The sequence below is a fragment of the Megalops cyprinoides genome, chromosome 16, assembly GCF_013368585.1.
Source record: "Megalops cyprinoides isolate fMegCyp1 chromosome 16, fMegCyp1.pri, whole genome shotgun sequence".
Lineage (NCBI taxonomy): Eukaryota > Metazoa > Chordata > Actinopteri > Elopiformes > Megalopidae > Megalops > Megalops cyprinoides.
In genome coordinates, this window is record NC_050598.1 from 5,097,423 (window position 1) to 5,241,601 (window position 144,179).

General features: G+C 45.1%; 7 protein-coding genes across 10 annotated transcripts in view; 5 read left to right on the top strand and 2 right to left on the bottom strand.

Annotated features, from left to right (window-relative positions):
- atp1b2a (ATPase Na+/K+ transporting subunit beta 2a) overlaps positions 1–10,189 on the top strand; it is a 23,159-nt gene extending 12,970 nt beyond the window's left edge. The window contains exons 2-7 of the mRNA XM_036548946.1: positions 857–985; positions 1,318–1,422; positions 1,920–2,125; positions 2,841–2,900; positions 5,765–5,860; positions 8,992–10,189. Of these exons, the coding sequence (XP_036404839.1) occupies positions 857–985; positions 1,318–1,422; positions 1,920–2,125; positions 2,841–2,900; positions 5,765–5,860; positions 8,992–9,165 (770 nt within the window). The 3' untranslated portion in view covers positions 9,166–10,189. The remainder of the gene's footprint in view (positions 1–856; positions 986–1,317; positions 1,423–1,919; positions 2,126–2,840; positions 2,901–5,764; positions 5,861–8,991) is intronic.
- Positions 10,190–27,339: 17,150 nt separating this feature from the next.
- Positions 27,340–30,109, bottom strand: LOC118791148 (ceramide-1-phosphate transfer protein-like). Its single transcript, XM_036548426.1, is given in 5 exon segments — positions 27,340–27,916; positions 28,397–28,515; positions 28,517–28,534; positions 29,255–29,325; positions 30,079–30,109. Coding segments are annotated over 5 exon segments (816 nt in total).
- Positions 30,110–32,609: 2,500 nt separating this feature from the next.
- On the bottom strand, positions 32,610–40,772 carry LOC118791618 (proline-rich protein 36-like). 4 transcript variants are annotated; one of them, XM_036549043.1, is made up of 7 exons: positions 40,706–40,772; positions 40,385–40,505; positions 38,854–38,918; positions 35,703–35,895; positions 34,727–34,918; positions 34,146–34,264; positions 32,610–33,038 (listed from the first exon to the last, which is right to left on the bottom strand). In XM_036549043.1, exons 3-7 carry the CDS (start codon positions 38,866–38,868, stop codon positions 32,910–32,912), a joined length of 648 nt encoding a protein of 215 aa, XP_036404936.1. In that variant the 5' UTR covers positions 38,869–38,918; positions 40,385–40,505; positions 40,706–40,772; the 3' UTR covers positions 32,610–32,909. The 4 variants fall into 4 exon arrangements, with proteins under 4 accessions (XP_036404936.1, XP_036404937.1, XP_036404938.1 ...); XM_036549044.1 differs by having other exon boundaries at positions 35,703–35,892; positions 40,681–40,765; XM_036549045.1 differs by having other exon boundaries at positions 34,146–34,261; positions 40,681–40,765.
- Positions 40,773–44,833: 4,061 nt separating this feature from the next.
- On the top strand, positions 44,834–62,833 carry zgc:153012 (uncharacterized protein LOC777626 homolog). The gene is made up of 4 exons (XM_036548345.1): positions 44,834–46,935; positions 48,040–48,203; positions 61,908–61,959; positions 62,684–62,833. Exons 1-4 carry the CDS (start codon positions 45,913–45,915, stop codon positions 62,822–62,824), a joined length of 1,380 nt encoding a protein of 459 aa, XP_036404238.1. The 5' UTR covers positions 44,834–45,912; the 3' UTR covers positions 62,825–62,833.
- Positions 62,834–67,131: 4,298 nt separating this feature from the next.
- LOC118791150 (probable cation-transporting ATPase 13A3) lies at positions 67,132–100,164 on the top strand. The gene is made up of 32 exons (XM_036548428.1): positions 67,132–67,379; positions 74,277–74,358; positions 76,605–76,731; positions 81,548–81,721; positions 82,692–82,841; positions 83,315–83,469; positions 84,114–84,183; positions 87,588–87,722; positions 88,918–88,990; positions 89,493–89,624; positions 90,179–90,367; positions 90,676–90,833; positions 91,256–91,444; positions 92,018–92,079; positions 92,215–92,365; positions 92,762–92,878; positions 93,620–93,637; positions 93,868–94,021; positions 94,235–94,355; positions 94,564–94,688; positions 95,081–95,391; positions 95,893–95,972; positions 96,237–96,279; positions 96,538–96,647; positions 96,991–97,087; positions 97,265–97,337; positions 97,823–97,967; positions 98,511–98,749; positions 99,157–99,245; positions 99,351–99,431; positions 99,735–99,824; positions 99,955–100,164. The coding sequence occupies exons 3-32, from the start codon at positions 76,648–76,650 to the stop codon at positions 100,162–100,164; spliced, it is 3,825 nt and encodes a 1,274-aa protein (XP_036404321.1). The 5' UTR covers positions 67,132–67,379; positions 74,277–74,358; positions 76,605–76,647.
- Positions 100,165–129,418: 29,254 nt separating this feature from the next.
- Positions 129,419–135,936, top strand: ppp1r35 (protein phosphatase 1, regulatory subunit 35). The gene is made up of 6 exons (XM_036548879.1): positions 129,419–129,612; positions 130,350–130,601; positions 131,369–131,519; positions 131,970–132,224; positions 132,540–132,673; positions 134,837–135,936. The coding sequence occupies exons 2-6, from the start codon at positions 130,392–130,394 to the stop codon at positions 135,008–135,010; spliced, it is 924 nt and encodes a 307-aa protein (XP_036404772.1). The 5' UTR covers positions 129,419–129,612; positions 130,350–130,391; the 3' UTR covers positions 135,011–135,936.
- Positions 135,937–138,903: 2,967 nt separating this feature from the next.
- LOC118791151 (growth hormone secretagogue receptor type 1-like) lies at positions 138,904–142,807 on the top strand. Its single transcript, XM_036548429.1, has 3 exons — positions 138,904–139,209; positions 140,972–141,434; positions 142,482–142,807. The coding sequence occupies exons 1-3, from the start codon at positions 138,904–138,906 to the stop codon at positions 142,805–142,807; spliced, it is 1,095 nt and encodes a 364-aa protein (XP_036404322.1).
- Positions 142,808–144,179: the final 1,372 nt, after the last annotated feature.

Sequence of the window (144,179 nt, forward strand, 5' to 3'; positions counted from 1 at the left end):
ATCTGTTACGCGAATAAATGTAGTGTTCTTAATTATTTAATGAACAAAAAAGATGAACGTAAATGGTTTAAAAAAAGACCCAGTTCCCGGCTTGCAATATAACTATGGAGAACAAAGAAGGATTACTCCAAACATAGAAACCAATGACGTGCAAAAATGCCAGTTTTTTTTTCAAGCGAAAGTCATTGAGAGCTCAGGGCGACGTCAGCTGGTCTCGAACAGCTACATCTGGCAACCCCGATTATGACAGCTCACTTTATTCACTGTTGCTTGTGATGGTTGTTTTCGCTGTGGTCAAGTTTTTTAATGTTCAAATTGAAATGATTACATTCTTGTGAGATACACAAATTCTAAGGCTACACAATGTTGAACATACATCTGGTTTCAAGAAATTTGTCGCATACCGTCTCGTAAATTAGCGTGCAATAAACGCACGAGCGATTCGTACCCATGAAGAGCGTAATCTCTCGCTGAAGGGTTCTCACATCATACAGCCCTGAAGGTTGTGTGGTAATTAGCCATCCGTTTACATACCTCTGCGCTTGCGTGCTGCTGTATACACACTGTATCCTCTGTATACACTATACTGTGTAAACATGCGCAAATGACTGCAAACCGACAAAGGAGGCAAGTGTAACTGCGGCGGGGTTTCGAAACGGAATCCTGAAGCCGCTGTTGGATAGGACTTCTGAATTTCGCATTGTGATGTCAGTGCCTGCGAATATGTGGACACACGTGTGTGTGTTTGTGTGTGAACATATATGTATGTGTTTGTGTGCTCATGTGTAAATGTGAATGTGTTTAGTATTGTGTAAGGTATGTAACCCCGTGCCCCCGTCTCTTTTGTTCTCTGTAGGTCTGATTCTGCTGTTCTATCTGATCTTCTACATCTTCCTGGCTGGCATGTTCGTCCTCACCATGTATGTGATGCTACTGACTCTGGATGAGTACAATCCAACATACCAGGATAGGCTGGCCACTCCAGGTATCCACACATGCGCCCTGTATATATACACACACAATGACATGCACAGAAACACATACAGATACACACACGCATACACATACACACACACATGCAATCACACGCACAGAAACATACAGATACACATACACACAATCACACACAGAGACACATACAGATACATACACACACATACACGTACACACACACTCACACACACAGAAACACATACAGATACACATACACATACATGAACTGTAGTAAAACATGGTCTCACGGTCCACAAATGGCTTCTCGCTCCCTGGTCCCCTCTCTCCTGTGGTACTTTCCCCTCCCACCCCCCACTCCCCCAGGAATGATGATTCGACCCAAGCTGGAGTCCCTGGAGATCATCTACAACATTGAAAATACAGAGAGCTGGGACAAATATGTCCAGGCTCTGGATACCTTCCTCACACGTGAGTTTGGGGGCTGGAGGAGAAAGAATTGGGCTGGAGGGAGGGAGATGAAAAGAGATGGTTGAGGATAGGGACAAGTAGACGGGCAGGTAGTGGGAATACAGGGAGACTGTGGGCTCGAGTGGGAGTGGGATGAATGAAGGGAGGAAACTGACAGGGACGGACGTTAAAGTGGCAAGTAATATGTGTGAGTGTGCTTATGTGTTGGGTGATTGTGAGTGTGTGTGCATGTATGTTCATATGTATGTGTATGAGCATGATTGTATGTGTGGTAACTGTGTGTTTGTGTGTGTGTGTGTGTGTGTGTGCCCGTGGGTGTGTGCGAGTATTTGTGAGTATGTGTGAGTAGTTTTGTGGTTGGTTGAGTGTATATGTGAGAGAGACAGAGCCCCAGGAATATGACAAGTCTGGTAAGAGAAGAACATAAAGAATGATGTAGAATCTGGTCTAAATAAAATAACTGCCATCACTACGTCCACCACCCCACCCCCCCACAGCCTACAACAACTCTCAGCAAGTCATGAACAACAAGGAGTGCACCCCAGACAGATACTTTGTGCAGGAGGACAGTGGCGAGATCAGAAACAACCCCAAGCGCTCCTGCCAGTTCAACCGCACCATGCTGGAGGAGTGCTCGGGCATCATTGACCGCGACTACGGCTACCGGGCTGGCAAGCCCTGCATCCTTATCAAGCTCAACCGGGTATGGAGGCGGGGCCAGGGCGGGGTGCTAGCAATGATATGCTGGGGCTGGAGTCGGGCCAGGGCAGACCACAGCAGGGCGGGCAGGGCAGGGTGGGGTGGAGGAGAGCATGGGTGGGGGTGGGGCTGGGGCAGGGTCAAGTGAGTTGATGGAATGAGCTCCACAAAACAGTCAGAACAGAATGCAGACTGAAAACTCATCTGTTCATCCATGGTTCAGCTGACACCAAAGTGTAAACATTCAGGCTGTGTCCTCAAACAAATTCGTCACGTCCTCAAACTTCCTCTTGCATGTACTATTGTACTTAATAGAATATGACGTTACGTAATGACTCCTGCTATGTCTGGATTGTGAGGCTTATGATTTAGTACCATCTCTGCCCCTAGCCTGACCCTCTTGAACGCACTTTTGTAAGTTGCTCTAGATAAGCTGCTGAATGACTAAATGTAAATATAGATGTAAAAATACTAGAATTCAGATCCTTTGTTTTTCAGCATTGACAGGACCTTTAGCAAGGTTTCCTCATAATGTGGGGGACTGCTTCCTCCATTTTAGTTAAAAAAAAACAGTTAAAAAAAAGAAAATTAAAAAACAGACTGTGTCATCGTGGAATGCTACCAGAGGTGTCTCAGCCTCAGGGACACAGAAGCGGTTGTCTTCAGCTCCGGCCCCAGCCCCCCTTGGTAAACATGCCCTTGTCCCTTTTCCATTGCAGGTCATCGGGATGTTGCCAGGAAAGGATGGCAAGTCACCATACGTCACCTGCGGGGCCAAGGTGAGCCTACCTGTTCCACACTATCCTGTCAGCCATAGTTGTGCATCTGAACTCAGGGTCTGTAGCAGGACCGGCTCAAAAACAACTTTGGCGTTCTTTCCAAAGAACAAAGTTTCATCTACTACCATGTGTCATTTGTTTTAAACAAGGGCTGACTTGTTATAAGAAAGATCATGATTCAGTTTACCTATTTGATAAGGTGCCGAGGACGCTCCGGTTTCAGTTTCATCCCAGGTCATCATTAGATGATTAAAGCCCCTGCTGCTGTGGAAACAGATCACCTGCCCCTACGCATGGTATACAGTTTCCACGAACCGATCCCCTCTGCTGTGTCCTCTGAGACACAAGTGAATTCTGACTGCAGTATTGCTTTGAGGAACAACAATGGAGGAACTTACCCGCTGCCAGATGCGTCAGTTTCAAAAAGCCATTGAGTTTGTTTTTAATGTAGTACCATTATTCTTTAAATGTTGCTGCTTGTACACTTCATTCCAATAAACTGCATTGGGTAGCATTAGAAGCCATGATATATATGTCTTTCAAAGAATTCAGAGGCTGGCTGGCTGGTCATACAAACCTGTAAAAGATAAAATCCAGCATAGCCAGGTGGTGAAGGTACTGCTTGGTATGTGTCCTCCATGTTTGCATGCTATTAAACCAGATTAAAGGGACGACTGTTTCACTCTGAGCACTGGCTAAGCAGACCGTGGCCTCTGCCCAAGAACCTCTGGGCCTGTCGGAATTGTCACGGCACCGCAAAGCTGTCTCTGGCACGTGCCACACTGAGCAGCCCTTACGCGCCGATTAGCCTGAATCTCTAAAGCCTGCAGGATAGCACCCTGTTCGATTAACCTTTATCTAACCGGGTAAGTTCAGAGAGCCTGTTCAACCTGCTTACAAAACAAAATCAACAACGTGTGAAGAATGGAACCGGCCATGCTGGTTCTGAGGTCATCAAGAATAGGAACCATGAGGTCAATTTGCAGAGTATAAAACCAGGACTGCATGTGGAAAACGTGGTCTAACGTTTTATGGAATTTGCCTTGGTTTACTCCACCAGCATCATGCTGCACTGTGAGACAGCAGGGTCTAGATCAGTGGTTGTGACAGATGGTTGTACAAAGATGATCACCATTCAATGTGTGACAGCTCAATCTCTGCCATTGCTGAAGCTGCTGTATAAGTGCTCTTATTTGCCTGCTCAGTTTGACTATTCTGGAATAGAACATCCACAGCTAGCATAGCAGTGCAGACAACACCAGAACCTCCTGTTGCCAACCAGAACCTCCCAGACAAGGAAGACTAGATAATGAGTGGGGAAAATCTGGTAAAAATATAGGATATACGTGGCAGCACTCACTGACGATCCATAGATTTGCGGTCTCTGGGCTAACTCAGGTCTGAATTATTTTACTGTAGCCATTGATTGGAGCATGATGTGAATCACATGCTGTTCCAGCTGCCAGCCAGCTGCTGGTTGAAAGGCATCTATGAAATGGAGGTCTCTTGGACCAACTGCAAGAAATCACCACGACTGACTAAAGCGCTGCTAATTAAGATTAATACTCCGCCAAAATGTCTCCTTCCCTCCAGTTCTGTTTGTGTTTTTTATGTGATGTCATTTTATTCGTTTATCCGGTTATTCATTCCTCCACATTTTCATTTCAGTCTCGTTTTTCGTGTGTCCGTCTCTTACCCTTCATCTCCCGTTCCTCTACCCCCATTTGCCTCCTGTTTGCAGAGGTACAAAGTTGGCGACGAGTGGGTAAGTGCAGCAGAGCTCAAAGCAGTCGCTCATGCAGCCTGCGTACCCCTCCGCTGTGCAAAGCTGGTAGGGTAGCAGGAAGCAGAGTGCTTTCAGCTGGTGACGTCACTCCCTTAGGCTTAGCCGGCGTCATTGCCTGTCGAGCTACGGCCAAGCTGCCTTCAGCTCAGTCGGTAACGACGCGGCTGTCTAGAATGAGCTGGCCAATGAGAATAAGTTCTGGGCTGTGTCCCACATCACACACCAGCATACTGCATACTACTGTGCCGAGTAGTTCATGCTGAATCTTTTAGTATGCATAAGTAAGTACAGTGAGTACGCAGTATGTGTCAACTGAGAATGCACTTCTCTGTCAGAATTCTAAATTAGCACATTTTGACCTTAACAACAGTAGAGGCTAGCTAGCTAGGTATGTTATTTTGCTTGCATAATAAATTCTGCAACTGGCATGTTATATTGTACAGCAGAACCTCAAATGATCAATGGTTGTGCAATAGCGATAACAAATGTGATAACAGTTGTTTGCTGTCTAGCTGCTTGTATACTTACTACATACAACCGTTCAAATTGTATGCCATTTTTTTCATTTTGAATTCTGCCATAAGCCCTGCCCCTTTTGTTTTGCAATGGATTCTGGGATGGGAAGCATGAAACACAGTGGATAGTGTGCAGCTGATGCATCCTTTTTTTGGTGATTGCAATATGACATCTGCCATGCTATCCATACTATGACGTGTGAATGCACTAGACAGCCAAGCGTACTTGCTCAGCGTACTACATAGTATGCTAGTGTGCGTTCTGGGACACACACCAGGTCTCACTCGTGGAGCTGCAGACCTCTTTCACGCTCCTTACGTGAGGAGGAGCATGCAGCAGAAGTGGAGTAGTGAGAGAAGCAGTAGGGGACAACCCTGTAGCTCTTTAGCTCAGTGATAGATACTGGTCATTAGATACACCTGTTTGCCTTTATGTGTGTGTATGTGTATGTGTGTGTGTATGCTGTCAGCCCGCAGCACACACACACACACACACATGGCGTGAACTCCAGAGATTTTTTTTTTTTGGGACACAAACTTCAGTGTTTTTTCCTCATCCGCAGAAAGAAGACGCTGCAAACATGGGGACGCTGGTGTACTACCCTCCCAACGCCACCTTCAACCTCATGTACTTCCCTTACTACGGAAAACGAGCCCAGGTATCAACTCCCTGTGAGATTCAGCCCCCGACAAGCTGTCTCGGCCTGTCGTTTCATGCCTTTGAGTGTGCTCATGACGTAAGGAGGAGGGCTCATAGTCCAGAGGTCTCTGGTGCTGCTGCTGTACCCTCGGGCAAGGTGCTGACCTGAACTGCCCTGGAAAAATATCCAGCTACATACATGACTAAATGTGTTCAAAAGGGTAAGCCGTGCACATCGCTCTAGATAAGAGTGCCTCCAAAGCAAATATAATGTCTGTGATTCATTTCAAAAGTAATATATTCCTTCTCATGGATAGTGGAGAACTGTTATTGTGACCAGAAAGTTGTAGGTTCTATTCCCATTCAGGTGATGAACATGAATTGTTTCAGTAAATCTCCAGCTGTCTAACTAGATCAGCGTTTCCCAACCCTGCTCCTGAAGGCACACCGTCCTGCATATCTTCTATCTATCCCTGCTCTACCTACCTGACTGAACTCATCAGTGGCACTTTTGATTAGCTGAGCACACCTGATTTAGTCAAGCAGGAAGGATACATAGAAGATATGCAGGACAGTGTGCCTCCAGGAGCAGGGTTGGGAAACACGGAACTAGATACATAGATTATTAGCTATGTAAATCATCTGAATGAGGGTGTCTGCCAAGCTAATGTTTAGGTACTGTCTGCGCTTAGTTAAATGCTGAAATGCTGAGTGAGCTCAGAGGTACCCAGTACCCAGTGATTGGTATGTATACACAGGGGGTCAAACCTACAATGCTTGTGTTCCAACCACAAGGCCACTGAAACAATGGGAGTCGCTTAGAGACACATGAAAACTGGTTCATACGCACTGTGCTAAATTCCCACGGCAACAAACAAAAACAGCTCTGCAGCAAAAACACTGCCGTCTCATCTCATGTCTTCTTGGTAACCTTAGCGGTTGCGTTGCAGTTTCATGTCCTGTAAAATGGGAACCGCGCAAGGCAGTTTTCCCTCGGCTGTGCCACTCAAATGTTTTTGTATTCGGCAGTAATGACAGACGCACACCCCCTGGGAAATCTGAAAGGGCTGGTTTTAACAAGCTTTTTTACAGTAGCAGCTGATGTTTTAAAGTGCGTTTGAGCTGTCTGAACCACCCCTCTGGATGAGACTCTGTGGAGCAGCAGCTGGGGGGCTCGTGTCCAAAAGGTCGCTGTGTCAGATCCACACATACTCTGGGAGTCTGTTGTTGTACTCATGAGCAGAGCAGGGTTATCCATGTGACATTTTACAGCAAATTAGAGGTAACTGCAAATGGCATTCTGGTACCCCAGACAAAGGTATCTGCACAGTGAAATAGTATGCCTTTAGCGTTCAACAGAGGTCCTGACTCACTGTTGTCATTAAAGAGCCTGGCATTTACCACAAAGAGTAGGGAGTAACCCAGTGTAGTGGCCAAAACCCTAATCAGCTTCTTTCAATCTGGATGCATAACTATCCAGATGGTTAAATAAACCCTCCCTCTCCACCTCAGCCAATCGGTGGTTGTGGCGTTAAAAGTCTGCCGTGCATCACTCAGGTGGGTGCCACACATTGGTAGTGGATAAGATTAATCTGGTCACGTCCTTCACTTGAAAGGTGAAAGGTCTTGAAGGGTGCTACATAAATGCAGTTTATTATTATTGCTGTTGTTGTTATTATAGTGTAATAATAATTATGTTTATATATAAAATGTGTAATTATTGCAGCCAAGCGTAATTGCTTGTCATTAGCCCCCTAATTCTCTCCATGAAGACACGCCCAGCTCAGACAGGTCAGCTGACTCCATCTCCCAGCCTTTTTAGGGTCATTTGGGCAGCGGATGCCCCCCCAGCAGAAGGTACCCCATGAGTGCTGATCCAGGATCAATTCCGTTGTTTCACTTATAGCAGCTAAGGTTACAACTGCGGTTGGGAGAAATCTGACCCTAGATCAACACTTATGGGGCAACTCCCGGCCCTTAAAGAGGACCCTGGCTGTCCCGTCAGCTCAGTTCACGGCTGTCGGTCACATTCAGCGAGGAGAGGGAGCAGCGATAATGGAGTTGGAGCGACTTTGTGCTCCTCCTCTCACACAGACGGAACATGAGCATCCCTGCCACGGGCGGGTTCATCACAGCCGACCCCGCAGGGCTTTAAAGAGGTCGCTCCTTTACAGTGGCACGCAACTGGCTTGAGTGGATTGGGAGTGACATGCGGTGCTGCAGCTGGCATTTGTCGCCTTTACCCATGAGCACTCAGCTGCACCCTATTCCCCCCCGCTCCCCCCACCTCTTGCTTCCTCCACTCTTTTTTTCCCTCTCTCTCCTGCTCTGTCTCTCTTTCTCCCTCTCTTTCACACCCTCTCTTCCTCTCTCTCCCTGTCAGGGACTCAGACGCAGACAGCAAGACAGGGTGCACAGAGCGTGTTGTTTATTAAGCCAAATCGGGAATCCAAAAAACATGGTCAAAATAGGCGATGTCAGAAAACCAGGAAAGCACAGCAAACAATACCAAAAAATCAGATCCAAAAACGTGGTCAAGAAAACAGGCAAAAGATCAGCAAAACAGGCAGGCAGGCAGAACAGGAAAACCGGCTTGTAACAACACAGACAAACTGAGATGAACTACCGACGAGACATGAAACAAACGGGGAATATATAGGGCAAGGCTGATGAGAAGATGGGATGCAGGTGTGGTGGGGACGGTCAGGTAATCGGGTGGGCGGAGACAGGGTGGAGAGCGGGGCAGGGCAGAAACACAGGGAAAAACAAAAGCACATGAACCGGGGAAACAAAAACAAATCTGGCTAAGTAGACGCATTCCTGACACTCCCTCATGTTCTGTCTCACTCTCCCTCACTCTCTCTCGCTCTCGCACTCCCCCTCTCTCTATCACTTTCTCTCTCTCAATTCAATTCAATTTTCAATTTAAAGGTGCTTTACTGGCAGAACAGACAATTGATGTATTGCCAGAGCAACAAGATGAACGCTCTCTCTCTCTCTCTCTCTCTCTCTCTCGCTCTCTCTCATGTTCTCTGTCTCTCTTTCACTCTCTCTCCCTCTCTCCCTCTCTCGTGTTCTTTCTCTCTCTCATTTTCTCTGTCTCTCTTTCACTCTCTCCCTTTCACTCTCTGTCTCCCTCCTCTTCTCCAGGTGAACTACACTCAGCCCTTGGTTGCGGTGAAGTTCATGAACGCCACCTACAACACCGACATTAACGTCGAGTGCAAGATCAACTCCAACACCATCGCCGAGCCCCAAAGCGACAGAGACAAGTTCGCCGGACGCGTCTCCTTCAAACTGAGGATCAACGAGGCTAAAAACTAACATCCTGCCCCCCACCTCTCCCCCGACCCCCAGCCCACCCAAACACACACCGATCCCCTGCCCACCCCCCCACGGCACTCCACCTTCTCTCACAAGCAAATACACACAGCAATGCACATACCCATAACCTATACCCCAGTATTAGCACCTACCCTGGCAAGCTGGCACACTTTATAGTCATGGCTGTACTTTCTCAGTTTTCTCATCGTCATTCAGAGTCAATGTGTGATTGGGCGGCACTGAGTATAGTTTCAATGTTCTGAATTGTCCACCCTCCATCCCTCCCTTACCTGGACTCCATTAATCAATGGCTCTATCCTCTGTCACACCCATGTCACCACCAGTCATGGACAGAGATGCTGGTGGCCTCTGCCACCATTGGGCAGTGAGTAAAATCCTCCCCCTCCCCTCAGCCCCAGATTCCTGAGTGGTATATTCCAAAATCTATGCCACACTCCAAACCTCCCTTCACCCCAGAGTCCCGCCTGAAGCACTATTTGGCAGCAGCTGCACCTTGCAGTGACTGAACATGCTAAACCTTTACAGAATGTGCTAGGGCAGTGAGTGATGTCCCCTTTAAAGAGGGTGGCAGTTCTGAGTACATGTTGAGGTGTGTTTCTGTGTGCAGCCTTCAGGACTTTGGTCTTAGGTAACCGTTTTCTACAGCAGTTTGACATAGTTTATTTATATGCATGACTGGCAAGGGAATATATAACATTTGTGTGTGTACATATGTAGCTTCATATATGTTATATATATAGCTATATATGAACAAACTTACAATTTTAACGTTTCAATGGAGTGATTGGCAAAGACTTGCATAAACAGGTTGCTTTTGCTTCCTCGTTGCTACTTTAGCGCTTGCTATATGTGCTATCAGAGATACAGTACACATACTGGCTTTTAACTCCTTTGTTAATAGCCCTGTAGCCTGCAGCCAGATTCTGCCCTTTTGTGCTATATGGTTGAATCAAAACAGCTTTTCCCTTGCGGTCAAGCAGCTCTGGCCACACCCTGAAGAGTGGAAAGGGACTTTTTAAGGTGGTTTCGCAACTGCTGGCCACAAGAACCAAACTGCTCAGTGCGGCCTCTACTCTATTTCTCCCTGAATGAGTATATGACAAACAATCTTGGAGTATAACAACCATCAGCAGACTCATACAGAGTCCAGTTCATGTTAACTGGTGGGTGGAGTGGAGGTGTCAGAGGGACACAAAATTCCGAAGACAAAGTTTGGTGTTTGAATCCTTGTATTTTGAATCTTTTTAAATCTACTTTACCCCCCCCCCCCTCTACCCCCCCCCCCCACACACACACACACACACACAAACACGCACACACACAGCAGCATGTTTATTGGGCCACACTCCACCTCATTTCCAAATTCAAAATTGAGATATTGGGTTTAAGAGTGTAAAAATTCTGCTTCACCTTACCTAATCTGAGCATGCATGTTCATTAATTCATACATTCATTCACACACACACATATGGCCTGAGATCTTGGGCTAGCGCTGCATCCATTTCACATGTGTTTGAGTGTAAGTGATACAATTAGATGTCATGGCAATATATGTATTGATTTGCACTGGACTTGCACTTAATATTTTATTCTTAATATGCAATCAATACATCATTCATATGTTTGTAGTTTATATCATGTCACTTTACATCCATTTGGTGAATGGTTCCTCACTTTAAACATCCCTCAAGAGCTGTGTAAAAATACCTCTTAGATTCACTATATCTATCAGGCCATACCCCTGAGTAAGAATAATCTCCACCACCTTTGGTCATACAGTACTCAAATTGTCTCTCAAAGTGGTCAAACAGTGGTATTAGTGGTGTGTTTACTGTAGGGTTACTCTGACAGTGGTTAAAAAAGGAACTGACAAATAACATCCAATCAACGTGTATCTGACGTTTCACAAACGTCATTTTGCCTGGCTCGTCACACTGCCCGTCGTGGAATTAAGGGAGGTCGCTGTAGGCCATGAGCCCGGTGAGTCACACTGAACTGGCGTTTATTTGAGTTGGGTACTGCGAGTCCCCCCGCTCAGCCGCGGGGTCTCGTGACTGAAGCGTACAGTTATGTAATCCCTGCTCTTGCAGCAGTACGCGGCGTGTCACTCTGCGTTAGCGTCCGGCTTTTTTTCACGCTCGGGATGCTGCTCGCTCTCTCACGTTTGCCTGCGTCACTCAACTCCATTTTACCCGTCATGGGGGCAAAAAAAAAAAAAAACGTTCTGTACAGTTGCTGAAGCTCCACTCCCATAGGTGGCGCTGCACTCTGACGATACCTACCCAAAAGCGTCCAAGACTCCATCTTTTTTAATGGCTGAGCTTCAGTTTTGGTTCTGGGAGAGAGAACAGCAGGTGCGCTGCATTACGTTGAGATGAGTGAGGATAGTTTGTCTACACCTGTGAGTAGAGTAGACTCTAGCGGGGACCTTTTGTCACCATGAACGGGGACAGTGTTTTAGCATCTCAATGGGACTGCCCAGTCCGATTCTCTCATTACTTTCTAATCTCTTAATCTCATGTCCTAATCCAGAAAAAAGGGGCCTCTCCTCCCCTCCCCCTCTGGGTTGCCTGTCACCCTTCCCTCAAATCTCTCATTTCTAGGGCTCTCTGTCTTCAAGACTGTCTTTCTGCCCTTTCTGTCCTTTGTGTCATTTTTCTCCTTTTTCTCTCCACCATCGTCTTTTCGCTATTTTCAACCTTTTCATTCCCACTTTCTTTTTCCTGATCATCCTCTCTCCTATTCCCCTCCATCTCGCTCCCTCTCTCCTTGTTTCTACCTCTCTCTTTCCATCTCTCAGCCTCTCTCTCTTTCTCTTTCTCTCTCTAAGCAGCTGACACAGACAGATTCTGGGCTTCACTCCAAACACACACTCGATTGCTTCCCTCAGCTCTCTCAGCACTCTTCCATTTATCTTCATCTGTTCATTTTTACACTTTCCCTCACCCCCTCCACGCTCCCTCGAGTTCGCCTCCCCTGCCTTTAGCCCCATGCAGCGTAATCTTTCGGTACTTAAAAACCACACTTCCCATGGGTCACCATTCTGGACGCAGCCAGTGCATTCCAGGAAGCTACAATTGTATACATAGGTCAGCGTAGTTTTGTGGGCATGTTGGGGTGACATTTATAATATTATAGAACGTAACCCCTCAACCAAAGACCTTTAGCATGCAGCGTAGCCATCTACCCACAGTTTACTTGCCCTTTACTTGCCTCTGCAGGCTGTCTGAGCTGAGAGGAGCATCTGTCATTCATGTGGCCGCTTCTTGCCATTCTAATTTGCTCTATGGATGGCCAATGGAAATTGTTTCATTAATTTATTTGTTTGTTTTTTTGATTATTTGTGTGAATTTATTTTTTAAAAGTACTTCTTGAATTTGATTTTGTGTTTATTTCACTTGCTTTTTTGTAATGATTCCTCCTTCATTTGAAGTCTAAAATTTGAATTTCTGTGTCAGAAATTGTATAATTTTTTTTTTTAAAGAAATGTATCATTTTCTGCTCGGAAATCTTTTTGATTCTTATGCTGCGCTTTGTTATTTTGTCACTCCCTCCCCCTCCAAAAAAAAAAAAGATAAAAACAAAAAAGACAGTTTTTTCTTCAGTTTAGTGTGCTGAAATCACAACAAGAAAAACTGTATTTCAATGGAAAATGGAAAAAGAAAACCAGATCTGTGGCTTGACTTGACTGAATGCTACACGCTTACTATGGTTAGCATGCTTTCGCTTTTTGCTTTAACACCGAGATAGCAAAGTTGGACCAACATTCCATGTTCATATTAACAGAGTAGATCTGAGAACCTATTGTCTGTATGTCACTCCTTGTAACTACCTAAAACTCCTAAATTTGGAAATTTGGACTGGTGAGAGGTTGGTCTTAAATTCTCCACTCCCGCCACCCATGCACACACACGCGCACACACGTAAACTTACCCCAAAAGGGACATTTCATATCTTTGTTGTGACATCATCCGTCTGATCAGTACTGAATGGTTTTCGATTTGATTGAGTGAGGGAAAGTCCTATTAGCTTTCAGATATAGCCCTTGAGGGGCTACTGAGGGTCTCTGCTTGCTAGGAGTATCCAGTTCAGACCATGATGAAAATTGGGATGGTCTCTTCCTATTCTGTACTGTATTTTTTACAGCCACATATAGGAGTTGCACAGGAAGTGAAGCATGACAGAAAAACCACCAATCCCCCTTTAACCAGGAAACTTTTTTCAACTTTTTTCCTCTTATAGAAGTTATATTGTCATATCCTGCTACCAGTTCAATAGTCTCATATCTGAATGATTTTGTTTTGTTTTATTAACCTGGAGATGTCTTCTAAAGCAATATTTATAAATATATGTATATTTCTGGTGTGGCTGTACATATATATTTTCTCCTTTGGTTGGCTATTTTAAAGATGGTGTAAAAGAAATTATTGAGTGAGAGAAAGGGAAGAGTGGATATGTGTAAAAATCTATATATATGAAAGTATTAGAATTCTGCCAATGCACATTTTAAAGACTGCAACAAAAACACTAGGATGACTGGAGTAAATCTTTTTTGGGGGAAAAACTCTAGCGTTTCTTTTTTTTTTACTCTAATTTTATTTTTGAGAGATAATAATACAATAGCTATGGATTGTAGTACTGAAGTTACTTTAGATAGGTGTGCTGATAGCTAGGTGTGCGCCAGTTAAGAAAGACTAGCGACACATTCGAATACTTGAAGGATGAACATCTACCAAGAACGTCTGAATGATGCAAACTTGTTTTTTTGCAGTTTTGTTCTTTGCTCGTTTTGTTTTTTTTTTTCTTCTTGTCTTTTACTTCTTGCTGTTTTTTCGCCTCTCTCTTTTTTCCCATCATGCCGTGCTTGTTGTGTTTTGTTGCTGTTGTAACTCCCCCCTGCAGAGTGACTCCCCCTGCAGTGTGTTTCCCTGGTCACAGTTAGCCTCCGCCGCATTTGCCACCATAACTAATTGATGGGCATCTCGTGAGAACACCCGATACGTCTTATAGACTCGCCAGTATTGTTTACAGAGAAGAGAATGTTTACATTGTGTAAAACAATCCTTGTGATTCAACAAAGCTTTTTTGAACATACAGCAACTTCAGTTGAACCAAATCATCACAATGTACCAGACAGTCTCCAACCTAAAGTGAAAAAAAAAACTGCACATATCATACATATCTTTGATTTGAAGAGTATTTCAGGATGGGAAGGATTACAAAATATTTGTGGGAAAACATGTTTAACAAACAGGATCCTAATCACTTCCTGTATAGCTGGCTGTCTGTTGATTTCTTTTTATTTTTTTTGACTCCTGTTCTTTTTTCTTTTTTGCAGTCATTGTACTTCTCTCTGTGTTCATTTTCATTGTAAAGACAATACTAGAGAAACCAATAAAAAAGACAGTACAAGAAAACATTTGGCCCTTTTAATCAGCCATCCACCTTGTATCACCTGTCTCCATTTCCCCTTTGATGCATTGTAGCAGGGCTGGAGTCCATCTGTTCTCAGATAACTCCAAATAACCCCATGATCAATGTAAACAGTGGTCCACACCTGCAGATGAAAAGATCCAAAGAGACCCAAGGCATGGAAATGGTTTTCATGAGGAAACAACCTTGACTAACAGCCAAGTTAATATTTTTGGTTAATTGTGCTGGGGTCACTTCTGCCACATGGTATACTTTGCTGACTTAAGTTCCAAGCTTTTAAATGTGAAGACATAGCAGTGCTATGGGCCAACTTCATTAACCTTCTTCTGCCTGCAAGACAGAAGAGGTGTTCTCTCCTCTGCATAAACTTGTAGTCAGTTGCTGTGGTGAAAGACTGGATGGAGACATGAGTCAAGTTTCCCTCTCTCTGCAAACAGGAGATGGCACATGATAGATGGGCATTGTCACTCGCAATAAAGTCAGTGCACTTGTCTTTCATAAGCATTTTGGAGGTGATAGGACTAATTGCTATGGATTTCTGATCTTGTTAGGTGGACTGTCAAAGGGCCCTCATTTCAATGCTTGGTCATTTGTGGATGGTGTCCGATATGTGCAGATTCCACTGCGACTACAAGGAAATCTGTTAGGTGTGATATGGGGGTCAGATGTAGTAAGGCACAGTCAGGATATGGTTGGGACATGAACGTGGCACGATCAGGATTGGCGGTTGGTCCAGGCTTTCTGGCTCCAGAACCAATTAGGGATTAAGGGGGTCAGCTTTCATAAGAGGAGCATGTCAGCAGGTGCTGGGTTGAGGCAGAAAGTGCTGATCTAGAGGTCCACACTCCCCAACCACAGGTCCAACACTGATCATCATAAACTAAACAGCAAAACAGGTCCTAGATCAGCACTCAGGAGCAACTTCTGCCTAGAGAATTATTCACAACTGGGACACCACTGTGGAACAAATTGCCTCTCCCCCATAGTCCCCCACAGGTGAGGGTTTCATGCTCTGGCATTCGAGGGGACACAAGCTGTTGACGAGCCCCACTGTTCAGGGATGCTGGTGATGGAATATTCACTGGCAGGGAGAGAACTTTCAGTGTCAGGGTTCCACGTGTGACATCATAAGATTAGACCCCACCCTCAACTCCTCAGCCCCACCTCCTGCCCCCCCCTACTGAACAGCAACTCTGCAAAGCTTTCTGTTGCTGCTCAGCGAGCAGACTGAGAGAGCCAAAGATGGATGAGGAAGACATTTCACTGAGAAGTTAAAAAATACTGCTGTTCACTGATGTGCCTTTGGATGCCCATATAGCAAAGATGGAAACATTTTACAGAATGCCTGCTGAGAAGAGAGATGTGGGAAAACTCCTGTCTCTCCTGTGTGCGGTCCATCAAAGGCAGCTAGCTGGCTCGTTACATTCCTCATGTACAGTATATCATTACAAGTAAGAAAACAGTCCTTTTTTCAATACTGGCAAGCGAATGTTATCGTCGTTTTGTGATAAGGACCTTTGTTAGGTAATCAGCCTCCTGGCTAATTACACTGTAGTTTATAACGAAGGCTGAGAAAGCCGAGATCATTACCCAGTTAGCTTGCTTTTAAAAGTTAACTGAATGTGAGCTGTCCATTTTGCCAGTGAGGAGTTTGTACATAGTATTTGGTTACAACATGTAAGCATTTTTTACACAATGGTATCCACAGGAATAGCGGACCTCATAAAGTTTTGGGCCAAATGCGTAATTTTTACAAAAACGTGTGATGTGTTGATGAGTTGCTGTTCAGCGTGGACACTGCTTATGCTTCCCTTACTTTATCCTGGAGTTCAACATCTTTATACCATAGAGAGTCTTAGGTTGTCATCACATTGTGCCACAGCATAGGCAGCCAATGTCACTTTACCTTATTAAACAGCACATGGGCCCCGCCCTCAGCAGGAGAGCCTGCTCATCAGCGACACAGCTGAGAGGCAGTGAGACACTGCCTGTGTCGTATCTGAAATCCCCTATTGTACAACAGCTTTTCTGCTCCTCCAAATTTAAGAACGCTCTCATCCATTCTGCCCAACATAACATCACATATATTTGGATGTACAGCACCACACTCACTCTGCTTCGCTGTTTGTGATTAGCAGGCCAAATTTCTCACAATCAGTAGGAGGCCTTCTTTTATTTAACCCTTTCATTCCCCCAACAGTGTTTCTATGTGCATTTACACTTCTGCCACATGTCACAGCCGGTTGTTTCACCTCAGTGGAAGTAAAAATATTCATGCATAATATTTTTGGAAGAATTCCACACCCGCGCTTTGATTTGAGAGCTGGCCATTTTTCAGGCTTCTTTGACATTCCTCTGTCCGTCCCTCCTTCGGTGTGAGAATGTGATTCTGTTTTTTTTTTCTCCTTTCCTTCTCCTTCCCCCCTTTGTTTATTTACAGTCAAACAAAGATAAAGTATGAACTACAAGACATATTTATTCAAATGAATTAAATGATATTTATTGCCTGATACAAAAACCATGGAATCTGAAATACATTGTTTAAAAAAGAAGAGAATTATTATGTAAAGAGAGACATAAAAATTAAGAAATAAAACGATTTTGTGTTTAAATACATTGGTCTGATGTGCGTTATTTCAGAGTGAAGATATTGATCTTTTTGATCATTCAATTTTTGAGGACAGGAAGATTAGAAAAGGCGTAGATGAGAGGGAGGGATGGGAAAGAAAGGGAGAGAGGGAGAGATGAAGAGATAGAAGTAGAGAAGAAGAGATGGGGAGATGGGGAGATGAGGCACAGGAGAAAAAGGGTGAGAATGAAGGACAGAGAAAAAGAGATAGAATTATGAAATGAAAGAACTGTAGTTAGTAAAGCAGAAGACAGAAGAGAACAGAGAACAGAGGAGTGTGTGTGTGTGTGTGTGTGTGTGTGTGTGTGTGTGTGTGTGTGTGTGTGTGTGTGAGGGTGTGCATGTGTGTGTGTGTGCACACACGTGCATGTGCACATATGTGTCAGTGAGTGAGAGAGAGAGACAGATATGGTGCTTGTGCCTGTGATTCTGTGTATGTTTCATTTTAATGTCTGAATAGGATAGGAAGACAATGTTCACCATTGGGTGGCAAATCTGAGGACAGCTTGTGTGAAAGCAGGGCAAGCCCTTCTACATCAGCTACTTAAACTGCCACCCTGGTTCTCAGCCTATCCCAGGCCTCCTGGGCTCTGAGTAGAGATTGGCTGCTGTCTTTCACCCATGCCCTATGCCAAAGGGTGGGTACCTCGGAGGCAGGCCTGGCTTCATCCTCACACATCCCCTGTTTGTGTGAAAAGCCACTTCCCTGGGACTACCCTCATATACCCCATTAGTGCCTGAGTGCTTCACTCCATAGAGATGTACTGTATATGCCCTTTGATTCAGCAGCTCAAGGTGGATCAGGATTTATGTAGATTAATATAGTTCATTGCAGTGACATGCCTGCAGTCCCACCCACACACACACGTATCCATAGTTACATACACACACACACCCAGATACACCTCAACTCACACACACACTCATAGTCACACACACACACACACACACACACACACACACACACACACTCACAGATACACCCCTACTCTCTCTCTCTCTCTCTCACACACACACACACACACACACCCTCATAGTCACACACACACACACACATACTCACAGATATACCCCTACTCACACACACAAAGCTAAACATGTTGTCACATGTGTACACACACACACACACCAATAGTCAGGCCCATGCACATACTCCATAGTCACACCCACACAAAGACACAGTCACACACACAGAAAGTAATAACACAGAGGCTGGTATTCCACGTTACTAGTCAAGAGTAATGACTTGTTCAGTGTGACCTAGTAATTCAATAGTAATTTGATAATTAATCAAGCTGAGACAGCTATGTCAGAGGCAGACATTAATAAAAACATGGACGTTTCCTTTGTATTAGCACAACTACTCCTGCAGCAAGAGCCTTTCTTTCACAGAGAGCAAACAGAAGGTTACATGTTTTAATGTAATAGACAGCAGTGTTCAGTTAATAGCTCTTTCCAACCTAATTGATTGAGAGCTCAACTGGAATCCAGAGAAACACCCTACATCTGGTCCAATGAGATAGATAGCTGTCAATTTCCTCTGAACAACATGTGCATTTATTATGCACTTGAATAGCTCCAAGACACATCGTATCACTCCACATCATTTGCCTTTTGCCAGTGCAAACCGTCAAACCTGGGCAAAGACGATCATTGCTAATGGTTTGTAGCAGTGTTTTATGATTACTTTAATATGAATGGGTATGAACGTGTAATTGTGTTTAAGGGCTCTCGGTGTCCCAATAATTGTACCAACCACACAATATTCAAACATTCTCAGTCAGTATCACCTTTGTCAGTGTTGTCTGCATGAGAATGCCTGTGCTTCAGTGCAGCCATAGGACAATTATGTGACTTGTTAATTGGCCACCCCTCCCAATTAAGTGTAGCCAATTAGGAATCAGTTCAAGTGGCATATACAGGACTGAAGGATGGCTAAGAGGTGAAACAAGGACAAGACAGGGAGGTTTGTAAGCCTTGGTTTAAACCATTTATTTTTCTTAAAAATCTCTTCTTTTACTTGCGCCTGTCTTTGTCCCGTTTTGTTTATTCATAATGATTGAACTGATTTAATCCCTGTCCCTCTTTTTCAAAGAAGCATTTTATGTGAGAAGTAACCCAGCTTCCTCCTCTCTATCTCTCTCTCAGACATACACACACACACACACACACACACACCTCACATTTGTGTGTTTACAGAGGCAATGTAGACAAAGGGTCACACTTGAGGACACGGTAGCAGGACTCCAGCTGAGACTGGACCCGAAAACCCTCTGGCGACAGCCATAAACACAACTCGTGCCGGCACAGCGCCGCTCCCCTCCTCCCTCCATCTGTGATGTTTACCAGGGTCCAGGTAGAAGCCGCTTAAATTAATTAAAAGCAGCTCATGTTTTATTGAGCCCCGCTCACGGTACAGCAGGTAGCCATTGTTGTCTGGCAAGTCATGTGTGAGCAGCCGCTCTCGCGTTTCAGAACGTCCCACAATCGATGCTGGACTGTTTACATGACCAAAGAGTCCTGTCCCTCTAGAGACTGCAGACTTCTTTGGAAAAGGTCAGCTTCTTCTCCCCTAATCTGATCTTAGAACAATGCCTGCAAAGCCGTCTACACTGTACACCAATACACACTTACACACACATACATATCTACATCTCATGTGTGGTGAGTGTGTGAGAGAGAGAGAGAGAGAGAGAGAGAAATGCACTATACAAAACTGGGAAAGCAAACTGCATGTAAAGGATGCTATGATAAGTTATGGAGAAAAAACATGATGTCATGGTAGATCTTATCTATCACTAAGGTATTATTATTGTATTGATCTCTGTCATGAAAATGTGTGCTCAAATAATGTTGTTGTGGTGTATGTCTGTGTATATCTTCAATAAGATATACAGACGAAGAGTGAAATGAGACTATTTCTTATTGGACAGCCGTCTTCAAATGCTGTACTCCCCCTGGGGATAGGATGTTATGGTGGCAGACACAACAGAGTACATACAGAACAACACATTAGACAGATAGTTGCCAGGGTGGTAAGCGTAGTCTTATCAACGTCACATTCAATATTAAAATCAGTTTTTGGAGCCGTGCATGAGGGTGGCCCTGCCAACACCCTGCCAACACGTTGCACTTGTGTAGCACTGCTGTCACACTCTGGTCCCCAGCTGAGGCCGTGAGGTGCGGTCTGTCTGCCTGAGAAAGCTAAGGGCTTCCTGGTCCCACCACAGGTCTTGTGGAAAACCAGAATATTTTTCATTGACCCCAGGAAGCGGCATCCAGAGAAACTACCAGAAAACACTGCAATGGAATGAAAACAGCAAAATACAAACACAATAAACTGCATCTTGAGGCGAACAGAAGACCTAACTAGTTTCACCCCTAACTAGCAGAACTCTTGCCTAGAATTGACTCTTTCCAGGCCACGGGTGTACTCTGAACAGACGCAAAGATGACATGCCTGCAGTAAAGTCAGTGGTGTACACATTCAGTCGAGGAATGATGGGCACGCCTATCAGGCTCAGAGATCTTCTCTTTCATAGCATCTCATTGCTATGAAAGGTGATCTTAAGGAGCAGTGCTACAGCACTGTTAACACTGTATCTCTTTAACGATCTGTTTTCTGGATCTTGTCAAACTGTCACTTGTCATCACCTGTGCTTGTATGTCATAACTCCTTGCATCTAAATTGAATTTCTCCTCCACCCCTCCTAAAGAAGAAGTTTCCTTTTTTCTGTGTGTTTGTTTGTCTTGAAATTATCATAAAAATCTCAGTTTAACGGCAAAAATGTAGCTTGTAAGATAACATGTCCACCATTTAATTGTGTGTATCCAGATAAAAAATATTCTCCCTAAACAAAACCTCGCATCGTTTTCACGCACAGGGATTGGTATCATGACCACCCGACCACTACGGAAAAAAAAGAAAGAAAAAGCCGACCAATCAGAAGGCTGAGAGTAGAGCTGGACCTGTATCCACGGAGAGGCATTCTTCCCATGGAAACGCGCTCCTATATTTACCCCTCGGGGCGCTGAATACGAACACCTGCGCCGGTCGATGGGTGACGGCGGTGCTGCAGCAGGACCAGGCGGCCGAGTCCGCTCCCGGCGGAGAAGGCGTGGACCTGCAGCGCCGGTGACCGCAGGGGCAAAGAATTTGTGCGGTTCTGTCGGTGGTGTCAGTGGAGACAGTCCTGCTGTGGACAGTGCTATGCTGACGTCTGGCGCAGCACCCGACGGAGAGAGCGAGAGAGGGAAAGAGAAGCGTTCAACCGGGTGCTGACATAACTAGGTTGGAGTTAATGTTATGCGCTTATGTAAGAGCCATCTTTTTTTGTCTCTCTCTGCTGGTCGATAGCAAGATTTGAAAGTGCATTCGCAATGCGCTGTGATTAAATTTTCAGTTGTAATGTATCGACGCTGAATTGGATTGCAATGGACGCCATCGTTTAATTCGTGTACATGTACATAATCACATGGACAAACATAAATAATTTTCTCGATGCAAACGATGCAGGTGCAGATTGTTGTGGGATAGATGGGGGGAGTCAGGTATACGCACTCAGTGCTCTATATTAATCCCAACACCGTAGTCTCGTTCACAATAATCTATCCCTCCACCATACCCTATATGATGAAAGACGGAATTCAGAGGAATTCATTTAAATACGTATTTATTATTTATTAGGTATTATTATTATTTTTGCTATTTTTTGTATTATGTGCAACATTTACAAGGTGTTTCATGCTATCAAGATAAAATTTAATTGAATTTAATTAAAAACAAAAGATTGGGCAGCCTTTGCAAGTGATTATTATTATTATTATCATTGATAATAACAACAACAACAATAATAATAATAATATTAGATTATCATCTGTAATAATTCTGCTCTGAGTGGTTTGATAGCACTGACTGCTCACTGCACCTAGTGAAAGGGCTCAGCAGTTGTGATGCTGGTAGACGTTGCTTGATCATTTTTTATGAACAGAAGCACTACAACTTGCCACTATGCATCAAAAAGGACCGTTAAATATCCATATGTATTTCTAGATTTTTTTCTTAGAAGATTTTTTTCTATTTATATAAGATAAATTGTATGATTTGATACATTCAATGTGCAGTATTTTTTTGTTGCTTTTTTTGGTGGGGTTTTTGCCAGCACTATTGCAATTGAAGACTGGAATATGGTTCAGTCAATTGACTTTGTAACATTCTAATTATCTCATTACTTGGTGGCACAAATTGCCACCGTGGCTTTCAGTTAAGTCTTCCTGCTGTCAAATCAAGCGACAACTTTCAAGGACAGCAAGTGTGAGTCACGGCAGGAGTTCACCTGAGGGCAACTTCAAAATCCTCATCCATTCTTTTCCATAGAGTCATCTTCCTTCCCCCCCCCCCCCCCCCCCTTTCTCTCAAGGATTCAAGGGTTCAGACTGGCTTTGCAGCATGACAGCTGTCCAGTTTTCCCAAAACATTTTAGGAGCGTAAATATATAGGGTCAACACTCCCTTCCCTACATGGAAAAAAACACAGCTAATAATACAAATAAATAAATAAAATCATTTCTATCTCCTTCTGTCTGCCTGCCACAGAGTATATCATATCACATCATTCCTTCTCTCTCTCTCTCTTTCAGTGTTGTGATGTCTTGTGGTATTGATAAATAGTCATTGTATCTACTGTTATCTGCTACCATGTGTTCTGATCCTATGGTGGCCCAGACCACTGTGGTTTGGGGTGTGTGTTTAAGTTTGGGGGGTTAGTTTAAGATGGGTGCACATTAGCAGCATTTGAAACTATACAAACACCTGTTCAACTTCCAGTAAACGACACTCACTCTGGTTTGCCAACAGGTCTGAGACCTTATGTCAGAGCTCTCCCATTGGAAAATGCTGGGTTTTGATAACAATATCCCTCATTCATCTGCATCTCAATCTCTGTTGTTATTTTTTTTTTATACTTCCTTACGTAATAGGATAGCCATAGGATAGTTTTATGCAACAGCTGCCAGATTCAGTGGTCAAAGATGATTTTTTCTTGCACCATCCTCTCTCTTGCTGGAAATACTGGACACGCTGTATGATCCACACTCACAGAATAATAATATTCAATGCGGATCATTCAGTTGTGGACATTTCGCAAATGACATATATCGCCGGCTATGTAATATCCTTTACAAAGAGCATCAACATCCATCTTCCGTGTCCAACTCCCATCATATCTAGACTGCTGGTACTTTGAGTTTCAGTTCATTTTGATCCACCCCAACCTGTCCTGTGGCACTTCAATCTCGAAGTCTGATTCTGCTTAATTTTTATCTGTGCTAATCCATGAGCTGTTCCTCATCAACAACCACAATTAAAAATGATTGGACTGCATCTCTGCTCCCACTGTTTTGCCAGCCTGTCTTCATAAGTATAACTACAGCTGCAGGAACTAGTAAGCTGCATGCAAGGGTTTGCTCCATCACAGCATGGTTTCAGTAAATGTTAGCGAAAAAGCCCTGACAATTCTTAGATTGTGTTTAAATTCAGAAATGTTTTTGTCGCGATGAGCTGAAATGTTCTCATCTATTTTTGACTCAAATCCCAATAATGTCATTCAGTGCTCTACTCATGCTTCAAATGACGCGTGCAAAACAGTTTTCAGGTTAATCAAGGTTTTCTGCTCCGCATTATGAATTGTTTAAAAATACAAGCCGTTAGAACTGGTGCTACGTCAATGCTGAAGCACCCAACCCGAAACACAGCAATGCCATTGGGTATACATTTAACATATGGCCCCGTCTTTGTCTCTCCCTCTCTCCCGTCTGTAAGCCTGGTGTATTAATCAGAGCATGAGAGTACGTGGAAGAAGGGGGGAGGGGCAGAGAGAGGGGGATTATACAGTATTAAGAGTATTTGTGTGTCTGAAATAGTCTGATCAAGTGATCACCAAGTGTCTGATACACGCTGGAGCATGCAGAGATGACCGTGGCACAAACACGCAATGGGTGCACACATTCTGTTGCATGCACACAGTCGCTGATCTATTGGGGTGCACACAAAAGGCAAGCACAAATTACACACACGCCTGTGTGCTAACACACCTGAATTTACATCTTTGCGGGGAAATCTGGTCAGTGCCTGGACCAAATGGAGCCGTTTCCAGAGATTTTGTTTATAAATTATATAGTTTTTTATTTGTGCCTCCTCATTCATACAGTTAAAATCCAATATGTGCACTTTAAGACTCGTATACACAAACCCCTATAAGTATGGATCAATATGTTGAGCAGGTTCTGTGCCTCCATAACCCCTGTTTGCCCTCCATGGCTCAGTCCTGACTGTCCTGATTGCCACCTTGCGCTTCCATGACAGTTTGGAGCAGGCCTTTGGGTTGGTCTGCAAGGTGACTGGATGGATACCCCTGGTGTGGTAGAAATCAGTGAATACTGAGGTAAAAATTGCACTAAGCTGGCAGCAAGGGCAAGGTAGATGTCAAAAACCCTGCTAGATCACCGATTGATGTGAAAGGTATCTTAGTTGGATTATATGTACCCTTTTTAACTGCATCCTGCTACCATAATATTAATCTAATTGTATTGCTAGATTCTGACACCTCAGTACAACTGGAGATTATCAGGAATTGCAATTGTCTTGTTCAGATTTTTTTATTTAAAAACGTTTTTTTCCTGAAGATGCGGACGTATTGTCATGGGCATTCCCTATGTTACAGTGTGGTGGTTAGTGTGTGACGTTGGCATGGTTGTGTCACAGTGTTAAACGTAAAAGACCCGATTAATCCATTGACAGGTGTTCAGAACATCTGTAGGGCAACGGCAACAGAACCGTTGCAGAGTGTGCGACCCCTGGTGTTGAGGTTGTGGTATTACACCAATTTTTATAAAATGAAGTAGAGACTGATACTGTTACCCCCTAAACCCATTTTGAAAACAGTGCATAGTCTTTGTGGTGCAATATGTCATACGAAACTAAGAAAAATAACGCAAAAGCTGATATTTCCACATAATTCATCACGATTTAACTATTGCACATGCACTGAAATAAAGCATAGAATTTTGTACTGCACACTAACATTTCTGCTGGTGTGTTTTCTGAAAAATTCACATGCCTTAAAAGGTAAAAATTAATAGCCATTCTAATGTAATACATTCCTATACTCAGATGATGTATTCACAGAGTGGACAAAGCCCCTAAGTGCAATAAAATATAAAGAGAAATGATATAAATACCATTATATAATTTAATTGCTTTTTGTCAAGGGCAACATGTTATGTTACACATTCTGTAATAAGTCGAGACAGCTGACTCTATTTTAATGACAGCAATTTATGTAAGTTGAAACTGTATTTGAACCTGTAACTTTCCAGAAATCTGTAATCAGTTATTCTGCATGTTTTACTTTTTACATTTTATGCTTTTTTCCCCTGTATGGAACCCTGTTTTTGGAAATTGTCCATTAGGCTCTTCACACCATGACAACCTCCACAGTCACAGCAGTGTACTGAGGTGAAATGAATCCAGCCTTCTGATACACTTGCACGCAGCCAAGTCCCATGGTGCACCTCAGTGAAGTGGTCGCTCATTGAAGGATAGGTGTTGCTCCACTGAAGTCATTCATGCAACTTAAAGGCACCTGCTGAACTGTGGGGTGCCTAAGAACAGTGAGATCTTGGGGGAGGAGTCTATCCTCAGCAGAATGAGAACAGTTTGCTCCATCTTTGTCCCAGTCATTGTCAGCAAATAGCCTAGTTTGCGGCCAGTTTCAAACCCAGGCCATAGTGCAAATGCCTTGCCCACTGAGCCATTTGGGACTATTGTCTTGCTTTACTACACTTATTTGACCCTGAATTACTCATCACAAAATGATACATCGCAGTGATTGAGGAAGCTGGTATGTTCCACGCGACAGACTGTTGTGTGAGCGTTAGAATCTACACTCTACCTTACTGTACCTATTGCCCTGTAAGTGGTGCCCCATATTGATGTGTTCGATTCCCCACAGGGGCACTGCTGCTGTACCCTTGGGCAAGGTACTTAACCCATATTTGCCTCAGTAATTATATACCTGTATAAATGGATAACATTGTAAAAAAAAACTGTATTTGATGTAACTCGCTGTGGATAACAGCGTCTGCTAAATGGCAATAATGTAATGTAATGTAATGTATAGGACAGTACTGGGTACTGGTAAAGCGGTGGACCTGTAACCCAAAGGCTTTGGCAAATTTCTTATCCTGAATTGTATCAATAAATATCCAGCCATATAAATACATGTACATACATGTAAAAATTGTCACAGTAAACTGTAATTGTAAACTGTACATTGCTTTGGATAAGACTTTCTAGCCAACCAAAAAATATATTATATCCTATGAGGTACAGTATTGAGTTACACTGTATCTCACTGTGTTGTAGAATAGTGTATTCTCATGGTATTGTGTGTCTGGTGGGATGCTTTTTAAATTACAGTAAAGCAGGTCCTGTGTAGTATGTTGTTGATTATTGTAGCATGGTGTGTGTGTGTGTGTGTGTGTGTGTCTGCGTGTGTGTATGTGTGTGTGCGCACATGTGGGTGTGGGATTTTCTGTAATTTAGCGTGAAGCTGCTCCTGTGAGGTATGCTGTAGTTTACTATGTGTGTATGTGTGTGGGGGTGTTGTGTAATTCAGTGCAAAGCAGCTTTTGTTGTGTTGTATGTTGTAGTTCAGTGTTTCTCAACCCTCTCCTGGAGTACCCCCTGCCCTGCATGTTTTAGATCTCACCCTGCTCCAACACAGCTGATTCAAATGATCAGTTTGTTATTAAGCAGCTTCAGGAGTTCATAACGAGTTGATCATTTGAATCAGCTGTGTGGGAGCAAGGAGAGATCTAAAACATGCAGGGCAGGGGGTACTCCAGGAGAGGGTTGAGAACCACTGTTGTAGTTAATCATATTGCAGCACCATATGAGTGTTTTGCTCTGTGGATGATATTACAATGAAGCAACTCACTGCTGCACATACACAGCAGTGACTGTGATGTTGCTGGGCTACATTCTCTCACTTCGCTTGTTCAGTAGTGCATTTACCCTCCCCTTTAAAGCCCCTATGGCAGTTCAAGCATGCCGTGCTCCTCCAGCGCCCCCTGGGTCCTGCTGTACACCTCTTCGATGGCCCTCACCACTCTGTCCAGCACGGGCCCCGCCTCCTGGTGGCTCTGCACGCACACCAGCTGGAAGAACGTGTCCCACTCCGGCATGGCCAGGAAGGCGAGCTCGGCCGCCTGGCGGAGGAGCCAGGGGTGGTGGGGCGCCAGGGCCCGCCCGTAGGCCTCGCGGCAGAGCTCGGAGGGGCTCTGCGGCCGCCCCCCTGCGCCGGGCTCCTCCCCCATGCCCCGGAGGAAGAGCTGGAGCCACAGCAGGGCGCGGTGCAGCCGCAGCAGGGTGCGGCAGCCAGACCCCGTCTGCCGGCGGAAGTCTACCGCGCCCCGCGCCAGCTCCCACCGCATCATGGAGCGCACCGACGTGTAGGGCCCCCCCACAGGGCCGCCGTCCTCGCCTTTCTCCCCGCCCGTCTCCGCCCGTCCCTCCCAGTCCTGTCGGGCCAGCCCGCGCAGCAGGGACACTTTGCTCTTGACCTTTTGAGAGAAGAACTCCACCACGGGGCCCAGTGATTCCATGAACCTGCGGGTGGGGTGGGGTGGGGGGTGGGGGGGGGGGGGGTGGGGTGGCTGGTCAGCGGCCGGGACATGGAGGGTGAGGCGCCACGCTTCATGGCACAGCTTTAATCAGCTTTCAGAGCCTCTGCCCCTGACCCACTGCGGCCTGCCTCGTCCCAGCCTGCTGATCACGCTGCTTATGAGCCATCTCTCTAATAACCTCAGTTCACCTCATTCTGTGGAAGCCCTGCACAGAGGACTCTCAGATACATCCTAAGGGTTTATCTGTTCATTGCAGCTCTGGAGGTCACAGTTTTCTGGTAAGAAGGGAGAAACACTCCCTTGCTCAATGTACACAGTGTACTACTTGGAATCACCGTAGTCTCTTGTAATGTGACTCTAATCAGAGGAGGTATTTCAAATTTTGAAAGATATTTTGATGAAACGATGTGTGACCATTGAAAGAGAAAGGCGATCACTGTACAGTGCTTTATGGCGGTCTCACTTGATTAGCTCGTCCCAGCTGGACAGGTACGGCTGCAGCAGGACGTCCGGCCCAGGCCCCAGGGCAGAGTGCAGGTGGAACAGCAGCTGGGAAACCTGGAACCTCTGGCCCGGGCACTCACTCAACAGGAGGCCGTCTCTGTGAATACGGTCTCTGTGGATACGGTCTTTGTGTATGCCGTCCCTGTCGCCATCCTTTTCGCCAGCCACAGCAGGAGGGATGTGCTGAGGAGAGACGGAGCAGGAGACCAGGGGCCGGAGAGAGTGCGAAGGGGGAGAGGTGAATGAACAATGGGAGATATATCGAGCAAAGAGATGTTAACTGTGGCTCTGTCAGCATGTCTACAGTGTCACAGTGACACTAAACTTTACTTCACTGTATTGGTCTCTGTTGCCATGGATACAGTGCACTACACATTATTTCACTATGCTGGCAGCTACTGCCATGGAGACAGTGCCTGACACTACACACTCCCTCACTGCGTTGGTTGCTGTCGCTATAGATACAGTGTCCATCTGTGTGGAGCCTGTCTCCTTCTGTGTCTGTGGATGTGAATATTTCACTTACTGAGAGAGAAACATGCTATCTCTGCCACTGTGGATGGTGGGACAGAACAGTCTCCTTATTTCTCTCTTTCTCTCTCTCTCTATCCCCAGGTTCTCAGCGTCAAACCATACTGCAGGGACAGGAACTATAAGCTCCTTTCTCTGTCCTTCTCTCTCCCTCTGTCTGAAATTCCCCATTACCTGCAACTCTGCCACACCATTGGGCCCCGAGTGCAGGCATGCCCCCCCCCCCCCCCCCTTTTCCCCCCTTTCCTCAAACTCCACTGCCACGCCCAATCCGCTTCCCCCTCACCTGTGGCTCTGGAGAGTAGACGCTAAGGCAGGGGCGCCAGGAAGACTCACAGGCCTGCGGGTTCCCCTCCGCTAAGGTAGGAAGCCAGAGAGCGGGTCACACAGCACTCACAGACAGTCAGTCTGACCTTCCCACACTCAACTTCAACTTCAACTTCAACTTCAACTCAACACAACAGGCCTTGCGGGCATAACAAGGTATTCAGAGTTTCTGCACACAAGCAATACAATTATGGACAACACACACTAACAAACGTAAAATATTAACAACAAAATATGTGATAACAGTTATTTTAATAAAATATGTTGTGATGAATAAGGAAATCCAAAAAATTAATGTGATGTTATAGATCACATTGTGTTTCATCTGTAGCTATACAGTGTATAGCTGTACACTGTGTCATACTGACCAATACTCTCTGACACTGTGGTACATACATCCCTTTCCCTATATATACACACACTGTATTCCCATACACACACACACACACACACACACACACACACACAGTGTATCCCTATGCACACAAACACATACTCACACAGCCCAACAGAGAGAGCCTCACACTTAAATATAGACACAGGTACTCAGGTAATCAAGACACATATACACAGTGTTGCTCTGCCCTAAATGACACATATGCACAGACACACATGGAGGTGGCAAACTGTTACCCATTCACTCACAGAGAAACTGTATGGGTTTAGAATCTCCATACACCGGTTCAGCAGCAAATTAAGGATACTCACGGAGCCACAGAGAGCCGAGGAGGAGGAGCAAAGCAAAGAAGGCCACAGGAAGCAGGAACTGGCACAGAAATCTACTTCCCAGTGGGGTGCTGCCCTTAAACCCCATGGTGACCCCTCTGTCCCCTCTGTCCCCTCTCTCACATACACCTCTGTCCTCCCTGGCACTTTAGTCACTCCCTCTATAAAGCTTCTCCCTCATTCTGCCTCCCTCTGTTTTCTCCCTTTTCCTGCTTCGGCCTCTCCCTGATGGTATTCCTTCATGCTCCCCGCCCTCAGGTTAAAGGTACAGGTGCTGTCCCTACATTGGCCCTCCTCACTTCCCGTGAAAGCCACGCCCACAGGGACGCCTTCTTTCTCCTTTCCACTGCCACATCCCGGCTTCTCTCACAATCTTCCCTCTTTTATCTTTAATCCCTCTATCCTCCTCTCCTCTCCTTCTCTCTCTCCTTTCTTTCCCCCTCCTCTGTGTCGTCTCTTATTCCTGTTCCACACACGGCCTTTCTTATTGTCTCCTCCAGAACAGCTCAATGCGGCAGGTTTGTGTGTGCTTCTATCTCAGGGTCCAGGGTTTAGCTACAGTAAATCAGCGTTGACCTGATAAGGCTAAAAGAAAAAGCAGAAGCCCTATGTCCTGTCACACCCCCTCCCTCAAATTCATCACTGGCAGTCAAAACTCTTTGAAGAGCTGGCTCTTTTAACTGACAGGTTGCTAGTTCATTTCCTGCATGGGACACTTCTATTGTACCCATCAGACACCAAAGCTGGATTGCTCCTGTAAGTGCCCAGCTTTATAGATGTAAACTACCTCAGTCAGTCTGGTTACCAAATAGGTAAAGTCCGAGGCCATAGCTAGTCCATAAATTCCCCTTCAGCCTGTCAACGTGGAACATCTGGGAAGCCACTTATAAACCATATCCTGGCAGCAGTATGTGCTGCGGACCATAACCCTCCAGCTCCACACCTTTCATGCCTTATCGTGACCACTACGGGACAGGTGGACCCCTATCCAGTCAGGGGCCAAGGAGCACGATCAGGCCTCTGAACCGTACCCTTGGCCATACAGCGCTCGCAACCCCCTCCCAATTCCTTCGACCCACTGAACCAATTCTCTGCTGTGCCGCGTGCTTCCGTAACAGAGTTCACTGTGCACCCATACACACTGGAGAGGGCAGTCCACTGGTCTCAGTTCAGTCTCGCATAACTCTGGCATAGAGAAATGCACTAAACCACTGACCCAGGCGCACTGTGCCAGTCGCATGACGTAACGGTTGAGGCTATGGACTCTGGACCAGCCTTTTGTGTATTCAAGTCCCAGGTGGAAGCCTTGCGCAAGACATTTTACCAGTGTAAATTTCCTGTAAGCCTGGCTGTGAATTACTCCAATAGTCAGATATTTACTCAGCTATATGAATGCTTCACACGTTGTCACATCAGAGAAGAAATAAGAAATGCCATATTGGACAGAATCTGTACAGTAAATAAATACAGCTATGAATCCATACCCCCCCATTCAACAGGATTCATCCACACTATCCGTCTGGAATCAGTATGCTGACAAATGAGCCTTAATAGCAATATCTTTCCCAATCAAATATGCCTTTGATGTTACATCAACTCTGTCACGACCCCACCTAGGGTGAGGTGCAACATAAAATAAAACGTGTGGAAATGGAGGGTGGAACAGCGCAAGAGCGGGAGCAGACACACAAACAGTAGTCTACGTCCCAGGACGTAACAACTCACATAACGTAATACATTAACCGAGAAATATGGCTGAAATTAAACTAAACCTATTAAGCTCTGTGTGGTGTATCAGTGTGAATCAAATTCAATTTCAAATCTCTGCTCAGTGATCATCAAAACAAGAACTCATTCATTCATATTATCATGATAAGTGCTCATTTCTTCTCTTGTGGGGGATTTCCAGGACAGACTGAAAGGAAAGATCTCGGTGATTAAATACTACACCTGATATGCTATCTGAGTAGTTATTTAGGGGGCGTTCTGTGGGATTTGAGTAGTTTGTTGGCAGGAGCCAAGAAGAGAACAAAAGGTCTGACTTTATCAGTTTCAAATAGTCGGGACTCTTGACATGGAACAGTTAGGTAATCTCAGCTCACACACACATACACACGTATATACTCACACGCACACACACACACACACACACACACACATATGCACACATATGTATAATAAATTAAGCGTTCTGATACCTGAGTGGAATTTTTGTGTATTAACGACCATGTTCATGGATTGGCCTGACCCTGCTGCAAATACAGCTACAGGTCATTTTGTTCTCCTTTTTTACTCTCTATACAGAGAGAAATCTTTTCAAGTCATACAGCTGAAACAGAGATAAATAGGTGTGTCTACCAGATCCACTGGACGCAGGTGGTTTACGACCATGACTGTCTATGGGGATATACAAATTTGTTTCAGACACACTGAATGCGGCATATAGGGCATATTCTTCATATTTTCTCCTTGGATCCCTGATATTCCCAATCTATCTTTTGAGCTGGGCCCTGCCAATGGTGTGTCTTGCAGAGTCTGTGATCTATTTCAAGTAAAGGAATATGACAGATGAAGACACATTGTGCTTGTTAATACGTTTATTATTGAGAGGAGTGTATAAAATCCACTGAAATTAAACATTTTTCTCTTCCCGTAAGCCAATTGCCACCTCAGATTGGGTGCTAGCTCCAGGCTTGTGTCACCTCCTAATGTGGCACGGGTTTACCTTATAAAACCTTGAATGGCAGTGTTTTGTTTATACTTTGCTGTAACTGGCATTGAATCAGGGTGAATAATGGACACACTGACTGGATGATAAAATGGCAGAAAAAAGCCTGGGGAGTGTAACTGATTGGCTCGCTGAAACACTGACCAACTCCCACCCTGCTCTAACGCTGTGTCCCATTGGCCACCTGCCCACTGCCTGCCTCCTCTCTCCTCCCGTTGGCCCGGGTGTTTGGTGGAAGATGGGGCCCCAATTGGCCAGCAGAGTCTGAACCGTGGGCGGGACCTCGAGCCTGGGACACAGACACAGAGAGAAATGTATGGACAAGGACATTACTGGCGAGTTTGTCTCTGAATCTCTGTTTTCCTCCCAAAACATCCTCCTTTGAAGTGTACTGCTGCTCCCACAGATGAATCCCATACAGAAATCTCCTCCCACCTGAAGACTACTTTGTATTTCTAATGGAGTAACTTTCCTCCACACAGCCTTAACTCTGTCCCAGACCAGTGCTAAGGAGTATCGCTAAACCCTCTCCTGCCCACATACAGCCTTAACTCTGTCCCAGATCAGCACTGCAGAGTATCTCTCAGCTCTCCACTACCCACATACAGCCTTAACTCTGTCCCACATCAGTACTGCAGAGTATCTCTCAGCTCTTCACTACACACATACAGCCTTAACTCTGTCCCAGATCAGTACTGCAGAGTATCTCTCAGCTCTCCCCTACCCACATACAGCCTTAACTCTGTCCCAGATCAATGCTAAAGAGTAACTCCTAACCCTCCCCCACCCACATACGGCCTTAACGCTGTCCCAGCTCAGCACTAAGGAGTATCTCTTAACCCTGCCCCTCCCCCACAAGGCCTGATCTCTATCCCAGATCAGCACAGAGGGGTAATAGAGACCTGTACCCCAGGTGACCCTACACCTGAAACCCCTCACAGATGTCAGGTGTGCCACACGATATGGGCCTCCTGTGGAGCAGGTCTGACGTCCCCTCAGCTTTATCTGGGGGCAGTGTAGTGTGGAAGTCTTACCCCACCGCACCCCATACCCCCCGCACCCCTGACCCCTCCTTTTAACTGCTCTGTTTCCATCAAACCTCAAACAACCTTCCAACAACCTCCTCCCTGCCAATATCTGCAGTATCTGTTAATGTATGCAAACACAACTATGAAAAGGAGGGTTACAGTAGTGTATGCACTCCTGACTACTGGACATGATAGTTAGAAATAATAATAATAATTATTATTATTGTTGTTGTTGTTGTTGTTGTTGTTGTTCTTGTTATTATTGTTGTTCTTCTTCTTCTTGTTATTATTAGCCATGTTTCCTCCTGCCCTGTCCACCACCTCCACTCCATGTCATCCCCTCCATTACCCATAAGCCCTTTCCTTACCACTCGCCCTCTGCCGGAGAAGATGGTGGTGAGGCTGCTGTGGGGCTTTACGTGCCTGAGGGGCCGAGACTGTTTCAGCTCTGACAGCAGCTCCGGACTGCTGAGGGAAAGACCTCCTGCTGGGGGAGGAAGAGAAAGGAGGAGGAGAAGAGATGACAAGGAGACAAGGAGACAAGGAGCAGAAGGGGGAAGGGGGAAGAGGGGAGGAGGGGAGGAGAAAGTAGGAGAGGGAGAGCAAGACCGAAGGTGATGAGGAGAGAAGCAGAAGTAGGGGAAGAAAGAGGAGAGAAAGAAAGGGAACATGAGGAGAGAAGAAGGAAAGAGTAAGTGAGGAGAGAAGAGGGGAGACGAGGGGAGAGGAGGAGGAGGTGAGGCAGGGGAATTCCCGTCATTACTACATACAACAGCACCGAACTGAGAAAGACATTCCAGGACATACACACTGACTGACTGGACATCATTGTTGCAAAAAGAGCATCAAGAGAGAACACTTCACAGTGATAAGACAATGCACACATAGACAGCACTGCAGGCGACCTCAAACCTCCACGCCCAGAGGAGTGACAGACAGGCTGACTCACTGTCCTGTGTGGGAGAGAATGTCACGGGGCTGGCGACGGGCGTGGCTGGAGGGGAGGTGGGCGAGGTCGGGGACGCGGCCGGGGATGCAGCCAGGGAGACGGGGCGCTCGGGGGACGACTCCTGGGGACGCCGGCGTGCTTGACTTTGTGCCAACTCTTCCAGTAGCTGGGGACTGGCAATGGAGAGGGGCTCTGTGGGAGAGATTGGGAGACATCACCCTAGAAAAATTACTTTTATCATTAGTTAATGTTTTCCCCTCAAAATGTTTTTTTAATCATTTTATGCACCCTGGAATTGCAGTAAAGCTCATTTGAATTTGAATTTTGGGATGAAGGTGAGGAGGAATGGTCCTTTTTATTACCATGTATTTATTTCTTTACTTGCCAGATGCCCTTGACTTCCCCCACACCAACTTACAGAGCATTCAACAGCACTGAATACAAATAGCAAAATAAGCAGGTTCAGTAAAGCCAGTAGCATAACGCACAACTACAGAAACATCCTGAGGCCACACAGAGCGAATGGACAGGCACTGAGCAGAAAATACAAACTCAAGTACAAATGACCAACCATGACAAACTCAAACAGGAACTGCAATTACTTTTTGCTGCCATGGTGACTGCAAGCGAAAACCTACCAACAGTCAAAGAGCGCTTAAGCAAAAATAACATTATTTTTTATTGTGTTACAATGATTTCTCATCTGCGCTTCTTCCTTGGGCGGTACTGTAGCTTGTGCGGTCACACCAGAAAGGGACTTTTGACTGTTAAATTGACTACAGGAGGGAAAAGGAGTTTAATGTTCAAAATGAGTTTAATGTCCACTGTTCAATCATTAGTCATTCAGCTGTTTCAGAAAGCTGCCTGGTGGTCTATTCGGTCACTGAGCTGTGTGAGACATGTGACGTAGTCACACACTTGTACCCATTACATACCCTGCGGGCACATATGGTGCCAAAAAGTAAGGGAAGCTTACGCTGCGTTTTTGGGAGGGTGCAACTGGGAGAGACACTGTTTTGTGAGGGTGACGCGGGTGGCTTGGGGGAGGCGGAGGGCGAAACGGGCAGCTCAGCTGGTGGCATTTTGGGGGGGGTCTTCTCTTGCGGGGAGGGGAGGTGGGTGTTCATCGGAATGATGAGGACCTCCGGCAGTCTGGCTGGAGGAGTCTGCTGGGAAAGGAGAGGAAGGAAAGGAGAAAGAGAGGCAGAGAGAGGGAACAGGGAGAGGGAAACGGAGAGGTTGGGTGAAAGTCAATCGTATTACCTGACATCGCCGTTCATTCGATATCTGTCTTGAGTGAGGAAGGAGACGGGGGAAGGAAAGTGGGGATGGACGCACAAACTTGATATTACAACTGTTAATATTTGATTACGAAAAGGCTGTGTGGAGAATAGGGGAGAGTATACGTTTACTGGCCGCTGCTGTCGGTACGTGACACAAAGACCTGGGCAAGCAGAAGAGGAGACAGCAAGGTGAGGCACAGGGAGATAGCTGGAGGAAAGTTACAAGGGTGACAGCAAGAGTGGTGAAACAGATACCCTAGCTCTAAGATTACAAAATGCTTCCCCCTTGTGGTCAATCCCGAGTATTACAATTTCCTTTGCCCTCAATGGATCTCTTCCAGGAAAAATGCCCTGCTCTAGCTGCTTGCAGGGACTATGCAGCAGAATTCCAAGACACTTGCTAAAGATCTTTTTCTTTCTGTCCCCCACACGGTGCATCATAGCCTGGGTGACTGCTATACACAGGGAGTAAACGGCGTAAGCTATCGACAGCTAGCTACAGCTAGACCATCTGGGAAGAGAAGTGCAGGCAATTTGGATGCTAGTTTGGTGTTAAAGACGAGGGGGGAGGGAGTGTTGCAGAGCTGCGCTTTTGAGCCACTTATTAAGCCAAAGAAAGCTAAGAGCAAAAATAGAGTGGCGGGAAGACAGCCAGCTGAGTTCCACTGCCGCTGAGGATGCCAGCATAACCCAAGTCGGAGGACTGAATGGCATCTGATCCATACTGGTGCAACCCACAGCTATTCACTGTGCAAACTGGCTGAATTTGCACAGGTACACCTGACCTTGGAACATTCTGGCACATATCCAGGTTCTTTGGCTCTGTGTGTCATTTCAAGTCATCCATGCTGAAGCCGGCAGGAAAAATGAAGAGGGATGTACATGCGAAGCAGGTGAAGTGAACAGACAAACCCTTCACAGGTGTTTTGCTTCTATTGGCTACTGCTGTCATATTCAGATTCCGGATCATTCCAGTTCAAGCTGCAGCGGTGAAATAATTGTGGAGCCTGCGGTTTGTTGATAGCTTCTTTTGGTACGTGTTTCACCTGTCTGAATCAACCCACTTGTTTGAACAAATCAAGGGTTTCATATTAGGTCATTGTGTGTCTCCGACCCTCTCTACCTCACCTACTGTGTGATGAGTGTTCTGGCACAAAATGGCTGCCGGTGCATCACTCAGGTAGGTGCTACACATTAGTGGTGGTTGAAAAGAGCTCTCAACCATTACATTACATTAATGTCATTTAGCAGATGCTGTTATCCAGAGCGACTTACATAGGTTACAGTTCTGTCCGTTTACAGAACTGAATACTTACTAAGGCAATTCTGAGTTAAGTACCTTGCCCAAGGGTACTATATCAGTGCCTCAGTAGGGAATCAAACCAACAATCTTTCAATTATAAGCCCTTCTTACCACTATGCCACAATGCCACCCACACCCCCGTTCCTTTCACTGTGCACATTGAGAACCTTGAAAGGTGCTATATAAAAGTAATCCATTATTATTGTTATTATTAGTAGTAGCAGTAGTATTAGTAGTAGTAGTAATAGTTGTAGTAGTAAGTAGTAGTAGTAGCATTGGTATTATTATTATTATTATTATTATTATTATTATGATTATTATTAATACAGATACTCTGTTCTCCACCTGCACACCTCCTAGCTGCCCACCCTTCCATCAAGGACCCAGCTATGTCCGCACCTCCACTTCCAACAAACACAGCTTGTTACTGCAGTGCTACTCCCCTGTGGAATTCAAAATTCCTTCAATGCTGTTCTAGCACATACATCCAAGCTCTTAAGTTCCTCCATTTTGATTTGGTTATCAAAATATGTTTGCAACTGACAGTGTCTGTGAGGACTAAGCTGGTCCGAGACAAATGTACTGAAGTATATATGTTTTCTTCCAATACTGAATCCGACTCAGTCCAGTTTTTTCCACAGGACCCATACCTTTTAAATGGAGATGTGTGTGGATGAGCCATCATTCCTTTCTCTGGATTACCAGCTTGCTTCCATGTTGGTCTGTGTTGTCACTTTAGTCCATTCCATTCAATTCACTTTGTCGAAACTGAACGCCATAACAAGTTGCTCCCAGATGTGAACAAAACCCTAACATTTACCTGGCTTTATCCTAACACATACCAACTGGTGATTGGGATTCACTTTTAGGGTCTCAAGAGAATACAAAATACAACAATGTTCAGTGACTGACCATCTTGGCACTGGAGGGGATGAAAGTGTTTTTGGTTGTTCAGTTTGACCAGATGCTTGTAGGAGAGGATTCGGAGACAGAACTAAACAATAAAATAAACTTATCCTGACCAAGTGTTCTGAACAACCAAGAATTGGTCCTGTGTTCACAGTCGACTGTCCTGATTCTGCACTTACATTATATTACATGACTGTCATTTAGCAGGTGCTCTTTAGCAGTGCCCCCGTGGGGAATTGAATCAGGAACTTTTTGTTTAGGAGCCCTACTCCTTACCACTATGCTACACTGCCACCCATTATTATGGCTTTGCTCCCCAATTAAATCCTTTAGCAAACAGCACCAATCTGCTTTCTGCATGGTTCCACAAGGCTGACACTGCAGGGGTGAACTGGGGTGGCTACCTTGCAATGCCATCCCATTTTGGCCTAAGTGAGGGTGCACTTGCACCTTCAACTTGCCTCCCCTCCCAGAAATCACAACAAGCACCGATCCTGGATCAATGATAGGGGAAAGCGGGAATATGTGAGGGCATGGATATCCCGTGAATGGAATTCTGGGATGAGCGGGTTTGATCCTGCAAGTCTTGCAACAGGAAAACAGGGTTCAAGTTCTCTCTGTTGTTACTATACCTCATTTGACTCCATAGCGTGCTCAAGGAGGCCTGGCCAATGGCGGTGAAGATTGGAGGTCCAAACTGTTGTAAAGAGGAGGGACGATGTGATCACTCACCCACCCATGTCATAAAAACATTCTCACAACATTCTAGTGTAACCCAACAAGCACATAAATAATATTATCATAACATTCCAGTGTAGCCCTGCAAGTACATAAATAACACTGTCAAAACATTCTAGTGAATCCTAAATAGCACATAAATAATATTGTCACAACATTCTTACGTAACCCAATTACCACATAAATAACATTGTGACAGCATTCTTGTACGGCCTAGCTAGCACACGAATAACACTGCCACACAGTTCCTTCATCACAGCATTCTCGCAACGTTGCAGCAGCGTTAGGAGAATGGACCAAGGGCTCCCACTTGCACACTGAAAATTAGTTCTCATTAAAAAAAAAATCCCCAGATATTTGCATTAACATTTATTCATTTGGCAGATGCTTTTATGCAAAGCGACTTACAACTGAGGCAGAGTAAAAAACAAACAAAAGCCATATATGGAGTCAATAATATTAGAACTGCTGCATGACCAAGTTTCAATATTTGGCCAGACAAAGTACAAGCTAGCTGGTAGAGACACAAGTGCATTAAACAGACAAGGCGATACTCTTCTTGTGTCTGTCTCTTGAAATAATTAGCTGCCATTTTACTCCCCTGCAAGCTCTCTGCATTATCCATTTCAATTTCACAGAATATATAATAATAATAATAATAATAATAATAAAGTTGTAGGTCATTTTTTTTCTTTTTTTCACTTTAGGATAGAGCTGATGTCTGTTTTCATCACATGACCAGCGGTCGGATGTGGAGTTTCCTTTTATTGCCAAGGTGGACATATCCATTTCACTATGTATTAATAGAGCTTTGAAGACCGTGGAATTCACCGAAATAAGCTTCGGTTACAGTCACACAAAACCTCAGCCGGGGCTGCCGCGATGACGAAAACAAGCATATTGCGTGCATGCTTCCACTGATCACACTGGAGTGATCTAGACTTGGTAAGCTTACTGAGTGATATTATAGATGTGCAGGAGGAATACCTTCCCTTTGCAGTCACAGTGTACCAATAATGAGTGGTGCTCCATTAGAGAGAGTTCACTAATAATTTTCCTTCAAGAGACTGTGACGTAGGCAACTGTACGAGCGCGGCACACAGCGGTCAAATCAAGCATAGCAGCAAATGCGCGTTACAGATTAATGGGCATGTTTAAAGCTCGACAGAACTTCGACACACTTCAGCACTGTAAATGTATTTGAATAGAGTTAGTTAATGTATCATTAGTGAATACTAAACTAAATGAATAAATAAATGAAAATAATAGTGTAGGTTGTAACCTGTTAGGCCAAAAGGACGCCGAATGATGTACGACACTGCGACTTTATCATGACAGATGTTCAAACAAAAAATATATCACTATTAAAAATGAGGAAAGTAAAAATGTGTAACGGAAAACAATCGTGCAGCTCTGAAAACTCACCACTGTGACTCCTCCGAGGGGAGAGGGAGACTAAACCCGACTCTGAACCCGGGTGCCCAGTACGTGACACTTGCGTTTACTGTACGTCCTGTCACCCTTCTTTTAGTCACGACGTCGAAATCTGCGGAGTAAGTCACAGATTAGTTACAGAACATGCGGATTTATGTCGGCCGTGTACCGTATGCGCGTGTTTGTGTAGGCTATTTCTGCGCCCTCCGTCTCCTTGGATTTTTTTTTTTTTTTAGTAAATCCATGTATTTAGCCAACCCGACACCTAGTTGCAAAGAGTTGCTTACGGATTCACATTACGGGTTTGCTTACGGGTTTCTTCTTTTCTTCTGTCTTTGTTTGCTTCATCCTCTACCTCGGTGTTATGCCCGAGATCCAGTGTTATTCTGAATTAATTATTGACGTCGTTTTTATGGCCCCAGCAGTCCAGAGGTTGTTGCCCTTGGTAACAACTTGAGAAAAAAGTCATATTCAGCGCAGCCGCTTATTGCATAGAGCAGAGTGATATTTATTGCACGCCGGTAAACTAATAGGCTATGCATTGTCGACGTGTGCAACCTGTTAAGTTCCGTTAGGAGAAAAGTGTGGTGGTTTACCGGTTCATAGACAGGTGCACAGTATCTTAAACACTCTCCACGGACATGTTGACAAACACCCCCATTGTAAAGGCCGGATTACGGAGGAAAAAAACAGCAGCCAGTCAGCTAATCAGTAAATACCGGTAGCCACAAAGTTTTGGGTCAAATAAGTGGGTCGAACGTTTTATTCATTTTCAAGCTGGTAGGCTATTTGTATAGTAGCACACCCCCGCAAGTTATGAGACGGTGCACTTGCAATTGCCTTGCAAGATGTTGAATCCGTCTGCTAGATATTGTTTTTGTCGGACTTGACCCTGCTTTTCACGATTTTTTTCTGCCTCGCTAGCAATGTAGCACTTGCCGTAGGCTTATGTTGTACCTCTACATAAAGTCAGAGGAAACATGAATTGCTGGAGGATAAAGGCGCGGGTTTGTTCCTCTTTTGTGGCTGTTGTTTATAAGGAAAGTAAAAAGGACCTACATTGTAAAGGGTGAACATAGCAAACTGTCTTGTCAGACCTCAACAACACAAGCTTTTGTTTTTAATTCCTAGTTGTGTCGACAGGATGCAAACTCGCAAGAAACATGAAAATCTCTTTACAAAGATGTTAACTGAAAGTGTCACGTAATTAGCAAATGATGAATGATTGCAAAATATAACAGTAGATCCTTTTTAAGTTTTAATGTGCTGTCTACCCACACTCGGTGCCAGGAGAAAATACAGAAGGGTGCAATTGCAGTCCACTGGGGTGCACAAAAAGTCATAAATACTAAGTAATAGTAATAAATACATCAGGATATAAGGAGACAACTGGGGGCATACTGAGGTCTGTCATGGGGTGCAATTTACCCCTAGCACCCCCATAACACCGGGCCTGTGTCCACCTGCCCAAAATGGTGTCTGATTTCCAATACAGCAGATTTATAGAGAGAGGCAGCTTCCAGTCCAAACCTTCTCACCTGTGGTCACCTCACCTTCATTCCACAAGTATGTGATTCATAGGATGTCTGAGGACAGGCATCCAGGACCCAGAATGTCTAAAATAGATTAAATCGGAGCCATGTTAACTATGAGAAAATAATCATGATCATGGGAATGCTTTAATACATCATTGTGATCCATGGCTGCCTCTCTCTCTCTCTCTCTATCTATCTATCTACCTATCTATCTCTACATAATATTATGTAAAACACAATATATGTACGTGTAACAGGCCTAGCCTATGTAGCTATATAGGCCTGGATTGCCCTGCAGTGAATTTAAAATGGGAACCAATGCGGTAATAGGATTCACTTCCATGATTAAAACAAATAGTGAATCGTTTAGATTAATAATTTGTCATTATCCTCTCTCTTTCATGTGGAAAAATGTGCTTTCATGTGTCGTAGCCTATACAGATCTGGCTGGACGAGTTACCAGGTTTCAGCTGTCAGTCATTTTTTTCAGTATTTGCCAATAGATGTCGCTCTCACCTCATAAAAATTGCGATTTATTTAGCGCGAATTGAAAAAACGACACGCGAAATTCACAAACTCCCACAATAAAGTCTTATGATGCACATGTCGATATCAGGATATTAAGAATTTTTCATTGAACAAGAAGTGGCCCATGATGGCACGTTAGTTTTATTGACTGATCATTCACTAACATGTTGCCTGTCAGATGTAACAATATCTATCCCCGATAAGAGGTTTGCCAAAAGGTAACTTTTGGTCAAAATTACCGGATTTTTTTCAGAATAATTCGGGATTACCCTTTCCAGAATAATTTTATCCTGTAAAGATGTGGTCGGTGGGTGTAGCCTAAATGGACCAGTGTTGGCGTTATCGTAGATGATGTTAATGTGGAATAATTGTGCTGTGAACGTAGCCAGTTAGACGTTTATTATTTACAACACAAATTATTATTTACAACACAAATCTTACAGCTAGGCAGCCCTAAGTAGAAAGTGTTTAAGCATAACATTATATTTTCTTTACTGCTGACTATTTTCTGTGTCCACATAACTAGCTGTTCTCACTCCTTGTCTTAATGAACACAGATAAAGCACGTTGCTACGTCCGAATCTTTTTTTTTTTCTTGTCATTACATGAAATATTAGGAAAAAAATATTTGGAGGTGAAATAACTGGCTAGGTAATTACGCGCAAAGTATTTGGTGCAGTTTTCTGTGTTTCTGTCCTCATCCGAAGAGACGTTCTACGCGCAAGGGGAGGAACTTCCGGATTGACAAAAGTTGTCAACAGTTTAGCGATCGAGCTGGATGGAGAAAGATAAACATGTAGCTGGCTGGCTTTGCTTGTGCTCCCCAAAAGAGCGTAGACACTGGGGGAGGAAGGAAGCAAACCCAAGTCAAGGATAAGGAGGAGAGAAAAGAGGGAAACGGGGATCAAGTCTGTCGAAAATCGCAACATGTATATTCTATCTGCTTAAGTAATTGCAGTCAAAAACAAGGCGTTCAGCTATCCAGCTAGATAGCTCGTTAGCTACTTCTCAACAGATCGCAAACAGTTAATTCTGATTTTATCGGTTGATTTTTGGGGGGGGCTGTGTGGGTGGCTAGCAGGCTAGCTAGCACCTCTAGGGTAACGCGGTACACGGAATATTTTACTACAAGACCCCCCTCGACTCACGTCACCTCAACGCGAGCAACTTTTTCTTCTACAAAATTGCCAGTTTTCTGTTTTTCTCTTGGACCTGAACAGTTGGGAATTAGTGAGACTCATGACGAAGCTATGTCTTGAATAATTTGATACAGTTCAGAAAGGCAAGCATGCTTGTTGTGGGGTAGTGGTGTTATGGTGTAAGTTAGCAACCTAATAATTTTCCGCAGAAATAACATCACAAATTATTGTAACGGTAGTTAACGTTAGTTATCTAGATGTCTAGCTAGCCAGCTTGGGAGGTTGCTTGTTACCACGATTTCAAATTTCCTGTTATAAGCAGACTAGCCAGCGATTGCAGGCTTGATTTTTTAAAGTTATATTTTTGTATGTTATAGCGAGATTGCATGCTGTAATTTATCTGTAGTTTATCTCGGCGGTTGGATAGATAAAACGCTATTGAAATAGCAATATGCATAGAAGGTTTGTCGGGGAACTGCAGTTGAGAGACGTGCAGTTTTGCTCCCCTGAAAAAACTAGCCCAGCTATGCGAGCCTGAGGGTACCATGAGATGCCACAGAGAGACATTTAAAAGTTATGTTTGAAATGCTTGCACAAAGCCACTGACTTATAATGCGTTTAGTGCCTTACGTCAGCGAGCGCTAGCTAGCTAGCTAAGTTAGCTGTTCTGACTACAAAATACTTTTTAGCTAGCCTAGCGAACATAGACAGCTGGGATGCGTGCATGCTGCCAGCTTGTGAAACATCTGTTGTAATCCATTCTATTGAATTAGGTTAATTTTGAATTTTATGTAACATTACAATAATTGAATAGTTAAGTTATACGCTCAGAAATTGCGACATGCGCAGCTGTTTCCGAGCGTAGCCATTACAACATGAGTAACTGGCTAGTGAGTTAGCCAGGGTGCATATTTCAGCTAGGGTGCTGGAGTACCTAGCTGGGCGCAGCAGTTTAGTCGCATCAAGTTATAGCCAAAGGTGTAGTTTGCCAGCTTGCGGCTTCCTTGCGGGGAATGTACGTGTTATATAAAACGATAGTTTCGTTGTAGTTGTGGTTGAATCTGATCTGTAAAAAAGTGTTTTAGCATGGTAGCTACCTAGTTTGACTTGTCAACTCGTCGTCACCCTTCGCATCGTTGATGGTTAGCCAGGCTAACTAAATGATCAAATGTTGCCGTTAGCTTTTTAAACAAGCGCAAACCCGAAGATTTCCAATTACGCGTACTGTTCTTGACTTTTATTTTTTTAATTGCATGTTGTTTTAGGGGAAAAAAACAAAGGAAACGGGACCGCTAATGTTTTTGCAATATCAAAAAAGACAGCTCAGAAGACTTCCTTTGCTGTACATCAGTTTCCTTTCTGAGGTTAGGCGATGAAGCTACCAGCTGCTGCATTAATACAGTCATCGCCTGTCAGATTCAGGATCAATTGATGGAACGCAATAGCCAGTGAAAAGCTTGTTTGAAAACAAGGTATGTGCGTCTAATGAACTGTTTATCAAACGCCTTTGATTGCAAAGTGTTAATTTTCTAAAGCGTTAACTGTTAAAAAGCACTGGAAGTTGAATTAATTGTAAAACAGACAGCAAATAAAATGTGTATCTGTTTGCGAGTCGTCAGTGCGATATTGCCCTTGGAGATATCTATAAATATCTAGCACTGAGTGGCAGTGCCAATTTACATAGACTTAAGCAAATAAATCATTGCGCAATAGTTGGACAGGGCTCTACCACGTTTTTATTTATAAACGGTGGCTCAAGTACAGAACCAGAACACTGGTGGAAAATATATTTCTTTGTTGCAATAGATAAGTGTACAAGAAGACCGCGAGACAAAGGATGTGTACTTAGTTACCTGGTGTTTGTTGTAATGGTTTAAAAAGCAGCTAGATACTAAAATTTAAACTTCAGAGCGGATCTTTTCAAAGCCGTGGGAGAAGCACGTCAAGTGACCGTTGTTTCACGTATTAGTATGCTTTTGTGTTAAAGAACTCCAGAATGTAGAGGGTTTTTGAGGGATTAGTAATTCTAAGTAGATCCTTCCTTCTCCCCACCCTGCCCGCAAAACTAATTAGATGCACTTGAATTGCTCTGCCTTGGAACATTCCCCAAAGGTTTACTTTCTCCCCCTCCATGTTCTTTTCTCCCTCTGCACTACTGTCCGTGAGACATGATATCACACTTTATCAGCTTTAGTAGTGGGTTAACCCACAGTTAAATTCCTTTTTGGGGAAAAAAGGTGAATGTGGATCTGACGGACATAAACCTGACAAGCCGAGGGGGGGGTGAAAGAGCAGGATCTTTTCTCAAGCAGAGAAAATGAGTGGCGGTAAAAAGAAAAGCGGTTTCCAGATCACCAGTGTGACCTCAGACTATGGCCAAGCAACCGCGGAATCGCCAAAATCATCCTTGCCGGGGGAATCTGGGGCGCCCCCACTCCAGGCACTGACCAACGGAGGGCAGAGTGCGGCCCCCACCCCCTCTCTCACTGCGTGGCAGGCCGGCCATGCCCCCACCGGGTCCCCAGGTGAGTCGGGGGACCTCACAGTTCCATCCTCGGCTCCCTCAGTTTCTGTCGCCGGGGCAGGGGAGGGCGGAGGGAAGATGCCCAACGGCCCTGCCCTGCTGAACAGGGCCAGGACTTTACACCAGCACGCCAGCTCCAGCCAGCCGGGCACCCCCGTCAGCGTGAGAAAGCAGCTGTCCCAGGAGCAGGGAGGGGCCACCTCGCCCCACTCCTCCCGCTTCCGGGTGGTGCGCCTGGGCCAGGGCCTGGGGGAGCCGTACCGCCGCGGCCGCTGGACCTGCGTGGACTTCCTGGAGCGGGAGGGCGGGGAGGAGCGCGGGCTGAGGCGGGTGAGGGACAGCATGAGGCATGCCCACTCCCTGGAGTCACTGGAGACCGTGGGGCTGGGCGGGGCCGAGGGCGGAGGGGGCGGATCCGCGCTCAAGCCCCTGGGGCGCATCCGTGCCCTCAGGTCCATGCACCAGGTCCACTCCCAGGGCACCACGCACTTCCTGGCGCCCCACGTCAGTGGTGGGGATGGAGGTGGGGGTGGGCCCGCCAAGCCCTTGAATGGCGGGCCGACGGAGGCCGACTCGCCAAAGGGAGGCCCCACCTCCAAACCCCGAACCTTCTCCAGCGGGCCACCTTCCCCCTGTCACAAAGACCCCCCCAACATGAGACTTGCGGATGCTGCCATCTTTAACCCCTCCCCTTCCCCCTCCCGCTTGGCCCAGCAGGACCCCCACCTCTTCTCGCCCACCAGGCAACCGTCCGAATCCGTACGTCCACGCCACATCCCCCCGCCTCTGCGTCTGGACATGGACGCTGTCGGGAAGGTAAGCACGCCCGACTGACAACTTAATCTGATCCATTTATCATTCTCACCCAAGCAGCGCTACTTTCGGAGTAGACCATCACAATACAGCGTTGTAGAAATTATTACAGCATACAGGCTTAATATTTTTTTGGACATCATCTAAAAATAAAATTGTCTAATACTGTTGAAAGCCCTTTTATTTTCTTGGATGAATTCACAGTATTTTTTATTAGTACGTTACGTTATGCAAGTTGTTCTTATCCCATGCTGGTTGTGAAGTTTTGTATATTCATCATTTATGGCTGGTTGTGTACTGTAGCGGTTTTGATTGAATGCCTTTCTAATAGAGTTCAACAGCAGCGGCCGCACCTGGAAATCAAACAGGCAGCCTTTGGGTTGCCGGCCGTGCTCCTTGCCACTGCACCGCTCTTCTGCACGGGATGAAATACCCTTATCAAAACTGTGCTGAATGTTTTGATTAGGAGATTGATAACAGAGGTGTTTTCAAATGATAAGCAAGCGTTCCTTCAAAGCACTGAGCTTTGATTTGATTGAGCTGATTTTCATGGGACAAGTCAGACAAATGTTTCTTATGAAAGTGGAGGTTATGAAGCCTGAAGTTACAAGTAAAATGAGAAAATTTTTCCACTCTACTTATGTAAGGCCTGTTACGGTGTCTAGTGCGAACTAAAGAACCTGTGGGGAGGACCTGCCAAGTCTAGTGCCAGAATGATGTACACCCCCCCCCCCCCCCCCCCCGACACACACACTCTCTCTCACACACACACACACACACACACACACACACACACACGATATTGGAGCTGCCCATCGATGCCATTTAAGGAAGAGGGTAGCAGTGCAGATCCTGCACAGTTTCACCGATCTTAGTGACATGTGGATCAGTTGATATAGGTCATCACAATGAACAGCATAATCCATCCGGCTTTTGGTGCATCTCGGCACTCACTGATCCAAAAGTAAATAAAGAAAATTAAGCACTGCCTGGTTTTCATGGCCAACAGGCAGCGCAAAGCTAACAAGAAGCTGGCTGCTGTAAGCTAACAGCAGGCCGTCGGGGCTTGCTGCATTGTTGATCCCGTCCCATTTGTTGTCCCCGCAGCCTCTGTTGCGAGAGACCCGCTCCCAGCCCACCTCCCCGAGCCCCCTGCTGCCCAGAGACGGAGTGTTCCACCACGGCGCGACCCCCATTCAGACCCCATCTGCCCTCAGCCTGGCTCAGTCCGTGCTGGGAGGTGGGGGAGCCTTCGACCTGGACGACGAGAGGTGAGAGTCAGGTTTAACACTTTGCCATTGACCGCCTCAGGTGGGCTCTGTGTGTTCGGAGGGGGAGGCACACCCGCAACCATTTGCATAAGTCCTAATAAGTTCCCTTAAGTGTGAATGCCAGCTACCTATTCCTCAGTGGGGGGTTGTGCCTGAGGGGTGTGGTTTTCTCGGCCAAAGCTATTCCGGGTAAAGGCCTGTGCCTCGCTCCAGGGCGAAGTGGCAGCGAGGTGTCAAATCCCTTCCGAACTTGGCGGTGTGAAATTTTAATCGGGGAGATCTCTGGGTGGGGTGAGGGGAGAGGGGGACAGGGGATAGGAGACGTTTTCACCTGTGCCCCAGTAAGGCCGGCACCGAGCTGCTACGTAGCGGTTTTCACGACCATCCATGTCACTCCCAGAACGCGCCAGCCGGAATTCCACGCTCCCTAATCCGACCGCCACATGACCGTGCCGTTCATTCTAAAGTTTCTGTGGGTTTTTTTTTTTTCCTCTGTCCTCTAAGGAGCAGCGCTTTTGCAGGAGGCTGGAAACTGCCTGAGCAAGCTGCTCCTTCCTGCTGCGCTCGTGACTCTCCTCACCAACCGTGGGAACGGCAGCCATGAAGCGCTTTCCAAAAAGAACAGAACCGCGAACGCCGTGTCATGATTTGCGGTGTTGTTGATATTTCCGGTCCTGCGTGGCTCGCAGCCAGGTTACGGCTCTGCAGACTCTACCTTTCTGCACTGTTCGTTGGGGTGCCTTTGACCTTAATGAGTTTTGTGTTGTGTGTTTGCTTGCTGCACTGTAAATTATTGGAGTATTTTTAGACAGCAGGGTGGAAAAGCTCAGTCACACTGTTAGACCCCAGGCATGAAATAGGAACTCTGGGAAACTGCCGCTTCACTGTCAGCCATTTTGGCTCCAGGCCAGGATGCGGTCTGTTGCTTTTCTCAGAGTCATAATCCCAGCTCGCAGAATGGGTGTCAACCCCCCCCCCCCCCCCCCCACTTTGCTGCTGGAGGGAGGCATAGGGAGCTGAGAGGTGTCCGAACTTCACAGTTCAGTGTGTGCAGTCGCAGAGGGGGCACAAATACCTCAACAATGCAGTGTTCGCCCTGTAGCTAACAGGCGTGTGCACATTCACACAAGCACGCGCACACACACATACACACATGCATGCACACACATACATATACACACACACCCACACACACCCATCCTAATGATAAATCTGCACATACACACAGTCCTCCTTTCCTCTTCTCATACACACACACACACCCACTCACTCACAAAGAACCCTCCATCGTAATGATACATCAGCACATACACACAATCCTTGTACACACACACACTCTCTCTCTCTCTCACAGCACTGGGAGATAGAAGACATGTCCAGTTCTCTGTTCTGTATCCTTGTTATTGATGAGAGGGGCTGGCAGGGTCAGTCAGCAGGTTTTTCTGGAAACTGCCCTCACTTGCCTGGCAGCTAGGAGTATGTGTGTAGGAGCTAGTGTTTGTGTTGTAAATCATACCACCCTGAATCACAGTGGCCGGTGTTAGTAGTGACCCCTCTGGATGTGTGTGTGTGTGTGTGTTTGTGTAGGAGGGTGGGGGGCTGTGTGTGTGTTTGAAAATGAGTTGGATGAAGGTGTGTGTGTGCGCTTATGTGTGTGTGCGCGGACGTGTGTGTGTGCGTGGGTATGCTGTTGTCTCTCTTTCTCCTCCCAGCTGACCTCCCGACACCCTTCAGTTTCCATTTGCTGTCAGGCCCTTTCCACCCAAACGCAGTGCTTATAAATACCCCGACTAACAACGCAGGCTCCAGTTCTCCAGGACCTTCTCCCTGCCCCTCTGCTTTTACTGCAGAATGCTGGCTCTGGATTACTCACAGCCGGAGGGGAGGAATAGAGGAGCTATTCATGAAAAAGAGGGATGGAGGGGAAGGGGAGCGTGATGGAGAGGGGGGCGGGGGGTTTGGGGGGATGGGTCCTGAGGCCCAGGCCAGCCAGGGTGGGATCGATCCGCGAGGCGCACTCTCACACCGACCCCACCCGGCCTGCACCCGCCTGCACCTGTCTGCACCCGCCTGCAGCCTGAGAGGCTCTCACCGGGTGCCTCGTCCTTGCAGTGGTCAGTGGCCGTGTTACATGCGTGTTCATGCAGTCACACAGCAGATGGGGGAATGGGTAGCGTGTCCACTGTCCTGCGCGTGCATAATCCATGTCTGTTTACTCCTGTCTCTCTCTGTACTGATTGTACTGTTTTTGTAGGGACGTGCCAATCACTACTTTATGATTTGGTTTATTGCTACAAATCTGTGTGGGAGAGGTGTTATTGTAAAGTCACTGAGTGCAGCGGGTGCTTAGACTGAGATTGTATCAGCACAGACGCACACGCGCACACACACACACACACACACACACGCACACACAATGTGGGCCAAGGTGGGTGTGGGACCGCATATCGCTCAGACTTGTTTGCACGTTGCCCTTACCCTGAGAACAGCCTGATTCGGGTGCGTGGGAGGGAGGGCGATTATGCATCTGAATGATTAATTCCTCCAAGCCTGGAATTAAGTGTTGCTCAGATTTTAAACACATCGCTCACCAGGCATTCTAAGATGTCCCCCGCGCCCCTCCGCCCGGCACCGCTTTGCTGCGGAGAGGGGCGGCACACACCTGCTCCCCCCCCGGTGACTTGCACCCAGCCCGCGTCAGACCGTTCCAGTCAGGTGGGCCCCCTGAATGCGCCTGTCGCCTTTCTCTAAACCACACCAGTTATATTTGACTGAAGTGTGTGGGCGCGGGGGCTGATCACACAGATCATGCAGTTGAGGGGATCTTGCCTTTAAGTGCTGCTTTTCCATTTTCCAGAAGGCCAGATTCCGCTTTACTGGAACAGACAGTGCCGTGACATCTTTATTACACCTCTTTCAGCTGCATTTTCAGAGCTTTCTTTTCTGCTTCCTCATCTGCTTTTTTTAGTTAAGCATTCTCCTCACCATAGGCATTAGAAAACATTTAAATGCGACAGTGAAAAAACAGCCCTCCACAGATGCACACAGAAGCACACCGGAACATTCAATCTCTCCACCAATAGCTGTCGGCATAATTACGGTAGTTAGTGTCTGGGGGCGTCGCCCTCTGCTGGGCACAGGCCTCATGGGGAGCTGTCTCTTGTTAGACTCTCTGCCACTTCTCAGCCGCCTGTCATTCAGAAAGCAAAAGGCAAATTTTTTTAGTTTGTTTTTTTGGGGGGAATTGCATAATTGCGTCAGTGTATCAGCAGCCAACGCAAACAGGGGTGGAGCAACCTGAATATTCGCAACACCCGATGTGGCATTCAGAGGCTTCCTGGAATTGCTGATTGTGCATTAGACTTGTCATCCTCTCCGGTAGGGCTGGGCGGTATAGCCGTCGCGGTGTATCGAATAGCTGTTTTTAGCGCAATAACTACAACTACAACGAAAGCTACAACGTGAGATTGCTTAATTAACAAGGATGTTATTTATAAATTTAAATTACGGTGAATGGTCATGACACATCACAGTTTTTGTAGGGTCTGTGTTCTAAACGCTATTGTTCATTGCACTCAACCTAAACTAAAAGTTTATTCTCAGTAATTAAATCAATTTAACTAAATTTAGCTCTGTTTTGTAATTTGAATTTTGTAACACAAGAAAGCCATAATGTGAAACATTTAAGAGAAAGCTTTAGTGTTTCGTGGGCATAATCATTTATTCTAATTGGTGTTAATTGTTCTGTGAATTATTTGTTTTATTGTTAATCCAGGAGGATAAAGGGGAACAGGTTGAAAGTAATGATGGATTTAAAGGTAGTGTTTCGGCTTCCCCTGTTTCCAGCTCACCAGCCTCTGCTGCTCGTATCTATTCAATGTGGATGTCACAGCAACAGCACTATACTGTTTCCATGTGGTGGATATGACTACAAAGATAAAGAGTGAAAATATATGCTACGTGTTTTTCAAAGCTAATAGGTAAATTAACCAGCATACATATACAAGTGATATTTTTCTGCCCCGGAAGCATTTCACTGAACTTTGGAGGTGTGCTCCCGCATCAGGTATGACTAAAGTGAAAACAATACAGGAAGAACCCTAATGCCACATACCGGGGATCGCTGTTATTCCGCTAAAAATAGCTGTTCAATATATATTGCGACGGCTATATTGTCCAGCCCTACCAACAATGATTATTTTTCACACTACGAGTCCCAGATTGCATCAGGAGGGCAAATCCTGCATTCAGAACAACCAAAAAAACCGCACCTTCCTACCTGTACACACTACTGCAAGCCTATGTTCCTTCCCGACCACTGCACACTGTTACTGAACGGCGTCTGGTGGTCCCATTTACATCGCAGCACAGTTACTAGTTACTACCCAGAACTTTCTCTGCCGTTGTCCCCCATGGTGGAATGAACTTTCACTCTCCAGCCGTTCTGTCTCTCGCTATTTTTCAGCAACATCTGAAGACACAGCTCTTCCTCAGTCACCTGATCACCTGAATCACAACCACCTAAAGCAATTATTTATGTCCTAAGCTCGGTTTTACTTGTACCTTGTACCTTCTCTGGCAAACTTTTGAAACGTCATTGTGCAGCACTTCTAATGTTCTGACTCCTTGTATGGCTTTTGCTTGTGTTGTACTCTGCCACACTTGTAAGTCGCTTTGGGTAAAAGGGTCTGCCAAATGGATAAATGTAAATGTAAATGTCTGAGTCCTGTGCCCCTGAAAAGTCACAGGGTTCTGAGAGTGGTGTGAGTAGGGAACGTGGACCGACGAAACCCACCCTACCATGGCGGAACTAGTTGAGCCATTTTCCAGTCCTGAGGGCTCCTGGTCATTGTCATCAAATGACAGAGCACAGACTCAGGCTCCCAGGGGTTTTCATCTTTCAAAGATTTTCACCACTAGGATTACATTCTAGTTCTGTTAGGGTTGGCAAAAAAAAGTAGTGGGTAATGCCGCTTGGAATGAGTAGCTCGACCTGCTTTCACTTGATGGTGAGCAGTGGAAGATGACACATTTAGCCTCTGATCCCCATCTTAGAGTATCCACGCTCCACTGCGTTTGCAAGCAGGGAAATATGTCAGCAGTGGGGTCAGTGGTGGGTTGGACCAATGGGGTTAAAGGTGGATTGGACTTAAGGGGTGCTAACCAACTGAGATGCTTTCATTGCGTCTGTCGGAGACGCAACTCGCATTCCCGTTTCAGCAGCACAGAAGACCACAGGGACCGCACGGTCAGAGGGCCCTGACCAGGTCCTATTTCTGTCCCCGTGTTTGTTGTGACCAGCGCAGCTCGCCCACCACTGGCCTTGGTGCTGGTTCCAGATGGAGAGGCGCAGGCGTTGTGCCACTGATGGATGCGTTGCCATGGGAAGGGGCGAGGGTGCCAACCCGACACAATGCTGTCGATGCATTTTATGCCCATCCCCACCCCTCCCCCTACGGTGCATAGCATCGACCAGCTGTAGTTACGGAGTCCCTCCAACAGAGGGAGACAGTTTACATCACAGCCAGTCCCTTTCCCCAGTGCCCAATTTTTAGTCTTTCTGTCACAGTAAGGAAGTGGACACACTGAAGCAGGTTGGATGCACCAGGCACAAGGACATCTGGGCCATAATTAACGCTCGGTCACCCCTTTTCAAGTGTTGTAAGGACCAGTTTGATTTGGCTCAATTTGGAGAAGGTGGCCCTTGTTTGTTTGCTCAACAGAAGCACAATGGAGCAAACCTCACCACAGCAATCACTGAGCTACACTCCAGCAGAGCGGTGTTTTCTGTTTATATCTTCAGCATATCCTAGTGTCAATGTTTATATGATACGACCAGAGTGGCTTTAACATGGCAATAACCATTCAAGAGAAAGAGTAACCTGTTGCACTGCATACTTGCCCTCAGTGTAAGAGGCTTGCCATTCCTCTCACAGGCTAAGCCGAGTCCCGCTCCCCTCATATGACAGGGCAGTACCAGCACCAGAGAGTGCTGTCCCCCGCACACACCAACAAGAAATGTTCTGATTGGCCGTTGAGAGACGATTAGCCAATAAGCGTGCTCGCTCCTGGCGGGGGCAACGCCGCCCATGTCGGCCTGCTCTTGATTTCACAACTGGGTGTAGAGTCATTTTGCAACATTCGTGAGCAACAGCTTCCGCTTGCTCGACTGGTTTTGAATGTAGCCCGTCCTCAGGTCGTGTTACGTTTCGTCGCTGGAACATTTAAGGCGTATTCAGTTGGTCTTCTTTGATTACCAAGGAACTGCTGCACACACTGACCCAATCCCAGTTGACGGCCCCAGCTCCTGTTAACCCACGCACAGCAGAGGGGTTAAAGTGACCCAATTAAAGCATTAGGGCTCAGCACATATCTGGGGAATTGGGTCCCTGGAGAAGCGGCTTTTGTGGTATTCTCCTTAAACCAACAATTATCTACAGACCTTTGGTTGCACTTGGAGGTGGCTCAGAAGGCGAGAATTTCCCAGATTACCTCAGAAAGAACACCATCTCTGTACACGTCTGACCCCCTGACCTTGTCTCCCCCCCACCCGCCGTACCAGGGAGTCTTCTTTTAAAGAGGTGTAAATCCCATGCCAGCGAGAACGGGCCCTGACGCCCACTCGTGTTACATAACGGCACAATCGTTAGCGTTGCACAAGAGAAGCCGATGTTAGGGGTGTACCTCAGGTCAGAGACAGTTCGTGTTGGTACTGATCAAGGATGCGCAATGTTTTTTGTAAGGTTGATGCGAAGTGCAGTGCTATGCACATTGGGACATTTCAGCTATTTTCCTACTGGACAATAGATAAACCATCTATTGTTGTATTATTTAAAAAATACAAGTGTTTTTGTTATTGTGCTTACTCCAGGGATCAGGCAAATTTAGGTGGGACAGGTAGACAGGTCAGATTCAGATAAGTCTGAAGGAGAAGAGGAGGGAAAAAGGTGGGACACACCAGTGAAATACAGTATCATAGATATCTAAACAGAAAGACAGTCTTAGTTTTGGGTAGCATACTCAGTCTTAATTGTAAACAGTGAAGGGTGAGAGGCTTGGGGAGAATCTAACAAGGACAGGCTGACCTGTGAGGTTTCCTGAACTGCTGAATGGACAGAGCCAGCTCATGCTGTCAGTGACTGGCTGGTCTGACCCAGTCAGGGTGCTTCGCCATGGAAACGGGCTGTGGCCTGTAGTAGCCTTTGTTTACGCTTTGCGCGGAGGTCCTTTGTGTGATCGTGCCGAGAGGGGAGGTCGATCAAGCTGGAGGGCAGCGTGGGCTGGGAGGGCTGAGCGGAATGTTCCGGGGTGCCGGGCCGAGGTGAGCCCCCTCCTGGCTCTCAGTAGCCACACTGAAATGCCGCCCCGCCCACTCTGCTGGCAGCCAGCTCCGCACACGAACGCACGCACGCACAGGGAGGGAGAGGGGAGGACACGGCCACGGCCTGACCTGGCTGGCTTCATCATTTTTACCTCCCCCCACCCAGCCCAGTCTGCGGTTACAGGCAGAGCGCGAGGACGAAGGGCACTTCACGTGACACAGGGCAGGGGGGAGGCACCCTGGAGCAGGCGGGCATTGCCGGACAGTCCCGCAAACCACATGACCACTGTACCCCCCCCCACCCCCCCGGGTCCCAGCCCCCCACCATTACCGAAAACTGGGACTGGCCCTAAGAACCGGGAATCCCTGTTTTCCTTCAAGGTCCTCCACCCTTCCCAGCAACACACCGAGCAGACATCAGATCGGAGCAGGCGTGGGTCTGCCAGGCTCTTATCTGTGATTAGCGCAGCCTCGGAGGAATAGGGAGCCCCCAGGCGCCGGCCATTCGGGCTCTCCATATTTCCTGCCCGGCGCCTTATCTTAAAGGGTGTCCGTGAGCAGCCCTCCCTCCATGACACATGTGCGGGGGACCCAGAGGTCCCATGGGCCGGGGGTGCTGAATAACGTCACGTTTCTGCTCACAGAGGGACCCTTTACCCTGCACGCACACACAGGGGGAGTGTGTGGGAAGGGAATGCCGCCTGCTCTGCTATTGGCTGAGCCAGCGAGTGGGAGGGGTGGGGCTGGGGAAGGGGGGGGTGCAGGAATGAAAGGGTGCCTGTGTTGGCCTATCACGGTTAAGCACCAGCAGGGCCTTTGCGTGGGCTGAGAGGCGGTTGAGGGGAATGAGATTGGATGCTTTTCCATCGTGACTGGAGTACAAAAAGAAGAATAATGGGAAAAAAAGCCAGGCAGCAAGTTGCTGGAGTTTATGGAAGCAGCACGTCAGGGTGATGTCTAAGGAGAGTCAGCGGCCGACCCCGGACCGACGGGATTAAAGGTTCACCGGATTGTATGGATGCTGGATTAGCCATCGTATGTGCTCCTTACCCAGGTCGAGATTATCCAGCGCACTGTGCTTGACAATGTTTTCATTCTTCGGGATTTACACAGTCCGGTTCGGATTACTCTGAAAACGAACAGCGTCCACAGGGGCAGGATATTTAACAGCCCCTGCTATGTTTGGGGCCTGCTTATCTCCACGGTGACCTGGCGTCTGTGATTGTGGAGATTCTTCCCCAGACTGATTTGGTTCTTAGGTTGCCAGGTTAAGCTTGGATGCGAAGTTGGCGGTGTGCAGTTGGCGTGGACCCTGACCTAGGGTGGGTTCAGGATCGAGCAGTTCAGCGTGGACGGGCTGGAGGTCACTCACGCTGAAGCTCGTCGAACCAGACTGGATGCTTGGGTTTCTTTGACCTTGCTCATCTTATCTGGCCTGTGTCGACCAGAGGCGCGGGGCTGGCTGTGGAGCAAGGCAGAAGTGTCTGAACGCTTTCCCGCATAACACACTGCATGAGCACATTTCCCTGTGTGTCTGTGGCTGTGGGGTGGGGGGGGTGGGTATATCAGAGCATCCCCAGCCCAGAGGGTGTACATTAACACCCTGCCTCCCTGCTGCCTCCCTCTCTAATCCTCATCTTGTTCTCCATCCCTCACTGCTGTCACCTGAGGGGACACTGCTCACGCTCTGCAGATTGTAGCTCAGTGATGCAGGACTCAGCGTCTGAGCACAGAATTAAAAAGTATTAGAGATGGCTAATGAACAGTGCTACATTATCAATGCAAAGTGTTTTTGTGGCACCACTTTATTTGCAGTAAGTCATCACATAGATCATAGTCTACACTTTTAATTCATGGAAATGGTAAAAGTAGTCGTTGTGCATTTTCAGACTTTGTTTAACTAAAAGTTGCTGTTGCATGCTGGCCATCAATTGCAGAAGTGGAACTTGTGGGTCAGTTTCTGCAGGCTTTAAATGCTAGCTGGTAGATTAGCATAAACTAGAATGGAAATGGGGTCAGATTTTGTGGCCTAGCCTGCACAGGAAATCTTTTGCAAACCACTTGCACTTTGAAATATAAGAGGAAATCAAATGCTAACTTCCTCAGCAAACAGCTTGTGCAACACTCTTATTCTTGTACAGTCATGTTCGTCAGCGTGAAGAAGATTGTGTCAGCGTTCGAGACCCGACGGCAGCCCCGACCACTGTCTCTCCCTCCGTCTCTCCCCTCCTCCCTCCCCTCTAAGCTGTCCCCCCACAGGACCCCCAAAAATGCCTCCCAGGTCCCGTCTGCCAGGTCCCCCTCCCCGGGACGTCTCCTCACTAACCCGGCCCCTCACTTGTCCCCGCCCCCATCCCGCTCGTGCTCAGCCCCTTCTTCCCCCACACTGAGGAGAAGCGCCGGCTTGTCTGTCTCCCCTGCCAGTGCTCCTCTGCCTCCTCCCACCACCCGCTCCTCCAACCCTAACCTACACCCCGCCCCTCACAAGACCCCCCCAGGGGTCCACCGCACCCCACCCACTCCGTCCAGCTGGCCCAGGCACCCTTCCACCCCGCCTTCTCTCCCCCGCCCCCTCAAGGTCCCGGGAGGGGCGGAGAGACCAAGGGAGGAGGGGCCACTGTGGGCCAGGGATCGAGGCTCATGGCCCAGCAGTCACGTGGAGCTCTGCGGCGGCGGGAGGCAGAGGTGCACTGAGGTCACGGAGAGGAGGGGGGCGGGGTCCGGGGAGTCTCTGCCCACCCCTCACTCCTCTGCCGGCCACGCCCACTCTCCCTTCAGCACGACAGCCAGAGGAGTCGTGGGGGAGCGAGAAACAAGCCCCGCCCACCTCAGCAGGCTCAAAACCTCCACCCCGCCCTCACCCCGCCCCCACACCGGACCAGCAGAGCCAACCACGCCCAGGAACCAGAGCCAGAGCCCCACCTGGTCTGCGTCAGTCCCCAGCCAGCTGACCCTGGACCCCGGCTTCTCTTCTGCCCTGAAGGCATGGCCCTCTGTAACCTGCAGCCCGGACACCAGCAGTGAGAGAGACCCATACACCTTCAAGCCAATCAAACCTGGACTTGTCCAGCCTGCTCCTGTGAACTGCAGCCAGACCCACGGCAGAGGACCTCCTACTGTTGCCACAGCAGAGGCGAAGAGAATGGCGAGTTCTGGTCCAAATACTGATGCATCACAAGGTCATCCCGGTCCTCCTGGACTCAGAGCTCAAGCTGGTCGCTGGAACCCCAGCCCCACAGACACGTGCGACCGTCAGACCCAAACCCAAAGCCAGGACTGCGAGGGCTGCGGCCTCGTCACCCTTCCGGCTGTGTCCGCTGGAGGTTTACGAGTGGCAGAGGATGTCCAGACCATGGGTGCGGCCACCATGAGGGGTACTCCCTCTGCAGTCATTCCTCCCGGTCCCTCCCAAAGCCAGGGTCCAGCGTCCTCTGGTGGTGCGAGAGGTCTGAACTCTGAATGGCAGTGCGGTTCTTCTGCTCCCGAGCATGCTCAGAACCGTGGCAGTTGCACTGTCCAAGCGCAGGATCATAATGGGAACAGCCTCGTCTGTCTGAGGTCACATGATGACAAAGGGGGCGGGGCTATGGCACCTGCATCGCTGTGGTCCTCTGCCACCTGCGCTCGTCCCACAGTAATCCCTGCAGCTTCTGTGGTCCTGGCTGCCTCACAGGGTCCCTTTAACACTACTGCCCCTGTGGCTGCCTCACAGGGTCCCTTTAACACTACTGCCCCTGTGGCTGCCTCACAGGGTCCCTTTAACACTACTGCCCCTGGAGCTGCCTCACAGGGTCCCTTTAACACTACTGCCCCTGTGGCTGCCTCACAGGGTCCCTTTAACACCACTGCCCCTGGAGCTGCCTCACAGGGTCCCTTTAACACTACTGCCCCTTTGGCTGCCTCACAGGGTCCCTTTAACACTACTGCCCCTGTGGCTGCCTCACAGGGTCCCTTTAACACCACTGCCCCTGTGGCTGCCTCACAGGGTCCCTTTAACACCACTGCCCCTGTCGCTGCCTCACAGGGTCCCTTTAACAGTACTGTCCAGGGCCCTGTTCACACTACACCCTCAGTGCAGGTGGGTGGAGCAGGGGCAGCTGTAGGCCATACAAATGCACCATTCCCTCAGAGTGTACATCCCTCAGAGACTAAGGCCCGGCCTTCCAGCACCAAAACCCCTGTGGAAGGAAGCAAGGCCAAAGAGCCAAAGCCAGTGCCCCTGTCCCTGACACGGAACTCGGACAAGGCTTTCCTGTCCCTGCTGTTGTTCATTCATAGGTAACCCTGGACACCAGAGGGGATCAGGGGGTTAGAGGGAGAGACTAACGCTGGGATCAGGGGGTTAGAGGGGGAGGCTAACGCTGGGATCAGGGGGTTAGAGGGAGAGACTAACGCTGGGATCAGGGGGTTAGAGGGAGAGACTAACGCTGGGATCAGGGGGTTAGAGGGAGAGACTAACGCTGGGATCAGGGGGTTAGACGGGGAGGCTAACGCTGGGATCAGGGGGTTAGAGGGGGAGGCTAACGCTGGGATCAGGGGGTTAGAGGGGGAGGCTAACGCTGGGATCAGGGGGTTAGAGGGGGAGGCTAACGCTGGGATCAGGGGGTTAGAGGGGGAGACTAATGCTGGGATCAGGGGGTTAGAGGGGGAGGCTAATGCTGGGATCAGGGGGTTAGAGGGGGAGGCTAACGCTGGGATCAGGGGGTTAGAGGGAGAGACTAACGCTGGGATCAGGGGGTTAGAGGGGGAGGCTAACGCTGGGATCAGGGGGTTAGAGGGGGAGGCTAACGCTGGGATCAGGCGTAAGGTATGTGCATAGAACTGAACAGGGGCTTTGGAGGACTGTAACAGAGGGAGGGAATAATGACATTGGGAGAAAGTGATGGGATAATTTCAGCCACTGTCTTTTGTACAGCCTGCCAGTCATTATAAAACTGTGATGTATATGTGTGTGAGTGTGTGTATGTGTATGCATACACATGAATAAGAATTGCTATTGCTGCTATATTTATGGTTTAGACAGGTTCCGGTCAAGTGTGGTGCATTGATTAGAGTAAATGATGATAACAATGTACAAGCACACCAGGTACCACAAGGCAGGGCAAAAACCATGCTGTTACCTCACAGGACCCACCACAGTCCACCCACACTTCCAGAACAAAGAGACTGATTAACCCAGTCAATCTGCCAACACTACAGCCGTGATGACTGTACCGCTAATGCCTGTCAACAGAGTCCTGCGCATGTGTAAAGGAGACTGAGGTAGCAGGTTCCTTTGTCTGTAAACATACAAGAACATTTAAGGAGACTGAGAAAATCATGTGGGCTGTACTCCTTGCAGCATGTTTGTCTGCATAAATATGCAAATGTGCCTGTGTGCATGTGTGAGTCTGAGTGCATGCATGCCTGTGTTTTGTGTGCGTGTGTGTGTGTGTGTGTGCGTGCGTGCGTGCGTGTGTGTGTGTGTATATGTGTCTGAGTGCATGCACGTGTGTGCGCATACCTGTGTTTTGTGTGTGCGTGTATGTGTGTGCATGCCTGTGTTTGTGTGTGTGTGAGTCTGAGTGCATGCGCGTGTGTGAGTCAGTGCATGCGCATGTGTCTGCATGCCTGTATTTGTGTTTGTGTGTGTGAGTCTGAGTGCATGCATGCCTGTGTTTTGTGTGTGTGTGTGTGTATGTGTATGTGTCTGAGTGCATGCGCATGTGTGCGTGGGTGGGTGAACGCTCAGCATGTGTGCGTGGAGGCTGATGGGGTCATGACCCCGCCCCCACGTCTATCTGTAAACCCGTCTCCCTGGGGCGCGGGGGAAACCGAGCCCGCTCCAGAGTTGTGCTCCAGGCTGCAGTTTCATTTCACTGCCCTTGCACCCGCGCTCGGAACGCCGGGGGGGGGGGGGTGGGTGGATGGCTTTATGGGGAGGGTTGGGCCTCCAGTAATAGGCGGAGGCGCAAATCGCACACGTGACATAGCGGCACACTCAGGGCGAAAAGACCAGCCCTTCTTGCTAACATATAGCCGATCGCCAGACCCTGTGATCCAGCGTCACTTACACAGCAAAGATCCATGTGGCATGGTACGTGCTTTTAGCCATGGGTGGGCGGGAGTGGGGTTTGGTTGGGGGGGGGGGGGGGGGGGGGGGCCTTGATCCATGTTCATATTGCTGACAGTGAGATCCTGTGCTTGTCCCGTGACCTCATGCTGGCCTCTGAAGACATTTGGTGTGTGCTCTTATTCACCCAAGGGGCCGAGCGCCACTGTTTGCCTCCACCCCCCTCCTCCGTCTCTGTCTCCACACGCTGTATGTGTCACTGCTGCACACCCGGAGGATCGCACTGTGTTTGAAACCCGTTTTTTTCTCCTGTGTGTTTCATTTCTTACAGCGGCTCTAGTAACAGCATGATCGCAATTGACAACAAGATTGAACAGGCCATGGTAAGATTCTGTTTGTGTGTGTGTTTGTGTGTGTGTCCCTGTGTCCGTCTCTGCCTGGAACTCTCGCCCTAGTACCAGTAAGACTGCTGCCGTTGGTGTCGCACTTGTTATGTAAATATGGAAGTGGCTTGATCGCACGCGCTGTGATCTGTGTCGGTGCGACAGGGCTTACTCAGTCTGTGTCCTTGCACGTATGTATACGCTTATGTGTGTGTGGCATTTGCTGATCGAGTCCAACCCTGTCTTGCCCTAAACCTTTGTGTCACCTTGTGAACAGAGCATTTTTCACACCTGCCGCAGCTGCATAAAATAGGATGCATAACTCTGAATGCTTTTCATTGTGTCTTTTTTCCATGAGTTGTTTTGATCTCTGTTGTTACACTTGATGTTAAAAACATCCAACCACACTTCTGTGTAAACACTTCAAATTGCATGTGGAGGTGAATCAAGGCAGGGGGGGCACGTTTGTCAGAGGGCAGAATTGCTGGAATTTTGGGAGAAAATGCAGCTGGAGCTGGTGGCTGGTTGTGGAAGTGCAGTTCTTTCCAAATGCCAGTGTATTTGTCTTCTGGGAAATGCATCTCCTTGCAGCAATTCGCACTTGGTTCGCAGTGCGGTCATGCGCTGTCAGGTTTGCCCGGTGTTGCCATGGCAGTGCAGACCTGGCCAGACAGGACGGAGGGGCAGGCGTTGGCTGTTTCTGAAGCTTCGCTCTTCACTGCAGGACCTGGTGAAGACCCACCTGATGATGGCGGTACGCGAGGAGGTGGAGGTGCTGAGGGAGCAGATCAAGGAGCTGGCCGAGAGGAACGCGCAGCTGGAGAGAGAAAACTACATCCTGCGGGCCCTGAGGGAGAGAGACTGAGCGATGGAGAGAAGGAAAGAAAGAAAGAGAGGAGCAGAGAGAGAGAGAGAGAGAGAGAGAACGAGACTAAGAAGAAGAGTTTCACTCAGGAGCGATCAGGGAGAAGAGAAAGGTATGAGGGGCTTTGCCTTCGTCTGACAAGCTCAGTGTTGCTCAAATGGGTGAGCGACGGTACACAGCGGTGAGACACCCGGAGGATCATGGGAGATGTAGTCCTGGAGATCTTCTGCAATGCCTGGGAGAGCCAGTTGCAGATGTGGGACATGAAAAAGAGAGTGGGGAAACGACAGCATTGTGAGTGAATGGACAGTAGGATATTATGAATGAAAGGAGGAACGAGGGGTAAAATTATTTTGGGTGAGCAGGAGGGAACTTGGACTACTCCACTGCTCTGTAACCAGCTAGCCCTTTGCAGCATGGAGTCCTTCCCACCTCCAAAAACACACATACACACATAAACACACACACGCACACGCACCAGAAACCAGCAGCTGGAGTCACTCTAGTGATTAACACTCACGTCACAGAATTAATAGTGTGATCACAACTATGATGGTTTTAATAATTCAAATAATATTGACTTTGGCAATGACAGTGATATAATAATGGTGATGAAAATAATAATAGCAATAAGAATGCTCTACAGTGTGCACGCTTTAAAAAAAAAAGCATACATTTTAATTTATTGTTGTGTTTCCGTTATGGGTTGTATTATATTAGGGAGGAGGGGCCTTCATGGTGTTTCCTCTTGGATCTGCCAAATTTTTTATGTTTTGTTTTTGCCTCATTTTTTTTCAAACGATCCCAAACCCTTAAAGACATTGTTTGAACACTTCACAGGTTCCCAAAAACATGTTCTTCTGTTATTTCTGTGTTGTAAAGCCATACAAAGCCTGTCCGACTGAAGCGGCCGGACGAAACTCCAATCCGATGCCTTAAACTCGTTGCACTCCTTAGCTTTTGTTCGTTGAACAGAGACAGAGCTTGAAGAATACGCCGCTAATCTTGATTGAATATTGTGTGCTTTTTTTTTTCTTTTTTTTCTGAAAAATGTCTAGTTTTCTCTCCAGTCTTTGCCGGTTTATTTTGTTGGTGAGCACTGAGACGGTGAGGGTTTTCAAGTTTTCGGGGGGGGGGGGGGGGGGGGGTTTTGGCCGTTTTAGAGCCACTTCCACTCCACCCACACTTCACGCCCGTGCCCAACGCCCCGGTGGCCTGCAAATATCCACGGAACGTTCCTGCAACGCGTGCAGGGGCGTAACGAGAAAGTTGGGGGGGGGGGGGGGGGGGGGGGGACGACCAGGTGCACCTCACAGCTCACTCCAGTCGCTCCTTCCATCCTGTGCAGCCGCCAGCACTGCCCGTCCAGTCCTGTTATTCACATCATCCCTTTCTCACAGCTTCCTTTGAGGGCTCAGAGCGCAGGAATTCCAGTCCGTCTCCTGCCAGACAGGGCATGTCAGGACTCGGCCGTTACACGCCTCTGTGTGCGGGACAAGACACAACAGTTGCAATTTCTGTCTGAACCCTGTCTGAATTCTGTCTTTCCCTCCCCCCATAACATGTGACATGCTCCATGTGTGAGAACATGAACATTAAAAAGACGGAGTGCACGAGCAGGTTTTCTGCATTAGGCGTGCTGTGTTGATGGTAGGTTAACCTCGTTGACTGCAGCAGCTGGTCATGCGCAGGATGGCATTTTGCCAATCGTCCGCGGGTCCCCTCACACACACCCTCTCTGCCCAACGTGAGGACTTTGCGGGTGAATGATAGCTGTCTCCCGTGACACAGCAGATGACAGTTGTAGCAGAGGGATCACCTTTACGCGTGGCCGCGTTTCGGGGCGTGTTCCTGCGAGACCCATAGTACACCTTTGCCGGCACCCGTTTCGACCTAGGCGGAGGTCACGTGTTGCTCTGGGTATCTCACTCAATAACATGGACGAATAGTATTACAAGAGCAGGAAGGTTGTTTTTTCTTTCTTTTTTTTTTTTGTAAAAATAAACTTGAACGAGACAAGCAAGTCATTTTATTTAAGGGCTCAGATTTGTAAAAGCTGAGCACCAATCAGGAGACAGAAAGGGTTCATCTGCTATGTTGAGCACCAATGCACTGTTCTGTACTTAAACGATATGCATGCCATGGTGTAACTGTGGATTGCTCCAAAAAAATAACTTGTCAAAATATTTACTCCAGTACCATAAATGTGCCATGGTTATTACTGTACCATTTATTCACCAATTTGCCTTGGGTTTTTTTTTTTTTTTTTTTGGTCAAACTTGAGTTGTCCATTGCGGTACATTTATTTTCTCCTGGGCTTGTAGGTCAGCTGTTTTGGTTGTTTTTTTGACTGTTACATCAATATTTCTGTTTTATTTGTCATTACTTCTTATTTTTCCAGGATGTTTCTCCTTTTATTTTGTGGAAATATACTTTTTTAAAGAAGTGGCAGTGTAAAGTAATAATTATTGGTAAATTGTGTAAAAATGAGAAAAAGGATTAATCTAATAAATAACTTTTACTAAATGTTCTCGCCTGTCCTTTTTCTCTCCAGTCATCTGAGGGTTCCCATTTTGTATTATTTCTGTTATACTTTTTTTCTTTCGGTAGCATATAGGACTTAAACTGAACAATTTGTCCAACCCTGTTATTATTTCAATGATAATGTCAGATGTCAGAAAATGTCCCAGTATGTGTCGGAGTTCACTTGACTCCCTCTGTTTTGACAAGGACTTCAGGATGCTCAGATTTTATCTGACCAGAGGCCAAGCTTCCGATTGCTTGACAGATACAGTATACGGCCCCCTCCCACACCACTTTTCTCACAGTCCACAGCGGAAAGAAACACAAGTCCTTTTCCTGGCACTAACAGTAGTTCCAGTAAATTTTGTAATACTGGACACCACAGTGGAAAATGATAGTTTCATCTTGCTATGAGTTCTTAGTCATCTCTTAAGTTTGTTCTGCTCAATGACTACTTGCCTGCAGTCTGAGAGCCCCCCTTACCTTAACCATGGTGACACATGCAGCTAATGGAGTTCTTCTGTGTGTTACCTGCTTTTGTGTCCCAGGGAAACAGGAAACCTTCAGAGATGTTGGGTGTAGCTCCAGAAGCTTCAGTTCAACCTCCTCAAAGCAAAGTAGTGGTGCAGATTTGTTTTGTTGTATTTTATTTGAAAGATTACTGCAGAGTGAATAAATGTGACAGTCATTCGGAAACAATGTGACTTTCCTCTGTGCACTTCTGTGAAAATGTAACATCTGTTTTTGGGGGGGTTTTTTGCAAACAAAAGTACACAAAAATCAATGACTTATCTGAACAAAAGTGCATGGTTGATGTGTGACTTTTTAAAATCAATTGTTATTATAGAATTAACGCAATACAGTGCAGTATTATTCATTTTAATGCGAAATTGGAATTTGAAGCAGATTTTGGGGTTTAGCCCATAATGTGTTGGTAGCACACGCACAGCTAGTATGAAGATAAACTCATGGATTCGGCATTCTCTGTCCTTTTAACCTTCCACTCGCTACGCATTGCAGCGCTGAAAGACAAAAGTGTTCATGGCCATCAGTTAAGCGTAAACGCAGCCCGGGTCCACTAGCGCTTTCGTCATCTGGATGGGCTCACAGCTGACGCCGTTGATAAGACTGGCCAATCCATGTACTGTAAAGATTGCCGCATATGCGCAATGTCTGTTCTATACTCAGTGCCCGTGAACAAGCACGACGTTTTAAAGTCAGATTCAAGTTCCACTGTCCCAAATTTGATCCAGTAACGCTCAGGCCGGGCGAACGTTACACCAAACTGTATTACTTCAAAACTGGGCTAAAACAATAATACTACTCTGGTATTTGGAGCAGGCTGTATCAACAACACTAATATTGGTGCAGATAATTAACGGTAGGCTATACTGATTGCGGTAGCCTACAGCGCTACATAGAATTTTATTGACTGAACTAGCCACACCCCCTGCTGTTTGTACATATGTATTACATTCAATGTTGGATATGGGTACCTGTATAGCAGTGTACAAATTTCGTTTTCATATGGCCCCAGCTGATTCTGTTAAAACATACATTATTAAAGCGTGGACGGAAAATACATCATTCAGCCTACATTAGAATAATGAAAAAGCTGAAACACTGAATTCGCATATGACGTTTCGTTAGTGCGTACAAATATGTGATGCTGTAGTGAGCCGTTGGACTACATTTTTTCCCCGCAAAGCGATAGAGTAATAATAGAAAAACTACAATTCCTGAGATGCAGCTGCACTCGAAATGCCAACACTTCCTTTGCGAGCTGTCATTTGGCATCAGCCGTGGTCCGAGGCGAGTGAGGATACAGTAGAGGAGGACCACTCGGGCGGCACGGAAAACCAGACGGGGGAAAGCAACAGAAACAAGACAGACTGCGACTGCATATAAACGGACCCTTCCGAGCCCAGAGAACATTCGCTGACCATTTTCAGCCTAAAACCTTGTTTCTCTGGCCAAGACGTCCCGACAAAGAGCTCACGAAAGAGGAGATGATATGTTGACCCATACCCGGGTAATTACCGATGCACAGCCGCTAGCTAGCTAGGCAGATATCTGACGATGTGGCGAATGTGTTTATACATGAAATAAGTTATTTCAGGCTATTTCACTGATATCTTGATTTGGCGCTAACGCTGCTGCGTATATCTTTGGATTTATCGGTCGGTTTTGCAAGCCTAACGTTTGGTTATCAATCACGCTGGTGTGTGTAGGGAGTAGCGCGCCTTGATAATTCAAATACCTTTCCGCTACAAACATCGCCGCACTGTGAACGCGTATGGATGTAAACATTCAGGGAACCGTGACATTATGCGTGCTCTGGGTCTGCATGACACGCTGTAGCGTGCTGGCTATCAGGCTAACCCGAGCTAGTCAGCTGAATTCCGTGAGACAGACAGGTTTAGTCTGTTTTCGGCAAAGGTTAGCTTTGTGTTACTGAACCATATGGACTTAAGACAGTGTTTCTCTTAGTCTGTTCCTTTGTATACATTTTAATGATTCTGTTTGTTTTAGCAAGCCAACTGTATACTATGTCGTACGTTACTGTACTTGCACTTTAGTAAGAACGTTAGGATGTAATATGAGTTATATGTGGATTGGCGTCAACGGTGTGGTTAAACTGGGTATACATGCCGTAAATATAGTCCTTTAGAGTTGTCAGTCCTCATGTTATGTGGCAACACTCTTGCAAGACGTACAAAACTCTGGTGGTGTGGTCATCATCACAGTCACCTGGTAGCAAGTGCAACGCCATGCCAAACTGCCCGTCAGCACTTGGAGACCTTGCATGGGGGAGAGTGGTGTGAGGTTGTGTGTGTGAGTGTGTATCACAGGAGAGCAGTTTCAGCTCTGTATGTCCGTGGGGACCAACTAGCTTGGTGGGGAGCTGGGCAGAGGCATCACCCTTTGGAGCACTGCTGACACAGCATCCAACAGAACCCTCACTGAGCAATGTTTTCTCTCTCTCTCTCTCTCTCTCTCTCTCTCTCTCTCTCTTCTCTGCTCTCTCTTTCACTATCCCTCTCCCTCTTTCTCCCCCATCTCTCCTCCCTTCTTCCTTTTCCGCCTCCTTTCCCCTCTTTCTCTCTCCCCTCTCTCCTCCACTCCCCTTTTCCCCTCGCTTCTCCCATCTCTTTTCCTCTTTCCTACTCCTTTTCATCACCCTCTTTCCTCTTTTTTTCTTTTTTTTTTGGTCTTTTTCCTCCTTGTCAACTTTGTTTTTCTTAAACTCATGGACAGCATTGATATATTTGTGAGAAAGTGGGTAAAAGAAGGAACTATTTGTTCTGTGAACACAGAGGAGGTGTTAGGGTTTATATGACCAAATTTGAGAAAGGCAGTTCTTAGTGTCTTGTCGTCTTTCTTTTTCTTTTTTGCTTTTGGCTATATTCCACTTTGATTAATTCCACTCTTTAGTGACAGTTTACAAAGGGCTTTCAAAAGTCAGACACCCTTCCTCTCTTTCCCTCCCTCCTCTCCTTTTGCCAGTCCTCTCTGTCTCTCTCACCCTGTGCATGCCTGTGTCCCCACTTTGCCTGCTAAGCGATACCTCCACCTCACCTTACCCCGTGAGGCAGGATCCCTCCATCTATTCCCTGGGACAGTCGGCTTCTGTGGTTTTTTTTGTGTGTGTGTGTGTGTCTGCATCTCCCTGTCCCGACTGCGGGAAGATGTATCAGACACAGAGAGCTTGCATACATTTTTATTATTATTTGTTTTCGGTAATTCAGTTCCACTCCTGAGCTGCTCCTTGCCCTCTATGTCCACATTACTCTGTTGATTACTCTTCTGTCTTTTCCGTGCTTCTCATTCAGGAAATCTGTCATTTTGACTCAAATAAGCAGACTTGATTGTTGCCTTAACTCATAAACAGTGAAGATGATCATGAAGATCATCATGATCCTGTGATGTAATGTATTATTACAATTTACAATTAGTAACAGTTAAAAGAATATTGTACCACTAAGTAGATATCATTACATAATATATAATTTCACATTGTGTCAGACAGTGCACTGTAAACATTGTAATGGTAATGTAATGTAATTTTTTCATTTATCAGGAATAAAAATCGGTGTAGTGTTGCTTACTCACACCAGGAGGTCTGCCCATTAGGGCTTCATTTGATCAGACTTGGTTGGTTATAGTTATAGTTATAGTTATAGTTGAGTGTGTGAGGAAGTCGGTTGATGCTCCTCACCAACAAATGAAGAAATGGAGTAAAGTTTTACCTTCACATTGATACAATTAAACAAACAGTTTTGGGGACAGGTGAGTGCTGTCAGTGTTTGGGCTGTACCCAGTTCAGCAGTGTGATTTTGTAAATCGTGTGGTATGGATGTTATGTAAGAATGACCAGGTCATGGAAGGATGACGTGGTGCAGACAGAGCTCTGGAGGCGGCACTTTGTCGACAGGGAGATGCCGCGTCATGGCAACAGCGTGACAATGCCCTGGCAACATGTGACGACATCTGCTGGGTTGCTGTCGGCAACAAATGGCGCCAAACGGTGCCCACGCTGAAGAGGGAGAGGACGCCATGTGGCTGACAGGCTGGCCGTAATTTGATGGCGGAGGTGTGCGGTTTCGCTGATAATGCCGGGACGTTGGCTGTTAGCTGGGTCGCCGTGGCGGCGCCGACCCACATTGGTTAGCCGGGGAGGAATGCGAATGTGAGCGCTAAGAGGATCACCATCAGCAGCTCCGCTGGCTGTGACCTGCATTCTATTGAGGGGAACAACAGAGGCGAGGGGGGGCTGACCAGTCCACCCCCCTCCCCACATTTCTGGACTTTTACATCATTTCTAACAGCAGAGAGACCTGTGGGAGGGCAGCTGTGGAGCTTTGAACTTCCGACTGATCCATGGGGAGCACTGAGATTACCCCACACATGTAACGATCCCTGAATTTGCTGCACTGGTTCTGGCTCAAACTTACACTAAGGCCCCACTGATGCAGTGCAGTTCCTTTACATTACTTTTGCCAAACTCAATCCAGGCCCTGCCCAAGCATTGGGTCCGTAGGCTTAGATCGCCACACTCACGGAAAGGATAGGCCTAGCTCTGTGTGCATGTAGTGCCACTGTAAGTTATCTTTTTTCCCCAAATATATGCAGTGTGTAAAAAAAAAAAAAACAGGAAGCACATGTAATGTGGGAAAAAAAAACTATTGCATTGTTTTTGAATGGTTATAACTTTCTTTTAGTTAAAAACTGAGATAAATGAGGAGTTAGGAGAATGAGAGATTCCACTTGGAATTCCAGTTACATATCTACAGTTGTGTTTGGTCTGATTCAGTGGTTGGGAGGTACAAAGCCAGCAGGAATGCAACAGAACAGCCAGTGCATTAATTACCTGCTAAGATCCTGACACCTCAGTCGGTGTTGGTAGAGGTCAGCAGAGGAGAAGTGCAGCTGTTAAAGAGCGCTGCTGCGTGCAGGCCGCACAGAGAGCATCAGCAGAAGGAGGAGTGCTGTGGTCAGCATTACGCTGGCGCCACTGACTGCGCTGCAGCCACACTGATACAGCAACACTGAGACACGCTGACGATCACACTGACACAGCGACACTGAGACACGCTGACGATCACACTGACACAGCGACACTGAGACACGCTGACGATCACACTGACACAGCGACACTGAGGCACGCTGACGATCACACTGATACAGCAACACTGAGACACACTGACACAGCAACACTGAGGCACGCTGACGATCACACTAACACAGCAACACTGAGACACACTGACACAGCAACACTGAGACACACTGACGATCACACTGATACAGCAACACTGAGACACGCTGACGATCACACTGACACAGCAACACTGAGACACGCTGACAATCACACTGACACAGCAACACTGAGACACGCTGACGATCACACTGATACAGCAACACTGAGGCACACTGACGATCACACTGATACAGCAACACTGAGGCACACTGACGATCACACTGACACAGCAACACTGAGGCACACTGACGATCACACTGATACAGCAACACTGAGGCACACTGACGATCACACTGATACAGCGACACTGAGACACGCTGACACAGCAACACTGAGACACGCTGACGATCACACTGACACAGCAACACTGAGACACGCTGATACAGCAACACTGAGACACGCTGACGATCACACTGACACAGCAACACTGAGGCACACTGACGATCACACTGACACAGCAACACTGAGACACGCTGACAATCACACTGACACAGCAACACTGAGACACGCTGACAATCACACTGACACAGCAACACTGAGACACGCTGATGATCACACTGATACAGCAACACTGAGACACGCTGACGATCACACTGACACAGCGACACTGAGGCACGCTGACAATCACACTGATACAGCAACACTGAGGCACGCTGACGATCACACTGACAGTAATACTGAGACACGCTGACGATCACACTGACACAGCAACACTGAGGCACACTGACAATCACACTGACAGTAATACTGAGACACTGACAATCATACTGACATATTAACACTGAGACACGCTGACACAGCAACACAGACACGCTGACAATCACACTGATACAGCAACACTGAGGCACGCTGACGATCACACTGACACAGCAACACTGAGACACGCTGACACAGCAACACTGAGACACGCTGACGATCACACTGACATATTAACACTGAGACACGCTGACGATCACACTGACACAGCAACACTGAGGCACCTTGACGATCACACTGACATATTAACACTGAGACACACTGACAATCACACTGACACAGCAACACTGAGGCACACTGACAATCACACTGACACAGCAACACTGAGACACGCTGACAATCACACTGACACAGCAACACTGAGGCACACTGACAATCACACTGACACAGCAACACTGAGGCACACTGACAATCACACTGACACAGCAACACTGAGACACGCTGATGATCACACTGATACAGCAACACTGAGACACGCTGACGATCACACTGACACAGCGACACTGAGGCACGCTGACGATCACACTGACACAGCAACACTGAGGCACGCTGACGATCACACTGACACAGCAACACTGAGACACGCTGATACAGCAACACTGAGACACGCTGACGATCACACTGACACAGCAACACTGAGGCACACTGACGATCACACTGACAGTAATACTGAGACACTGACAATCATACTGACATATTAACACTGAGACACGCTGACACAGCAACACAGACACGCTAACAATCACACTGATACAGCAACACTGACACAGCAACACTCAGACACACTGACAATCACACTGAAACACCAACACTCAGACATGCTGACAATCACACTGACACAGCAATACTAAGCAAATTCATCAACTCTCAGATACAAACACTGGCAGACAAGGCGACACTGAAGCATGCTGGTAAATGAACAGCCTCATCAGCTTGCAGGTATCAACACTAACAATCACACTGATACACTGACATTCACACTGTCAAATGAACAGGTAGACAGGTAACAAGCACACCAACACAGACACACTAACAGAAGAGCAGACTCATCGAGTCCCAGATAATTAACAAACACTGACACCCCCACACTAAGACACACTAGAACAGACTCATGAATTCCCAGGCCTTATCAGCCGAACACTCAGAGTCATAAATGCCAAAAATAGCAAACACACTGACATACTACCACTAACACTGACAAACAGTCAAGCTCAGCTCCCAGACACCTATGCACCAACAGTGCTACATTAGCCAAAAAACTGACACATCACCTCCCAGATTACTAACACTGACACTCCAACAATGATAAATGACCAGAATAATCAACTCCCAGACATCAACATTAAAAATCACACTGACACCAACACTCGGACACACTCACAAACAAACAGGATCATCAACTTCCAGACATCAATGCTATCAAAACACACTGATCAGCTCTCAAATACTAACTCTTACATTTACTTTGACCCATCAAACCCCGAATGTTTATACTAACAGAACTTACACACAGCAGCATTCAGGGGTAAATGAATACAGGCATTCACAGAGGGTCGTCACTGTGTGTACCTGGTACACTGACACGGCTGCAGCACTCACATTGATATGAATCAGCGTATTGATATGACTCTGTTATGCTGTGTATACTGTAGCATGTCCGGGACAATATGATGCTGCCTCTCTTATCATAAGCTTGAAGGTGCTGGAAGTGTGTGTTGTGTGTATAGGTGTGTGAGTGAGAGAGATTGTGCACTTGTGCGTATGTGTGTGTGTATGTAAGTGAGAGAGAGATCGTGTGTTTGTGTGTGTGTGTGTGTGTGTGTGTTAGTGAGACGGATCCTGTGTTTGTGTGTGCGTGTGTAAGTGAGAGAGGGATCATGTGTTTGTGTGTGTGTGTGTGTGTGAGTTCGAGGGGGATTGTGTGCTTGTGTGCGTGCACGTGTGTGTGTATACGTGTGTGTGTTAGTGAGAGAGGGATCTTGTGTTTGTGTGTGTGTGTGTTGGTGTGTGTGTAAAAGTGAGAGAGGGATCGTGTGTGTGTGAGTGTGAAAGGGATTGTGTGCTTGTGTGTGTGCATTTGTGTGTGTGTGCACGTGTGTGTGTGTGTGTGCGTCTGTGTGCGTGTGCACATGTGCGTGTGCATGTGTGTGTGTGTGTGTGCGTCTGTGTGCGTGTGCATGTGCACATGTGCGTGTGCATGTGTGTGTGTGTGTGTGTGTGTGTGTGTTGGTGTGTGTGTAAAAGTGAGAGAGGGATCGTGTGTGTGTGAGTGTGAAAGGGATTGTGTGCTTGTGTGTGTGCGTTTGTGTGTGTGTGCACGTGTGTGTGTGCACGTGTGCGTGTGCATGTGTGTGTGTGTGTGTGTGTATGTGCATGCACACGTGACTGATTGACCTGTGTCCCGTCTCCCTTCAGCTGCTGCTCAGACTGCCCCAGTGTAGCAGGGTGTGGAGTGTGGACCGTGGCCCATTCAGCTGACACTGTAGCACACACCGTGGTAAGTGTCTCTCTCTATTGGCACTATAACACACACCATGGTGAGTGTGTGTGTCTCTCTCTCTGACACTGTAACACACAGTGGAGAGTATCTCTTTCTCTGACCCTGTAACACATGTTATGGTGAGTGTCTCTCTCCCTCCCTGATAATGTAACACAGTGACACAGTAACACACACTACTGTAATTGTCTCACTTCCTCTCTGACACTGTAGCTCACATCATAGTGAGTGTCTCTCTCTCCCTCCCTGCATCTCTTTTGTCTCCTGTCTGTGCCTCCATTCACCTGCCTCTCTGTCCTCTCTTTCTTCCTCAGATTCTATCATCCCATCCAAGTCTTCTCTGCATCACACTCTCTCTGTCAGCCCTCTTCTCTCTTCTCTAATTTCTTGTGGTTGTTCCTCCTCTCCTCAGATTCAATTTTAAAAGAAGCATGTTTAATCATTTCTGCTACTGCTACGTCACCCTGTATAGACTTTTAAATCAATTTGCTATCATATTAGCCGGAGGCAGCTCAGATGTGCAGTGCCCAAGGGATTCTTATAAAGAGACAGTAGCATACTGACAGAAAAGAACAGGGGAAGTGGATCTCAGGCTGGGGTAATGAGTGACAGCTAAAACACTGAGCAACAGCAGTCAGGGCACAGGCACGGACTCAAACGCAGACCGGGTTCCCAGGGGTTTTATTGGAATCACAGGGCAAGTTCATGGTGGCAGAACAGGCAGCGTCAAAAGACCAGGAAGGCAGTCTGAGGCAGAAACAAACCAGGAGCAGGGATCAAAAACAGGAGCAGGCAGAGTCAAAACCGGGGGCAGGCAGATCAGGCAACCAAGGCAGGACGGCAGGCAGGGACGAGGTAGGAAGTCAGGCAGAAGTCAGTACGGGAACAATAACACAAGTAACAAGGCAGGTACGTAACAGAGAAAACACTGAGACGAGCTGGCAACAAGACAGAGACAACCAGGGAATATAAAGGGCTGGGCTGACGGGGAGATGGGATGCAGGTGGGCAGGCAGGCAGGTGGAGGCCATCAGGAAATCAGGTGGGCGGGGACAGGGCGGAGAGCGGGGCAGGGCTGGAACACATGGGAACTGTAAACAAAAGCACATGGACAACACTGAGAGACAGGGAGAAACACCAAAGCAACAGCTGGGGGGCCGAAGTACTGACAACAGCACACTCAGAGTGATCATTACCTCTTCCAGACAATCATTCACTCTGATGTCATGTCAGCGAGCACTCAGGTGATATTACAACATATTATTCAACCATATGAGGTCATGATGAGAGGATTAAACTCACTTGCACACTCATGTTTGGTAGGCCAGGGTGCATGCCTTATCTAGGGCAAAGGGAGCCAAAGATTCCAGTGATGTTACAGCTAGCACTACACTTAGCACTGGAGTGAACAGGAATTATGCAAAGCACAACTGTACAGTACTTTGCTAATTCAGGTTAATATTTTTTTGGCAGAAGGCTTAAGGGACCATGTTTTCCCTTACTGGGTTAGGGATGCCTCACTTTTTTCACTCTAGATCTGTGGATTTCAGTTTCTGACTGGATATGGTGCACCTGGTAGTGGGAGAAACCTCAAATATTTAGGGACTGTGGATGTGACCGAAGCCATAGCAAGTGGAGTGGACAGGAAAAAAAGAGCTGAAACAGAATTGCATTGCATCACATTAGCTTGGCAGGTGCTCTTATTCAGAGCAACTTACGTAGTTTACTTGTCACACATTTATACAGCTGGGTATTTACCTGAGTAATTCAGATCACGCCCTTCCCAACAGTAGTACCCTTACCAGGATTTTAACCAGCAACCTTGGGGTCTCAGCCTCTCCTCTTTGGCACTACATCACACTGCTGCCCAATTTAAGCAGCACACTGCTTGTTAACTTATGCAGAGTTAATTGATTTGGAGCCAGCTGGGTGTCCTCTAACACCACACTGCACGGCGATTACATTCACACTGTATTAGCGCCGCGCTCGTGTTAAACGCTCTAATGAGATTACGGTCAGATGGGAGTAATCTCGCTCGCGCTCTCTCTCTATCTGTCTCTGTCTTTCTCTCAGTGTGAGTTTAGTAAGCTTTATTGGCATGATGTATTACCAGACCAAACCAAAAAAATGTTCATACACAGAATGCTTAAGCTTTAAACAGAAATAAAACAGGGAAAAGAGCATTTAACGCCACCAGGCGCAGTACTTCATTGGCATGTTCTCTGTCTCTTTCCTCCTCTCTCTCAGGGCTCTGGAGCTGGAGTAGGAGGGAAGTCCATCGGAAGGAGAGATGGAGAGAGCGGAGAAGGAGAGGTGGAGGGAGGCGGAGAGAGCGGGGGCCCAGTGCGTCAACCGCGGGGAGGAGGAGGAGATGGTGAGGCCCATGCCCATCCATCCATCCATCTCTCCATCCATCCGTCCACGGGGCCAGCTGTAGTTCATTTTTCCCCTCCACCTCCTTAATCTGCTCCGTGTTGCTGTCACAGATCCCCGTTAATCTCCGCTCTAATGCGGCCTAATTCCTCTCCCAGTTTTTCTCTCACTCTTTCACTTTTTAATTCCTCCCCTCAAATTTTCCTTTGAGACACGGCTATAGACACACAGTATATATTGTGTGTGTGTATAACCAAAAGAAACTGAAGAGTTGAAATTGTGGTGGTAGTTGTACTAGGAGCAGATACATCGTCTGTAATTTACTGTTACATGGTAATACTTAACCTCAGAATGGGAGAAATAGAGCTGAGGGGTGAGAAGGAAAGAGAATGAAAACAATGAAGAGAAAAAGAAAGAAGAGAGAGGGAAAAGGGGAGGAAAGAGAAGAACTTGGAGGAAAAATGGAACTCATACTGCACTGCCACAGCCAAATCATGAAATGCATTCTTAAGGTAGATTTCATTAATAGGACTCTAATGACCTCTTTTCATTACTGTTGTGATTAGCTGAATTGGTAGCAGGTAATAATAATATATCACCTTTATGCTATTGTGACGTCACAATAGTTGATCTCACAAGCGATAGACCAAGCCATTTCAATTCACAGGGCCTCTGTTCAATCAGAGTGCACATTGTCACTGAGGAGAATGGGGCTAGCCCTTAGCACCTCCTCTCAAAATTAAGCAGGGAAAAGCAAGAGGGAAGTGAGAATTAGATGGAGAGGGGGAAGTAGAAGGGAGGAAAAGAACGTAAAAGTATGGTTGAAAAACAGCATACCATGCCAAAAGACCACAATCAAAGCTTAAAACTACATTATAAAAAGGATTTCCTTAAAACGACTCCTATAACCCCTTTACACAATTGTGTAGAATGGTTTGGAATGATGCAGTTTCTGCCTTAGATGGTACAGTATATGTTGAAACAAGGATGCACTTGACATATGTTCAAATATTGCTAATAACCTCCTTGTTTGTATAACCATTCCATTCTATTAGACGTACTTTGTACTAACACTTTGGAAGTCGCTCTGGGTAAGAGCATCTGCTAGATGACAAACATGTAAATGTAAATTGTCTAATAATTTAGCTAATAAGAAGTATCACCTGTAAGCTACTGTGACATCATCATTTTGACCTAGAAGGTCATTCTTCCACACAACACTCCAGCACCTCCTCTCAGGGGGAGACACAGCGTATGGGTGAAGAGGAGAGGGGGAGTGGGAACAGGGTTTCTATGAGGCTTTGATAGAACTAGTCACAAAACCACAAAATAATTCATATTAGCTTATGAATATATCATGTTGCTTAATAGCAGTCTTTTCTGTGTGGATTCCTACTGTACTGAATGTGAAAAACACTGCAATAATTTATAAAGGCAGTTGAATTTTACTCATATATGATCATTATGAGGGCAAAAACAGTAAAAATGTACAGCACATCCACAAGGATTAAATTCAGTTTAATCATAACAAAAAGGGTATAACTCAGGATTTACACGTAGACACACCTTAGTAATTACTGTACAGCCAAAGTAAACAACTTAGGATAATAAACACTTCAAAAAAGAATAAACACAAAAACACATGATCACAGTCACCACAAAGGACACTTGTACCATTTTAAACTAAATTTTGACACCGCCAATAAAAATGTGCAAAACTAGCCAATCAACAGGCAGGCAGAAGCAGTAATTATAGGGTTTATTGGTCCCATGAGGAGTGAGTCCAATAAGTCCCAGAAAGCTGCTTATCGGATGGTTTTATTGTTGAAATGATGTCAGCCTGGCCCTGTTTATTTCTGTTTTTCGGTTCAGTCGAGACCATGGGCCTTCAGCTGAGCTCCTGGCAGCCTAGGGAGCAGCACTACATCTACAGTGTGTCAGTGTGCCTGTTACACTGAAAGTTATGTCTTATCCCATCTTCGAAAATGTGAAAATAGAAAGATGTTTAGTTATAGTTTTCGTTTTTTAAAGGTGTTGCGTTCAGTTACTGCCACATCTTCATCATAGGAAAAACGATTGTTGGTGAATAGTTTTCTTTGCTTTTTTTGACAAAATTAACACTGGTCTGTTACCAGCCTCTGTTCTCTCTTTAGCGCCGCCTCCCCCCAACACACACATTCAAACTCCTCTGTCTATCCAACTTCCTTCCACTCTCCTTCTCACGTTTTCTGTCTTTCTCTCACGCCAGTTCTTTCAGTTACAGATATGTTTTAGAAGCTCTTCATATGGAGCACACCACACCATAAGCATCCCAATTAAAACATGAACTGTGCTACAGAAGTGGATTTCTGTCGTTCATGATTTTAATGGTAATTGGGCCTGGCAGCAGAATATATATATATATACTGTGTCACCAGTGGGACGTTGTGACATTAAAGTTGACCTCACAGGTCTTTAATTGGTTCAGAGACCGCCTGTGACACGTTTCAGATATAAGTGCCCGTTGTCAGCAAAAAGAGCAGGGCTGTGTTCCAAACGGAAATTTCACACAGCTGGCTTCCGCACCTCCCATTATCTCCAAATGGGAGAGTGGGGGAGAGAAGGAAGGGGAGCGGGGTAACAATAAGGAGAAACACAGAAGGAGGTCAGGGATGAGAAAAGGGAGAGAAATGGTGAAGGGAACAATATGCCACTTGAAGGCTATTGTGACATCATGATGTGTGACATCACAAGCCTTACTCCCACACTCTCCTTCAGCACCTCCCCTGTGAATGTGAGATGGGGAAGGAGAGAAGGAAAGGGAGAGAGTGAAAAGTAGAAGAGTTGACGAGCAGAGAGAGGAAAAGGGGAGGCTTAAAGCCACACCAAAAACCTCCAAGCAGCTCTATTTCATGCTGTTTCTTCCCTTTATTCTTCTTGTCAGCATGCCATCTTTCCCCACTTTATACAAAGGGACGAGTGAGTGTGAATTTTAGGTCTAATTCCCTGCAACAAGTCATTTATTTTTACAAGCTAAATATGATCCCTCAAAGCATGTGTAGGTGCCTGCTTTCGACTGAGTATTCCAGGAATGGATAACATGTAAAAACTCTACATTATGCAAGTCATTCTGAATAGTCTGAGTGTTTGTGAGGCAACAGTAATTATATTATTAGGGTGATGATATAATTTTGTAAGATGTCAGTTGAGGTGGAGTGTGATCCCTTCTTCATTTTTTTTCTCTCTGCATCCAATCCAATGAGATTTATATGAGGCTTCAATCACCCACGAAGCTGGTCGCCAAGCCACAAAGGAATTTTAAATCAGCTTGTTTTATTGTGGTTATCCTTTGGTCTAGATTCGTAGTGATGGTAAGAAGCAACACAAAATATATGAAGTTCTTTATATGAATTATACTTTCACATTTTGAGGGGGAAAAACATGTAAAACAGCGAGTGAAAGGATATCCTTTTCTTTTTCACGTTTTCCACACTTTAGAAGAAAGTGGCGTTCTGTCCCGGTCCCACCTGGCTGACAGTGGGAACACAGTCCCTATTGGCTGCCCAGCCAGGTCTGCCTGGTTCAATGGCCAGGAAACGCTTACTGAGCCTGCACGCTGTCAATGTGCCTCTTTGTTCGATATTTTTCACTGTGGGCAGGTCACCCACCACCATGGATTCTGTTTTTTTGGACTGGAAGAGCACGGGAGCTTAGCTCTGTGTGTGTGTGTGTGTGTGTGTGTGTGTGTGTGTGTGTGTGTGTGTGTGTGTGTGCACGCCTCAGAGGGTGGTGTAGTCTTGCCTGTGTTGTGATATTATTGGGTTGACACTAATTGTCTGTGTTGCAGAGGAGGTTATGGTAGGGCTAGTGAACCTGGGGGCTACAATCTACATTTACATTTATTCCTTTTGCAGATGCTCTTATCTGGGGTGACTTACAAAAAGTGCATTCAGTTGAACATGTTAGCTTTACAGGTAATGAATCAATAGTGCTATACCTGCAATACAGCACTATTGTGGGAAGCATTGCCATGCTGTCATAACACACATGAACATGTAGCACTATCACCAGTTTCAGCTGCCAAGCTTGTACCAGCACAAGCTACAATCACCAGAAAATCAAACAAGACTCCTGTGGACTCTCAGCCTTTGGGATTCTTTTTCCTAAATTCATCCAGAAATCTGAATGCATTCTTGAATGATTTCTGAATGTGAGTTGATCTGCCCTGTGTGCATTGTGTGGTGTTTGCTTGAAGGATATTCCTGCCGAACTCTGCGCTCCGGGTTTCTGGTGGGTGCTCGTCACCGGGGGCAGAATCTTGCCCTGTCAGCAGACTCTGGGCTTAACTGCCACAGAGGGAAATTGGCTTTTTCTTTCTGGAATGAAATTCCCAGAGCTCATTGCCTTTCAGTCAAGCTGAAGCTTCCTGTTGAATTTATTTTTAGACGGAAACATGTGCAGTGTAACAGTGTGCAGTACTCTGCTGTTTAGTGTCCTGCTGAGAGGTGATGTTTTCCACCCTGAGATGGTTATCGTTTTCATATACAGTTGTACAGTTGTAATCCTCTCTTCCTGTCTTTCCCTCTCTCTCTCTTGTTCTCTGTCTCTCTGTTTACCTTCTCTGTCTCTGAGCCCATCTCTCCCCTTTTCCATGGTTCCTTTCTTTCTCTCTCGATGTCTTTTTCCCTGTCTGTCCCTCTCCCTCTCCCTCCCTCCCTCTTTCTCCTTTACTTCATCACACTCCCTCTGCCCCTTTCTCTTTCTCCTGCTCCCTCCCTTCATCACACTCCCTCTCCCCTTCTCTCTCCTCCCTCTCTCTCTCTCCCCCCCCTTTGCAGGAGGTGTGTGGCTTTGTGCCGTGCACGTGGCGGGTGTGTGTGCTGGCTGTGGGGTGTGTGTTGTCAGGGGGTCTGCTGGCCCTGCTGCTGCTCTGGGTCCCCCAGTGGAGCGTCCGCTGGTCCTGCATCCCCGCCCCCCTCCACCTGGCCTCTGTACTGCTGCTGCGCACCACTGTGAGTCACTCTTTGTGCTTCTGTGTGTGAGTGTCTGTGTGTGTGTGCATCCACGTGTGCGTGTGTGTGTGTTTCTGTGTGTGTGTGTGTGTGTTTCCGTGTTTCTGTGTGTGTGTGTGTGTGTGTGTGTGTGTGTTTCTGTGTTTGTGTGTGTGTTTCTGTGTGTGCGTGCGTGTGTGTGTGCTTGTGTGTGTTTCTGTGTTTGTGTGTGTGTGTGTGTGTGTGTGTGTGTGCGCTTCTGTGTGTGTGTGTGTGCGTGTGTGTGTGTGTGTGTGTGCGCGCGCATGTGCGCATCTGTGTCTCTCTGTCTGTCTGTGTGTTTCTGTGTGTCTGTGTCTGTGTGTGTTTGTTTAAAAAATACGAAAACTTCCCATCCTATTATAAGAGGATGAAGGAACAATTAATGCGGTAGCTAAATATGTATCATCGTGCCGTACCCTGAGGGAGAGAGGGTAAACAAATAAGCTAATGAAAAACAATAAGTTGTATGCTCAGACTCTGCATGTGTGCATTTGTGTGTCTATGAGAGAGGTTGTGTGCTTGAGAATGTACATGTGTGTGTGAGAGAGAGGGATTGTGTGTGCATGTTTGTGTGTATGTGAGGGGTTGTGTGTTTGTGTGTGCGTGCGTGTGTGTATGTGTGTGTGTTATGGGGTTGTATGTATCTATTCTCCTGCATTAGGGCTAGGGGACAGTAGAGAATAATGTTACCATCACTTTTGTGGGCCTGCAGTGTGGTGCAGTGGTCAGGTCTCTGACATCATTCACTCAGCAACCTTAACACAACTCCACAATAAGCAAAAGGCTACTGTAATGATGTAATAACTCACTCTTTGTGTTTCTCCACTGGTCTGTGGGACTTCCTGTTAGTGTCTTTCAATATTGTCTCCTCCGAGGCAAAAATAGATACAAATTACTGTGGTAGAATGACAGTGATGTTGTCAGTGTAAGACGTGTGTGTTTCTCTCAGGATGAGTTTGGCAGGTATTTCCGGGTGTGGGTGCGGACGCTCCAGGTTCCTGGGGTGGACCCCCTGGGGCTGGGCGTGGCAGCGGAGGGGGGAGAGGAGGGACAGGACAGCTGCACCAAAGGACTCCTGGACAACACACAGTCTCAACAGGTAACCACAGAGAACACACACACACACACAAACAGTTTCAACTTTTAGCCACAAAGAACACACGCATAGCTTCAACAGGTAACCACAGAGAACAGAAACACTTATGCTCATGCATACACTGACAAAGAAACACACAAACATAGGCACTCAAACAATCTCAATAGATAGCTACAGAGAAAACACACACACACACACACATACATACAGTACAAACAGACACACACACACACACACACAAACACGCACACGCATACAGTATAAACAGACGCACACACAATACTTGCCCCAAGGCATGACACACAAAAGGAAGGAAGAGAAAAGAGAGGTGAGAGGGAGGACAGAGATGAGCCGGGGGGTGACATATGACTGATATTCCACCTTCTGCCCTTTCTGCGTCCTCCCTCTGTTCCCTTCTCATTCCATCTCTTCTTTCCCCCCTCCTCCTCCTCCTGCTGCCCCCACCCCCCCTCTAGCAGGTGCGCTACTTCTGTCTGCAGTCAGTGGTGTATGTGTGGAGCTCTGGGTCCCAGAGCTTCTCCCGTCTTACTGCCCTGGACTGCGGTGTCCCAATCAGAGACTTCTACACTCTGCACAGCACAGGACTGCTGCCTAGCGTACAGCAATATAGGTGTGTGCGTGTGTGTGTGCGTGTGTGCGTGCGTGTGTATGTGTATTATGCCAAGTGCCTGTTATTCCTCCCTTCTGTGTGGAAATGCAGGGTGTCTGCCATTTTTCCTCTCCTCTGAGTTGTTCCTCTCTAAATGGAATTGGAGTGTCAGTTCTTCCTTTCTAATACAAATGCAGTGTCAATTATTCCTCCTATCTGATTGATTGGAATGTAGAGTCAGTCATTCCTCCTCCCTGGTTGGAATGCAGAGTCAGTCATTCCTCCTCCCTGATTGGAATGCAGAGTCAGTCATTCCTCCTCCCTGGTTGGAATGTAGAGTCAGTCATTCCTCCTCCCTGGTTGGAATGTAGTGTCAGTCATTCCTCCTCCCTGGTTGGAATGTAGAGTCAGTCATTCCTCCTCCCTGATTGGAATGTAGAGTCAGTCATTCCTCCTCCCTGGTTGGAATGTAGTGTCAGTCATTCCTCCTCCCTGATTGGAATGCAGAGTGTCGGTGTGTTTGTATCAGTGTGAGGCTGCCACACAAGGTTTTATGGGACTCTACTGCATGTTTCACCTTGTAGAATTGTTTGCTCTTGTTTATTTTCAGAGATTAAGATGTACTATGTGTGCTTAATGCAGTACTCTCTCTCTGTCTCTCTCAGGAGGCTGTTTTATGGAATCAATCAGATTGAAGTGAAAGTGCCTTCTATTCCCAAGCTACTCGTCAAGGAGGTAAAGCAGAGACGCTCTGGGTCATTTCATCAGTGCATTCAGCGTTTATTCTCACACTTCCATCACTTTATAACAGACGCTAAAACACACATTCAAAACCTCAGGGAAACCGTGCAGCTAAGAGCTAAACAACATGTGACAACAAGTGCAAAACTCAAACACACAGTTCTCCCTCTCTGAGACAGGGAACATTAAAGCAGTTTTTGCCTTCTACCAGTTTTCTCTGGTAAGAAACATTACAAAGAGCATACTATGACTATATCAATTATTGTCGATGTTGTCTATGACAGGAATGTGTGAGTGTAACTTGTATAATTGCAAAATGCCTTTTCCCTCATGAAGTTGCATGCAATGCAGGGCTTCATGCTGTTGTGTTTTATGTAAAGAGGTATGAGAAATGCTCCAAATGTTCCAAAAGGCATGTCAGCAATTCTGGGAAAAATACTTTATGGCAGGATGACTATCCAGCAGCGACCTCTCTGTGAGTGTAATGTTTCAGCAGATGTTATCCTCTGACATCCTTAAGCATTAGCTTTTATCAGTTCCAAATCCTTCAGCAGGAAATCCTTTGAGTCTTCACTCCAGTTCAGCAGCAGCACTGATAGTTACTCCTCTGAGCAGCAGTGTGGTGTAGTGGTAATGAGCAGAGCTGCTAACCCAAAGGATGCTGGGAAAGGTACCCTTGGGCAAGATATTTAACCCAAACTGCCTCTGTAAATGTCACGCTGTACAAATTGATAACATGTAGAAATTGTAACCTTTGTAATTTGCTCTGCATAAGAGCATCTGCGAAGCAACAGAAGTTAGACATAATGTACTCTCCTTAGAGAGTGGCCCCGTCACCTGTGTATGTTACAGACTGCTAAATTAAATTAATAAAATACAGGAATGCCCTCATGGGACTTTATTTACTGTTAATGGTGAGTTTACTGTAGTAAACATCTGTTAGAAGTAAGCATATGTTAACAGTTATGTTAAGTGTACTGTATGTTAATATATATCAACAGTGTAACGACAATGAATGCCTGTCGTGAGTCAGTTTTATAGCAGTGAGCTTGTGTTAACAGTGGCAGTAAATTAAATGTGGTCTTATGTTAACAGTGAGTGTAAATTGAAGTCAAGCATGTTAGTGTAAGTTGACGCTAATGTTAGCAGAGCACGTGTACGCTGGTCTGCCTCGATCATGGAGAACAGCCAGTTATTGTTTGGGCAGGGTTGTAAAGGGGTCAGAGGTCGCTTTACAGAGGGGTGCTGATTGCGTGGCGTTATTTCGAGAAGTCCGTTCAAATATACATTCAGGATAGACTCAAGTTCAGTCTAAAGAGGTGAATCTTCAGAAGAGGAGAAAAGAAGAGAGAAAAATCACAGTTATAACTGTCACAGCAGTGGAAAGTCCTTAAGAGGCTACTTACCTCTGAAGAAGATACTGGCCATTTTTTATGTAGCGGTTTGTTCATTTTCAGTGCGATTCCCATGTATTTCTCCTGACACCTCTATGAGTATGACCAGAATTCTTGAAATGTTTACTCATGTTAATTACGTATGTATAAATATGTCATATCTCTAAACTTTTTTCTTTATTCCAATGTATTACAATGAAGTTATGGTTATAAATCATGAACAAAAGAATATACTGAATGTTTAAACATGTACATGTGCTGAAATAGATCATTTTTTTGTATTGCATTCAGAATTAAATTGCAACCTCAGAGAAGCGATTGTTGTTAATATATCACTGGGAAACTTTTTCTGTCAGTGGCTCTGGACGTGAAAGAATGTGTCTGCACATACAGCGAATGTCCGCTGTCAGAAAGTGATAGCGTGTGACAGTTGCCAGGCCGACCTGAATTAGAGCAAAGGTCATAAATAAACTGGACGCAGCACTAACGCGTTCACTCCGGATAAAAGTGTCGGCCAGGCAGATTATGTCACGCTGCATAAACACAGCTATAACACACTGTAATGCAGAACGCGCTTGGCTGGAAATCTCTCGATGCCTGTTACCTCTTCCTTTCCATCCGATGTCCCTTAGAGCTCTTCTTAGGTTTTACGTTTTAGTTCATGCTCTTACAAAGATGGGACTTTATACTTGAGTTGCTGGTGTAGTTTAGTACAACCATGTTTGTGCAGTAGCTCTGCAGGTGATTCTGTGGTGCTTGAAGGCCCTGTCATCTCAGGCAAAATGCACTAATCCATCAGTGACTTTGGAATTTTGCAGAACCTTGAGATTGAGTTTTGTAGTAGTTCTTTGGGTTAAAAAGAGTTAGCTAGAATGTTTGTCTTTTTTGGTATATTAAACTGCATGACTTCTGTTCTAAAAGATTTCAGCTAGCTGTGCTTTCCAAACATTATGTTGCCACATTCGCTTTTAACAGGAAATGTCTCACCAATAAGTATTACCTATATCTAATTTGGTTACACTGTCACCCAAGATATTTTGATTGCTGCCTTATCAGTTTAGAATTTAGGCTTGAGATGAGTCTCATAACTATGGAAATGAATATCTTGTTGCATTTAATATGTATTTAGTAGTTGCTAAATGATCAGAAAAAAATGGTTTAATAAAACATTTTATGTTTTACCACTTTTATGGAAAGTGTATTCACAAGTATAAATATTTTCTTGTGCATACATTGTCCTCATTTGTGGTCATGGCACAAACCACATTCACAAAAAATGTCTGTATGACACATGCACATATATTTATACTCTCATCTTATTACATGTAATTTTGGTTTTGCCTTGTATGCTGTGTGTATAAAGTGATTAATGCATGTTCAGAAAGTGCACCTGAAAACAGAGAATCTACCCACAATTCAAATCTCCCAGACTTTAATCAGCAAAAAATACAAATGGCCACAGAAATGGTTCCATCGGTTTGTACCTACGGTTGAGACTAAAATGTGCTCCTTTTAGCTATTCTCACTAGATGCATTTGCGTTTTATTCTTTGTTAATGTCATTGGTTGATGATTTACTAATGGCAAAATCCAAAAATAAACAAGATCTACCCACAGTTCACATGTCAATGTCTCTCAGACGTTGAAAAGATTCTGGTCCTTCTTGGTGACACAGAACAGCATTGGGTGCCACAGATTTAGAGGCAATGAGCGACACGATAGAGTCATTTCTGTTTAACTATTATATTTTTGATTTTCCATTATTTATAAATATGTAAATCCTCCTTTGGTGGTTTTATATTGTTTGTATGTTATTAAATATGATTTTTGTCACACATCTGCTGTGTCACAAACATCCAGTGCACGATGTGTGAAAAGGAATAAGGGTGATACTCACAACTGTGTGAAGTTTGAAAACTAAAATTATACCTCAATATGAACACTTGTCCTTTGTGTGTCTCTCTTTCTGTGTGTGTCTGTCTGTCTGTCTCTCTCTCTTTGGCAGGTGCTCAACCCTTTCTATATCTTCCAAGTCTTCAGTGTTATTCTCTGGTCTCTGGACGATTATTATTACTACGCCTCAGCTATCTTAATGATGTCACTGCTATCTGTCTGTACCTCACTGTATACTGTCCGTAAGGTTAGTGTGTCTGTCTGGCTGACTGTCTGTCTGTATGTCTGTTTGTCTGTCTGTATGTCTGTCTGTCTAGCTGGCTGGCTTGCTGGTAAGTTGACTGGCTGGTTGGCTGGCTGGTTGGCTTGGTAGTTTGCTAGTCTGCTGACTGGCTGGCTGGTTGGCTGGCTGGTCTGCTGGCTGGCTGGTCGGTTGGCTGATTGGCTGACTGGCTGGTTGGGTGGCTGGCTGGATATTTGGCTGGTTGGTTGGCTGGGTAGTTGGCTGGTTGGCTGGCTGGTCTGCTGGCTGGCTGGTCGGTTGGCTGATTGGCTGACTGGCTGGTTGGGTGGCTGGCTGGATATTTGGCTGGTTGGCTGACTGGCTGGTTGGGTGGCTGGCTGGATATTTGGCTGGTTGGCTGACTGGCTGGTTGGGTAGTTGGCTGGGTAGTTGGATGGATTGCTGGCTGGCTGGCTGGCTGGCTGGCTGGTCAGCTGGCTGGCTTGTTTGTTGTTTGTCTGTCTGTCTAAACCTCATTGTATGCTGCTCATAAGGTCGTCTGTCGCAACTTCATTGTTTATTGTCCACAAGTTTATTCTGTCTGCACTTCATTGTATGCTGTCTATGAGGTCTGTCTGCCTGTCTGTAGCTCACTATAAACAATTCATAGAATTATTCTGTATAACTTTGTGTCTCTATACGTTGCTCTGTACTGTTTTTGAGATCGCCTTTATCTCTGTGTCTGTGACAACTGCGTGTGTGTGTGTATGTGCGTGCACTTGTGCGTGTGTGTGTGTGCATGCACTTGTGTATGTATGTTTTTGTGCATGTGTGCATGTGTGAGTGAATGTGCATACGTTTGCACGTGTGTGTAGTACATTTCTACACATACATGTTCCTTTGATTTTTTGTTTTTGTTAGTTTTTTGTTAGTGCCTTTTTGATTCTCCCATGTCTAACCCTTCCAGGCTGTATGTCTGTACAGTCATACTATGTGTTTATCTGTTGTTTGTAACTGTACCCCTGTTCCTGTGTGCTTGGCTTCCTGTTTATTTAACCTTTTTGCTCACCTGTGTCTGCATCTGTATCTCCTCATGGCAGCCTATGTTTGTATGTGTTTGTGTCCTGTCTCTATGTCTATGCCTCTGACTGCCTCTGGTTTTCTGTCCAACTGTTTCTCTGTCTGTCTCTGTGTCCGTCTGTCCATCTCCCCCTCACAGCAATACATCCTGCTCCATGACATGGTATCTGCCCACAACGTGGTGAGGTGTACCGTCTACAGAGGCAGCCAGGGTAAGAGAGCCCCACGCAGGGGCTAAAGTTAGCATTCACAGTCCTTCTCTCTCCCTCGGGAAGGGCCTCTCTGCTGTGATCCGGGAGGGTTTCGGTCAGAAAGCTCTCTGCCTTTCATTAATCCACTGACGCCCTCAGAACTCATTATACACACTAAAGAGCTCTCTCTGCTGACGAGCCGAATCCGCTGGCTCAAAGTCACATATGCTTATTCCATGAGGAAAGGAAACCAGAGGAGGGTTTAACGGGCATAGAAATTAGTCACATTCTTTCCTTTTAAGGGGACATTGACTTTCTGTGTGTTCAATGTAAAATGATGGCTTCAAAGTAAACCACCACAGAGAACAGCCCTTAGTCCTCTTCTTGTGCTCATCTAAAGTTTTCAGTTGCCGTAATCCTCAGGCGTAGGGTTAGAGTTACTCATGACAGTAAAACTAAACTTTCATTTTTTTCCCTTCTTCCCTTCCCTTTTTGTGTCTTCCTTTGCTGCTCTCTCCTGTAGACACTGAGGAGATCCTGTCCACTGACCTGGTTCCTGGTGATGTCATAGTGATCCCAGCCAATGGTATGATGATGCCCTGTGATGCGGCTTTGATAGGGGGGACCTGCATTGTCAATGAAAGCATGCTGACAGGTGAGCCTCGACCACAGCTCTCCACCAATCCTGACACTGGGAGTTAGTAATAGTATTTAAAGAAGTGTTTAAAGTAGACAGTGCTGAGTACTATATGTGTTTATAAGTAGAGAGAGAGAGAGAGGGATACAAATATGTACGTGTATATGTGTAAATGTATATTCATGTAAAACGGAGGAATCTCAGTATCATTGACCAACAAAATGAAGGTTAACGTCAGGTGTTTTTTGCTTTTGTTTTTACTAACTTGACTTTCTTGCACTACTTTGCAAAGCAAACAGGAGGCTTGCTTGCCTTGCAATATTTCATTTTGTCTGCTGACCTCCAGACACTTGCATGCATTCTAAATGGTAACCACTATTCAAGGTGAACATAGTTTTGCTGTTAGCAGACATGGTTATTTCAAGGCTAAGGTACTCATTTTCATCTTGTCTTGAATAGGGGACTGTGGGCTGAGAGGCTAAGGCAGGTGTCACAAAACAGCACAATGCGAGAGTATACCGCATGCTAGTGTCATTGTGTAAGTGGACTGTACCAATGGGACTGATCCACAGGGGAGAGTGTGCCCGTGACCAAGACCCAGCTGCCACTGTCCCCCCGTGGCAGCAGCGCGAATGGCGCCCTCCAGGAGCCGCTGTACGACCCGGAGGAGCACCGCAGGCACACACTGTTCTGCGGGACGCAGGTCATCCAGACACGCTACTACAGCGGAGAGAGCGTCCGCGCCGTGGTCATCCGCACAGGTGTGTGCGCGTGCATGTGTGTGTGTGTGGACTTCTTAATGTGCTTGTACGTGTATGGTATGGGCTGGTATCTATAGCAAGTGAGTTAGAGGGTGTGGCTTCCTGAATTAGAGCACTCTCCATCAGAGGTACAAGAAAATGGTCTTTCTCATGTAATAAATATTCCTTTTGCATACAGTGATCTTACAGTGGTGTTCATCTGTGCATTTCTGCACACCTCTGTCAATACACACTACATGCTTGTGTGTGTGGGACCCTGTGTAAGGTCTCATGTGAGTGGATGTCTCCTTTCCCTGAATCCCCCGCAGGGTTCTCCACAGTGAAGGGGCAGCTGGTAAGGTCCATCCTGTACCCCAAGCCCTCGGACTTCCAGCTGTACCGGGACGCCGTCCGCTTCCTGCTGGGGCTGGTGTGCGTGGCGGCTGGGGGCATGGCCTACTCCATCTACATCAGTGCCTCGCAGGGGGTGAGAGAGGGGGTGGGGTTTATCCACTCTAACATTCCCCAGTGGAGACCTCTTTTTGATAGCATGGATGAGGTATTTAACTGCTACAGTGTATCCTGCTGTATATATGGTGTGGGCAGTCCACAAATACTTAAGTAAGAAGGAGGTAAGATGAACACAGGTGAAGTGGTCTTAGTTTCATGTCTTCTTCCTTTTAGCTGATGTTGAGTGGCCAACCATGAGATGGCCATGGTTTCTTGGGTGGGGGGCAGGGAGGTTGGGATTGGGGTAGGTGATGGGATTGTGGGTGTTGTTTGTGGCTGTCTGATGGAGTGTTTTTTTGTTGTTGTTGGAAACTTTTAAACTGAATGATACGTGAAAACTTGTGATGGTGTAGTGAAACTGTCTCTCCCCCTCTCCGTCTTCCTGTCTCTCTCCCTCAGGAGTCGGTGGGGCGGATCCTGGTGGAGGCGTTGGACATCGTCACCATCACGGTTCCCCCGGCGCTGCCCGCCGCCATGACGGCCGGCATTGTGTACGCCCAGCACCGCCTGCGGCAGAAGGGCATCTTCTGCACCAGCCCCCAGCGGATCAACACCAGCGGCCAGATCAACCTGGTCTGCTTCGACAAGGTCAGAGCACAGACCCGGGGATGACCACGAGACGACTGCACAACAGTCTTTAGCATCACAGTTATGACCCTGTGCTTCAGATACTTTTAATAATAAATAGTTTACATTGTGCACACCCAGCTTTCTGTCAATTAGTTCGGTTTGTGAAAACTGATATATTTTATATAAAGCTTGATTAAAATTGTAAAAGGGGTTCACACATAAAGATGTTTTTTCAACATCTTGACATTAGCAATATTTAACTGTTTTCTTTCCCTGTGCTTAAAAAATCAAAATTTGAAAATTTGTGCAAACCACTTTTACAATTTTAATCAAATACTTTTAAATAAATTATTTATTAATAATTGTATGGTCTTTGGCAGGACATTCTATTATAGCAGGTAATATTAACCTGATTTTGTGGCTATGGTTATTGTTACTGATGAAATTCTTTTTAATTGGCTTGCAACACAACTGTGGGTTCAGGAGACTGCTGTACTCCTCAGAGGAGTGAGAAAGAAGCACAGAGTGGGATAACCATGTGCTCTTGTGTTTGGACTGGTATTTGGATGTCAGCTCTCTCTCTGTCTACAGACTGGTACTCTGACTGAGGACGGCCTCGATCTTTGGGGGATTCAGAGGGTCGCGGACAGCAGGTGTGTGTGTGCGCGTGTTAAGCTAATGGTTTTGAGTAGCATGTGGTGTTTTCTCCATGTTTGATGGATATTGCCTGGGGTTCATATGGAGAGTGGTCTTGAAAAGGGACTGTTGTGCTTGGCTTCTCTCTCCAGGTTCAGTCCTCCAGAGCAGGAGGTGGCAGTAGAGGTTCAGTCCCCTACTCCTTTCCTGGTTGCTATGGCATCCTGCCACTCCCTGACCCGCATTGAGGGACGTCTGACCGGGGACCCTCTCGACATAAAGATGTTTGAAGCCACAGGTTGGGTAAGAAGAGGACAGGAAAGACTGCAGATACTGTATTTATGACCAGATATTCAGCTCCAGTTTGCCCTCCATCTAGGAGGTACCCAGGAGTGTGCAGCACTGTGTGCATTCCTGTGCTGGCCATGTTGTTTTTGACCACACCCCTACAAGAATGCCCATAATGAGCCAGTGAATCAGCACAGTTGCAGCCTCACAAATGGCAGAGAAAGAATTTGCAGTGTGACACGTACCAGGATGACTATCTGGTCTATATAAATCAAAATTGGTGGGAAGGACACTTCCCTAGAGACCATGCTCTGATTTGCCGCTGATGTTGTGTGACATTTGCTGCCTAGTGCCACTTCTTCGTCTGTCTGCCTGTCTGCCTCTGACTGTTTCTATCCTCCACTCTCCCAGGTCCTTGAGGAGCCCAGTCCTGACGAGACCTCCAATCATGACCTCATCATGCCCACCGTGGTTCGACCCGCAAATCCCTTCCCCCTGGAAACACCATCCTTCCAGGAGCAGGACCCGGTGAGATCCCTGCCCCGGACACACGCCCCAGTGCACTTACATCACAACATGTTACGATCATGAAATAAGACCATCGCTAATGTTTCTATGTGCATGGTAATCATGGTATCCCGAATTAGCCCTATGCAAAAAAGCCATGAATTTTCTCATGTGGGAATAAATTCCTTTTGTTGGCACTTTTGCAAAATGGCCTGTTACAGACAGACAGAATTTTTCATGTTGCTCCAAAAATACGTTCTTTTTTGTTAGCTTTGACAGCTAGCTTGCCAGTAAAGTATGACCTAAGTTTCCTTGAAAAACATTCAACATGTGCAGACATTTGCTTATAGAACATTCAGAATAAAGTGTTTACATGACTCAGTATATAGGAATATCCCTCATGTCTTATCCAAGTTTCTCATATGTGGAAAACAGGGTGGGTTAGAGTTACCAAAACAAGGTGTTTATGTGGCTGAAGTCATAGAATACTTGAACATTCGGGATAATACCGCAACACTTGTGTATGTAAACGTAGTTACATATGGTCTAATGGCTTAAACAAACTCACTCTTACATGCATTAAGAATGGTGAGCATGTCAAATGACATGCACTAAACACACTCATACTTAATTTTGGAGTGTAATGAGAAGAACATTGTTCTAGTGTTAAGTCTCATATACACAAAGTCCTGTACATGATCCTTATGTTGAGCTCTTCATGCGTCCTAATTTTGTCTATCTTTTGATCTTTCTGCCTTCCAGGATATCAGAGAACTGATGGTACGTACTCCTTAAACATTTAGAGCACATAGAGTTGCCATAATTGTGATGCCATAAATGTAATGACCTTTAATCTTGTCCTGTTCAGATCATATATTTTACTTTCTCTTTCTTTTTCTCTCCCTGCCTCTCTTTATCCCTGCCTCTCTCTCTTCCTTCCTGGTCTTTGCCCATATATGTCCCTTCCTGTAAAATGGCTCCTCCCCCTACTTATCAATCTCCTCCCCCAGGGGCGGTACGAGGTGGGGGTGCTGGCCCAGTTCCCCTTCTCCTCCTGTTTGCAGCGCATGAGTGTGGTCACCCGCGTGCTGGGGGAGCGCAGGCTGCGGGCCTACCTTAAGGGGGCGCCAGAGACTGTGGTCCGCCTGTGCCGCCCAGAGACGGGTAAGAGAGGGAGAGAGGGTGAGGCAGGTGTCAGGGGAGGGGTGAGGGGTGGGTGAGGAGGTGTCAGTGTGTAGCTGTGGACTCAGCACAGTTGATGTGTTCAGGACTGGGTGAAGACCCTGTAGATTTTGTTCAGTCATGATATGCAAGGTTTCCCTGCTGTTTGAGTGTGACAGTGACTCGTGTTGTTATGTTGACATATGTTGATGTCAGTGCCGGTGGACTTCTGGGAGGTGCTGGACAGCTACACTCGGCAGGGGCTGAGGGTCATCGCCCTGGCTCACCGGCAGCTCGAACCCAAGTTCACCTGGCACCGCCTGCACACCACCGGCCGGTCAGTGCACTCAGTCCAGTCCTCGCTTTAACTGAGTACCATTAGACTATGACATTGGCTTATTAATGGTACACATATTTCCATCTATTATCTTCTACAAGAACGCATTAACACCATCAGGATGTTTTTAAAATAGGATAGATTATCACACTTGAAAGGTGTGAAATCTGTGTATATGTGTGTGCCTCTGTCTGTTTCTGTGTGCCAGTGAGGCGATTGAGTGTGAGATGGAGTTCCTGGGCCTGCTGATGCTGCAGAACAAGTTGAAGCCCCAGACAGTGCCGGTGCTGGCCGAGCTCCACCAAGCCCACATCCGCACTGTCATGGTAACAGGTGAGTCTACCCCACATCCGCACCGTCATGGTAACGAGTGAGTCTACACCACATCCGCACCGTCATGGTAATGGGTGAGTGTACACCACATCCGCACCGTCATGGTAACGGGTGAGTCTACTCCACATCCGCACTGTCATGGTAATTGACAAGTGTACATCACATCTCTGTCACAGTTGAGTCTACACAGCATCCAAGCTAAACTCCACATGTTTTCATTGTTGAGGTTCAGGGGTGTACCAATGTCAGCAGGTCATAGCACTTGAAATCAGTGCAACCTGAGCATTTTCTGTGTCATCAGCCGACGCTGACAATGATATCATGGGCATTTTTTGAGGCATCTGATTGCACAGAACAGACGATCTCATGCGTGAGGTCTCCACCCTCCGCAGGCGACAGCATGCTGACGGCAGTCTCCGTGGCAAGAGAGAGTGGCCTGATCCCACCCCACTCCCAGGTGATCATCACGGAGGCCCACCCCCCGCGAGAGGGCCAGCCGGCCACTGTGGCCTGGAGTTACAGCCAGGACAGCCCCCACGCCCCACGCCAGCCCCCAGCCTCCGCCTCCGCCCCCGGCACCACCCAGGAGACCCACGTCACCGTGGGCCCGCAGCCGCACCCCACCCAGCCCAACTACCACTTCGCCATGAGCGGCCGCACCTTCTCCATCATCCTGGAGCACTTCTCCGACCTCCTGCCCAAGGTGAGGCCCCCTCCCACAGCCCACCAGCACAGTTCAGGTAAAACAGCTACATAAATAAAGCCAAGGAAACAGATGGGCCATCACATGCCAGCGTCTGAGAGAGGAAGGTAGAGAGGTGTGCATAGATGTAGAAGACACAGCAGTAAGTGGACATGCATATAACTAGTCTTGGTTCATGAGTATATACTCAGGAGTTTGATGACCATTTAAATCAAGCTCTCCACACAAATGGTCTTTACTGCATCAGAAAGAGAGATAAATTATAAAATAATACATATATTAATTAGTGAATAAAAATGTACATACTGTACTGTGTTCTGTTGAGCACTAGAAGTCTGAACTGGCTGTCTGGTTTGTTTTACAATATATGTGTCTGTGTGCCCGTTTGTGTGTGTATGTGCATGTGTGTGCACGTATATTTGTTTTTGTCTGTCTGTATATGTGTGCATGCACACGTTTGTGTGTGTGTGTTTGTGTGTGTGTGGGCGCACTGTATTGCAGCTGTTGCTGTGTGGGACAGTCTATGCCAGAATGGCCCCTGATCAGAAAACACAGCTTGTGGAGGAGCTGCAGAAAGTAGAGTGAGTAGCTCTGAATCACTCTGAATCACACTGATACAGACACTTACTAATACACGCTGACACCAGCAGACACTGACACACATTGACACCAGCAGTCACTGATGCACACACGCTGATACCAACAGTCCTTGACACACACCAGTTCACTGAGGTACACTATTGCTAAAATGTTATTTTATTGCATAATGTTGTAAAGAGATGCTGATACACACACTGACACTCACAGGCAGTGACTGTCTCTGTCTTCATGTCTGTCATTCACAGCTATTTTGTGGCAATGTGTGGAGATGGAGCCAATGACTGTGGGGTAAGAGCCTCCCCTCCATCTGTCCGTCTGTCCAACTGTGTTACAGTCTCTAGCTCTCATCCGTATTTATCACAGTATTTTGAGAACTTTCACTCCCATTACAATCAGGTTATTCCCAAGACCCAGCCAGCTGAGATGTAAAGTTCACACAGCACCCTGTCCCATTGCTCTCATAAGAACACCGCAGGGGTGTTGTAGCATGGCTGTAGTGAGAATGTTTGGCGGGGGACGGGCATGATGTGCTCTCTCTGCTGCCAGGCGCTGAAGCGGGCACACACGGGCATCTCTCTGTCGGAGCTGGAGGCATCCGTAGCCTCTCCCTTCACCTCTCGAACCCCAGACATCTCCTGCGTGCCCCACCTCATCAGGTCAGCACCCCCACTGCAGTTTTTTACACATTACCCTGCAGGGGTAGGGGGGTAGATGTGCGTGGGACAGTTCTGTCCTCCTTTATTCTTAACATGACGTGTGGCACTCTTGCACAAAATGGCTGCTGCTTGTTGACCAGGCACGCATTTAAAAGGGTCTGTGGGCATGTTGTGAGCAGGAAGGAAGAGCTCATTTCCACTGATTGGAGGGTGATGATTATCAGCCTTGGATGACTTCAGCATGTTTATTTGTCCTATACGTTGAGATGTTGTTGTGTTCTGAGATCTGAACTTTGTTCTTAAATAAAGGGCTCTAACCAGCAGAGGTCTGTGTGTGTTTCAGGGAGGGGCGGGCGGCCCTAGTCACCTCCTTCTGTGTGTTCAAGTTTATGGCCCTCTACAGCATCATCCAATACCTGTGTGTGCTGCTGCTTTACTCTGTGAGTCACACTGCCACTGCACATACATGTTTACCATCCCTTTATCACATACACACACACACACACACACACACACAAAGACACGCACACATTCAGAACTGCTTTACGCACTGTGTTGCCCAGGCCTCAGAGTATCATACCTCCGGCATGCTGTGCTGACCTCTCTTTTTCCTGCAGATCCTCAGTAACATGGGAGACTCCCAGTACCTGTTCATCGACATCGCCATCATCATGTCTTTGGCCTTTACCAGTAAGTGAACAGCGAACAGCAGCTGTCCGCTGAGGGTGTGTGCACTGCAGAACCCTACCCAACATGCCCCTCTCCTCACACTGAGAGCAAGCTGTATCTGGCACGTTTGTGATGTCATTCACTGACCTGGTCTATGGGCAGACACACTTGGCGAGGGAAGTGAGGGAAAGTGCTGGAACTGGGCGTCTCTAATCTCTAACACTGACTGGCATAAGTGTATTTCAAACTCCATACTGACTGAAACATGGACATCTCTCTTTTATCATGCACCCCAATTCACCACTTCCCAAATTCAGTCTCAAATTGAGTCCAATTCACTTCAATTCAGTTCAAATGAAATATGCTTTATTGGCAGGATCATACATAAGGATAGCATTGCCAAAGCAGAGCAACAGAAACATCCATCATAAGAATGATAATGGTAATACATTAAAATGACACTTGATCGTATTAACAGCCTCTCTCTCTTTCTCTCTCTCTCTCAGTGAGTCTCAGCCCGGCCTGGAAGGAGCTGGTGCCCCAGCGCCCCCCCTCCTCCCTCCTCTCCCCCTCCCTGCTGCTCTCTGTCGCCGGGCAGATCTTGCTAGCTCTCTCCTTCCAGACCACCGCCTTCCTGCTGGCCCACACACAGTGAGAGGGGGGGGGGGTGGGGAGAGGGAGGGGAGGAAAGGAGGGGAAAGAGGGGAGGGAGGATGAGAGAAGGAGTCTGGGGGGTGCAGGAAAGAGAGGAGGAAAGGTAGGGAGGCAGGAGGGAGAAAGAAAGGAGGAGGCAAAGGAAGAAAGGGAGGACATTCTAGTGGTGTATGTACTTACATCTTACATGGGCTTTACAGAGTGCAGTTACATACACATTACATTGCATTACATAGCATTTGCTTTGTAAATGCTATTAGCCAGAGTTATTCACATAGCATACAATTTCTATGTTATCTGTTTATACGGCTGATTAAAGAGACAGTACAGGTTTAGCAGCTTGCCTAAGGGTACAAAAAGCAGTGCTCCACTGGGAAATCGTACGTTGTCAGTACTGTTCCTTATCCTACACCACACTACTGCCTCCAAAATACAAGAACTTTCCAATGGTGTGTGCACATTGTAATGAGCATTATATTGTGTAGGACAGGGTACTGAGGAGTGCATGGAGAGATGCTAAAATCTTAACTCTGCACACAGCGTCTGTGACTCTGCCCAGAACGAGACCTACCCCTCCAATTGGCTGGCCGGGAACCTGTCGGGGGCGGCGGCCAATGGGAGCGTGCTCCCGGCGGGCGAGGACGATGGGGAGGAGGAGTCCCACAACATCCAGAACCTGCAGAACACCAGCCTGTTCTTCGTGTCCGGCTGCCAGTACCTCACCGTGGCCCTGGTGTTCAATCGCGGGCCGCCGTTCAGACAGCCCCTCTACACCAACTGTGAGCATCGCGGAGCTAACGCAGGAGACACAGAGAAGTCAGATCGCTGCAGAGGAGCTCCACACACACACACACACACACACACACAAGCACGTACACACACACATACACACACACACACTCACACACACACACACACACAGACACACATATTCTCTCACACACACACACACATACTCACATACACAAACACACAGACACACACACAATCACAGTCACACCTCCAGATCAGTTCAGGAACGAGGTGATTGGTTAGCTTGTCCAATCTGTACAGCTGATGATTTGATCCTTCCTCTACAAGACTGAGGGGAGTGTTAGGTGGCAGTAATGCAGAGGCTGTGATACTGTGAAGCTGACAGTGTCTTTCTGTCTCTCTGTCCGTCTGTCGGGCTGTGGCACGCCTGCAGATCTGTTTGTGCTATGCATCCTGTCCTCCTACTGCTTCCTGATCACCACGCTGCTGTACCCTGTACCTGCCCTGCAGGACTTCTTCCAGGTCAGTGTGTGTGTGTATGTATGTGTGTGTGTCTGTTTGTCAGCGTATCTGTGTGTGTGTGTGTGTGTGTGTGTGTGTGTTGACCCCTCTCTCCATGTCTCTCAGCTGGTGTGTATACCTATGGAGTGGAGGCTGACGCTGCTGGGTCTGATCATAGCAAACCTGATCCTGGCCTTCACACTGGAGGTGAGGGCAGCAGCAGCCACAGAAGCACGCAGAAGTAGGAGTACAGCGTCCCTTTAAAGCAGCACATTGCGCTCTAATATCACATAATAAAGTTATACTCAGTATACTCCCTTACCTGTAAAGGACAATACAATGTAACTGTAGTTATATGCATATTTACCTCTGCAAGTACAAAGCACTGCAGCCTCACTATGGCGGAGCAGTGTGAGACAGAGTGATTATGGGCTTTGTGGCACAGATGTTATGCTGCTGGTTCAGCTCAGTGAAGGTGGCCTAACCCAAAGCCTCTCTCTCTATCTTAAGAGTGTCATTACAGACTGCAGGGAGCTGTGGAAACGACAGTGCTCCAATCAGAAGCTACATGAGCCACATGCTGACGCCCACTGCCCTCAGGTAAGCAAGCAGAAGGATACACTGTCATACCGCCCTCAGGTGTAAAACATTCCTGCATGTACAGACACACTCATCTCTCGCATTACCAAATGCCTGCGCGTAAGGGTCGGCCGTTTGATTTACTCACCAGATGGAAGTGGATGGGTTGCCAATGCAGCGCAGTCGCTACGGTTGCTGTTGCCATAGTTCCCAGGCTCCCAGAGCCCGGTACCAGCGCCTGGCCCAGGAACTCCTGCTGGACCCTGACTGGCCGCCCCACCCCAGCTCCAAGGCGAAACCTCCCACATGCCCTGAAAGTGGTACATTCCAGGGCCAGGCACCTCAGACAACTCCCCTCTGACTGGCTGTAGGCTGGGCTGGACTACCTCTGAAAAGGTGTGTCTAATATCTTAAGATATTTGTTAAACATGCTTGTGGTACAGTTGTTGATGGAAGGTGACAATATGTCAGAGTTGGGGTCAATTCTTTTTACATTCAGTCAATTCAAGAAATGAATGAAATTAAATCAGTGAATTAATTTTAAAAATCTTCCTAGAAAATGAATGGACGATTTCCAATTCATGAATTGAATTTAAATTCATTCCATCAATTGACTGAATTGAATCGACACCACTTCTGCAATGTATTCTTATTGATTTGGTGCCAAATTCCCACAAGATATTTCTAAGATCCTGACAAAAATTAAGAGGGTTACAGATGAATAATGCAGCAGTTGAAGGAATTAGGGAAGTGCCCACAACTACAGTAACACAATGTGTGTATGTGTGTATTTAAGAGAGAGAAAGATTGAGAGAATCTGAGAGACAAATCCTATATTATTACACTATGTATACAATATGATTTTTCATGCATCTGCCATGGCCATCCAGATATGTCTGCATAAATATGTCATAGCTGATGTAGGGAGAAATGTATATTCAAAACCATTGTGGATTTCCAGCTATTTATCTAACTGAAAAACAGCACAGTTTTTTGTAGCATAATTTTCCTATGAAGATTTCAGAATGGTTTCCACTTTAAATTGGCATTTCTGTTGAACAGACTTGCTGCCTAAACACCTTCTGCCAGTTACTTTAAAGGATGTTTATTTGAGCATGTATGTAATATGTATCTAATATAATACACTGTATGTATATGTATATAAGAAGACTGAATATGGTATCAAATAAATTTGTAACTTATGACTCGGTGTCTCAATACTGTCGTAATTTGGTTTTAATAAACTGAAACTCACTCCATCATGACAATTTGTTATATTTCTATCTGTAGTAATTGTATGGTATTTTGTAATCACAATGATATGGTATATGCTGGAATCTGTAATCTGTGTTCTTGGATGATTCAAGAAAGGTCATTTCTGTAAAACTATTTCTTGTCACCAGAGGGCAGTGTAGGCATTTATACCTTATCATTTGCTTTCCTTACTAAAAACTGTGAAAAGAATGTCCTGCTAGCACTATAGAATCTTGGGGCCAAAACAGGCCTCTCCATTGGCTAACACTGGAAAACTGTTAGCTTTTATGACAAAAGTAGGAGTCGAATGATAATGTTCTGGGTGACACATCAAAAAGTATGGGAGAACATTTATTCCTTGAATTTTCTGTGTTAACAAGAAGATGATAACAAACTGGCTATGAGTCAGCTGCCAAGGCTCTGGTCGATCGGACATCATGAAAGCAATTTTCTATTCTAAGGCAGGAACAATATTCAGTGAATTTTAAGTGAGTAAACATTAACAGTATGACAACTGATATGCAAGCTTGACAACTTTAAGGAGTTAGCTTAAAGGCAACCTTAAGAAGGACTTAGTGAGCGAGCTAGTGTTACAGGCACAGAAAGAATCTCAAAACTCAATCTGGTGCAACAGATTTAATGTTGGATGTAAATCTGAAACAAGAAAACAAACATTTCAGCGGTGAGCTGGGCTGGAACTTCAGCGGTCTCGTCTCCAATGGCCAACTCGAGAACCCAGCCCAAGCTCCCCAACTGCACCCGCTGCCAATCCACAGCGCGTGGACGGCAGACAGACAATAACGGCAGAGACACAGACAACCATAACGTACGATCAAGGAGGGGTAATCGTGAATGCACCACATAGACACAAATTTTCCAATGCACATAAAAGCCTACGTGCCACACTAGCTAACTACAATGGTGAGTTAGCAAGCTGGATCCTGCTTCAATCATCAGCTAGCTAGCCCTCTTCTGTTTTTCAAACAGCTATAAGTGACCAGCTAGTTTAGGTAGCTACCTAAGAAGCACCTTGCTGTGTGTCACACATTTAGATGTAGTGACATTTCTGGTGAGAGCTTATATCAAAGTGTTTCTGCTTTCTGATGCAAAAAGTTTTGTAGTGATGTGCAAATATCACTATGCTGTAGAGTGGGAGAAAGTGGAGGAGACAGGGAGTGTGAGGGAGTAGTTGGGAGAGGTGGAAGGACAGGGAGAGAGCGGTAATGGATGGAGGGGACAGAGTGAAATAGAAGGTGGGAGAGGGAGGGAGATGGTAGAGTAAACGAGGAGGGAGGAGAATTGGTGGAAGGGACAGGGAGAGGGAGGGTAAAGGGAAAACAGAAGGAGAGGGAAGGAGATGGAGTGAGTGGAGTGGATAAGGAGAGGATGGAGGGAGGCAGTGGGTGCGTAGGACAGGAACTGTGAGGGGAGAGAAAAGAGTGGTGGAGACAAGGAGGGAAGGATTTGGTGGAGGTGACAGGTAGGCAGAAAAACAGGGTGGAGGTGATGGAAGGGATGGGTGGAATGAACAGGGAGGGAGATGGTGGAGGAGACTGGGAGTGTGAGGGAAAGGGTGGAGTGTAAGGGGAGGGGATGGAGGGAGTGAGTGAATGTGATGGAGTTGGGGAGGGAGGATAGGACAGGGAGTCTGAGGGAGAGGGTGGAGGAGATCGAAGGGTTGGATGGAGTGGACAAGAAGGGAGATGGTGGGGAGGAAAGGGAGGAAGAGGGAGATGGTGGGGAGGAAAGGGAGGAAGAGGGAGATGGAATGAGTGAGGGGGGCAGGGAGGGGGAAAGAGTGCTGATGGACAGGTAGGGAGATGGAGAGGGTGGAGTGCATAGGAAGGGGATGGGGGGGAGTTGGTGGAGGGTGGAGTGGGAGGAGGGGAGAGGGTGGAGTCGACAGGCAGAGATGGAGCGGACCGATAGGGAGAGCGAAGGAGAGGGAGTGAGTGACGAGGACAGGGAGGGTGAAGGAATTTGGGTAGGGGACAGAGTGTAAGGGAGAGGAAAGGAGTGGGAGAGGGAATGACGGGGACTGGGGAAAAGAGGGTGGAAGGGAAAGTGAGGGAGGGGTTGGAGGGAATGGGTGGAGGAGATAGACAGGGAGATGGTTGAGTTGATCAAGAGGGAGTGAGTGAATGAGGAGGGGGCAGGGAAAGGAGGAGGAGACAGGGAGCAAGACGGTGAAGGGGAAAGGGAGGGAGAGGGAGAGGGAGAAGGGAAAAAGGGGGAGGAGGAAAGGCTGGGAGGGAGAGGGAGGCAGATGGTGGAGTGGACCAAGAGGTAGAGGTTTGCGGGGACAGGAAGGGACAAGGAATTGGTGGAGGGGACAGGGAGTGTGAGGGAGAGGTTGGAGTGCATTGGGATGGAGAGGGAGTGAGTGGACAGGCAGTTGGAATGAGTGGGGGCACAGGGAGCAGGAGGGAGAGGGTAGCGTGGACAGGGAGGGAGAGTGTGAACGGGGACATTTAAGGAGAAGGAGAAAGTGAAGGGGAATGGGTGAAGAGGACAGGGTAGAAGAGAGAGGGAGAAGGTGGAGGAGTTGGGGAGAGAGGGAGAGGGTTGGAGGGACAGAGAGAGGGTGGAGGAGTCAGGGAGAGAGAGGGAGAGGGTGGAGGAGTCAGGGAGAGAGAGGGAGAGGGTGGAGGAGTCAGGGAGAGAGGGAGAGTGTTGGGGGGACAGAGAGAGGGAGAGGGTGGAGGAGTCAGAGAGAGAGGGAGAGGGTTGAGGGGACAGAGAGAGGGAGAGGGTGGAGGAGTCAGGGAGAGAGGGAGAGGGTTGAGGGGACAGAGAGAGGGAGAGGGTGGAGGAGTCAGGGAGAGAGAGGGAGAGGGTGGAGGAGTCAGGGAGAGAGAGGGAGAGGGTGGAGGAGTCAGGGAGAGAGGGAGAGGGTTGGGGGGACAGAGAGAGGGAGAGGGTGGAGGAGTCAGGGAGAGAGGGAGAGGGTTGAGGGGACAGAGAGAGGGAGAGGGTGGAGGAGTCAGGGAGAGAGGGAGAGGGTTGTGGATGCTGAAAGAAGACAAAGCTTTAGCTGTTGAAGAGTGGTGATGGAAATCTATTTTTCAGCCCAAACGTCCATGTACATCCTTAAATATACCATCATATTGAAAACATGATGTGGAAAAACATGAAGATGTATTTAATGTATCTTTGTTTGCACGTCCATTTTAAATGAGGCTGAACAATGACTATTATAAGACTTCTGACAAAGTATCGGAGAAATTCATCATATCTTACAAACTTCAAAATACATTCTAATAATTTAGCTGCTTACATTGCAATAACCTCACTTCATAATGGTCTTGAATGCAATGACGGTATTAGTAGTTCACATGTTCAGATATCCTCACTTGGTAATGGTTATGAATGGAATGACTGAATTGGTAGTTCACGGTACTATATATATGTCACTTGTAAGCCACTGTGACATCACATGTGACCTCACAACCAAATCGCATACTGGCACACTGCTAACATGCTGTGCAGTATATATGCTCTACTAAATATTTTAGTATGTATCCATATGCACACAAGTACACTGTATGGATCAGTAAACGCAGTAATTTTCACATCAAATTGGATCTTTGTCTACATAAACATGAACCAAAATATCTTACCGTACAATGCTATTTGCGTATTAACAAACATGAAGATCTATTTATATTTAAGTATATGAATCTCTCTCCCTCTGTCTACACAATCAAGGACTTCTCACAAAGCGGTATGTGGTATTTTAAGCATCACTTAAAATACCAGTTTTACTTGATATTCTGATCATTTCATGATGGTTATGACTGCAACGACTACACTGGTAGTTTATGGTACAAAGTATATGTCACTTCTCAGTCATTGTGACATCATATTTGACATCACATTACTAGCGACCAAATCGCTCACCGACATACTGCATACTAACATGCTGTGCACTATACATAAACTCTATACAAACTATTTCAGCATGTATCCATATATATACAAGTACACAGTGTGCTTCCTTTGCGAATGCACTAATTTTCAGATCAAATCAGATCTCTGTCTACATAAACATGCACCAAAATTCCTCATTGTACAATGTCACATGCATATTAACAAAGGTGAAGATATTTTCATATTTAAGTATATGTATCTCTCTCCATCTGTCTATATAATCTTTAGAAAAGCTAAACAATGACCAATAAACTATTAAAGAATGTCTACAAGAGAAAATGAATCATAACTCACCATGCCACAATACCACAAACTTCAAAAAATATCCTGATAATGTAGTTATCATTTTGACAACCTCACTTCATAATGGGCATGAGCATAATGATTGAATTGGTGGAGAGTGGCAGAGTATATATGTGACTTCTAAGCCACTGTGACATCATACTTGACTTCACAATATGGGAGAATAAGTCTGTTTTTATACCAGAGGCATAAAACAGACTTACCATACCACAGTACCACAATCAAAACAAATGTATTTGATGTTCAGATATCCTCACTTTATAATGGTTATGAGTGCAGTGACTGTATTGGTAGTTCATGGTACAATATATATGTCACCTGTAAACCACTGTGACATCATATATGACCTCACAACACTAAACACCAAATTGCATAGTGGCATACTGCTAACATGCTGTGCAGTATATACTCTCTACTAAATATTTTAGTACGTATCCATACGTACACAAGTACGCAGTATGCATCAATTGTGAATGGAGTAATGTTCGGGTCAAATTGGATCTTTGCTTACATAAACATGAAGCAAAATACCTTACTGTACAATGCCACATACATATTAACAAAGGTGAAGATATTTTCATGTTGAAGTATATGTATCTCTCTCTATCTGTCTACGTAATCTTTAGAGAAGCTGAACAATAACCAATAAACTATTAAAGAATATCTGCAACAGAAAAATGAATTATAACTTACCATGCCGCAATACCACAAACAAACCTCAAAAATATCCTGATAATGTAGGTGACATCATTTTGACTACCTCGCTTCATAATGGGCATGAGCGTAATGACTGAATTGGTGAAGAGTGGCAGAATATATATGTGACTTGTAAGCCACTGTGACATCATACTTGACTTCACAATATGGGAGACTTGGAGTGTATCAGGCAAAATATCATTCTAAAAATGTATCGTACAAGGAAAGGTTGTAGAGATCAGGAATGAGAGGGAAAGAAACTGGGGGTCACAAGAAGGCCTGGAGGCCTGTGATGGGCAGGAAAGGGTGAAGAAGAGAGGGGACAGGGAGAAGGACTGTAAAAGTCCTCAGCTGTAGATGAGGAGTAACAGAGATGGCAGAAGTATAAGTCAACAAGATCTGCCTACACAGAAATGTACAGACTTACCACAACAAAGATAACTACATATAAGCAAACACCACGATATAATTATTTTTATATACTTACATTATGTCTCTGTTTCCATGATTTTCCAAACAGCCAAGCAGTAACCAATAGACCATTAAGGACGCCAGACAAAATAACAAGGCTATCCAAAATGGAGAAATTAACCAACAGACTAGAAAGGACTTCTCACAAACTACCAGAGGGATAAAACGGTCATGACTTACCATACCACTGGACCACAAGCCAAACAAATGTATTTGATGTTCAGATATCCTCACTTTATAATGGTTATGAGTGCAGTGACTGTATTGGTAGTTGCAATGTATCTTGTAAGCCACTGTGACATCACACATGACCTCACAACACTAAATACGAACATGCTGCACAGTATATAATCATAATTTGCCATTCTGCAATACTACAATCAACCCTCAACATACACTGAGATAATTTAGCTGATATCATTCTGATAACCTCACTTCATAGTGGCTATGACTGTAATGTCAGCATTGGTAGCTTATGGTAGAAAATTTATATATATATATATATGTATGTATGTATGTATGTATGTATGTATTGAGACTAGTCAGACTTGTGGCCATGTTTGCCCTTCATACCCTTTCACCTGTCTAAGTCACTAGCCTTCTCTGCCCACACATTCCCTCAGCTCATCCACGTCTAATAAATTAAAACTTCAACATTTGTAGCACAGGTTCTACAAAATCCTTCTCACTCAGGGGAATTCGAGACTGTGAGTCTGCACACGATTTGACACAAAATCAGGTTTTTAATGATGTATTTTTCCCCTTTTTTCTCCCTGTATTTTAACACTTGGGTCATCATTCCATTTTAAGGTTTGTATTCACTTTTATATATTAGTACTCTGGGGCTTAAAAGAATACTACATGAAGGCGTGTTTAGTACTATTGTTTGCTTACTAAGGAAGCTATTACAACAGACGATTAAGGAAATCTGAAAAACTCGGAAGGCTATCAAATGTGATAAATAAATGGAGAAATTAATCATGACTTACCATACTGCAGTACCACGAACAAACCAAATTTACTAGATGTTCAGTTGGTAATGGCTATGAATGGAATGACTGAATTGATAGTTTATGGAACTATATATATATATATATATATATATATATATATGTATATATATATATATATATATATATATATATATATATGTCACTTGTAAGCCACTGTGACATCACACGTGACCTCACAGCACTAAACAGCAGATCGCATACTGGCATACTCACGGTGCGAAATACGGGGGTCTCGGACCTTGATTGACACTTGAGACCCCCTGAAAGCCTCAACAGCAAACTTTTGCAGGGCCTCTGGAAAAATATTTTAAAAATTATTACTCACTTGTAATTGTCACTAAAAATGTCTTTTAACCCTTAAAATCCGACAGACGCAGCCCACGTCCAAATTCACATCCCTTCTTCTCCCTTGAATTGCTCACGACGTATTCATCGCTAACGATGCTAGCTGCTTGTCTATGCCACGAAGTGTTGTTGTAATTCTGAATTTACATCAAATATAATCATAGTTACAATCTGCGTACAGCTCTGCGTCCATCTCCACACCCATGGGGTTGCAAACCGTCAAGTAAAATAGGAATCATCCCGTAATAGGAAACTAAAAGACGTGTTCCGTGTTGAACTGATATGGGACGCGCTTTGTTCCGTATTTTTGAGAATCAATTCAGTGCAAATCTATGGGAGAGAAATATTACAGGTTAGACTATTATGACAGGGCGATTTGTATGAGAAACCCTGCTGCTCTTCCTCAGCCTGTCTGTCATGTTATATTACACTACCCAAACAGAGAATGCGCTTCTCATTGGCCGTGAGTCACGACCAATGAGAAGCGCTGTCAGCGTTGCTACGATACGCCTGACAGCGCTAATGATTGAAATTGTTTGTTTTATTCAAAAGTAGGGCCCGGCGATTATCAATTATTATCGCGATATGATTTTCCTCGATAGAAATGTAACAAATGTTCGATATAATTACTTTCAATGCTTAGATAGCATGCACAGAAATGATTAGCGAACTGCCAATCATGTCGCAGGAATAGAGGTATGGATTGCGCAGACTGCGTTGCAACCCAGTCTCACAACAATTCGGGAAACGGTTACGTAATATTAATCTATTATTCGTGTTGGCGCAAATGTAATTAACCAAAAAGTCCTGTGCACCAGCACGAATTTTAAATCATTGTATTATTGGCCGGCGATTTTGCTCCTCATCCACGTCAATGCAAACGGAACAGCCAATCATTCCATTCCGCGCTTTTCTTATACAGAGGTAAGGATTTCTTCCCGCATTATAACTTTAAATAGTTATTGATATGGTTAAACCTAAATCACCACCTCTAAATAGCAAGTTAGCTAAATAGCAAACGGGCTACCTATTGAAAGCTTGGTAGGGAGCTAGCTAGCGTTAGCTAATTAAATACCTAATAACTAAACAGTTACGGTTAGGCAGGTTGGCTATTTTAAAAGATACAACGGACTATTTTAACAGCAGCTTCCCCAACCCTTTCCTCTCAGCTGTACTTGATATAGCTACATATATTTACCTATAGTGACAGCTACTGTTTGCAGTGTTGCCAAATGTACAGCTAACATGTGTCGCTAACAAGCTATCTAATTCCCAATCTGACATGTAGTGTAAGGTAGCTATTTTTTGGGCTGTCCCTAGAATGACCCAAGGAGGTTGAGAAGAAACTGCTATCAGTGTAATGGTCTAAACTCTGTAATAAACATTATAGCATTGTCCCCTTGTGCCATACTTAGTTTAATGCTTTAGTAGCAAGGCTACACATGATATAAAGTAATATACATCAATTAACAGTGCAGTCCATGATTCTAATCCAATACACTTGTCAAATTCAGGGAGTCAGGTGCATGCAAGGGAGGGGTGTAATTTGATTGCTTGTTGTGCTCAAATATCAACAACCAATCCCCATAATGCCAACTGCACCTTTAATTTGTGCTAAAATGCAATCTTGGAATATGATATGATGTCTGACAGGTTTTTTTTTATAGATAAACATCCATAATGGTTCATGAAATATATGGTTGTTGAGCTGCTGTGTTTATAAAGTGAATGCAATACTAAATAACTATTAAGATGATAATGTACATTTGCCACTTTACAGCATTTTATCACATACTGTTTACATGTGTGGTGGTCTATGGTCCTATGTGGTTATGGTTCCAAAGCAGGTTATAAGCTAAACTATCTAGTAACATATTTGAGTAGCTCTGGCTGGAAGGGGTACCCACTTCATTCCTCAGGGGAGGGACCCCTAGCTGCCCGAGCCACCCGCAGTCCCCCTGACCTCTGTGGAGCCACTCACTGTACCCTCCGACATCCATGGAGCCAACCACTGTGCCCCCAACCTCCATGGAGCCCAGTCTGAACTCTGTTCCAAAAAGAGGAAATTAAAACAAAAAGGTAAGTTACATGAATTAATCAGCATTATTGACTGGGGAAGCCATTTTGTTCCTCATGTTAGTGGACTACAAAAAATGTTCCATGTTTTCTTGATTCAGTTAGCTTATCCTTGAGTGTGACCACAGCAGTGAGGGGGTGTACAAGGGAAAGGTGTTGAAGGAGAGGAATAGGAAGGTTGGTTAGGCCAAGCATTGAGGGAGCAAGTATTGATTCTCCGTGATGCATGTGTGCATCTTAGTAACAGACAACAGTATACAATATAAATACTTTATCTTCAAAATGAGTTATATAAAGATGTACAGTACTAATGTATCTTGATTAGGGCCATGTAAAGTTGTGCAGAACAGGTTATGCTGTCAGCAAAGAAGCAACAGGACATCCTGATACGATGCAACGCAGTAGCATAATAGTAGACCACCATTATTGCATTATATCCACAGTAATGTTTTAAGAACAATTGAAACAAACACTAGTTTAATGAAGTAGAATAGGATTGAATTAAATGAAATAGCTTTAGAGATTTCTTACAGTCTTTTTTTTTCAGGGAAAAAGAGAATTCCTGTTTCAGTGGTACCCTTGCCCATCCTGGTAAGTGTGTGCTTCATGTAGATTATTAAAAATTACCTTGATTGTTTTTATATGTACCTCTTATTATCAAATATGCATTATTTTCCATAGCTCCACCCCACACTGACCTATTGTAATTCAAATGTTGTTCATTCTTTTCTATGCCATTGCAGTGGAAAAAAGTGGCAGAAGGAGTGGATGACAGAGGACGCACTTGTATAGAATATTTATCCATCACCACCTGTGGGGAGAAGCTTTGCAGTTTATTTCTATTCATTTTTTCTCCTCACTGTGTCTTTTATTAACACATTTTATTGTCAACCACACTCAACAGATCTCAAGTAGTTCTCTTTCATATTACAATAAGCCAATTACAACACATAAACAGGAAAAACTGTCAATCAATCCATAACATATGGATCATCCTAACCAAGACCCCAGAGTGTATGATGTTAAATAGTAATAGGATGTAATTTCTTGTTCAAGTTGTTTAATATATGATAATGTTTTGTTGATTTGTTTTAGTTTGTTGATGATGTTTAAATAATTTGTTTGAAAACAGACTGGTTGTACTTCTTGATATTCTTTGTTCTTGTTGAAACTAAAGTTGGTCAAGTAAAGCATGTTCTGAACAAATGTTATGTGGTGTCAATTTCTCTTATTAGTCACATAAAAAATCATGAGTGTCATGTGTGAATGAATACAAGCATCATTTTATATGAAATTTGATGTCATTCTTAGTATACATAAAGAAAAGCATCATTTCTATTAAATTTGATGTCACTGTTAATACTGATATTAAGAAAAGCATCATTTCATGTGAAACTTGATATTGTTTATAAATTAAGAAAAGCATGTTATACTTTATGTCATTCTTACTTAAATGAAACAGTCCTAGAAGACTCTAACAGAGATAGCTCATCTCAAGTCAGAAGGCAAAATTGAGGTTGGCACTTGAATCCGAACGTCCAGGGGGAGGAAACTTGAAATGTGAAAGTTGACATCATTCTTAAATTAGATTTGTATGCAAAAAGGAAAGGTGACATTGACATTGTCCCCCTACATCCATATAAATTCTGACTACAGGGGGTGACATACTGAACCTGGGCTCAAGTCCAGGATAACAAGAGCAGAGCCAAGTCCAGTGACGTTGGAACAGCGTCAGTCGGATGCTTGGTTCGAGCGCAGCGAGCATTTGAGCGAGTAGTCCTGAAAAGCCTGTTTTGTAATAGTTTCAAAAGTGCTTTGACCTATCATGGCCGTACCAAGGCGCAGAAGCGCAGTTTATGGACCTGGAGGAGGTTAACATTGAATTTAACACGCCCAAGTATTTCCCAATAGGATAACATTGCCTATTCAGTTTTGGTGGGAAATTCGAATTTAGTGTATGTTAGAAGAAAAATTCTTTTTCACAGTGTTAGAACAATAAGAGCACTACTGTAGATTTTAAATTTGGGACGATACACCACCCCCTTCCTAGCGTAAGGGCCAACACAGAATGTTCTATCAGTCCCATTGACAATAATCGGAAGGTGATGCCGATGGCTGTTGAATCAAAACAGAATGAGTCAGAGACACAAAGGTTTAGGGATCATGTCTGGGGTGCACAGAGATGCAACAGGTCAAATTTGGTGCTTCTGCGACCTTTCTTTCCTGGTGAAAAGAACTTACAAATTTTGTGCGATAGTCCATTAAAATTTCCTATTGGATCCACTGATGTTTGACGACCTCTCCCAAGCCATCAGATTTAATCAACAAGGATGGCAATTTGAATAATTAAGTGGCAAGTAATCCCAAAGATTTCTCTTAAATGTTTCACATTATAGCTTTCTTGTGTTACAAAAGTCACAAAACGGAGCTCAATTTAGTTAAATCAATTTAATTACTGAGAATAAACTTTTAGGTTAGGTTGAGTGCAATGAACAATAACATTTAGAACACAGACCTCACAAAAGCTTTGATGTGTCATGAACATTTAACATAGGCATTATTTAAATCCATAAATGTCATCCTTGTTAATTAAACAATCTCACGTTGTAGCTTTAGCAATAGCACACAAATTTCAGACAATCTGCGGTGTTTCATGAGCATAATCATTTAGGCTATTCTAATTATGCAATTGGTGTCGATTAATCTGTGGATGATTTGTTTTAATGTTAATCAAGGAGGATAAAGGGAAAAAGGTTGAAAGTTATGATAGATTTAAAGGTAGTGTTCGGGCTTCCCCTGTTTCCACCTCACTCGCCACCACTGTGTGTGAGAGAAATTTGGTCTTCTTTGATCGATATTTAGGTACATTAAGCGGCTTAATGAAGGCTTACCTAAACATTGATCAAAGAAGACCAAATTTCTCTCACACATCTCTTGTCATAAACACTTTCACATATCAGAAAATCAAAACCAAAATCCAAGGAATATGGTTGTTATCTTACGGTAAGCGTTTTCCTCTCCATTGATGCCCATTATAAGGACAAGGCTTAATGTGTCTTAATGTCCCAAAACAGCTATCAATAATCACCAAATTTGTGACATCAAATGTCACACGAGATCTTTTCTCATAATTACAGGATAAGATGTCTAATTTTTTTTTCTTTTGTGAATGCAATGCGCTTCCGTACCTAAGTACAAGGAGATTTTTTCAGTGGGACAAAAAAATGAAGTCAAGACCCAAATATCCCAGGATCACAAAATTTGGCACACAGAAGCAGGAGGGGACACCAAGACGATCCCCCGGGTTTCAAGTGGCTGGCTGCCACAGGTGGGCTGTAGCACTCCCTAGAAATGCTGATTTTGTTCCATTTTGGACGGTTACCATTCGAGCTAAGAAAGTGCAAATGGGCTGAAAGTTGAGATTCTGAGTCATCTCCCTTAGAGATCACCATATGTGAGATTCATGTCCAAAGCTTGCTTTTAAAAAAAGTTATTCATTTTTACCAGAAGGGGCACCGCACCAAGCTGCAACGCTAAGCCAGGGCAACAGTGCGCCGTAGCAGGAGCCGAGCCGAGTCCGGCAACGATCGAACGGTGTCTGTCGGATGCTCGGTTTGAGCACAGCAAGCATTTGAACAAGTAGGCCAAAAGCCTGTTTCGTAGTAGTTCAAAAGTGATTTTGGCATATCACGGCCGAACAGACCCGCAGAAGCATGCCATTTTTGACAAGGGTGACCGTGGCCTAGAAAAAGTGAAGAAAAACATCTCTCAGAGATGAAAGGGTAACTTTGGAGACACAAAGGGCCATCCATTGAGTTAACATTGCCTACAATACATGGGCTCGTTCCTATGTTCCCAGGGTCCTATGTTCCCCAGCTCTATATAGCACATAATGGTAACCTGAAAAAGATGTTTCCCAGCTTTGTATTTCCTTAATATGACATGGATAATGCTTCCAAGGGCCCAAATGGAGGTTCAGGTTAGGGTTAGCTTTAGCTTTCCGGTTAGCAATAGCATTAATGTCAGATTTAGCCTTGAAATTTGGGTGAGAGTCAGAGTTTGGGTAAGGGTTAGGGTTTAGGGTTAGGATTAGGTTAGGAAAATTCTTTCTTTCCTAAGTTGTCCTCTGTGAGGACCCCTTAAGAAAGAAAAGTTTGCAATGGCCATTTAGTGTACTGGAGCCCTTGGGTAGACAGCTTTTTTGTTACCCTAGTGTTGGATTTTTTTGTGTGTGTAGGGTTGGGGTTAAGGTTAGACAGCATTGCAGTGATCTCGATTTTTAAATACCAGCGCTGTGGTCTTGCTACGAATTCTCGCACTGTAGTCTACATTTCATTCTGATACATGGCAAACAGAAAAAAAGAACAGAATTCTCACACCATAATTTTTTTTGGAGCCATGAGCACGAGGGCAGGAACCTTTGCAATGACATAATCATGCAGCCTTGTTAGACTCTGTCATTATGGTGTTTCTGATGTGCTGAGAATAAACATTGGTAGCCTTGATTGACAAAGGACCAGCCTATGCTGGCTGTACCCTTCAATTTAACACCCAATTTTCCCTCCGAAGTGGGGATGGGACCTTAATGTACTCTGTCTCTATAACTGACATTTTTGCCACAATAAAATCATCCAATCATTCAAAGCAGCAAAGTGTTCCAAAGGTGTTTCTGTGCTGTCAATAACAGCCAATCACAAACATGCATTTTTAAGGAAAGGACTCTTTCGCATGCTGCTATTATGGTGGGCTTGCAGCTAGAAAGAACTAGCAGGGTAGCGAGACAACCGAAACTCAAAGGTGCAGTCCTCAACAATATTTCAAAACAATATTTTGCCAGGATTGAGGACAGCATCTTTAAGCTTACTATTAGTAACCTACCCTTAAGAGAAGAAGAGAGGGGAAGCCATGTGTTTGCTTTGCAATGAATGCACCTCAAAGAAAGCTTTGGCCCCTGTGCACTGACCTTTTTGCAAATGCGGCCCCCTGACCAATATAACTGAATAATGTAATCGAAAAGCCCTGATGTAATATGTACAATATAATGACAGATAAAGTACCAGTAGTGCAGTAGTAATAGTTCTTACCTTTTACTAGTGCCTCATAAATCTCTCCCATCTTATGTAAGTACTGCTGGGCGAATAGGGCAAGTTCTGTGCGAGGCATCAGCACGGTGCACTTTTGGCCCATCCTTGGCCCACCGCAGAAAAATAACACAGGCTTATAGCCTATGGCTTTCATCTTCTCAAGCTGTGGTGACAATAAGATGCAGGTTGTTATTGTAAATAAGATACTGTTCTTATTGCTATTAAATTAAAGCTATTACAACCCATTCAACTGAAATTAAACCTTTAACATTACAATGTGTGAAAGATGATAAGGCCCAAAACATTACAAAGATTATTATATCTGTTGGATTAGTGCCTGGGAAGTTAGTGGGCAGCTAGGGGTCCCTCCCCTGAGGACTGAAGTGGGTACTCCTTCCAGCCAGAGCTACTCAAATATGTTACTAGATAGTTTAGCTTATAACCTGCTTAGGAACCATAACCACATAGGACCATAGACCACCACACATGTAAACAGTATGTTATCAAATGCTGTAAAGTGGCAAATGTACATTATCATCCTAATATGTTATTTAGTATTACATTCACCTTATATACACACCAGCTCAACAACCATATATTTCATGAAACATTTAGGGATGTTTATGTATAAAAAAACCTATGTCAGACATCATATCATATTCCAAGATTGCATTTTAGCACAAATTAAAGGTGCAGTCAGCATTCTGGTGAATGGCTGTTGATATTTGAGCACAACAAGCAATCAAATTACACCCCTCCCTTGCATGCACCTGACTCCCTGAATTTGACAAGTCTATTGGATTGGAATCATGGACTGCACTGTTAATTGGTGTATATTACTTTATATCATGTGTAGCCTTGCTACTAAAGCATTAAACTAAGTATGGCACAAGGGGACAATGCTATAATGTTTATTACAGAGTTTAAAACATTACACTGATAGCAGTTTCTGCCATTCTATGTCTTTGTGGTATAGGTCCAAATACACTTACCAGTATAACTGCTTCATCTTTTATGGATGCTTGATTGTGGTTTCTTTTTCTAGCATCCACCCACTTTGCCTGCTTGCTGTCAAACCTCTCCAGCCTTTTTTGCAGCCTTACTTTATGAGGACACTTTTTAAGGACACTTCCTTTACCACGTGCCATTGCTTGAACAACAAAGAGAGAGAAATAGCCTAATCAGTGCATGAAAATGGAAAGATCCATGATATTATAAAAGCACAGATGTAATTTATAAGACATATTTTTACATGTTGATATTCATAATTTAAGTGACATGAGATATTATAAGATTCTTTTACATTGAAATACAGAATATGAGTGTGACAGCCTAAATACATTTTTTGCACAACATGTCAACTAACATTAAACAAACTTTATCAAGGTTTCAGAACAGGAATCAAATGAACCAACAGCCTCCTTGGGTAATTCTAGGGACGGCCAAAAGAATAGCTATCTTACACTACATGTCAGATTGGGAATTAGCTTGTTAGCGACACACATGTTTGCTGTACATTTGGCAACACTGCAGTCAGTCAAGTATGGTCAAGTCTTAGCTATTTAGCTAGCTAACAAGCTAACTGGAATAAACCTGTCTATCACTATAGGTAACTGGATGTAGCTATAGCAAGTACAGCTGAGAGGAAAGGGTTGGGGAAGCTGCTGTTAAAATAGTCCGTTGTATCTTTTAAAGTAGCCAACCTGCCTAACCGTAACTGTTTAGTTATTAGGTATTTAGTTAGCTAACGCTAGCTAGCTCCCTACCAAGCTTTTAATAGTAAGCCCATTAGCTATTTAGCTGTTAGCTGCCTACCAGGTTTAATATATGCACAAATAAATCTGTTAAATGTGGACGACGAAACGTTTTTTTTTTTTTTTGTAATGACAAGGCAAGCACGTGTATTGACAGTAGAGTAGGAGAGGTGGTGATTTCGGTTTAACCATATCAATAACTATTTAAAGTTATAATGCGGGAAGAAATCCTTACCTCACTCGTAATTGGCCTCTCGTAATTGTGTCACTGGCTTTCTGATTGGCTGTTCCGTTTGCATTGACGCGGATGAGAAACAAAATCGCCGGCCAATAACACAATGATTTAAAATTCGTGCTGGTGCACAGGACTTTTTGGTTAATTACATTTGCGCCAACACGAATAATAGATTAATATTACGTAACCGTTTCCCGAATTGTTGTGAGACTGGGTTGCAACGCAGTCTGCGCAATCCATACCTCTATGCGACATGATTGGCAGTTCGTGATTCATTTCTGTGCATGCTATCTAAGCATTGAAAGTAATTATATCGAACATTTATCGAACATTTGTTATAATTCTATCGAGGAAAATTATATCGCGATAATTATTGATAATCCCCCGGCCCTACTTTTGAATAAAACAGACCTGGTATTATGAAAGAATTTCAATCATTAGCGCTGTCAGGCGTATCGTAGCAACGCTGACAGCGCTTCTCATTGGTCGTGACTCACGGCCAATGAGAAGCGCATTCTCTGTTTGGGTAGTGTAATATAACATGACAGACAGGCTGAGGAAGAGCAGCAGGGTTTCTCATACAAATCGCCCTGTCATAATAGTCTAACCTGTAATATTTCTCTCCCATAGATTTGCACTGAATTGATTTTCAAAAATACGGAACAAAGCGCGTCCCATATCAGTTCAACACGGAACAGGTCTTTTAGTTTCCTATTACGGGATGATTCCTATTTTACTTGACGGTTTGCAACCCCATGGGTGTGGAGATGGACGCAGAGCTGTATGCAGATTGTAACTATGATTAAATTTGATGTAAATTCAGAATTATTTTTCCAACACTTCGTGGCATAGACAAGCAACTAGCATCGTTAGCGATGAATACGTCGTGAGCAATTCAACGGAGAAGAAGGGATGTGAATTTGGACGTGGGCTGCGTCTGTCGGATTTTAAGGGTTAAAAGACATTTTTAAGGTCAAGGTCCGAGACCCCCGTGTTTCGCACCGTGAGTATGCCAGTATGCGATCTGCTGTTTAGTGCTGTGAGGTCACGTGTGATGTCACAGTGGCTTACAAGTGACATATATATATATATATATATATATATATATAGTTCCATAAACTATCAATTCAGTCATTCCATTCATAGCCATTACCAACTGAACATCTAGTAAATTTGGTTTGTTCGTGGTACTGCAGTATGGTAAGTCATGATTAATTTCTCCATTTATTTATCACATTTGATAGCCTTCCGAGTTTTTCAGATTTCCTTAATCGTCTGTTGTAATAGCTTCCTTAGTAAGCAAACAATAGTACTAAACACGCCTTCATGTAGTATTCTTTTAAGCCCCAGAGTACTAATATATAAAAGTGAATACAAACCTTAAAATGGAATGATGACCCACGTGTTAAAATACAGGGAGAAAAAAGAGGAAAAATACATCATTAAAAACCTGATTTTGTGTCAAATCGTGTGCAGACTCACAGTCTCGAATTCCCCTGAGTGAGAAGGATTTTGTAGAACCTGCGCTACAAATGTTGAAGTTTTAATTTATTAGACGTGGATGAGCTGAGGGAATGTGTGGGCAGAGAAGGCTAGTGACTTAGACAGGTGAAAGGGTATGAAGGGCAAACATGGCCACAAGTCTGACTAGTCTGAATATATACATACATACATACATACATATATATATATATATATAAATTTTCTACCATAAGCTACCAATGCTGACATTACAGTCATAGCCACTATGAAGTGAGGTTATCAGAATGATATCAGCTAAATTATCTCAGTGTATGTTGAGGGTTGATTGTAGTATTGCAGAATGGTAAATTATGATTATATACTGTGCAGCATGTTCGTATTTAGTGTTGTGAGGTCATGTGTGATGTCACAGTGGCTTACAAGATACATTGCAACTACCAATACAGTCACTGCACTCATAACCATTATAAAGTGAGGATATCTGAACATCAAATACATTTGTTTTGCTTGTGGTCCAGTGGTTATGGACCGTTTTATCCCCCTGGTAGTTTGTGAGAAGTCCTTTCTAGTCTGTTGGTTAATTTCTCCATTTTGGATAGCGTTGTTATTTTGTCTGGCATCCTTACTGATCTATTGGTTACCGCTAGGCTGTTTGGAGAATCATGGAAACAGAGACATATAAAAGTATATAAAAATAAATATATCGTGGTGTTTGCTTATATGTAGTTATCTTTGTTGTGGTAAGTCTGTACATTTCTGTGTAGGCAGATGACTTCTGCCATCTCTGTTACCCCTCATCTACAGCTGAGGACTTTTACAGTCCTTCTCCCTGTCCCCTCTCTTCTTCACCCTTTCCTGCCTCCAGGCCTTCTTGTGACCCCCAGTTTCTTTCCCTCTCATTCCTGATCTCTACAACCTTTCCTTGTATGATACATTTTTAGAATGATATTTTGCCTGATACACTCCAAGTCTCCCATATTGTGAAGTCAAGTATGATGTCACAGTGGCTTACAAGTCACATATATATTCTGCCACTCTTCACCAATTCAGTCATTACGCCCATGCCCATTATGAAGCCAGATAGTCAAAATGATATCAACTACATTATCAGGATATTTTTGAGGTTTGTTTGTGGTACTGCGGCATGGTAAGTTATAATTCATTTTTCTGTTGCAGATATTCTTTAATAGTTTATTGGTTATTGTTCAGCTTCTCTAAAGATTACATAGACAGATGGAGAGAGATACATATACTTCAACATGAAAATATCTTCACCTTTGTTAATATGCATGTGGCATTGTACAGTAAGGTATTTTGCTTCATGTTTACGTAAGCAAAGATCCAATTTGATCTGAACATTACTCCATTCACAATTGATGCATACTGCGTACTTGTGTACGTATGGATACGTACTAAAATATTTAGTAGAGAGTATATACTGCACAGCATGTTAGCAGTATGCCACTATGCAATTTGGTGTTTAGTGTTGTGAGGTCACAGTGGTTTACAGGTGACATATATATTGTACCATGAGCTACAAATACAGTCACTGCACTCATAACCATTATAAAGTGAGGATATCTGAACATCAAATATATTTGTTTGTGGTACTGTGGTACGGTAAGTCTGTTTTATGCCTCTGGTATAAAAACAGACTTATTCTCCCATATTGTGAAGTCAAGTATGATGTCACAGTGGCTTACAAGTCACATATATACTCTGCCACTCTTCACCAATTCAGTCATTATGCTCATGCCCATTATGAAGTGAGGTTGTCAAAATGATAACTACATTATCAGGATATTTTTTGAAGTTTGTGGTATTGTGGCATGGTGAGTTATGATTCATTCTCTCTTGTAGATATTCTTTAATAGTTTATTGGTCATTGTTTAGCTTTTCTAAAGATTATATAGACAGATGGAGAGAGATACATATACTTAAATATGAAAATATCTTCACCTTTGTTAATATGCATGTGACATTGTACAATGAGGAATTTTGGTGCATGTTTATGTAGACAGAGATCTGATTTGATCTGAAAATTAGTGCATTCACAAAGGAAGCGCACTGTGTACTTATGTACGTAGGGATACATGCTGAAATAGTTTGTAGAAAGTTTATGTATAGTGCACAGCATGTTAGTATGCAGTATGTCAGTGAGCGATTTGGTCGCTAGTAATGTGATGTCAAATATGATGTCACAATGACAAGTGACATATACTTTGTACCATAAACTACCAGTGTAGTCGTTGCAGTCATAACCATCATGAAATGATCAGAATATCAAGTAAAACTGTGGTATCTGGTAGTTTGTGAGAAGTCCTTGATTGTGTAGACAGAGGGAGAGAGATTCATATACTTAAATATAAATAGATCTTCATGTTTGTTAATACGCAAATGGCATTGTGTGGTAAGATATTTTGGTTCATGTTTATGTAGACAAAGATCCAATTTGATGTGAAAATTACTCCGTTTACTGATCCATACAGTGTACTTGTGTGCATATGGATACATACTAAAATATTTAGTAGAGCATATATACTGCACAGCATGTTAGCAGTATGCCAGTATGCGATTTGGTTGTGAGGTCACATGTGATGTCACAGTGGCTTACAAGTGACATATATATATAGTACCATGAACTACCAATTCAGTCATTCCATTCATAACCATTACCAAGTGAGGATATCTGAACATGTGAGCTACTAATACCGTCATTGCATTCAAGACCATTATGAAGTGAGGTTATTGCAATGTAAGCAGCTAAATTATTAGAATGTATTTTGAAGTTTGTGTGTGACACAGTATGGTAAGATATGATGAAATTCTCCGTCTTTGACATTTCTCCGATACTTTGTCAGAAGTCTTATAACGGTCTATCATAGTCATTGTTCAGCCTCATTTAAAATGGACATGCAAACAAAGATACATTAAATACATCTTCATGTTTGTCCACATCATGTTTTCAATATGATGGTATATTTAAGGATGTACATGGACATTTGGGCTGAAAAATAGATTTTCATCACCACTCTTCAACAGCTAAAGCTTTGTCTTCTTTCAGCATCCACAACCCTCTCCCTCTCTCTCCCTGACTCCTGCACCCTCTCCCTCACTCTGTCCCCCCAACCCTCTCCCTCTCTCCCTGACTCCTCCACCCTCTCCCTCTCTCTGTCCCCTCAACCCTCTCCCTCTCTCCCTGACTCCTCCACCCTCTCCCTCTCTCAGTCCCCCCAACACTCTCCCTCTCTCCCTGACTCCTCCACCATCTCCCTCTCTCTTCCACCCTGTCCTCTTCACCCATTCCCCTTCACTGTCTCCTCCTTAAATGTCCCCGTTCACACTCTCTCTCCCTGTCCACGCTACCCTCTCCCTCCTGCTCTCCTGTCCCCCCACTCATTCCAACTGCCTGTCCACTCACTCCCTCTCCATCCCGATGCACTCCAACCTCTCCCACACACTCCCTGTCCCCTCCACCAATTCCTTGTCCCTTCCTGTCCCCTCAAACGTCTACCTCTTGGTCCACTCCACCATCTGCCTCCCTCTCCCTCCCAGCCTTTCCAACTCCCCCTTTTTCCCTTCTCCCTCTCCCTCTCCCTCCCCTCCCAGCCTTTCCCCCTTCCCCTTTTTCCCTTCACCCTCTCCCTCTCCCTCCCTTTCCCCTTCACCATCTTGCTCCCTGTCTCCTCCTCCTTTCCCTGCCCCCTCCTCATTCACTCACTGCCTCTTGATCAACTCAACCATCTCCCTGTCTATCTCCTCCACCCATTCCCTCCAACTCCTCCCTCACTTTCCCTTCCACCCTCTTTTTCCCAGTCCCCGTCATTCCCTCTCCCACTCCTTTCCTCTCCCTTACACTCTGTCCCCTACCCAAATTCCTTCACCCTCCCTGTCCTCGTCACTCACTCCCTCTCCTTCGCTCTCCGTATCGGTCCGCTCCATCTCTGCCTGTCCCCTCCACCATCTCCCTCCCTGTTCATTCCACCCATCCCTTCCATCACCTCCACCCTGTTTTTCTGCCTACCTGTCTCCTCCACCAAATCCTTCCCTCCTTGTCTCCACCACTCTTTTCTCTCCCCTCACAGTTCCTGTCCCACACACCCACTGCCTCCCTCCATCCTCTTCTTATCCACAACCATGAATAATAGATTAATAGTTAATAGTTTCACGAGTTGTTGTGAGACTGGGTTGCGCAGTTAGGTTGCACGGTGAGAGGTATAAATTCAGGCCAGCACATGGTATTGTTTGCAGACACAGTGGCTGACAGGATTGTAGTTGGAGCGGAATAAGCAAAACAAGCGAAATGAGCGACACCGAAGAAGAAGCAGTGCCCATGACCAGTTTGATGGACGAATACATCGTCGACAAGAAAGGTCACCTAATTTCAGTAGTTTGGAGATATTTTGGCTATTTACAATCCGACAAAAACAGAGCAGCGTGCAAACTGTGCCGAAGACACGTGCCATCAAAGACAGGCAACACCACAAACCTGTTTCATCATTTGAAACAATATCACTCGTTAGAACACGTAGAAAGTAAGAAATTACAGTGCCAAATGAGTGTTGTTCATCGACCCTCGACAAGCACCACCCAGTACACAGTGAGACTACCCAGCAGCAAACGACCGTATCAGCATTTTCCAGCACCGTGCCTTACGACAAAAAAAAACAAAAAGACAGAAAGACATCACAAATGCAATTGCATATTGCATTGCAAAAGACATGCTTCCCGTTAGCACTGTCAAAAATGGGGGATTCAAGAAGCTTGTTTTTATGTATTTATATTGTTTTTCTTAAAATACAGTTCTATTTTATTGTAAAGATTGAGAAAATAATATATGTTAAACTGTTATTTTGCACAGTCCAAATAAAATTCTTGAATGATAATCTGTTTCTCATTTCTCATGTAGTCCTATTCCTATTGCTCAAAAATACAACACTGATCAAATTCAGGTTTGTGCGTTTGCCCCCCCTTCCTTATTTCCTTTTTAGGAAGTTGGCAATCCTACTCATTAGTCTTGTTTGAATTACTCATAAACTCATCATTGCATAGATATGAAACACATATCACAAGAAAGAGCAGAACCGGAGATTTGTAATGATGCTACTCACATATTTGTACATATCGAAGTAATCATGTTATAAAGACAGATCAAATTTCTGCAAAGTAATATCTTTACTAATTTCTTCACCCATTCTCACACTCCTGCTTCTTGATTGAATAAGTCATGAAGACCCTATTGCTTAACAATGTACCGCATATCAAAACAAACAGACAATGCTCATGAAAGTAAAGTACAGAGAAAAGCAGAAATATGTCAACGTTACTGAGAGTGATACGACCTATGATTACCAGCAGTTCCACCAAGTAAGTTGGACATGCTTTGAAATTTACCAGTAAATGTTGATCTTGCAACGCTATCCATTGAGTAGTTCTGAACACAGTCACTAATTTATGCCATGCCACTCTTTGCAGTCAAAGAAAAATTTGGTCTGCCTCCTGACACTGAAATAATTTACAAAGATTCCTCGGGAACAGAAGTGGACCCAGACATCTTTTCTGAACTGTCTCTGAACTGACTCTGGTCATCTCAAGAGTTGAGAGTTCCTCAAAGAAAGCTGAGGGGGGAGAAAATTTTGCAAGAGTACCATTAAACAAAGTCACTGTCAGATGGAACCAGAAGACAGCTTGTGAATATGTTAGTTGCTGACATGGTGGAGGTACATGGGTATGTTTCAAGGGACTTTTGATGGTTAAAATGCATTTCTGATGTCCCTATTCCTACCTTTAACTGTATGAGTCAAGTATGCCCAAGGTATTGTGGCCTTGTTCCCATACCTGGAGGACCCATTGGCAAAGCATGATTATGTAAGTTTGGCATTGCGGACTGGACTGCAGTTGTTAAATGTAAAGCTTTGTCAAATCAGTGAACTACATGCTAATAATTTCTATATTTTTGATTTTCCATAGGAACACTTCTATGATCCAGCATCGGGTTCCGGGTACCTTTCTTGGCATCTTAAAACTGTACAGCGAAGTTAATCTGATCACTCAAGGTCTCAGGTAGCAGTTGAACAATATGATGGTGGTCCAAAGGCTATAAGAGGCTCAGCTACCGCCGTACAACAACTGACTGATCATGAGTGTGAAGAGGCAATATCTGTGATGAATCATTTGTCTGATGAAGCACTAGTTGCAGAGAAAATGAAGGCCACTTTTGAACACCGACAGAAACTTGTCCATGATCCTGACAAGTCTGTAGATGTCCTGGATACCTTCCCAAGATTTCTTGACATAACTGGCCTTGTGAGTATACATTTATTTGTGAAATATAACCATGTTAGTTAAAAAATGTAGGGTTATGTAAAGAGATGTCCAGCCCTGCCCAAGGTGCACTGTCATGTTGTAAATTTTTGTGCTTCTTGTAGAAACATTGCTTAAGGAACTGGCGAATTTCATGAAGTAATTCAGGGTAGCACCTGGTTTCTGGAGGAAGTGTGGGAATATAACTTTTTGGGTAGAAGGGTTGACCACCTCTGGCAAGTATTTATCTCATATCATCTGATGTTAGATTGAGCGGGACTTCCTGATGCTTTTTGGAGAGGAGACATCTGGGGAAGTTCTTAGCCAGATGGCCAATGTTTTTCAGACCACACATCATTGACAGTGCCAAAGGTCTGCAGAAGGAGACAGTGATTGTGGTAAGTTCAGTTAATTTGAGATTTTATCATGTCAGTTTTTAACTCCTGTTTCATACTTATGACACTATACTTAAATTTACAACACTAAACTGTTTAGGATTGGACCGTGATATTGCTTCACTGTGCTTGCTGCTTCATGTCATTCCTCCAACATCAAAGGGTCACAAAAAGTCTACAAAAATGAGTGCCCTTCAGGCAGAGGACTACTTGGTGATGTATCTGCAGTTAAGTTCTTAATGTTAAGTTTTTCTTAAGCAGACATCTTAACATGCTGCATTCTTAGTACAACCAACAGATGCAGAATTGCCAAATGGTACAATTTCATTTCATAAGTAAGTACATGACACATTTGCTATCAAAAGCAAACACTTTCACCTAGTGTGCTGTATCGCAACGCACCTCCATTGTGTGCTGGCTGCAGATCTTTTCCACATGACCTCTTTAAGTGTTGTGTGAACATTTAAGGTAATTCTGCTTCCTGTAATGTATGTGGTCCTAATCTAACTGATAGCCGTTTGATGTCATCAGAGAACATACCATGTGGATTAAGAAGCGTCAGTTGTAATTTGTTGTGTTTTGAACACATGAGCCATAGCGCAGGGAGATATTTGTGTGCAATAAATGGGAAAGTGTTTAGAGATGGAGAAAACAGAAAAATGACATAAGTGTTTAATCAGTTTAGCAAAACTGTACTTAATTGAGTTTTCCAAATATGCTAATGCATACTAGGCTCGTTTTTACAACAGATAAGAACAGATTTTCAGACATTTTTGTTGCCTTTACAGGTTGGTGCAAGCATTCAGATCTTGTCCAGTCTGGAACCTTCTCAGCCCTTCCTGCTCTGCGTCGTCGAACATAAAAACAAGATTCAGAAGTTCTACGTCATCGTAGACAACAAGACAATTCCTTGCAGAGCACATACATCAGTAGCAGCATTTGACGAGCTATTTAAAACACACTTTGTTTTTGGAATGTCATACAGCGAGACACTTGATTGTTTTTACAGATTCATCCAAACAGCTGTGTACAACATTGATAGTTGCGTTGGTAAGACAAAAGAAAAGCCAAGAGTGAGGGAATTTAGGGCCAGGTTTCTGAATCTGAAGAACTAACCTGCTCTGCCTCAGTTATGTTTACATGTTCTGCTTGCAAAACCATACATCGGAATTCATACTCAATTTGTCGCCATCTAAAGTTTCATCATGACTTATATCCAGGAAAATTTTTGCGTTTGCATTGTGCAGAGGCTGGATGCACATCAGTGTTTGGAACTTTCTCTGGTTTTAAAATGCATTTAGTTCAAATTCATGGAAATAGGGTTCCTTCGGGAACGGGGGTAGGAAAGAGAGTGAGGGTCTCTCTGAGTCACGCAGTGGATGTGATCGTCGTGCTGGGGTTCCGCATACGTTTGACAAATGTACAGATCACAGGAGACAACCTTGCACTGCACAGTTTATTTGGATTAGTTGAATCGCTCAGTGCAACATACTGTTGTCGTTGTTTAGCAGACAGGGATGCTTTTCAGAGGATCATTTCTGAAGATCAACCTGGTGTTTTTTGTTCTAAAGAACATTCTGAACACTGCAGCGCTTTAAGAGATAACCAACAATTGTCATCTACCTTTGGTCTGAATAAAGATTGCTTGTTTAATACACTTACATATTACCATACATGTGACAACTTCGCGGTGGATATAATGCATGATATTTTGGAAGGTGTGGCACCATATGAACTGAAACTTGTTTATCAGCACTTGGTTAACACTAAGACAATTACACTTACTGATTTGTGTGAACGAATTCACGCTTTCAATTACGGATACCTTGAAAGAAAAAAATGGCCAACTGCCTTGAAAATGGATGAAAGCAAAGATCTTGGTTAAATGCAAGTCAGGCATGGTGTTTGTTGTGCAACACACCTCTCATTTTTGGAGATACCAGTTCTGTGTGGCACAGAAACTATGGTGAAGGCACATCAATCACACATGGCCTTTTACTGGGAAACTTTTACAAGATTTGAACATGGACCAATATATATCGAGATGGTATGTAATACAGAGGGATGTGAAGTGATATGTGATATGTCAGGGTCTTGATCTGAGTGCACATTGTGGTGCTTATACAGCTGGGTTTAACATCTTGGCAATGATTATCGTGTTGCTTTGTTTGTCTGTTGTGGCCTTCAATCTGATATGCCTGTGTTCAAAAAAAAAAAAAAATTCATGTAATTTTGAAAGATGGCTGTGGATAGCGTCTAGGTAACTTTGAGTTTTGATGACCATTTCAGTGCATTTTGTATGGAGGAGAGATCAAGCCCATTTCTTCTTGTCAGTGTTGATGGTTTCTTTAATCACAAACCTTTTGACAAACAATTTTCTTACAACTCTGATGGAAACATCTATATTGTGCCTCACTGTCATCTTTGCTAATTTCACACCTGTATTGCTGTATAAAGTTTTTACACCGCACCCTGACTTTGCAATAAAAGTTCTAAGGGTATCTTGTCTGTGCAGGATTTCATTAGATGGTGTTACAAACTTTCACACAGCATTGAAATGTGAGTATCCTTTTATGAAGAGTTCAAACAACTGTTAATTATTTAGTGGTCATGGAGTTCAGTATGGAGAATAGTATATTGAATCAGTTGAACATTGCAATGACTTATTAATGTAAATCAGTATTGCACAAACCCATTCAGTGTAAATCATATCACTCTTATTGGAGTTAAATTAACAATAAAGTGGAGTTCATTGTAGTTTTAACAGTGTTGAAATATAACTCTGTACACCAGTGTAGCAAGTTGATAACTCTTTCTGGTGTTTAGCAGAGTTAATTTTTAACTATGCATAAAGTTATTTTAACAGGAAGTTAAATTCAATTTTAGGAAGCGTTAAATTAACACTGCAAAGATTGGGGAAAAAATAAACACCAGCAAAGTGTTAAAATGAACTCTCTCAGAGTTGATTCAACACTACAGAATTTGCTGTGGTATACTAGTTGTTTCTCTGTGCGACAAAGCGCTGTCGAGTAATCCGGTTTTGAAATCACAGCAAATTTCTGCATTGTCTCCAACATAGGGCTGACATTACATCCCACTCTGTATGAAAAATAAACACAAAATGATGTATTTGCTTTTTCATCGCAATGATTCAAAAGTTGTAGTCAAAAGACGTGGGCAGCAAACTTTATTATGAATAATCGCCATACACGGAGCCGTAAGTTTTGTATGTTTGTCTGACGTTACCAAAGTTGCCAGATCGTCTATGAAACACAACCTACACAAACAATCCACACACTACATACAATTATTTATTTACTTATCTATTTACTATCCACCCCCACCCCCGTCGAAAAAAACTCTCAAAAAACTATTTTGAAACCTAAATGTTGGCAGGTATGGGTAGGGGGGATCTCCCGATTGCCATCGGGTATTTCGCACACTGGGCGTACATACTAACATGCTGTGGGGTATGTACGATCTACTAAATATTTTAGTATGTATCCATATGCACACAAGTAGGCTACATTGTATGGATCAATTAACGCAGTCATTTTCACATCAAATTGAATCTTTGTCTACATAAACATACCAAAATACCTTACTGTACAACGCCACATAGGCTACATATGAACAAACAAAACATATTCATGTTGAAGTATATGTACCTCTCTCCCTCTGCCTATATGATCTTTAGAAAAGCTAAACATTTAATGTCTGTCTCAATTATCTACATTTAATTTTGTACTCTATTCTACATATTAGCACTCTGATTTTCTAGCAACAGTACAACTGTGTTCTTGTCTTGTACAGCATCATGATGCTTTGTTAAATACACTGACAATTAATAATTTTCATTTAGCCTACATTTATTTATTTGGCAGAAGCTTTTATCCAAAGCGACTTCCAAGTGAGGAAGCAAAAGCACAGGCAAACACAAGCTAAAAACACTCTCGATAAGCGCGTTCGCTAAATGGCAAACTGTAAATATAATGTAAGTAGCTACCATAGTTTCCAATGGTGCTCAGAGTTTTACTTCCGCATGCTCACCCTCTTCGCACAATCCCGCAAGCACATCGACCCAAATGAATTTTATTTCAAGTTCATCGTTGACCCGGGATCACCTCCGTCAATCCTGATCTGAAACCCAGTCATTAGGTGAAGAAAAATGAAACTGATTCAGGATCAGCTCTTTCAGAAGAAGTGTCGGTGCCGTTTGAAACCATAGAAACAAACGAAAGCAGATCCGGCAGAATGAAAGATGGAGGCTTTGGCAGAGGGAGTTTCAAATTTTGAGCGTTAACGTTAGCTAGTTAGCCTCCGACATGCAGTTTTAAAGGTACAACAGACATATCTAGTGAAGATTTCTTAATGGAAACTACGAAAACATTCCAGCGTGTTTTGTTGTTTAGTTGGGCTGCCATCGGCTGCTCTCGACTAGGGCAGGAGAACGTTTCCTATTAAAACGGTAAGACTAATTTATAACTGAACAGTTAGTCAAGTTAACTAACGTTAATGTTAACTTGCAGTTAACGTTAGCTATGAGAGTGTCCGGACCTGCTTTAGAAGCGGGAGTAGATGCAGTCACTATCTATGTACCTCATCACTCTAGCTAACTTAGTTGAAATCACTTTTGAATCATTGCTCGATCTGTAATTGGCTAACGTTAGATAGCAATGGTTAGTCTAGTTATTCGAGTGGATTGGCTGTGTATTTTGGCTTTATATTTTCTTAATGCGGTATTTACCGTGTCATACCATTTGCTATTTTTGTCATGAATCTAACGTAAGGTAATTTACTATGTTCTCCTTTAAGATTGATGCTTGTTTTCCTGTAAGATTACTCGCTATGTTTTCAAGTTTTAGCCAGCAACCTACATCTAGGAGTTAGCTAGCGAGCAAACAATGTGTAGTCTCGTACGATTTCTAAACTTAGGCTGTTGCTGTATCGTTAGCGACAGGCTAGTCAGATAGGTATGAAAAATGTAGAAAGAAATGTATCTGCCAACTGTTACTGCGAATTGAATATAAACTAAATATATGAATATAATGATAGTTAACGTTATTCCTGTCTGTTGGGTATACTACACACGTCCTTGTTTTTCAGGATTTTATATATTGTTAACGTTGGTTAACATGTAAGATGTAAATAACATAGGAGTAGCAACTTTGCCCGGTCTACATTTTTTGTTCTGTGTTTTCAAAGGTACGCCTGACACACCATAGAGTACAAGAGCGGTGTTGGATCATGACTAAGGTGGGCTCTCGGGAGCAGTGCCCTCTAGCGTCTAGTACGGACCCCGACAGCCAACCCAGCCCTCAGCCACCGCCTGCCCCGATGGGATACAGTAACTTACTGAGGTGCCCGGACCAAGACCTCACCCTGACTCCGGACAAGCAGGGCTCAGAGACAGGCATCCTGAAAAGGGGGCGAGGAGGGAAGCAGACACAGCGACAGGTAAGCTCAAGAAAGGCTAGCACAGAGACCCACCGGTCCTGTGGGAGAGGAGCCTGGTGATAGCTGTGGTCTGTGTTTATACGCAAAAGCGGAGCATTCAAAGACAGTGAGGGACCTGACCTGTCAGTGAGCATATACTAGGTGTCTCTCAGCTTATGATCATCACAAGGTGTTATGTAGCTAGGGCGAGGACACAAGGACAGATTGTGTCCTGGAGGAGAAAGACGTGGACAGGTCAGGCCAGGGGGAAAAAGGCTGGCATAGAGATGGGCAGGTCACTCCGGGGAGCAGGACACAGAAACACCTGAGTACATGCGCCATTATAGCTTGAAAGTTAGTCTAGCCAGGCACCTACTTTACTTCCATCAGTAGACATATTCATGCAAAGCAATTGGTGAATTAGTTCATATCATATATTGTCTGTTTAACTTATGACCATGATGGAAAGCATTAACAGCATGTGTACTCCTCCTTAAATTTATGTTAAAAGTATCAATGTTTTTGTCTTGAATTTCTTGGCATGTTTAAGCTACTGACCACAAGTCAGGTAAACCACAGGTAAAATGCTAAGAATTTTAGGTCATCAACTTCACCACCTCACTGCGAAGCTAGTATTTTGCAGACTCTCTCAGAGGGTGGAGTTTAGGGTGTGAGGGTGCCCCCTGCTGGGGTAGCTGAGCAGAGGGGGCCCAGGGCACATACTGGGACACTGTTGCATCCTGTACCCTCATACCCTCTTCACTGTTCCCCGTGTTTGCCTCTTTAAGGTGCGGTTCAGTGACGACGCAAAATCGAAGGCCACGTCAGTCAAGAAGGCTGGAGTTTCGAGGGAGGAGCCTGTCATCGTCACGGTGATAGCCGAGCCCCCCCGCGCTCCCACAGAAGCACGGACAGACCACAGGACTGTCAAAAGCAAAGGTTATATACTGCGATTTGTTACATTTGTTATGATTGCCTATTTGAGACTTCACTGTATGTTTCCTAGTCCAAATGGCAGAGCTCATACACAACTTTGTGCCATGTAGATATTCTCTTTCGAGTAGTTGCCTCTCATCTCTCCCTCTCTCTGTCTCTGTCTGTGTGTCTTTCTCTCCTGCTCTCTCTCCCTCTCTGTCTCTAGCTCCCTCTCTTTCTTTCTCTCTCTCTCTCTCTCTCTCTCTCTCTCTCATTCTCTCTTCTGTTTTTCCTTCTTTTGGAAACATTTATTGTTAATATTGAATTTGCAGAAAGTATACACTGAAATGTGCGACAATTGAAAGAGAAGCTTCAAAGAATACAGTTCCAGTTTTGGACCAGTGCCAACTAGCCTGAGGCAAATATTCTATTGTTCAGCGTCACAAATGTTTTATGGTTCCCTTCACATTGCAGGCAAAAAGAATGTGAAGAAAAAGAAAGGCTCAAAAGCGAAGGTGAAGATGACACCCCTGGAGCAGCAGCCCGAGGCCCTTGAGGAGGTGTCCGTGGGGGTACTCTGCGAGGGGGCGGAGCTGAACACCACGCTTGCGCTAAGGGCGGAGCTGGACGAGTTGGCGGATGCGGGGTTCGACCCCAAGAAGGCGGTGCAGGAGCAGCTGAAGAAGTCAACACACACCAAGAACAACATCGCTGTCAAAGCCACTGAAGGTGAGAGGGGGAGGGAGGGGGACGTGGAGAGAGGGAGCAATGGGAGGGGAAGGGGGAGAGGCTATGCTACATAGGGAGCTGTGGAGGACAGTGTGGGGGTGGATAAGCAGAAAGAGTGGTGTGGGGATAGCACAACTCACTTATTAAACAGCCGAATGTGACACGGCACATTGCCTTGCCTGTTAGCAGCCCGCTGGTTCTGAATCTGCATCAGTGGATCTGAATGCTACTTGACACTGTGGAGACTGTTATCAGGTGCTCTGTCTCTCATTTGTTTCTCACCCCCCCCCCCCCCGCTTTCTGTCTTTCCTGTAGGGGTCAACATACCCCGCTCCCAGAATCTCTACCGGGCACTGGTCAGTGTCAGCGTGTCAGAGGATCAACTGATCAGCCAGGCCCTCCAGGATAGGCTGATGCTCGTCCCACCCACCCGTAGCCATAGCAACCAGGTCAGGGCTATGGCCATTTATGACATTTGGCTTTTAGTGTCACTTGATATTACTGGTAATCAGAGAAAAAAACAATATTGAGAACAATTGAAGAGTTCATTTGCAAAAACAGATATCTCCATTTTCATTAATTTTCAGAAATCATGTTTTTTTCATTGTGCATTCCAGGCAATATCAATCAAACTGCAGGTGGGTTGTTTTGATTAAGTAAAAATAACTCAACAAAATACAGGTAACTTAAGCTTTATTGAAATTTTTTTTTTTTTTATTATTATTATTTAAAGTTTGTTTTTTTTTTTGGCAAAAGCAGATAACTCCACATTTCATTTTTTCAGAGTTAAACACATGCAATGGATATGTTTCTTTTAAGTGCAATATTTAACATTCTTTAACATAGAACAAGTAGGTAAAGTGTTGAAAATTGCAACAAAAACACCACTATAACACGCTTTTTTCACTACGTTACGTGAATAAGTTTCAGCTTTCCTCTTTTTACGCACTGAAGGAGATATCACGGACTCTTCAGTTTCGTCAAAATTATCCATCTTTAACTATAGATGACTTTGAGCCAAAGTTACGCCGAAATTCCCTTTCAGACAGCACATCTCCATCTGAGAGTCGCAACCTGAATACTGCACGCTGATTCGCTGAACGAATTCATTGGTTTTGTTCAAGAACAGCACTGGCATTTTCTGCTGTAAAACGTGAACTTGCAATGCCTTGACAATGGATAATAACGGATTTTTTTGACAAAACAGATTTAAGGTTCAGAATGTGCTGTGTGTTAAGAATAACTCACGACAGTCAGTTTCTTTTTTTTAAGGGATGGCTTTTTTCAGTTTTTGCAAATGAGCTCTTCAAATATTCATGTAAGGAAGGTGGCCAGTGCTTCTGAAAAACAACAGAACAGAAGGAACACACTTACAAAAAAATGAAACTATTTATTTTAAAATGCAAGACAAACTCAATCTTGGACAGAAGCTGCTCACAAAAGTCTCCTAGCAGCACCCACACACCTGCATTTAATGTGTCTCTGATTAGGCAGGTGTGGTCCATTAACCAATGGCTGGCTTCACATGCACACATAACTAGTGACAAACAGTTACACAGTTCATAGATTTGGAGTTGATGAAAGGGGATCTGTTGTTGGTAGGTTTCAGTTGGATTGAACTTAAAGGGCCCTTGAACATTTAACATTTTAATGATTAACACAAACTAACAATTAACAAGTATTCAGTTCCTAGAGGATAGGGGAAGGCTCTCCTTCACAAGTGGAAGAAGACCTTGTAACTTCTTTACTGAGCTGCCTTTAGCTAACAGTTTTCAAACTTATATAGGTTCATTAAACCTCAGGAACGTAATTTAGTATTCTGTAATCGTCACATTGATCTGTAATGTTCACTTACAGAGCACACACACTCTCACACACACAGGCGTGTCTTATATAAAGCATTAGCAAACATACTCATCCAGAATTAGGAACCAGAAAGTTAATTTCTTATATCATTCAGACAGACAGTTTAGATTTAGATTTAAACACACTTTCATAGACATTAGTTCATTGGACTTTATTTTAAATAACTTGCTGAAGGCAGTTTTATGTATTCACACTTTTTAATCATTTATAAGTGAAATGATATTCAGCTAAGGAAAGTAAAACTTAGTTAGGCCAAGCCACTGTCATAAGTATAAAGAAGTCAAAATTTGTAAGCAGTGGCAGTAAAGAATACCAGGTAGAGGCTGCTGCTGTGTGCTCTCTCCAGTGATGACCAGCGAATTTGTCTACACAGAGATTACTCAGGCGTCAGCACTGATGTCATTCACTGACGTCAGTGTGTTGTCACTTGCATTCTGCATCTGATGCGCCCCTTGTGACAATCAGTGTTTGCATGAAGGACACATTGACTGCATGATTGTGACTAACAAAGTGGTAGTGGCATGCCTGTTTAGTTAAGTGCTTTTGATTTTGATTTTATGGCTAGCCTGTTTGTTGTGTTTTTACTTCTCTGCATTTGGATATGAGTTTGCATTTTCCATGCAAATACAACCATATAACTCCAAACCCATATTTGATGGGTGCAAACAATACAGATTGATAGAGATGGGAAAGTGCCATGGATTGATCTGCAACACCGCAACCTTTCTTCCTGTGTGCAATACCAGGACAGTCCAGCAGAGGGCCCCAACATCCTGGCCTTTTTCAACCCAGGGGAACTGCTCCGGGAGACTCCGCTGCTCCCAGGAGATGAAGTGCAGCAGCCAAGGCCCCGCCCTGTGCCACGCCCCGCCCACGCAACCTTTGACCTCTACCACAGACACAGGCAGTGGGAGGCGTGACACACAGAGCCGTGGAGTGCGGCGCCGCGGGGAGTCAGTTATGGAACCTGTCTCTGGCTGCCTGTCCATCACAGCACTTAACAGAGACATCAGAAGAAAAGGGTGAAAAATTGTGGTTGCACTAACTTACTGAAGGGGCTCAATTGAAATGGAATTATTATTAAATTATCATTTACCAGTAATCAAGATTAAGTGGTAAATTCATTGGAAACTGCAACTCCATTTTACCTAGTTTATTATAAATTTTTTGGGGTGTCCCACTGGGTACGCTGACGCTGACTGTTACTCTCATATGGTTGAGGAAGGAGACTGACAGACCCAGGAAGAAGGGGGATACTCTATCATAAGGCCTTGCAGAGAACCCTGCGTGGCGTAACATGTAGTGTACGACCCCTCAGCAGGGTGGCGCTGTGGAGCAGGCTGCCTTTTGAACTGGAGGCTGGAAAAGTGAATGCCGCAGCCGCAACAGTAGCACTGGCTGCAGGCCACAAATAAAGGAGGTGGAGAACTTGCCCATGTTTGATAACCCTCAAGAACCTTTTAGATCACCTCACAGTTACCAATCCTGCTAGCTTAAATGAAGGTCACCCAGCACCCCGATTCCTTTGAACAGGACTGCATATGTAGCTTTACCTTTACACTCAATATGTCAAATAATTTCACCTGAAGCGAAATGTTTTCAAGTGAAAACTGGTCTCCTCTAAAGTAAAATGTATTCCATGTGATGTGTTAGGTAAAACACAGGACACAGCTAATGAAGAGGAGTCCACTGCTAATGGTTGATCTTTGCTTAAACTGGCAGGCTTGTTAATGGTGGAACATGAAACCAAATCTGGGGTAGAACAATTACCAGTGGTCAAGTTCTCTCTGCTTCTTGACCACAGACCCCCAATGTTATCCTGTGTGAACACAAATCTTGTAGTAAACCAGGCTACCTTATGTCCTTTTAAGAAGAATTTGTATTTAATAAATGATTTATTTTGCATTTTGAGCAAATAATGGCTGATTTTTGCTTGTTTATCAGGTCTCATCAGGTTGTGCAATGTGTTTAATCCAGCAGGTCTGATTTGTGCATTGTGACTAATCAGATCAAAAGATGAGGGATTAACTCTTTAATATGCTTTAATACGCCTGGTGTTTATGTGTAGGGCAACATCTGTAATTTTATTAGGGAAGAAAGAGACCCCTCCCCCATCGTGGATCTTACTGATTCGGAGGTGGGATGGAGGGGGTGTGGGGAGGGGGGGGGGGCTCGTGCACCCACACTAGGGGGCATGCGGGCAGTGGCTGTGGCTCAGCCCGGGGAGGGGAGTTGGAGCATCACAGCAGATGCTCTCTGCATGCAGAACACACCGACTGCACTGAGGAGAGGTGTGAAGGATGTCTGGACGACTGATGAACAGCTGTGTGCCACAGTCCAGGTAAGTGCGGGAGCCAGTCCCTGCAGTAGGTCGCAAGTGTTACTCTTTAAGAGCAGCTTTGTCCACCCTGTGTTTTATCTGATCATGCGCCGATGAAGTAACATTCGTACCACCGACACCACCAGTGATAAGTCCCACTGTCAGTCAGAGAGCTTTTTAAAACCTCTTGACATGAATGAGTTCAGGGCATTAGTGTCGGTTTACTGGTAATGAATAGCCTCTGGGCTAATAAATATGGATTAAACACATTCATTTACTTTTGTTAGGCTGTTGCTGTTGGCTTGAAAGTGTGGAATAGCTTGGTATAGAAAAGTAGGTTTTGTTGCTTGTCAAGATGTACTTGTTGGTAGGGTTGCGTTCCAATCGTGCTGTTAACATGCGAGTCTGTCAGCATGAGTAAGATCTTCTGCAATTTCTGTAATTCCCACTTGCTTGTGTGGGGTGAGTGGCTAAAAGGTTTTGCGTGGTCACTTGCAGGTGACCCTTTCAGGCTGTGAACATGGCAATTATTTGAAAATGTCTTTGTCCATAGTGACATGTAACTGGATTTTCCCTGATATTCCTTTAGATGTTTGACATTGTGAAGGGGGTTCATTGCCTTTACCCCTCACAACACTGATCAGCTACTTCGAGCCCCAGCACTGACATGGGTACATACCCCAAGGGTCTATGTGGCACAGTGGTAGCAGGGTTAGTGACTTACAGGTTGCCAGTTCAATTCCCGGATGAGGCATGACTGTTGTACCCTTGGGCAAGGTACTTAACCATGATTGCCTGGGTAAGGTATCCAGTTGTATTAATGGATGGGCTGTAAGACTGTGCTAAGCAAATCTAATGTGATAAACAGCCGTGTGTAAACCTGTGTTGGATGGCTTTAGGGTAAAGACTGACTGAGTCAAGTCCTGTTGTTCCTGCCGGAACAATGCCTTAAAATGCATGTTCAGTAGTGCAAATTTATTGATATTGAACTCCAGCTAGAATTGATCTGTCACTAATTGATCTTGTGCTTCTGACTCATGAATTTTATGTATTTAGTTTAGTTTATACATCTAAATGTTTTAAAATGTACTTATAGCTATAATTACCTTTAATGCTTAGACATCAGAAAATATTTATTTTTTCTACAAAAAAAAAGCAGTACATCCCAAACATTCAGTCAAAGATGATATATTGGTACAATCCAATACATCATGCTAGCAGTTAAAACAAGTGAACAAGTGTCCTAAAATGTCCCAATTAAAATTCAGTTTTATAGCCATAGTAAGCATATATAATTTTAACGACGTAAGTTATCTGACATTTATATAAGATAAATTTTTTTTTTTTTTTCATCGCAACTAAAGAAACTATTTCCTTTCTGTTCCTTTTGTTCCTTGTCTTTTGTTGTAAATACATTCGAGTCCATTTACAACTATTTTCAAATAATGATTATGGTTCAGTGATGCGACCTGAACCATATCATCACTGATCCGATCTAATTTCAGTGTTTGGGACAAAAGGAAATAGCTTCTGCCTTCAAACACTGAACCTAGATCAGTTGAAGTTGTCTTCATGTGATGGTCAGAGTTGAGAATATATTGTAGCAAAACTGGGTTGGCAGAAAGGACCTGGATACACTGCACCACACTAGAATCAACTGACGTTGATTGACAGACATCAGAGATCATTGACTTGTGTGATAGTTAGGACTGCTCTTATGTACCTCTGTGGCCTGCAGACACAACTGAAATGAAATTTCCTATAAACACTCTCAATTTATATATTTCTTTTTTTTTTTGCAGATGCACAACTCCCCCTCCAGTGTGTCCTTGAACCAAATTCTGACATTGTCTTCAACTCACTGTCAACAGAGAACTGGGCCAAGAAAGGCGAGCATTTGATTGGTCAGCTGGGAGAAATACAGCTTGATTAGCCGAGACAATTGGCTCCAGCCACTCTTGGATGAACACTACCATTCTTTTCAAACTCACAATGGATTCATGCAACACTAAGTGTGTGCCAGGTTCCAAGAGAAAGACTTCTCTACAGAAGTGTACAGTAAACCTTACAGAGAAAGGGACGGCTTGCTAGCTATGTCAGTAAAAGTGCTTGATCCTTACAACTCTCCTCGGGCTGTGGCAATGGTTTCTCTCTCAACAGACTGCTCAAATTGGCTGACCTTTGATGTTGTTTGTGTGCAAAAACACACAGATTATATAGGCTTGGTTTTAATAAAATCCTTTTTTTCATCCATAGTTGCACCTGCCACGATGTCCCGGTGTAACTCTGGCTACTGATGTTAGAAATACGCACAGATTCATAGCTACAGTTGAAGAGACTAACTTGCCACTTTCATTATCGCTGCTAACATTATTGATGTTAGCGCTACCACTGGCTACCACTGACATTTCGGTTGTGCCCCCACTACTGCCACCAGTATTAAACCCATTACTAGCAGGCCCCAGCTGTGCTGGTTACCCCTGCCCCGGAGCAATGGACCCGGTGCTGGGCGGAAACGCGTCCGGATGGGGCTGCGGGGGCCCCTGCGACAACAGCAGCGAGGACTACGACTGGTCGGGCGCTCTGGGCCAGCAGGAGGCACTGTTCAGCGTGCCAGAGCTGATCCTGGTGACGGCAGTGTGCGTGCTGCTGCTGGCAGTGGGGCTGGTGGGAAACACGCTGACCATCTTGGTGGTGCGGCTGCGGCGAGACCTGCGGAGCACCACCTACCTGTACTTGTGCAGCATGGCCTTCTCCGACATCTTCATCTTCCTGCTTATGCCCATCGACCTCTATAAGGTGCTGCCGGACGGCTGCTCTCGCAGTCTCCCTGTCCTGCTCTCCCTCTAACTGTATATTGCTGTACTAATATATTTTTAATTAACTTCATTAATTAAGTGTCATTAGTTAACTAATTAATTTATCATTCATTAATTGGTGTAGATTTACTTATTGGCAGTATGTTATTGCAACCCATGTCAGTCCGTATCACAGCAGCAGCAAGAAAATGGGACACAGAGCATCTGGAAATGTAGTGATTGAGCATCGAGCTAAAAAGCTAAGATAATTTATGTTAAGATAAACATGAACTGGTACAGTGCTGCTTTTCAAAATAACATCCAACCAGGAAGATTTGATCCTTATAGTTGATTCATTGAACTCCTGATTCTTAAAAGTAGAGTTCCTAATGAATAGGTGACATACATTGACGTTTACAATTTAAACCACCTATTGTCTTCTTTAATTGAAAAATGTCCCTGCCGAAATTCTTCAAACACAATACATTTGGATGTATAGAGTTTTATACAGTCTTTTTCCCCCACAGTATTTTTAACAGTATAGCTCACAAAACTTGAATGTCACCCTCGGAGTTGCAGACGCAGTGCGTGACTCAATGAACTAACATCAAGCATAAAATTTGACTTATGCTAAGTACAGATATCCAGCTGATTCACATTCATTTTCATATTGATAGAACATCATCTTTGCTCCTCATAATGGCCATAGTTTTTTAGAACAGCAGACAGTGTGGACTGTGGAAAGCCCAATCTCAGAGCTGTGTTTCTATGACTAGTCTTGAGGCTGTGGTCACGCTCGAGAAACCACCATTTTTTACCTTATTGTCCATGCTATGCCATCCGGCATCCAAGCTCTCAGCTTAAATGCACAGCTGCTTTCTCAAAGCATTTACTGTGAAAGACACTTCAGTAATGGGGGCCTGAAAGGAGATTCAATGTATTCAAATTTTAACGGCTTTTTAAATTCATTATCCACCGTTGCAATCGATCGAGTATCACATTACATATTGTGAGCCTAAAACGATTGCTTGATTTTTGCAAATGGAAGACTGAAACAGAGCTGGTATAGACATGGTTCTGTCTCAGTGTTTTTGAGACATGATATGTGCATTATATGATTCTTGTGTTAGTATTTCTTATATGAGGAGTGCATTTTAGTGCATTTTTATGGTGAATATATGCTCAACAGAGTTTCCTCAGCCTCAGCCCCCTCCTCTCCTTGCCTGATATTTCAGCCTCTGTGGTGACGTCCTGTACATATTAATCATCCGTGTAATTTCCTCTGTTTCACATACCTCATCCGCTCACTCTACTCTTTCCTGTTTCCTGCTTCAAGTTCATGCTTTCTCGCTGGTTTGTGACGGAAGTCTGTAACTGTTCATGTTTGTTCTTTAATCCCCTGGATTTCTCTCCTTCACAGACTCTCTTCCCTTCACCCACTCTACTCACTCCTGCCTTGTTCTCTCTCTTTGTGTCTTCTCATGTGGCTATGAGAGACATCTGTTCGTGTGCTTGGTATTGGTGATGTAACCACCAAAACCTGTTTAATGAAACCCCTTTCTCTCTCTCTCTCTCCCCCCGTCTTTTTCCCCTCTCTCTCCTTCCATCCACTAACGAACCTCATCCTGCTCCTGTACCCACCGCCTGCTTTTTTCGCTTCTCTTTTTTCTGCTGTGTCATCATCACCCTCCTTCCTCCTCACTGCCCCCTCTCCTCCGCTGCCCGTGACACCCCCCCCCCCCCACACACACACACACACACAGCTGTGGCGGTACCGGCCCTGGCTCCTGGGTGACCTGGCCTGCAAGCTGTCACAGTTCGTGAGCGAGGGCTGCACCTACTCCAGCATCCTGCACATCACGGCGCTCAGCGTGGAGCGCTACCTAGCCGTGTGCTTCCCGCTGCGCGCCAAGGTGCTGGTGACGCGCGGCAAGGTGAAGGTGCTGATCGCGCTGCTGTGGGCGCTGGCGCTGGCGAGCGCTGGGCCCGTCTTCGCCCTGGTGGGCGTGGAGGAGCTGGAGGAGGGCGGGGAGAGCGAGTGCCGCTGCACGCAGTACGCCGCCAGCTCGGGCCTGCTGGGCGCCATGCTCTGGCTCTCCAACCTCTACTTCCTGGTGCCGCTCTGCTGCCTCAGCCTGCTCTACGGCCTCATCGCCCGCAAGCTGTGGCACCGGCGGCGCTGCGCCGGCCGTGACCGCGCCAACCGGCAGACCGTTAAAATGCTGGGTGAGCGGGGCGAACGGGGTGAGCCCGAGGGGAGTGGTGTGGCGGGCGTGAGTAAGGGGGAGGGAGGGGCAATCAAACACGATGAGGCCACATCACAAATACCAGGGGGCTACACCAATGATATTTATTAGGATGGGGGGGGGGGGCTCAGATCAAGGATTCCACATATAAAATGAAGGGGGAATACAAGTAAGATTTATGAATGAGAATACAGAATACAGCTACCATTATGAATTTATTAGTTCTTTTAATTGTCTTTGGTTATTTGACAACAGTAATGAAAAAATGAAACTGTTTAGCCTCATTCAGCACCTAATAAATTGATGCCTTATTCCCATCTCAGTCATAAATCCCCCCACCTTTTTACATGTGGAGTCCTTCATCAAGTTATTGGTAACAATTTATTAGCCATTTATTAACTGGTATTAATTAAGCTCTTTTAATTGTCTTGGGTTATAAATAAAAAAAAAAAAAAAACGACTAACTTCATACGGCAACATTCGTATGAAGTAGTTAGCTACCAGCACGCGAATGTAGACCTTGAGGACATTATCCTGACTGACATCACCTCTCCATGCTGTAAATTTTTTCATTAGTAGTAGCTGATCTAGAAAATTTCAGAACAGGATATTCCTCATTAGTATAAGTTAATTTGTGAGGAAGCTGTTTTATATTTTATCACTGAAGGCATCCTTAAAGTAATAGTCCAATTTTACATTGTTTACTTGTATAGTAGGAGCCCCCAGTCAATGTCACTTATACAACTTTTATGAAAAAAAAACATGGTTTTACTGAAGCTGGTTTATACTGAACTCTGGATACTCTGAATTAAGTACCCTGCCAACACTTTTGTCTGCCTGACTTCTTCTTTTCTTCTCTCCCTTCTTCATACCCAATATATTCACCACCTCTTTGATTTATTAACACATGCTCATATATTGCTATGCTTGATATACCTCTCCTTGTTCCCCCTCTCACCGTACCCCCGTTCCCCCCGGTCCCCCTCTCTGTACCCCCCATTTTCCCCCCCTCTGTCCCCCTCCCCAGCGGTGATTGTCCTGGCCTTCGTGCTCTGCTGGCTGCCCTTCCACGTGGGCCGCACCCTGTTCTCTGTGTCCCTCAGCAGCAGCCCGGACATGTACTACGTCAGCCAGTACTTCAACCTGGTGTCCTTCGTGCTCTTCTACCTCAGCGCCGCCATCAACCCCATCCTGTACAACACCATGTCGGCGCGCTACCGCTCCGCGGTCCGCAGCCTCCTGGGCCTCCCCGCGGCCGGGGCCGAGGGCTCCCAGGGCCGGGGCCTGCCCTCGCCCCTCCCCGCCTTCCCCCCCTTCACCCCTCAGCACTCCCAGTCCACCACCAACCTGTGATGGGGACCTGCTCCAGGTCTTTTTTACTCACCCCACGCTAGGAGGCGGTGTCTGCAGTTTCAGGATGGGGGAGCGGGAGACGTTGGAGGCCGTAGTGGCAGTGGATCAATTCTGTTTTGCTGCGTGCGCTTCCTGAATGACACAGGTGGTGTGCTGCTGAGCAGGGAGCATTGCTGAGTGACCAGGACAATATGGACAATGGAGAGTATTGGGAGGGGCTAAAGCAGGGGGGAGAAGGAGGGAGGGTTGCTTTTGAGTGTCTCCTGGAGGGCCTCCTTCCTCTCATTCTGATTTGAAAGTTTTGCACTGTCTGATGGAGGGTGGTTCATTGCGGTTCGCCTTGTGGTTAGGGCGCCCACCTTTCCAATAGAAGGTTGCACAATGTGCAGGAATAGGAGGAGCACTCCTCATGCATAGCAGCTACAGCCATTCCAGGTTTTAACAGACACAGGATAGAGCAATGGCTAGAAGCTGTCTGTTGGGGGTTCTCTTGTTGCTTCATAAAAATGGTCCGAATTGCCCCTCCACCCCTACTGTTGCAGTGCAGGGGTGTGAGTGCAACGGAGGGAAGCCCTGACCGGGAGGTGTTCTCGTTCATTTTTGATGAGGCGCTGCCACACCGACCTTCCAGGCTTCATATTCAGTTATTAATGTCCTTACCCCTCATGTCCTTCCAATATCTCCGCCTGGGAGAGAAGCGGGAGGGGCAGGCAGGGATGGAGAATGGGCTGATGGGAGGTCGAGGCGAGGTGAACCACAAGAGACTGACAGCAGCCGCGACGGACCCCCTGAGGGCAAAAGCTGTGCCCCTCCTCTCCTTACAAAACCCTTGTGGTCGACGAATGCGGGCGGACACCAAATGGCAGTGCGCTCCTTGCATGCATTCACTAATCGGCCGATGCCTCTCGGAACAGAAAAACAAATGAATGCGCACCCTCTGACTCCCTTCCCCTCGGGCTATGGCTAGTCTCGCCTGCCCCCACTGCGCCCCCCCCATCTCCACCCACCCCATAATTCTCCATTTCTGTCATGGCCGAGCCATGTTTATGGCTCTCTGTGCTTTTGTTTTTACTATACGAGAGGTACTGAGGTTAATAAGGGGCCACCCGGGACCTGAACCCGGATTTGCGGGAACACTAACCACATTGGACCAAAATTGCTATTGGTTTCTGTCACCGGTTTCCTTGTTTTCAATACCTGAATAATAACAATGGACTCACAACTCGATGCATTTTTCAAATGGTGTTATACAATCTGTAACATCATCGTATGACTTTATTCATATATCATTATGCCATTACAGCTGAAGCAGTCGGACTTCTCAGAGCAGGAGGTGTGAGTTTGATCCCTTTCTGCATGTCATTTCACCTCA

Excerpts from the sequence above, each read along its gene's own strand:
- LOC118791618 (XM_036549043.1), bottom strand. Across the intron at positions 34,919-35,702 it reads CACCCTCCCAAAAACGCAGC|AGCCCCTCTCCATTGCCAGT; the intron begins GTAAGCTTCCCT and ends TCTCTCCCACAG. Across the intron at positions 33,039-34,145 it reads TCTCCGGCAGAGGGCGAGTG|GCTCGAGGTCCCGCCCACGG; the intron begins GTAAGGAAAGGG and ends TCTGTGTCCCAG.
- zgc:153012 (XM_036548345.1), top strand. The coding sequence starts at position 45,913 with ATGAGTGGCGGTAAAAAGAAAAGCGGTTTCCAGATCACCAGTGTGACC. Across the intron at positions 48,204-61,907 it reads TTCGACCTGGACGACGAGAG|CGGCTCTAGTAACAGCATGA; the intron begins GTGAGAGTCAGG and ends CATTTCTTACAG. Across the intron at positions 61,960-62,683 it reads ACAAGATTGAACAGGCCATG|GACCTGGTGAAGACCCACCT; the intron begins GTAAGATTCTGT and ends TCTTCACTGCAG.
- LOC118791150 (XM_036548428.1), top strand. The coding sequence starts at position 76,648 with ATGGAGAGAGCGGAGAAGGAGAGGTGGAGGGAGGCGGAGAGAGCGGGG. Across the intron at positions 81,722-82,691 it reads TACTGCTGCTGCGCACCACT|GATGAGTTTGGCAGGTATTT; the intron begins GTGAGTCACTCT and ends TGTTTCTCTCAG. Across the intron at positions 88,991-89,492 it reads CGTCTACAGAGGCAGCCAGG|ACACTGAGGAGATCCTGTCC; the intron begins GTAAGAGAGCCC and ends TCTCTCCTGTAG.
- ppp1r35 (XM_036548879.1), top strand. The coding sequence starts at position 130,392 with ATGACTAAGGTGGGCTCTCGGGAGCAGTGCCCTCTAGCGTCTAGTACG. Across the intron at positions 130,602-131,368 it reads GGAAGCAGACACAGCGACAG|GTGCGGTTCAGTGACGACGC; the intron begins GTAAGCTCAAGA and ends TGCCTCTTTAAG. Across the intron at positions 132,674-134,836 it reads CCCGTAGCCATAGCAACCAG|GACAGTCCAGCAGAGGGCCC; the intron begins GTCAGGGCTATG and ends GTGCAATACCAG.
- LOC118791151 (XM_036548429.1), top strand. The coding sequence starts at position 138,904 with ATGGACCCGGTGCTGGGCGGAAACGCGTCCGGATGGGGCTGCGGGGGC. Across the intron at positions 139,210-140,971 it reads TGCCCATCGACCTCTATAAG|CTGTGGCGGTACCGGCCCTG; the intron begins GTGCTGCCGGAC and ends ACACACACACAG. Across the intron at positions 141,435-142,481 it reads GCAGACCGTTAAAATGCTGG|CGGTGATTGTCCTGGCCTTC; the intron begins GTGAGCGGGGCG and ends CCCCCTCCCCAG.